The sequence below is a fragment of the Neofelis nebulosa genome, chromosome 4 (assembly GCF_028018385.1).
Source record: "Neofelis nebulosa isolate mNeoNeb1 chromosome 4, mNeoNeb1.pri, whole genome shotgun sequence".
NCBI lineage: Eukaryota > Metazoa > Chordata > Mammalia > Carnivora > Felidae > Neofelis > Neofelis nebulosa.
The window spans coordinates 66,017,429-66,161,607 of record NC_080785.1 but is presented as its reverse complement, the minus strand read 5'-3'; positions in this window follow the sequence as shown (position 1 = coordinate 66,161,607).

Here is a 144,179-nt window from a genome sequence, read left to right as displayed (position 1 = left end):
ATATCCCAATTCTTGAATGTTTGGGGAGTAAAGTGTAAATCCAATACCTATAATTCCATTTGACTGTAAGAAAAAGTATTAAAAATATTTAAAAGCAACTGTGGTTATTTTTAAAGGAAAATAGAAAAATACATTAAATTCTAGCTAATAGAATCAAAACCAGGTCTAACATTCAGTGGGGAAAAAATGTCTTTCAAGTTGCGATGGTGGGGGGGGGAATCAATCTACTACTATCCTCTTGAGAAATGATATCTTCTTGTCAAGACAGCTGGAGAAACCAGATGTACATATTCCCAAGATTTTCAGCTACGTAATATCTTAGTTATGTAATATACAGTTATGTATAAGCTGATTAATACCCTGATCTTTTTGAAGGCATATCTGTGTAATTAGTGACTGAGCCTGGAAGGTACTCTTGTCTAATGAGCTACCTCCCTGACACAATACATGAAATGCCTTCTTGAAGGGCATGTAGTTGAAAATGTCCTTTATAAACATATCAAAATCTGTACAAGAAAACGTCTGATCTTCACTGACTTGCATCATAGGAAAGTCCAAATACATTTATTAGGAATACGTTCTGTTTGCTGACCTGACACATGGTAGTTATGAGACCTTATTTTCCTTTTGATAGACCCAGAGTCGGTAGTAGTGATTCTGTTGTTAAAGTTGGGATTCTTGAGACTTCCCGATAAATGGGATCACTATTTTGCCTTTTAGGCTACCCTTAATTTAAGACAGTACGTAGTTAGGAGAAGGGATATTCAAAATTAAATTCTAATCCTACTCTGTGATAGACCATCAAAGACTTACTCTAAACAAAGGTGTTGGCAAGGCAGACCAGTTTTATCAGAGTTGAAATAATGGAGACAAAATAAAAAGAAACTAGATTCTTAAGTAAAGTACCAAAAACAAGAAGCAAGATACGATAACTTGATATTCATAGAAAATAAATTTCTTTTTCTTATTTTTAATTTTTTTAACATTTATTTGTTTTTGAGAGGGGGAGAGAGAGAGAGAGAGAGTGAGAGAGTGAGAGAGAGTGAGAGTGCACGAACAGGGAAGGGGCAGAGAGAGCTGAAGACACAGAATCCAAAGCAGGCTCCAGGCTGAGCTGTCAGCACAGAGCCCTTTGCAGGGCTCAAACCAATGAACTGTGAGATCATGACGTGAGCCAAAGTCGGATGCTTATGTGACTAAGCCACCCAGGTGCCCTGAAAATAAATTTCAATTAACTGATACTCTAAATTCCTTTTGTTTTATTATTAAAAAATCAAAGTTTTATTATTCTGCATATCCTTCCTGACATAGAACATACTTTGCCAAATATAATTTACTCTTTCTTTAATGACTGTGTTAGATTGGCTTCTCCAAAAGCAGGTTTTGAAACTAGGACTTCAGTGTGAGTAGTTCTAGAGATGACTGCAAGAATCACTGGTGGAATAATGGAAAAGTGAGACAGAAAAAAGGAAGAGAGTCAGTATAGTGTGTGTAAATGAGCCAATATCTACTGTAAACAACTGGGGTTTGATTTTGCTGTAGACTTAAAAATTTGATAATAAGATTAAGGTTCCAAGAGTCCTTGAGAGTACTGAGGCGCTGACACTTGCAACAATATGGATGAACCTAGAGGGCATTGTGCTAAATGAAATAAGTCAGACAGAGAAGGACAAATACCATATGCTTTTACTTATAAAGGGAATCTAAAAAACAAAGCAAAGGGATTAACAAATGAAAAGCAGAACAGATGCATAAAAACAGAGAACAAACTAATGATGCCAGAGGGGAAGGTGCTGGGGGAATGGGCAAAATAGGAGAAGAGGAGTGGGAAAAACAGGCATCCAGTTATAGAATGAATAAGTCATGAGGATAAAAGGCACAACATAGGGAACACAGTAAAACCTTTGTGAGAAAAGTTCATTTTGGAAACATGCTTGCAACCCAAAGCACTTTCATACCAAAGCAAATTTCAAGAGCCATTGGCTCAGTTGTGATCATGTGATGTTAGGCATCATGTACTACTCATTCATATTGCAAGCCACTCGTTTATCAAGTTAAAATTTATTAGAAATGTTTTCTCCTCTTGCATAACACTCACAGAACAAGGATTACTCACAATTCAAGGTTTTACTGTATAGTCAATGGTATTGTAAGATGCTTGTGTGGTGACAGATGGTAGCTATACTTGAGGTGATCACAGCATAATAGACTTGTGGAATCACTGAATCCCTATACTATACATCTGAAACTAATGTAACATTGTGTGTCAACTATACTTTGATTAAAAAAATACTGAGGGGAATCATCGTAACATTTGCCATAAAGATTGAGGAGGTTTTTATTACTCAGTTTCTTTATTCTTTAACAATAATTATACAATAAATGAGCTGTTTTAGAAACTTCAGGAAGGTTAATTCTCTACTGAACACATACCACACCTTGAAAGGTTCTATGTTTTTTTGGAATGTATATATTGGTGAAAGAGGGCTACGTGAATGCATTTCTTGTTATTTTGTTTTCAGATAGTCTTAAAAAAGTGGCAAAAACTGAGTTATTTTCTGGGTTCTGATAATTTCGACTTTTGTTTTAAGAGCACTTTGACTCTGTTACACTTGATGTCCTAAACTTTTATCCAAAAACTGCTTTCACTTGCAATAAAATTGTAAGCAAACATTAACCTCTATATAATGTTCCACAAGGAAAGATTTCAGCATATAGCCAGGAATGCAACATATCCCTTTAGTAATTAATATGTTTACTCCTTTCTATCATCTTGCTTTATTTTGAGTTCTGACTTCCAGAATGCTCAGAGTTAAATTTTATTCTTCAATTATAGCAACAATGTTAATGGTAGTGACTGGATGTTTATTTCTTCCTCTTTCTTTTTGCTTCAATTTTTTTAAGGAAAGTTTAAGTGCTCTATGTACTTGAACACAATGATTTACCAATGTTTAAATAGAGCATTTTGTGACCTATGCCAGAAGAAAATGTTTCTAAGCCAAATACTCTTGTGTGTAACAGGAAAAAAAAGACATTTTCTACAAGTGAGCTCTTCTCAGTCTATAGAGAGTAGTGAGATAATGAATCTTTGGTGATTTTCCATTCAGCCTAGGAATAATGGTTAAAGGTAGAAATGGTAACCACAAAGAAGCAGGAGCCAACAGAGGACTTCACGGATTTAGTCTTCATGTGCCTCATGGAAGATCTACCCCATGATTGGCAGTCTGCATTCTTTCTCCCAAGGAGTACATAATTGAGGGAAAAAATAATTAGCCATCTTATCTCACAGCTATTTTAGGGATTTTTTTTATTCTGCAGGCTACCCTGTTGGTGAAATGCTCTGTATACCTTCATTCCAAGCCATTATGCAAGATTACTCAGAGCCAGGACATAGACCCAAGAGAAGCCTTCCAAACTACTCACTGAGTAATGAGTGAAGTCAAGATTCAAGGTCAGGATTAGTGATTTCCAACAGAGACACAGAAGTCAGGATATAAGAGAATGAAAATACCACATACCTTAAATTGGTCAAAACACTGGCTGCTTGAGGGAGGTGATCCAACCAATAAGAGAAACATAAGGGGCCTCCACTCCTGCTCCCCTAGTGCCCTTAATTACAGTTAACCTCATGTAACAATTGTTGACAATGTAAGTCTGCCTCTCTCACTGGACTGTGAGCCCCTACTGGGCAGGCACCACATCTTACTCAGCTGAATAACACCCATTATGCATTTTTGTCTTAAATATAGTAACTTGGTCCCCTGAGTATTTAACTCAATTGTGCTGAAGCAAAGGTCAGGAAAATTAGCCTTCACAGATGTAAGAGAAATATTGCCATTCGAATCACAGCTGTGTACATGACTTCAATAAAACATGCTTACTTCTTCTAAAAGAAAGAATAAGAAAAGACTGCTATGCTGTTACTATAATTATGCCACCAGGAAATGGATAACCCAAAAGAGCCTGTTTGTGGCTCTGCTGAGAAGTTCTATGTATCAAATTAAGTCATTTTTCAATGAGATCATTACTGTACACAAATATATGACTTCCAGCATGTTATTGTAGGAGTATCAATTCCTTTGACATGTCAGCTTAAACAACAAAGTACACTGGAAGAACTTAAGCTAAATATTCATCACCACTTCCCACCCACATGGATAAGAGTCACAAACACTCTGATCTGCATCACCTCTATCATATCTGATTTCTCTTAAATAGTATCACTTTCCTGCATAAGCTCAAAGAAAAAGCATTATAGAGACATCTACCACTAAACAACTCTATCAGGTGTTTCCAAATGTTTTGGAGAGGTAATATGAAAAAGTAGGGAATTCAAAGAATTACAGAATGAATAGTATGAGTCTAAAATACAATCAATCACATGCTATTGATAGTCTTATCATATTTCCTTGCTGAATAAAAAGCTGAGGTTTTATCTGAATGGTTATAATAACATGATAAACATTACATTCCTAGTACATGTTTCTTCAGTTGTAGAACAAGTAAGGTAAACTAAAGTTATATTTTTTAATGTCTTAAAGTCTGATATACTAAACTTTAAATTTATCCCATTGACAGGAAGAATTCAATCTTTTATGATTATTACATAAGTTTTATATAATTTTTATTTATAAATATTGTATAAGATTTATTTATAAATATTATATAAGATTTATTTATAAATATTAAGATTTATTATATACATCTCACATAATCATATAACTTATAATTATTAAATAATTATATAATTCTACTGTGTGCTTGTTTTTGAAGTTGTTAAAATAACCTGGCTCAGAGAAACGAAAACAACAACAACAACAAAAAACCTAGCATGCTTAGAGGATATACATGCTTTTGTTTTATTATTATTATTTTTTTAATCTTTCTTTATTTTTTAAAGAGAGAGACAGAGAGACAGAGTGAGAGCAGGGGAGGAACAGACAGAGAGAGAGGCACAGAATCCGAGGCAGGCTCCAGGCTCTGAGCTGTCAGCACAGAGCCCTAAGCAGGGCTTGAACTCAAAAACTGAGAGATCATGACCTGGGCTAAAGTCAGACACTTAACTGACTGAGCCACCCAGGTAACCCCATGCTTTTGATTTTTATTGAGGTATAATTGGCTTATAACATTATAGCAGTTTCAGGGGTACAACATAATAATTTGAAATTGTATACACTGCAAAATGATCCCCACAATTAGTCTAATTACCATCATCACCATACATAGGTACAATTTTTTTTTTCTTATAATGGGAACTTCCAAGATTTACTCTCTTAGCAACTTTCAAATATGCAATGTGGTATTATTAACTATAGGCACGATGGTATACATTATATAAGCTTTAAAATAGGGGAAAGGATCTAAAAGTATTTTCGAAATGTGCAGAAGTATATTTTCACCTGACAAATTGGACTTTCCAATCTCACAGTTAATATTATTATGTTTAAAATTCAGTCTATTGACAAAAAGATACATAAAGCTGAAATAAACTAAAGAATGCTATTTAAAATAGTAAAATAAATACAAGGTCCCTCTTCTTGTGTTGGGCTAATCCCTACACAGTGCTCTAAATCCCATCTTCCCCTCAAAGTATTGCTCAAAGTATTGCTTTGTGAGCTATTCCTTTTCTTTGTCTTCAATCTCTTCTTTCCCAATTATTTCCCCATTGCCTATCATTGTGACCAAGCTTCTATCTTAGACCTCCTGCCATTAACCTAAATATATATATATATATATATATATATATATATATATATATATATATATAATCACACAAATTACTATATAATTAAAATCTATCTAATTGCCAAAACCATGGAATTATTTTCAGTATGGTTCTGCTTTATCAGTCACATTGGTAAAGTGTACCACCTTCTTTGAAAAATCCCTCCTTTTGTTACTTTCTGTGATAGCCCATGTTATCCTTGGCCTATTTCTCTACCATCTTTGTAATTAAGTTTTTTGGTCTTTGTTTATACCTTCAGTGTAAGTGATCTTCCCAAGGGTATGCTTTTCATTCTCTACCTTGTATCAACTTCCAGCCCTCATTAAGCTTCACAATTGCTTATTTTTAAGGCTACATTTACCTTTCCAAATGATAAATCCAGGGGTCACATTTCATGGTATACCCTAACTAACTTATGCATTGCTTAATTTATTGATTACATCTCCCATGCACTGCCCTTTCTCCATCCACCTGTGCATTCTCAGTCCCTTTCAGGGATATTCAGGTCTCACAATTCTCCTCTATTTTTCTGATCATTACTATTCAATTTCTCTTTCCCCATCTTTGTCGTTCCTTCTCCATTATTCTTTTAAGTTCCCAGCATTCTGTTTTCAGTATTTTCTTAATCTCACTTTATTTTTTCTTTCAGATAATTCCTTTCTTTAGCTTTAGCTATAAGCTTATTAATTCCAAATCTTTACAGATAATCCAGGCAATCACCAGAACTACAGAGAGATATTTTTACTTGTAAACTAGATATTATATCACATCTCAAACTTAATGCTACCAGGATAGAACTCATCATGCTATGGCTTCATGGGGATGCTATTTTACAATAATTACTTCACTGTGTTGAGATCACTGGTTTGCCTAACTCTCCCAATATAGATAGGAGCTCTTTAAAGGCAAGGACTTTGTGCCTTTATCTTCTTTAAAGTGTAACATATCACCTGGCTCTTAGTAAGTGTTCAAAATATGTAATGATATAATGAATAATATAAATTCATTGAGGGCACAGCTTTATTTCTGACATGTGAAGCCATATTGTACTGAACATGTATTTGAGGCATGAAGCAGAGAAATTAAATAAATCTACAGAGGCAAAAATTATACAGTTGTCTTTATCATCCTTCCATTATTGCCAAGTTGACCCAAACTGGTTAAAGTATTCTAAAATTATTAGTTTCTGGTGTGGAATAAGTATTCCATTCTCTTAGCTTTTAACAGAATACAGAAAAATCCCTAACACAGTATTAGCATTACTCTTTTCTAATTACATTTTGTGTTTTCAAAAACAAAATAAGAAGTGTTTTTGTCCCTTGGCCTTCTGGATGTGCACAATGAGCATCCAGCCCTCCCTTTTCACCACAACATCCCAAGGATTTCTGCATTCAAATAGGGTGAAACAGAAAAAATTCAAGTTCTCTTTGGGTTTAGATTCAGAAATAAAAGCTGTAACATCTTTTCCCTGAAATAAATAAATAAAAATAATTATAGAGGTTTGAGAATAGATATAGAATAAAGCAATGAGATTAAACTGTGACTCTCTAAACCTCCATAACAACTGATTGAGATTGGCTTTGATCTCTCTCTCTCCCTCCCTTCCTCCCTCCCTCCCTCCATCTCAGCAGCCCCACTTCTCTTTTCCTCCAAGCAGTTCAAGCAGTTCAATATAAAGATTATCAGTATGGATTGCCTTTAATTTTACAAAAATACTTCAAAATGTTGTGAAAAATATATAGCTATGTTCTTTCATAAACAATGAAGAAAGCAACTGCTCTAAAAATCCTTAGCAAGTCAGGATGCCTGGGTGGCTCAGTCTGCTGAGCATCTGACTTTTGCTCAGGTCATGATCTCATGGGCCCATGGAGCTCTGCTTCGGGCTCTGTGCTGACAACTGAGAGCCTGGACCCTGCTTCAGATTCTGTGTCTCCTCTCTCTGCACCTCCCCCAATCTGTCTGTCTCTCTCTTCCTCTCTCTCAAAAGTAAATAAACACTAAAAAAACATACTTAGTTAGCAAGAACTCATTAAGCAGCTCAGGATTCAAGCATGAAAAGTGTTCATCCCTTCTTAATAAAAAGGGGAATAAAACAATGGTGGGAAAGAACATAAAACTTAAAAGTAAACAACAAAGAGAAGAAGTTATTTAAAAAAGAGGAATGTATAAAATAATATCTGAATTATTTTTAAAAATAAAACAGTTAATTTATTTTACCTACACCAGAGGATTATTTTTGTTCTTTCCTTGCCTTTCTTGCTAACAGGGCATAATTCTATTACAACCCAGCAACATCAATGCTACTTTCAGTTGACATAAAATCTATACCCACTGGAACTTTGTGAGTACCAGATACAAGTTTCTGTGAACAATATCTTAAAATATGTGTAGGAAATGATGACTTTCACACAAAGGAGTTGCTAGATTCTTTCAACAGGCATCGATCTCACAGGCAGTTTTCAATGTGGTATTTTAGGTGATTGAAATATTTATGTGGCCTGTTACAAATCATTTCTCAACTGGGAATATAACACTTTCTGATAAACTATTGTTCTATTTTTTCCAGTCTATGTTATATTCAAAGAACTGTTGTTGAAATAGATACTTTTTTTCAATATCAATCAAATCAAAATAAAGAGAAGCAAAATTAGCTTAGGATACAATGCCTTGAAAAGACATTTTCTCATTTATTTTCTCAAGCTGTGCAAAATTCTAAGACACAATCAACAGAAAGACAACGCTTTGCGCTTATATACTGCTTTTTACCAAAGGTTTTCAGACCATTTTTAAAACACCATCATTAAACCTTATCTATAGATGTGGAAACAAATACATACAAAAAAATTGTAAAGGAGTCAAGCCATTGTAAATATCAGTAAAAATTCAAAAAAACAAAAAAACAAAAAAGCATCACTGGTCCTTATGACAATCAAAATCTCACCCTCATCAATTATAAGTAGAACATTCACTCTATGGACCTCTATCCAAAATTTTCAAAGCTTTACTACTTCCATCCCACATGTTCTTACATTTAGACTGCCTCAGGAAACTCACAGTATAATTAAGAGTGACAATTGCCTAAGCATATCAACAATGACAGGAAGAAGAAAAAGAAATAAGTATTGAGGTATGAATACGGCAAGCCTTAATATTGCAGAGCAGAAGAGCAAGCAGATGGCTATAGTTTGTGGACATCTGTTGAGAACTGGATACTTATTAGAAGGCAGTGAATTATGGAATGGCTTACAGCTTCAACCTGGAAGATTATTCTAGCAGACATGCCTAGAGTGACTTAGAATAGTTGCAGGTTAAATAAGAATATCATCACTGTCATCATCATCATCAGGGCATTTTATATTCTTTAAGATATTTCACATACAATGTCTCACTTCTTCCTTTCAACATCTCAATTTAGCTTGTCAAAAAATTGGAACAGAGTTTAATGTCCCATTCAAGCACAAATTAAGGTGTCAATGATGGGATTACCTCAAATATCCTCTTCCTTAGACTTGTATTTTTAAAACTTCCAGAGCAGAGTAAAATTAGCTTAGAGTCAAAATTAATTTGAAAGTAACTAACTAAATTATTTTGGAAGTATACTCAATCTGGCTAAATGTTTGCTAAACTTACAATTAAAGAAATGGTATTGTTTTGGGACACCTAGGTGGCTTAGTTGGTTCAGCACCCAACTTTCGTTCAAGTCATGATCTCATGGTCCATCAAGCTCTGCGTTGGGCTCTGTGCTGACAGCTCAGAGCCTGGAGCCTGCTTCAGATTCTGTGTCTCTCTCCCTCTCTCTGCCCCTCCCCTGTTCACAATCTGTCTCTCTTTCTCTCAAAAATAAATATTAAAAAATAAAAAAAAAGAAATGGTATTGTCTTTCATTTGTGTCAAATGAAACACTCCAAACCAGTAGGCAAAGATTCCTCATGGATCACTAATACAGTTAGGTTAATTAATTTTGAATTGATTCCGTAGGATTTTAATATGTGAAGTGTGCTGTTCTTATTATTTTATACAAGAAATATATAAAAATATCCAGGTGATAAACAGAACATGTTTGTCCTTCAAAATTCTGCTCATGATTCACATCTCCTACCATATATGAAAACTGGATGATAGACATAAATGTAATACCTAACACTATAAAGCTTCTTGAAGGAAATAAGAAAACATTTTTGTGATTTTTATTTAGGCAAAACTTTCATTGAAAAACACACGAAAAAACCCACTAATAACAAAAAATACTAGCAAAACTTATATATGACAATGACTAGGACTGAGAATATATAACAAACTCTCAAAATTCAAAAAACAAAATAAAACAACCCAATCCAAAATGAGCAAAAAATTGAATAGACTTGTTACCAAAAAAGACAAATGAATTGTAAATGAGTGCATAAAAATATACTTGACATTCTCAGTCATTAAAACTAAATGAGATACCAGGGCACCTGGGTGGCTCAGTAGGTTAAGCATCTGACTCTTGATTTTGGCACAGGTCATGATCTCACAATTCATGGGGTCAAGCCCTGGCATCAGGCTGGGCACTGGGATTCTCTCTCTCCCTCTGTCTCTGCTCTTCCCCTGTTTGTGTGCATGCACAAGCTCTCTCTCTCTCTCTTGTTCTCTCTCAAAATAAATAAATAAAAACTTAAAAAAAAAACTAAGTGAGATACCACTGCATGTCCATTAGAATACAGAGAAAAAAAAATCTTTGACAATGCCAAGTGCCAAGGTCTGACAAGGAGTTAAAACAACTCATAGATTTCTGGTAGGATTGTAACATAGCTCACTTTCTCTGGAAAATAGTTTGGCAGAACTCATAAACTTAAATATACATTTATTATATAATCCAGTATTCTTATACTTAGGTATTTACCCAAGAAAAGAAAAACATACATCTAAAACAAAACACAAAAGCAAACAAACAAACAAAAAAACACCTGTATATGAATCCCTTCCGCAGCTTTATTCATAATCACCAAACACTGGAAACACTATCCATCAATGGATAAACATACTGTCATACATTCATCCAATGAAATATTACTTAGCAATGCCAGACACAACACAAGCATTAGGCTAAGTGAAACAATCCAGTTCCAAATATCTACAAACTGTATGATTCTATTTCAATGACATTCTGCAAAAGGTGAATTAAAGAACAGATTTCAGACCAATGTATGTCCCCTGCTGAAGTGAGGGGAGAAGATTGACTCCAAAAGGATACAAGGAAACAAAGTTAATGGACAGTTTACATTTCTTGTTTGTGGTAATGGTTATATGAATGTATACATTTGTCAAGACTCCGAACTGTTCACTTAAAAAAGATAGATTATAACTTTATAAATATGATTTTAAAGAGTAAGCAAATGGGATTTCATGACTACATTGCTAAATGTTCCCCTGGTAACTGATGTCTAAGGATGGCTTTCAATAAGATGGTATTTATACTCTTGTGCATTCCCTCCCATCTCTAAACTGGGCTGGCTCTGTGATTCATTTTAACAAAGAAAATGAGGCTATGTCTGACCGAGTGAGCTTCGAGGACTGCATCCCCAACTATTACCACATGAAACAAAGAACTGTCCAGTCAATCTGCAGAGTCATGAGAAATAATAAATTGATATTGCTCAAAGCTCACCTTCCCATTGAAATTTTCCAAACTAGCCATCCTTTTCCATTTGCAACAGTATATTGCTAGTGCTTGAATAAATATATAGGTTATGCCAATGACAGCTAACATTTATTGAGGGCTGGGCACTGCTCCAACTCATTATATGTATTAACTCACTTGATTCTCACAATAACTATTTGATGCAGGGCTCATAGACAGTCTTCCAAACCCGTGTGACATAGAGATAATATAACATGGCATTTAAGGCATGAGCTGAGGAACCACACTATCAGAATCCAAAGCACGTCTTTGCCACTTACTAGCTCTATAGCTAGTAAGTCATTTCAACAAGTCATTTAACTTCTATGCCTCAGGTTTATCATCTCTAAAATTGGGATAATTGAAGAGTTGCCTCCTAGATTTGTTGTAAGCATTAGCTGATTTAATATATAAATACTGCATAAGGAAAGCACCGTAATACACTCATCATCATTGCTATTATATTTTACCTATATTCAATATGATGTAATAAAAAAACACGGTAAGAAGAGCTAAGTTTGAGTTCTTGTTTCAATACTTCTCATCTGTTACAGTTTATGCAATTCACTAAAATTGTCCAGTTCTCAATGTTATCACCATAAAATGGGAGTAAAAAATACTAATACCATTTTGACATAATTGCTTTTGGGTTCAAATGTGAGAATTTCATGAAGGAGCTGTATTAACTTTAGAGCACTATAAACAATTACTGGGCATTTCTATTTCATTTTTTTTTCAACATTTGCGTATCATGTCTCACATTAAATGCAGATTCCATCAGAAACGAGAACACCTACATTTTTAGTAGAGCATAGTGTTCTACACACTGTCACCCAACTGCCATTAGATTGTTTTCCTTATTCTCAATCTCAAGATTTATGAATAGCATCTGACACTTTAGGCCACCCTAAATAAGATAAAAATGTATTCTACTGGGCTGTTAATAGAAAACAATGCAAGTTGGTAGAAGTAAATATCCTCATTGATAAAATGGAATGAAAATGCCTTCCCTGCATAACTAATATGAGCATTACTGAAAATCTATATTCATGCCTAATACAGTGCTTGGCATATGATAGATACTCAATAAACATTAGTGCCCATCCTACCTTAGCTAACCTTTGAAATAACTTCTTCCTCTCACAAAAGCAAAAAAAAATATATAGTTTGTATCAGTTGCTAACACTCCTCTAAAAATAATTCCCTTTACCACTAAAATTTATGCCTCTGTTTACCATGCTGTAACTTTACCCTCAAAGATTATACTCACTGCCAACATAATCCTTGGGGAGTTTTGTTTTCCTTGGCAGATGCATGGAAAAAATATGTTTTCCTTCTGTTTTGCCAATCTGTGTCTTCCCTTCCTATCCCATTATTACAAAGAAAGGCTGAGAAGGCCATTTTTTTTTAATGTTTATTTAGTTTTGAGAGAGAGAGGGACAGAACATAAGTGGGCGGAGGGGCAGAGAGAAAGGGAGACACAGACTCTGAAGCAGGCTCCACAGAGCATGACGCGGGGCTGGAAATCACGAACCATGGGATCATGAACTGAGTCACAGCTGGATGCTCAACTGACTGAGCCACCCAGGAGCCCCTGCGAAGGCCATTTCTAGGCCAGAGATTTGCTGTACCCAGGGATCAGGTGGGCCACTGTACAGGACAAGTGACAGTTCTGATGGTGAGCCGCAGAACCATACTGTAATGAAAGGAGCTTACCCGGGGTGTTTTACTGGACGATTATGAAAGCTAATGCCAATAAATTGAAAGGTGCGTCCACGCAGGAATGGTCCAGAAACCTGTGCTACAAGCAGCATTATAGATCCTGTTAAAATTCAGTTTCCCAATTAATAATTTTCATTATCTTACATTTTACTTAGTAAATATGTCAGGACATAACACCTCTCCTATGTAATTCTACTGACTTTTCTCCATATTGCATTATCTTGTTTCAGGGATGTCACAAATATCAACATAACAAGCTTTGCTATTTTAACAACATGCAATGCGTTTTGAATACAACAAGCCTGTGAAAATCACACTTTAGTCTGTAGTTTCACTGAAGCTTACAGTACATAATGCTACAGTAATTCTCCAAGGTACTTTTCAAAGACTGCCAAGAATAAATGTGTTTTATCTATTGTTAACCATTCTACAGGCAGCAAGATCCTGGAGTGTGATATTGGCTTTTCATTGTTGCTCAAACCAACAGTATCCCACATGCATATGATAAAACATCAGGAAAACAATAAGGAATCTTTCAACAAATTATAACTAAACATAAATGCTACTGAGCTAGCTTTATGAATGAGGTGATTTGTTATTTTAACATAATAGAACCAAATGAGGAATACTGACTAGATGAATATCAAACAATGTTTATTTGAGGAACAATGGTAAATTTTCTGGATTGCAAAGATCAAAATGGAATTGCCATTGTAGTTGTCATTTCAGTCTCATTTCTTCACTGGTAATTCTACAGATCCTTGCAAACTATGTGTACATAGTCTTGCCTTAAGTACTGGCAGAAGACTCTTGAGAGGAGAGAAAAGGCATACCACTTACCTTAAATTAAAGTTCCTATTGATGTGTTTATTTTTAAATACTTATAATCAAGGAATTGTAATGCAACTTTGTAAAGTCATTTACTGTAACTTACTACAATTTTGGCAGTGCCTATGCCTGAAATTTTTGAATTCATTAAACTTGAAGTTTTTGTCTATTTTCTCTGAGGAGTAAAAAAAATCTGATTTCAAAGGTAGCACCCAGTTTGCTGATTGTGTGGATATTTTTTTGGAAGTAAAATCAAGATTTCAAAGTGTCTACCATAGATACGATGTAACACGTTGTTGCTATGTACATTGAGTACTCTGAAAAGTGATGAATAATTCTGGATCTCTGGACATCATGTTAATGTGGAGAAAGATTACAGTTAATCCATATGGTTTTATTGCCATTCCTACATCTAGCACAAAGATCATCAACACATGTCATGTGAGATCTATTGAACGATGCTGGCCACCACAGATGAGCCATGTTTACAGATTCAATGGGTGTGAAAATCAGAAGTACAATGAGACAATGGCATACATCATTTAATCATTTGAAATATTCCTTGTTCAAAGTCCAAAGTGGTCTAATGAAGCCAAAGAGTAAGGTGCCATCTGACAAAATCTAAGAATCAAAATAAAGTGAGACACAGAAAAAATACGATCCAGAAGAATGAAACTTAAATGATGCATGTGATTAAATGATTATAAATAAAATATATTTAGTCATACTTCCATTTAAATCTCTTGGCCCTGAAGTAGAATCCTATTTAAATAATCAATCAGGTGATTTAAATAAACCCTCACTAACCTCCAATACAATAGCATTAATAGAATAAATAATATGAATGTGATATTAATACGTAATATTATTTAATATGTGTATATTTTATATGTCTGTAATATCTAGTGAAATACTAAGACCAAGAAAAATAATGCTAACTAATTTAGATCAAATTAAAAAACCATACAAATAAGCAAATTAGTTATCTTCATTTCCCCAATAAAATTATTTCTATAGTTCAAATCCCCTACTAGTAAATCTCAAGGAATTGTCAAATGTTTTGTACAGTATAATTGTGTTTCAAGGAATATTGTACCACAAATTGGAGTATGGTACTTTTTTAATTGGACAGAGTTGCCATGACAACAGACTTTGTGGTCACAGTTTGAACCATACTAATATAAACCTCTCATCACTTTTTAATGTTATTTTGAGGAAGATATAAACAACAGGAAATGAAATATAACCAAATATATCACCTGAATTACAGTTGTACTATCACACGAATGGCAGTATTTCTGTTGCAAAACAGTGCAGGTGTTAATATAAAATATATTATTGTGTGTAAAAATATCTGCTCTATTTTGCCCTAATGAAACACAGCCAGTTTGTACTATTTCTTTTGAATTTACCCTGGAATGTGCAGATATATCACCTAACTTACAGAAGAAATGTTAAAGAAGTATTGGAAAATCACAAAACATAATTGCTCATCTTCACTTCTTTTAAAAGAATCTTTTGCTTAATACTGATTGAAAGGAATTCTCAAAGGGTATGAAATTTCATCGAATATTTCAAAAGTAACCATTTATATTCACTTTGAATATAGTTGAGATTTCCAGTGAGTGGTGGTGTCATTTTGTGAAAGCTTACTTTAGATGGCTGTTTATTGCATTGTCAATTAAATTTATGCCCTTCAATCTCTAAATCTCATTACCTCATTTATAGAAAGAAATAAAATTCAAACAATTAGAGTTGGAAAGCAGATCAGATTATTGCCCCAAAACAACAATCATTCATACTTCTGAGATTCTCTTGAGTACATATTCAAGATTGGCCTTTTCAATTTTAATGACACACTTGGGAAAATTTAGTTTTTATGATAGCTTTATTCCTTTTTTGGAAAAAAAGTTATGTAGACAGGTAGATATAAATATAAGGGTGTGTAGGGGCACCTGGGTGGCTCAGTTGGTTAAGCATTTGACTTCGGCTCAGGTCATGATCTCGCACTCCGTGAATTCAAGCCCCTGGTCAGGCTCTGTGCTGACAGCTCAGAGCCTGGAGCCTGTTTCAGATCCTGTGTTGCCCTCTCTCTCTGCCCTCCCCCCACTCGTACTCTGTCTCTGAAAAATGAATAAATATTAAAAAAATTAAAATATATAAGGGTGTGTGTATATGTGTGTCTGTATGTATGTTCCTATATAGAAGGAAAAGAGAGAATGTACATAATATGAGCACCACTGGGCCTTTTTTTTTTTTTTTTTTTAATTTTTTTTTTCAACGTTTTTTATTTATTTTTGGGACAGAGAGAGACAGAGCATGACCGGGGGAGGGACAGAGAGAGAGGGAGACACAGAATCGGAAACAGGCTCCAGGCTCCGAGCCATCAGCCCAGAGCCTGACGCGGGGCTCGAACTCACGGACCGCGAGATCGTGACCTGGCTGAAGTCGGACGCTTAACCGACTGCGCCACCCAGGCGCCCCACCACTGGGCCTTTTTAAGCAGAAATAGCTACTGAAATACTTTATACTTGTAGGATATGATATATATTATCAAAGCATTCACTGGTAATTCGGAGATCTAACCCTCACGGTATATTAAAAAGTACTAGTATGTACTTACTAAACAAGAAAATGATGAGAAATTATCATCTAGGGATAAACTAAGTGTAAGTATTATGAGCAGAGAGAAGAAAAAAGCATTGCAGAGAGAAGAATGGAAAATATATACAACCTAAACATAGTTTGAAAACCTTGAGTCTTCTAATAAGATAAATGAAGAGAGTCTGTGCCTTTCTATTCCAAAAGCTGTTTCAGGGAGAGTAAATCCTGACTGGGCAAATCTAGACAACCATGTCAAAACTATTTGCTGTGAAAGCAATTACTAACCCAAAGTATTCAAAATAGACATACATAAAATGAAAACAAAACTCTAGCAAAGTTGTTTCTAGAGATATTTATAGGACATTGCATGGTCTATGGAACACTTCATATTTTCACTTCCAGTAAAAACTGTTACTTCATGATTGGCATTTGTAAATATGACCTCAGAAGAGAAATTTCCCAAAATTGCTTTCACAGTTTACAAACTTCACTATCTGCCAGAGGCTAACACCACATTGATTCATTGATTCATTTATTCTCTATTTAATAAATATATTTGGGGCATGGGCAGTGCATTCTACTCTAATGACAGGGATTAAAAAGATGTCTTCATGTTTGATGCAATCCCTGACTTCAAAGACTTCAAAGATTTGGGAAAATAGGTAAACCCATAAAACTTGTTGGTGAAGTTCTATAACAATTAGTCTTTAGAACAAATGCAAAGGTTTCACTCTTATGTGGATCCTGAGAAACTTAACAGAAACCCATGGGGGAGAGGAAGGAAAAAAAAAAGAGGTTAGAGTGGGAGAGAGCCAAAGCATAAGAGACTCTTAAAAACTGAGAACAAACTGAGGGTTGATGGGGGGTGGGAGGGAGGGGAGGGTGGGTGATGGATACTGAGGAGGGCACCTTTTGGGATGAGCATTGGGTGTTGTATGGAAACCAATTTGACAATAAACTTCATATATTGAAAAAAAAAAAGAACAAACGCAAAGGTAAGAAAGACAACAGACTTAGGAGTCAGGGAGGGGCGCCTGGGTTGCTCAGTTGGTTAAGCATCGGACTCCTGATTTCAGCTCAGGTCATGATCTCACAGTTTCATAAGTTCAAACCCCACATCAGGCCCTGTGCTGACAGCACAGAGCCAACTTGAGATTTTCCCTCTCTTTCTGCCTCTCCCCCACTCGCACTCTCTCTCTCTCAAAATCAATAAATAAGCTTAAAAAAAAAGAGGAAAGGTTATTGTGATGAAAAGTCTTTTAGGCTAAGATCTGAACAAGGAAGAAAGAAAGGCGATACATCAATGGGAAAGAAGTTTAAATCTAGTAAGAGAGGTTATTCATTAATTGTATTTTCTCTACCATTGAGAGGACATGATAGAATTTTGAGAGGTCACATAACCAGAATTAACTTTGAAATTCAAGGTCACAGAGCTTTTTGATATATTACATGATGAATTTTTCCGGCATTTACCTACCTGATACGTAAAAATGAAATTCAATACCACGTATTACATTAAATAATCTTCTAAACTCATTGGGTATATCTTTTCATATTCATTTCTATAGATTTTTTGGTTTTTGTTTTGTTTTTTGGTGATTTACCATGATTGTATCCTTTTCAGAAGCATTTAAGGGAATACAAATTTGCAAAGTCAATTGTAACTATGTAACACTGTGTATGTAGTAATAAATCTCAAAACTGCAGTTTAACTACATTTCCTCAAAACTGCAGTTTAACTACATTTTAACAAGGCTTACTTGTTAAAATAAGTGATAATTTCCACTGAACACTTTACAGAAGTATAATATATATGCAAGAAAGTAAAATATCATAAAATTACAGATTAATGCATTTCATTAACACACCCATGTAATTACTACCCAGATTAGGAAATAGAATATTCCCAGCAACGTGGAAGCCCTTCATAATTCCTTCTAGCTACTACACCCCTTTTTCTCTCTAAAGTAACCAAATAAATTAAGATGAGTTCCAGTTGCTCCACATTCTCACCAATACTTGATAGTGTCAATCTTTTTAATTCTAGCAATATGATAAGAATGTAATGTTATCTTATATTCATTTGTGTTTGTATTCTTCTTATTAAGTTGTTTATCTTTTTGAGTTGATTTAGGGTTATTAAGTTTATATGTAAGGTACATATTAATATACTAGGGCTTAAATTTATCATCTCATAATTTCCTTTGTATTTGTCTTATCTACTCTATATTTCCTCTCCTTTCTCATCTCCTCTCCTCTCCTCTCTCCTCTCCCCTCCTCTCCTTTCCTTTCCGTTCTTTCTTCCTTTTGGTGAGGCAGGGGTTGGGGAGTTGGATAGCTCATGTATCTTCTCTCCCTAGTCTTTGTCCCCTGATGTCTTATATTCTGTTTTGTATTCCTCAATATTATTCCTCTATGAAATTCATTCTGGATGTTTTCCAATAATTCTAAATTCCAATTTATTAACTCTCTCTTCAATCTTCTAGCTATTGAATACTGATTTTCAATTGCATTTTCATTTCCATACAATATGATCTTGGGTAAGTAAAGGTACCTTAAAAAGCACAAACAAAGCACAAACAAAACTCAGTATATGATAAATTATATTATGGAAAAAGAATCTCAGAGTCTATTTAGTTTCAGTTCAGTTAAGATTTTTAAAACACTAGAATTCTTCCACCTTATACTCAGATGTTTCTGAAGCCTACTAATTTTATTATATAGTTAAAAAATATAAACACTATTTATAGTGGACATTATAAATGTCTATTCAACAAATATTCATTCCTCATAATTTGACTAGAACCTATATTTTGTTTAAGTATGCATTATTCCAAAAAAAAAAAAAATGCACTCTTCCCTCTTGTAGCTGCAATTCAGGAAAGTTGACTGCATCCTGAAATACTGGGTGATGGGCCAAAATAGTCCAAACATGATCAACCCATAAACCATGCCACTATTGACTGGCTCAGGAATTCAGGATTAAACCAATAAATGCATGACATTTTCCTAATAACTGTTACTGAAACAAAATAATGAATATACCATGAATTACTCAGAAAGAAGGAAGTAATTTGTACTTCAGGTGTAGGTGAAAGATTTTCTTTTCTCTTTAGATATGAAGAAGGAAGCACGTAACCCCATCTACTACCATCTACTACCATACTTAAAAGACTGAACGAGGAAAGTAGAAGTTTAAAACAAAGAGAATGACAAACATGTGAAAATAGCAGGAAAAAAAAATCAAGTTATATTGTTCCGGTTCAGAAGCCTATCTCTGAACTTTTCTGTTATAAAAGGTAATATATTCCCTAATTGTTTCAGCTGTTTTGATATCAAGTTTTCAGTTATTGGCAGTGGAAAATATCTTAACAGATACTCCATTCTAGCAACTACCAGAATATATCTCCATACTGAAATGTTGTATGTGCATTACATTCTCTCTACTAATTCATTATATATATTTATAAGGCACGCATGTATGTATGTAGTTATTACGTATATTAGTTAATAACATCTTTATTACATATTATAAGTGTTTATAAAACATCAGTTTTTACAGAAACATATACTGCTTTATTCAAGAAGCATTTAATTCTCAAATCCAATAACTGTCATGGCATTTTTGAAATATCAAAAAAGAGATTTCTACTCCCTAAAACTTGTTAAACTCAATTTTAGCTTTCAGAATAAAAACTTAACTTTGAAAACAATCAATGTAGATTCCATTGATCCAGCTAAGAGCTTAGTGTCTGCTTTATGTGGTTTCCTACCTAGTAGAGATAAATGCGCTATATCTCCTCAAAGATCTCAAAGTCTAGTAAGGGATACATCACGTAAACAAGTAATATTAAAACTGCATTACAAGTGTCATTACAAAACTAACAAGTACTGACATATGAAGAAAGTTGTAAATTCTCTTTTGGATTTCAGGAAATTTTTTACAGAGGATGAGATTCTTCATTTGTTTCTTGAAGTGTCATTTTTGAGATGTATGTAGTGGTAGAAAATTTTAGACTAAATAAACATCGATAAAAGGACAGAGATTTAAAACAAAAAGGTATAATTAGAAGTCTAAACAGAAGAGATATTTTGATGGTAGAACTGAAAAGGTTTAGTGACACAATGAATTTATATTCTATTTCTTGAATCTACTAAGATACAAAAACTGATATCCATTTCCCCAATCTCAAACAAAAACCTAAAATATCAGTCAGTACTTACTATACCAAATTCTTGCTACTCCAAAAATGCAATCCAAATCTGAATAAGAATTACAGGAAGAATGAATTAAAAGATTTTACAATGTTTTTCTTTTTTTATTTTAACAATACATCATTTCTCTTTGAAGCTAATTTCATCCCTTTACCTGGGACAAGTTCAAGGAACATGTGTTATTTTATCAACATCTAATTGCCAAATTAAGATTATAAAAATAAAGATTAAAGAAGAATTCCTATTCCAGAATTTACTTTTCAGCTGCACTGCATTTATTCAATCTTGTCCATTCACCTTTGTGTATCCAAATACTGCCTCCCCAAGAGGTATGTGGTAATACGGCTTCCCAATACTACAATGGATTCATTCCTTTTACAATTTGTCTTACTTTTTTCCTCCTAACAAACTGTTCCACATTTCTTAAAGATCTCTCTATAAATTTTCCTTGCTCCATGAATAAAATTGGTGCTTTGAGGAGATGATTACTTCCTATGCTTTAGATTCACAAGCACTGTAATTGTAGTTATAGGTAATTTTATTTCAGTATCTTATATTACTATTAAATTATACTCATTTAAATGTGTTTGAAGAAATATGCTTAGAAGTTCAAAACCCAACTCTGGAGGAATTTGTCCTGAAAGCTTGTTTTCAATTTAAAAAGCATTACTTACTTTAACGAAGTAAAATCAGTGTCATTGAAAATAAACCTTCTAGAAAATAAGACCCTTCTAGAAAAAAGTTAAGTTTGTAGAAAGGTAGAAAAGCAGATGAGGGGAAGAGGAGGGAAACGACTTGGAAGGTTTTCAAAAAGTCTTTGAAAAACCATTACATAAATTGAAATGTTATTACACATCATCATATGATAGAGGTGACTTGAATCAACTCTAAGAATCTGATCTTGAGAAAAGAAAATGAGGAAAAGGAGTAAAGTAATAAAGTTTTGGGTGTTTTGTTTGTTTGTTTCTATTTTGGATAGAAAAAGATTAGTTTAGTTACACGAGGAAAACAATTAGGAAGATATTGTTCAGCACATTTATATAATATTTTGTTTGAGACAAATGTCTACGCGCACAGGTGATGCACATTACTCCTAGTTACTTGGCATCAGGATGAGGCAAATGGACCCAAACAAGCCTGAGGTCCCCTTGAAAGCAATCCTCCACCTGCCTACCCAGCTCAAGATTCCAGTCTCCTGCATTTCACAATCTTTGCTCCACATTTTTCCAAGATCTGAGGGGAGATTCAAAGGCTTCAACATTTCATGACAAAAATAGAAATTCTTTTTTTTTTTTTTACAAGGACAGAAATTCTATAGTAAGAGTAGATAATTACAAAACGTATAAAGAAAATAAATTTGTATTCCAAATCCTTCTATTAAAAAGCTCTAGGGGGGCACTTGGGTGGCTCAGTTGGTTGAATGTCTGACTTTGGCTCAGGTCACGATCTCATGGTTCGTGGGTTGGAGCCTCGTGTGGGGCTCTGTGCTGACAGCTCAAAACCTGGAGCCTGCTTTGGATTCTCTGTCTCCCTCTCTCTCTGCCCCTCTTCTGCTCTGGCGCTCTCTCTCTCTCTCTCTCTCTCTCAAAAATAAATAAACATTTAAAAAAATTAAAAAAGAAAAGAAAAAAAAAAAAGCTCTAGGGGCCCTGGGTGGCTCAGTTGGTTAAGTGCCAGACTTCAGCTCATGTCATCATCTCAGCACAGAGCCCACTTCAGATCCTGTCTCCCTCTCTGTCTGACCCTCCCCATCTCCCTCCCTCCATCCCTCTCTCTCTCTCTCTCTCTCTCTCTCTCTCTCTCTCTCTGTGTGTCAAAAATAAAGACCAAAAAAAGAAAAAGTTTTAAATTCCTGTCTAAATTAAGATGTTAAATCTGTTTCCTTCTACTCTTAAAGCCATTCAATGTAATTAAAAGTGTGGCTTAATTCTTAGGCTTGGTAAAAAAAATAAAATGGCAACAGATAAAGGATTTATATTATAATTTTATAAACTTGACTATGAATATCATGAGGCAGGAAATTGCATCTCTTGCTCACTGAGGTATCCCAAGAGAGGCTGGCACAAAGTGGGTGTGCTATAAATATTTGTTGAATGAATGGAACATTAATATTTTCTTTAGTAGGCAAAATGTTATTTAAATAATTCTGGTCAATTCAAAGCAAATATTTCCAAATTAGTGGACTCTCAAATTTTTGTTTTGTTTTGCTTTAATGCACTTTAGAATACTAAGCTACAGGGGCGCCTGGGTGGCGCAGTCGGTTAAGAGTCCGGCTTCACCCAGGTCACGATCTCGCGGTCCGTGAGTTCGAGCCCCGCGTCGGGCTCTGGGCTGATGGCTCGGAGCCTGGAGCCTGTTTCTGATTCTGTGTCTCCCTCTCTCTCTGCCCCTCCCCCGTTCATGCTCTGTCTCTCTCTGTCCCAAAAATAAATAAATAAATAATTCGTTGAAAAAAAAAAAAAAAAAAAGAAAAGAATACTAAGCTACAATGGTCATGAGGCCCTGACGCAGGGCTGTGCTATGTCCATGCCTTATTTCAGCCCCTCAGCAACACTGTTAAGTATGTATTTTAACTATTTTAGCCAGGCAGATATAAAGAACAGAGAGAAAAACTCTCTCTGTCCCACGGTGAGACAACTAGAAATTTACGAAGTCATGATTTGAACCCGTCTCTCTGACTTCTAAACTCAGAGACTCAGTGTCTGTACTAGATTGGTAGGAATACCAGATAAAATAATGACTGAATTAGAAGCCAACCTGGATAAATAGGCTTTCATTTTTAAAAAGACAAAACCATGGTGTGTAGCTGTCTAGTACTGCAGTGATCAGAGATCAAGTGAAAACACGGCATGAGTTTCTCTTTACTGTATTTTTTATTTCCTCCTCTATAGAAGAATAATAGAATTATTAGGTAAAGTTTCCTCATCAACCCTTTGGAGATATTTAAACAATGTGTAGTGAAAGGTAAGACAGGACATTGGCACAGCTTAAAGAACTCCAATTTATCTGGTTATAGGGGAAGGAGAATTTTTCTCACTAAAAATCTTCCATGATAATATATGCAGCAAGGAATACAGGAAGTATTTTATAATTCAGGGTGAGAAAGGATTTACTTTTTGGGGTTTTGCCTCTGGCCAAAGTCCTTCTTATAGTTGCAATAACTTCATCAGTCTGTGTGAAAGATGTACAGTTTTCCCTCTTTGCATTCAGAAGCCCTGCTTGTCCGCTTTTCTTCACTAGTTCACAGACAATAATGCTTGAAAATAAAAGGATAAGAAGTATTTCTTTTCTGGCATTTCTGAAATGAGTACCTAGGATAATACCTTTTTTTTCTCAAACTCAGAATAAACCAAAATACAGAAATAAGCTGCCCCAAGAGGTAGCAGCATTTCAAAAGGCCTTTTAGGACTGAGTAACGTGTGGTTGATGAAATGAAAGTACACTTTCAATGCCACCATTTATTTCTAAAAAGGATTCAGTTAAGTGTCAACAAAAGTGAGACTGAATAACTTCATTTGAAATTATAACCACTGTTCCTTCACCAAAAAAGAAACTCACTGCCCAAAGGCGAGTGAGAAAATTTAGCTATTATAGGAAAGAAAATGTAACCATTGTTACCCAAAACTTGTTTGGTCAAGTTAAAGGAGTAATTCAAAGAAACAGAGCTCTTGTAGCTTGTGGAATTCAGTTCCTTTCACCAGGCTGTGGATTGCTGGCTGTCAGAGGAGAAGCAAAGTGATGAGCTGGCGGTTTCTGTGCAGGTTATACGAATTTAAAACCTGAGAATCTGAGTCACTGAGGGAAGAATCACTTTTCTCTTTGAACAAGTGGCTGTGCCTACCGTGTCAGTTCTCTCTCTCTTGGGCTCTCTCTCTCTCTTTTCCACTCACTGTCACGCACCCTCCTCCCTCTCTCATAGTGTGCTCTGGTCAGCAGTGCCCAGCCTTCCTCCCACCCAGTTTCCACACAGGAGTTGAGCATTTGCCAGGAAACAGTCTGGGAGTCTGGGACTCAAATAAGGTGCCAACAGTAGGAACAGTAGGAACCTGCAGGGTTCTAATTCTTCAATGAAGTGAGTAATTGCTTTTGATCTTACCAATTAGCTGTAAAGCAAAAATGGCCAACATATCATTCATGCAAGGTGGGGCTCATTTTGTTTTAGTATCTTTTCCTGGAAATTGCCCTTTCTTTCTTCTGGAGTTGAGGTGAATGGCCACAACGCCACCTGATTAACACTGTTTTGACCACTTCTTTTATTTCTAAAGCTATAACTTGCATGCCAGCCACCTCGCACATGTTCCACTTCAAGGAAAGCAAACACAAATATATTTGGGGACCTGAAATTTACTCTCCATGAATGAAGCGGCTGGATATAAGAATTAGGGAGTGGGAAGCTCTTGGACAATGCATGTTCCATGAACAGATTGCCCAATACAACTTTATAAAACAGAAACATGCATGCTTTGCAGCTTGCAAATTCTGCTTTATCTGTAAGTTTCAGCAGTAAATACATCATTTGACCAATATTTCTTAATTCAGATTATTTAGAGAACAAACTAATTAGTCAATACTGCATTATGAGAAGGAAGCCCTGGAGTCATGTGTCTATTCTTGCCCAGTCAATTAGCATAGAAGGATCATGGGCACATGCAATTTAAAATATTAACTAAATCACTGTATATTCATTGGCCAAGGGGTATTTCTACCCACAGGGCTATGGGAGTCCCAAGCTCTCTAACAGTCGACCTCTGCAGTATGATGGTGTTTCCTACGGACTTAGAAATGGAAACATCTAAAACTGCAAGAGGCCTGAAGAATGGTGTAAATCAGTATTTCCTAAACAGATAGTCTATAAAACACTGTAGGATGCTCTAGGATATTGGAGGGAAAGTGAGTTCTGGACTTGGGAACTTTCAATACTCAACAGATTTATTTAGTTCAGAATTTCTCCTTTAACATATTAACATATTCTGTGAAATGCTAAAAATATGAATGGTTATTTCTATTTCTCAAAGTATTTTATTGTTTTTATTCTTTATTTTAAAAATTTATTATTTTTTTTTTAATTTTAAAACCTTTCTGTCATCAACATTCTAGTACATCTGGAACTTGTGTTTGACACATACTAATCTAAATCATTTTATAGATGAAACAAAAATGAAGCCTACTCTACTTTTTAATGAATATTCTTTAAACATCTACTCTACACCAAAATTTTACTAAAAAAATAGATATAGTCCTGATTTGTTATCTGACTAGGTGGGATGAAAGCAGGGATTGTGTGGTGTTAGAGGTTGTACACTCGGGGTCTAACAAACAGCCTTGTGTCTTCAATCAAAGTTTTTGTGAGTGAATTTTAAGGGAATGAGGAAGTAGTTTTGAACCTTAGTTATGAATCAGTATCTCTCCTAGGTATATTTAAAAACAAACAAACAAAAAGCCAAAAAATCAAGCAAAAATACCTCATAAAGGTGGGCATACTCCAGAGGTATTAATCAGAATTTCTGGATTAATGGCCCCCAAATTTTTAGCAAACTCCATAAACAACTCTAATATCTAAGATTCAGAATCATTAATTTAAAAATTTATTAGTGGCATAAGCAGTATGAAAACTGAAGTTACTTGAGATCTAATCTAATAAATTATCTGCTACACTAGGTCAATTAAGGGCAATATTAGGGTAGGATATATGTACTAAGAGTGTCAGAGAAACCGCCAAACTAGACATATTCATAGGTCAGGCAAGGAGTTGAGACTGGATACAACTTGAACAATCAAAGAAAAGACAGACAATTTAGGAAGATTCATTAGCAGAAAATTGGGGCAGGATGCTCAACCAATTATAAGACACAGCCAGAGAAACAAGGCAGAAAAAACAATACAGAGAATTAGGTTTGACCCTAGGAAACGATGGCAAAAAAGCCTAGTTGTTGGAAAAATCATATTATTGCCAATGTTTATTGTCCATGTAAAATATGTTAATTACATGTACATTACATGAAGTATCTCACTTAATTTTCACATCATTATTATAAAGTAGAAATTATTATAATTCCCGTTTTGGAAAGTAGAAAAACAGCTTGGAGAGGTTAAGGAACTCCCTAAGATTGTTGATCTCATAAATGTAGAGGCAGGATTCCATCCAAACCAGTCTGAAATCAGGGCACAAAGTCAAAAGGAAATCAGCAGCAAAAGGGGCCATGCATCCCATCTCACAGACTGAAAATATCGCTTGAATAATTTTTGTATTTCCCAAGTCTCATCTCTCAGTAGTCATGGAATGAACCTGTTGGTGGACTTCAAGGAGTGTCAGCCCCAAATCTTGAAACTTGAAAAGAAAAGAAATTCAATGGAGTGATTAAATGAGAATTTTAAAAACCTGTAGTTGCTACAATCTGAAACAGAAAGAGCCTGTTGACAGAACACCAGGCCTCCTTGAAAGAGCTGCATTATTAGAGGGTCTGGATTATCTTTAGAGCTCAAGGGAGATTCAATATAGTCTTCAATTCTAATACTTACCAACTTTATATTTTCTTTGTTCAACCCTGGTTCAAGTTTTTTTCAAAAATTCTAAACACATTACTAAAATAATCCTTTCTAAAATCAAGGGATAAAAGCTTACATACAAAAATTGGTTATTTTCTTATCTGTCTAGATTATTTCCATGAATATTTATCACTAGCTTTAGAGCAATCCGATTCCTCCTGCCTAGCAGTTGTGCATACCAAATTTTGTTTTCACTGAAGAATAAAATCTATAACATCTCTATTCCTAATCAAAGTTGCTCATTTCTAATATGCTGAGTAGAGATATTCCCTTTAAAATAAAGTCCTTCATTGACAGGAAATGGAATTTTTTTTTCTTAATGACAACAATACACATACTGAATATGTTCTTTTGTTTCCACTTATACAGGTTATTTGATGCAGTTTTAACATCACAAATTTTATGTGCAAATCCTACACATTTTATACTGGCTTAATTTCATCAGCCAAAGTCCATTCCTTATTTTTATTCTCTCCCCCCTGCCCTCTCCTTAAATATGAGCTCAAACCCCTAGAGCAGCACATTGCATTGGGAGATACAAAAACTCCTGGTAGCAAAAATATACGAATTTGATGTGATAACAAAGTGCTTTAGGGAAGCATGTGGTATTAAAATCCCATCCAGCCTCATTGTTTATTTATGAGGATGGGGCAGTGATTTTGCAACAAGTTCTCAAAGGATATGGAGACCATTATTTTTTTTCTATAATATAATTTAGCAGGTACAATTAAATAAAATATCTTAAAATATTGTAATCAAGTTTTTGACAAATTTTCTTAAATCTAGATGGGACTGTTTATTAACTATCTATTATTATGTAATTACGACAAACTTAAAAGATTAAAGCAATACACATTTATTATCTCAAAGTCTCTCTGAGTCAGGAGTCCAGGAATAGGTTAGTGGATTCTTTACCTAGGGTCTCACAAGGCTGTAATAAAAGTGCCTTCTGGGATCTGTTCTTATCAGAACTTTTTCAGTTCTGGCTGAAGAAGTTGCAGCTTCCAAGATCACTTAGATGACTGGCAGAATTTATTATCTTGTAGGCTAAGAGACTAGGCTTCTCGCTAGCTTTCACCTACAAGTTGCCCTCTCTTCTTTGCCATGTGGTCCTGCCAATATGGCTGTTTACCTCTTTTAGGAAAAAGAGTTTGCTGAGTGAGTCAGCTAGCAAAAAATATTTTTCCCAGAATTTTTAATATAATTTTAACCCCAATGATTTCCTTAAATTTGGAAGTTTCTTTGGAATAACAATAGCAGCAGCAATAAAATAAAATTAGTTTTCAAAACACATCAACAATCAAAGGATATTTCTAGCACTCTAAAATTTACAAATTTGAGAGGCTTCTCTTTTAGTCATTAATTTATTATATTAAAAACTACAGGTTACATTCATAATCTGGATGCCAAAAATAAGTACTTTAGAATGTTAAAGGGATCATTGTTAACATACAAAGAAATGTTTCAAAGAATAAGGCAAGGAAAAAGAAGTTTAAGAATTTCACCAGGCAATACCCTTTTGAAAAGAAAAGCCAGCACCAGGGAGAATCAAAGATTTTTTTCCACATCAAAAGAGACCAAACAAGGTGTCTTCCTTTTATTAAACTATGTGATAATATGTAACACAAGGTTCATAATTTTGTCAACTACTGACCTTTTTTCTTCTAACACCAAGCTTACAAATGCTTTAAAGAATACTTTTACCCTTAAAGGTGAATCCAATTGATTATTACTATTTCAAAGGAACTGCTTCAAGCAATCCTTTAGGTTCACAACTTTAAAGGAGTGTATGATCTTTGACTATTTTCCTGATTTGAGTATCATGTTCAGTATATAATTTTATCCACACTTTAGAATTTTTTTTCTCATTTTATGATAACTAAGTAGAAAAAAATGATAGACATTTCTTGCCACCCCCCCCCCCACCAAATTTAGAATTTCCTATCTTTTCATCAGACTCATCCTTTAAAATCTTTTCCACTTCATCCTCCCACATACCTGGGTGGGAACCACCATTTCATGGACCAGAAACCAAGGCTCCCAGTGCCTAAGCAGCTTGCCTAGGACACTCAGTTAAGAAGCAGAGAAACAGGGCTTGAATCTGGGTCTGCAGGACTCTGAGGACAGCAAGGCTCTTGGCTGCTGGTCTCCTTTGGCCCGTTCACACCTGCAAGCAGTAGGAGGTGTGTGGAAGCAAGAAGGGGGCAGGCAGAGAGCCACAGAGTGCTAACAACAAGCAGGAGCAGGTGCCAGTTCAACATCTCTCTGAGAAAGGGAGCTCACAAGGAGTCCAGGGAGTACACAGATCAAAGTTTTGTACTTTTCTGGTTCCAATGTGAGCTAGAGAACAATAGCACTAGCCTTTTCTATTTACAGCAAGGGATGCTGGTGTTCCATTTACTTCATTTTCACAAAGTTTCCTCTGAACATAAATGTACTTGCTGTCCATCAGCAGTGGAGTGGACAAATCATGGGACTTTCATAGGATGAAGTTCTCTACAGCGATGAGAACAAGCAGTCCACCACGGAGATGCATCTCACAAACGTGATTAATGAAAGAAGTCAGAGACAAGAGGGCATGCCGTATTTGTCCACTGATGTGAAGAACAGACACATTCACTTGTGATGCTAGGAATCAAGACAGCCTTGGGGGTGCATTGGGCTAAGGGAGGGACCTGGCTGGGGGCATAAGGGAGCTTCAGGGGAGCTGGGAATGTATTCTTTCAATAGATAATATGGTGGCATGATTGTATTCAGTTTGTGAAACTTCATCAGTTCCCTCATTTATGATTTGTGTACTTTTCTATATTTACATTACTTTCAATAAAAAGTTTTTAGAAATGGAAAAAAAATAAAACAAATAAAATACTTTCCACCTCCTTTCTAGTTCTAAAACCTTAGCCTCGGGGCGCCTGGGTGGCGCAGTCGGTTAAGCGTCCGACTTCAGCCAGGTCACGATCTCGCGGTCCGTGAGTTCGAGCCCCGCGTCAGGCTCTGGGCTGATGGCTCGGAGCCTGGAGCCTGTTTCCGATTCTGTGTCTCCCTCTCTCTCTGTCCCTCCCCCGTTCATGCTCTGTCTCTCTCTGTCCCAAAAATAAATTAAAAAAAAAACGTTGAAAAAAAAAATTAAAAAAAAAAAAAAAGTGAGAAATTTTATCCCAGTTCTTAGATTGCAGTGAAATCTTCAATTATTAAATCATGCAGTTTTGTCCAGGACAGAAAAGCAAGGGAAATGCTCTGAGACTATCAGTAGAGCTATTTATGAATGATTGGGATATTGTCCTCATGATTATAACTAAAGTAGGAATTATCATTATCATCATTCTCTTTTAATTTAGATTCAGTTGAGATTTATTAATCACTGTGAGAATTATTTTAGCTACTGTCTAGTTTTCTCTATATCTAACATGTATCTGCACAAGTTATTTTACTATATACAACCTATTCAAGCTTATTCATAGTTAGGCATCTATGCAATGCTAAGCGATTACTTGGCCATTTGGTTAAGTTAATGTTTTAGCTACTAGAACAACAAAGGCTATGAGCTTCATTAGCTTATTTATTTAGGAGAGCTGTTCTCAAACTTTTTGGTTTCAAAATCTATTATTATGTAGAAAGAATAAAAAGCTACTTGTTTCAATGTGGGTCATCACTTTCGATATTTACCAAATTAGAAATTAAGGGAGAATTTTGAATTTATTTATATATTTACTTATTTTATGCAACACTAATAAACTTTATGTAGTACATAAATAACATATTTGGAACATTCAGTGAGAAGAATATTATCATTTTACATTTTGCAAACATCTTTATTACCTGGTTTAATAGAAGGTACCTGAATTCTTTTATCTGTTTCTGCATTCAAACTAATGCAATATCAAACATCATGTAGTCTCTGAAAGACTCCACTGAATGTTCATGAGAGAATGCTAGTAAAAAAGGCAAAGGACATGTTAGTGTTATTACAACCTCAAAGGCCTCTTAAAAGGCTCTTAGGGTCCACCAGGGATTTCTATTTCACATTTTGAAAATTTTTGTTCTAGGATGACAAAGACAAAACACAACCTGAGAGGTGGAATAGGTATGACATTACTTAAGCACCTCAACAAAATGAGTAGACATACCCACAACACACGCACACACAACATTGCAGATTAAGCACCAACCTCACTCTTCATATCATTTATTATTAATTAATGCAAAAGTATGGAAAGAAAAAAATAGTTTGCAATGTTATCATATGAAAAATACAAAAACATTTTTGTAAGATTTTTGAAGGACAGAGGTTAATCTACGCTATCTTGTCTTTAAATTTAATAAGTTCCTTTATTAAACAAAAACAACATGTTGCTACTAGGAAATAGGTAATTTGATTGTTCATATGAGAGAGTAGAAGATAATAAATTGCAGAAACATTAAAAAGTTACATTATGAAACATCTTCAGAATAGTTGAAAAGTAGTTCTTTGTGGGTCCATTTTGAAGTGATATAACTATTTCATTTAAATTTCATACTAATCTAGTTTTTTTCTAATTTAAGAAGTAATTTAGGGAATAGGACCATTGACTTTAGTCAAAGTCATCCCGTTTCCATTTGTCAGATACCCTTTGGCTAGAGCAACAAAAATTAACAGAAGTTGCTTGTATTTAATAAAGAAACATACAAGAAGCTATGACAAAGGTTTCTGTCTTTTAAAACATAAATATAATTTTTTGTTGTTGGTCATATATGAAAAATGCAATCCTTAACAAACTGGTGTGCAAATGCTATTTAATTGAGTCTCATTTTACTTCATGAAATCTATACTTCAGGGATGCCTGGGTGGCTCAGTCAGTTAAGAGCTGGACTCTTGGTTTGGGCTCAGGTCATGATCTCACAGTTCATGAGATCAAGCCCCATGTGGGGCTCTGCACTGGCAGCACAGAGTCTGCTTGGGATTCTCTCTCTTCCTCTTTCTGTCCCTCCTGCATACACATGTGCGCTCTCTCTCTCTCTCTCTCTCTCTCTCAAATAAACAGTAAAAAAAATCTAGAGTTCAATAACAGAAAAAAATGTGATAGGCAAACAAACTGAAAAGGAGGGGTTAAAATATTTACTAAATTAGCCTTAATATTCCAGAACATCAAAGGCTAAATTATGATTATGAAGCCATAAGAGTATCAACTCTCAAAAACTATTTTTTGCACAAATATTGATTAATCTCACTTTATAGACAGGTTCCTCATTTCTTATTCTCCAGAAAGTATCTTCATAACCTTTTATTATAGTATTAATTAATTATCATTGTTTATTTATGTGTCTGGAAGTTCTAACAGAGCAGGGACTATTTTTATTCATCTCCATAATACAATAATCTAGAAGAGTGATTGATGTGGAATTGATTATCATAACTATTTTATAAATAACTGAGTAACCACATTCCATTGTGTTGAAGAGGAAGTACTTTTCCTAAATTCACCTAGCAAGTAAAGAAATAACATTTTCAACCCCTGTAACAGAATCCTTTGCTGTCATGTGTCAGACTCTACCAACAACCAGATATTTTTTCTTGGAATAGTCACTCTCCCTTTGGCTATTTATTTTTCATGTATAAAACTAAGTGATAGATGGCCAACAGACACATGAGGAGATGCTTGTCACGAATCATTAGGGAAATGCAAACAAAAACCACAATGAGGTAACATCTCACACCAATCAGAATGACTGGTATCAAAAAGACAATAACAAGTGTTGGCAAGGATGTCTGGAGAAAGGGGAACCCCTATGCCCTGCTGGTGGGAATGTAAATTGGTGCAGCCACCATGGAAAACAGTGTGGATGGTCCTCAGATTTAAAACCAGAAACACCATAGAATCCAGTAATTCCACTTCTGGGTATTCATCTGAAGAAAACGAAAACACTAATTTGACAAGATATATACCATTTACAATGGTTAAGATATGGAAGCAACCTAAATGTTCATTGACAGATGAATCAACAAAGAAGATGGGGTATATGTACACAATAAAATATTACAGTCTATATAAAAGAATGAAATTTTGCCATTTGTGACATTATAGATGGACCTAAAGGGTATTATGCCAAGTGAAATAAGTCTGACAGAGAAAGACAAATACCGTATCATTTCACTTAATGCAGAATTCAAAAAACAAAGCTTAAACAGAAACAGATTCATAAATACAGGGAACAAACTGGTGGTCGTCAAAGGGAAGAAGAACGGGGTAAAAGGTGAAATAGGTGAAGGGGATTAAGAGGTACAAATTTCCAGTTATAAAATAAGTAAGTCACAGGGAAGAAAAGTACAGCATAGGAAATACAGTCAATAATATTGTAGTAGTCTTGTATGGTAACTACACTTAATCATGGTGAGCATTTCATAATGTATGTAATTGTCAAATCACTATGCTGTACACCTAAAACTAATATAATAAGTCAACTGTACTTCAATTAAAAAAAATAAAAAACTATTAAAAATAACAGTAAGTGGTAAACCATCTGGTTTCTAAGTTCTCTTCTAGTTCTAACATTTTGGTTTTAATATTTATCCTGTTCTCAGTTGGATGTATAGTACTGTATTTGTTACAATAGGTCATGGAAAGTGGTGATTTTGCCATGTAGGATTTTCATCAAATTAATAATATATACCATTATGGAAAAAAAAAGATAAAAATTCAAAATATCTGACTACAAATGGGTAGTTATTTAAGAGATAATTAGTATCATAACATCCCAATTTATTCAATGGCTTCATTACTGTCACTTGCTGGTGATCAATTTTCAGGTAATATAAAAGCTAAAATAGTTAAAATTTTATATTAACCAACAATATCATTCAGTGACATTATATTTCTCTCCTTTCCTGTCACATGCTGCTTTGGGTTGTCTTCTATATTCTCTGAAGCTTCTATATACCAAGACAATTATCTTACTAAACATTTCTTCTGTGTCTAGAGCATTAAAATATTTCCACATTTTCAAAAAATCAATTCAATAAGTAGTTTCTTACTATTTAAAATGTTCACTATTCAATAAGAAAAAGGATAGGTATTCATAAAATAAAATGGAGAAATTGCTAATAACAAAGGCAGTCATGTGGTCTGGCATTCATTCCTTTTAAAAGCAATGCTTAGTGCTTCATGTAAGAGAAGATCAGTTATGCTTGGATAAAACACATAAAATACCCAAATCCATGGAATTTCCATTACTTCAGAGACTTTTTCTTAGAGTTCTTATTATTTCAGGAAAGTATCTTTAAAGAGCAGTACAGATTAGTGCTTAAGAACTTGAGTATAGATGGTGCCTGGGTGGCTCAGTTCATGATCTCACAGTTTGTGAGTTCGAGCCCCACGTCAGGCTTTGTGCTGACATCTTTGAGCCTGGAGCCTGCTTCAGATTCTGTGTCTCCCTCTGTCTCTGCCCTTCCCCCGCTCATTCACGCGCTCTCTCTCTCTCTCTCAAAAATAAATAAACATTATTTTTTTGATGAGGCTTAATAATAGTGCCTACCTCACAGTCCTGTTGTAAAAATTAATGTTCATAATAGTAAAGGGTTTATAAAAGTTCTAGGCATACACTTGGCACACTTTGTGTGCCTGATTCATAAGCAAATCTGATTATGCTTTCTATATATACATGGGTATACCACAAAAATTTCAACCTATAACAGAAACCAAAGAGATTATGTGAAGTAGAGAGTATGATGGGCAAGTGGCTAAACCAATGGGGGATGATGAAGGCTACACAGGCAAAAACAATGAGGCAAAAAAAGAAAGATGGGGAAAATGAACCATTTTTGTACCTAATATTCAATTAATGTCCAAAACATAAGCAAATCATCTGACTTTCCATAATATGCAAGAGCAGCACTGGATGTTTGCAACTTATTTTCAAGCATAAAGTTTTAAACTTCTCCAAGAAGATCTAAAGGATTCTTTTTGAAAAGATAAATAAATGTTCCAAGTAAAATATCAAAAAAAAAAAAAGTTAAAAAGCCTTCCTATCAAAGTAACGCTTTGTGCTTCATTTTCTACCAGGGAAAGAAAATAAAGAAGAATCTTCACGTTTGGGACAGTAAGAAATTTAGGTTTGTCTTGAGATAGGATAATTTTATAACAAAGTTTAAAATGGCAAGCTCAGAAAATTTGCCACCTACTATAATTACTTTTAGAAGAACAAACCAAAAGAACATTTTGATAAACACAATTCCATGCAAAAGACCATAAACATAGACACAGTATTTAAAAAGAAAATGGAGTAATATTGAACAAAGAAGAATAATCACGGGTTCTATAAGCAAGTTTGGTACAAAATGGATCAAAGATGGTGAAGATAAGTCCTGGGAAGTCTGAGAAAAAGAAAGGTTTCGGATTCTGGAAGAAAAAGAAAAGGAAGCAGGGTTAAAAGGACATTAAGATATCCAACCTTACCAGGTGTAGCAGGGAGAAGTTGGGAGAAGAATATATATATATACACACACATACACACATTTATATATACATTTATACACACACACACACATTATATATATATATACACATACACACACATAAATCACAGAGATGAGATATATATGTGTAATTAGAGAGACATCATAAATGACAAGATATGTCTGGGATATAAGTTCACACTAATTTTTAGACATAGGCTTTAATTATTGTTAAAAAATAACAGTACACTAGCAAAGATTAAACATAAGATCTTAAAACTAAAAGAAATTAAGTATTGCCAAATACAATCTTATCATTTTAGAGAGTAGGGAAATAAAGCTCGTAAAAACGTGACAACTTGCTTAAAGTCACAGAACTGGTTAGTAGCAGAATCAGAGCTTGGATCCAATCATTTGATTTACTGGGTCAGCACTCTATATAACAAACCTGCCCAACTTCTCAAGGCACAGGGCTGATTTTTTTTTCCTCACTCAATTACCCTAAATAATGTTATTCTCAATAATCTGGAGAAATTAACAGATTCAAATTAACACATTCACTGTGAATGTGCATCAAACAAACAAAAAATCCTCTGTAGTACATATGTAATGCATTAAAGTAAATGTACAAAAAAGTAATTGTATTTTGTCTTTAGTATATATGTAATGTGCTAAAAAGTAAATACATTGCAGCTGAAAATAATTGTAACCCTCTCAATTTATTGTGCACTCATTCGCATGTATTTATTGAGCACTAATACATGCCAACCACAGGGCAGGAGCCCAAGAGGATAGTAATCAATACAGACCTTTTCCTTACCAAGGATGTGCTGGTAAATGATTCACGATAAACTCTGTGGAGAAAACAAAGTCCTGCTTTGTAGCACTTGCCAATTTCCATCGTATACATACTCCACCATGGCTCCATGTGCAATAACACACCACTTGTGGTGCTTCCAGAATAACTACTGGACTTTACAAACCAGTATGAGCTGACTCTACCATAACAATGGAATTTCAGTCTTCTGTTGGTAGAGGCAGATAATTAACAAGAAAACTAGAAACTCCACAGGATATTACATATTCTAGTAAAAGTACAGTGAAGGAAAGAGACAAGGTGATGGCTCACTGGAAGAGGATTGATTAAGGTAGAGTGGACATTGGCTTTCTGAGGTGGTAACATACAAATGAAGGGGTGAATACGAGCTGGAGGAAGAACGTTCCATGTACAAGGGAAGAAACGTAGGGGAAGGCAATCAGGAAAATTACATTCTGGGAAGCAACCAAACTTTAGTTAGGTGCTTACTAATTACATACAGAATCCAGTAGATGGTAAAAACATTTATTTACTTTTCTTGCTCATTCACTTTTTAATTCAAAGCTCACTGAGGGTTTCTCCCCCCTCTTCTCTTTTCCTAACAACATCACTTTCCTTTTTTTACTTTTCTGCCCTCCTTCTGGGTTTCCAAAGAAGTAGCACAATGTTCCTAAAGTTCTGAGTGCCTTCCAGACTCCTTTCAGTGAGACAGAACCCAACAGTATGTTATAGGAGAAGGCTTTAAGTCTTTCAGACGAACTAGAATGAAATATCTACAAGTCAAGCCATCTTTTGTAACACTGACAACTTCATAGCACAATGACCATGGATTAACCACATATACAATTTATATTTGACTTTTTTTTTCATCAAAGACCTTTTTCCTTCCAGGCAGTCAATAGACAAGGAAGGAAAAGAAGAGGAATAAAAAATAAAATTCTTTCTTGCCACATAGATCTTTTAATTATTTCAAAATTTCATCTTATATGAATGAATAAGAACTCTATAATCTGTAAACCATCTTCTATTTTCTTGTATATGGATTGACATCAGGAGTAACTGAGAACATATTGATAAAAAAGCAATAGATTTTATAGTACTGCATGTTTCAAAATCCTTTAAGGATGACTTGGTTAATATGTTCATTAGAAATGTACACATTGGTAGTAAAACCTCATATCCTCACACTCCTAGGCATTTTATCTGCACCCAAAGCTTTGACATATATCCTTTTGAATTTGGAAAATATCCTAAGAGTTCTAACTGAGTGAAATGCCAGGAACACCAGATTCCTTTGCTGCTAATAGAAACAATACAACACAGATCTTCTGATTGCTGTAAGTCTCTGAGAATTTCTACAGCAAATAAAGCCAAGATAGTAGTGAAACTATTTCAAGGCAAACTAGAAGAATGAAAGATTTTTTTTTTATTACAGAGTTACATGCTTTTTTTAAAAAAAGGATCCTAACCAAATGATCCAAATTTTTATTAAAATTATTTCTATGGCTTTTGCCAGAGACATACAGTTCAAGCCCTGTTCATTTCTACATCTGAATGAACAAATATAAAGAATTATTTCATCAGGGGCGCTTGAGTGGCTCAGTCAGCTAACCATCTGACTCTAGATTTCGGCTCGGGTCATGATCTCAGGGTTCATGGGTTTAGTGGGTTTAAGCCCGGAATCAGGGTTTGCGCTGACAGCATGGAGCCTGCTTGGGATTCTCTGTCTCCCTCTCTGTCTGCCCTCCCCTACACTCTCATGCACATGCTCTTTCTGTCTCTCTCAAAAATAAATATTTTTTAAAAAGCTTATTAAGAATCATTTCATCAATTTGGTACTGAAAAAGATGTTATAAGCAAGACTTTGGTTTTTAAGATTCTTAAAGTTACACTCTGAGGGAGAAAAAAATCACTTAGGTGTGCCCTGAAAATTAGGGGAAAGTGTCCCCATGCTTCTAGAAAAAGATTGTCAGTCATTAAAGCAGATCTGGCAGATCAGGTTTTAATCCTATTTAATCAATCAATGTCAGTTCTATAACCCAGAACTGGTGTATTTAACCCATATAATCAATCAAGGACACCTAGCTTTAGTGAACATGCCTCTGTAAGCCCACAATCAGTATTGGCCTCATGCTTTGAAGGTCAGCCAATAGGTGGCAGATTCACTCCAATGAACACTCTCAAGGCTGTGTTAACCTACTCTCTCTGTTGTAAACAATACAACTTTAAAAGAATGCTTCCTTTAAAACCCATGTAAAATAAATTACTTTGCTCAGAGACTAAGTCTGACCAACATGGTTGTTTACTACTTAAGTTAGTAATAAATTCTGCTGCTTTTCAGATACTGTGTGGTTGTCTCATCTTTCTACAGGGTTGGCTGAGAGTCATTTTTTGTTATTCTATTGAAATTCAAATATATTAAAATTTTATGAGAATATAATAGAGAGACACAATCCGTAATACAGAATTATTAGCACTCTATGCATTTCAAAAATTCTTCAAATTTGGAGAGGTAATATGGTACAGTGAGGTCTGGCTCAGTACTTGGTAATCAAATACAGTATTTCTACAACAAAACAATGGTATAAGATGATTAATAGCCCCTCATCAATTCAGATATTCAGATACAATTTTGCCAAAGAAGTTCACGTCAGACCAAGTTCTGTCACCAAATAAGTAAGAAAAAATCTTTTGGTTTTAATAGCTTTCTCATGGAATTTTTCAACTATGAAATCACAGATAATGGATTATGGGGTTTTATATACCTACTAACATAGGAATATGGGAATTATTAAAACAAACCTATTCTCTGGATGTCTTCACATTTATTAAAATACAATATAAGTAAAACAATAATTTAAAATATATTTAATAAGTCTTAAAAACAAATTCATGAGAATGATAGAAGTGCTCCAAGCAAGACCATGGGTGTCAAAGGTGTCAGGGTGAGCTTCCCAGGGATGCTGAACTGAGTCCAGAGGAATATGTAGAAGTTGAACAATTGAATGCAAAAGGGAAGAATATTCCAGGCAAATTAAAGAGAATATGCTAAGACAAAGGGGACAGATAATTTGGCTGCCTTGGGCAATTCATGTAATTCTGTTAAGTGGATGAGTAAAGGAGTAGCAGAAAGAGTCCGGAAAAATAAACAAAGACCCAGTGTAGGAAAATCTTTATAGCCCATGCATTTGGCAAAATAGGATATGAACTTGACAATATGGTTAAAAAAATGCTAATGCTGTATTGGTAGATTGTAACCCAAAGTACAACATAAATATCCATGACTCTATACTGATATAAACAAATATCTGCATTTTTTTAAATGAGAGAGAATAAACAATCTACTGTCCAGAAGAATTCCAAATAATTTATGTGATACTGCCCCCTGAAGGAAGTAGAAAATTAGTCCTCACCCCTTAAGTGTGAGCTGTACACAGTGAGTTTTTCCAAAGAGTACAGCATAGGGAGAGGAAGAAAAAGAAGAAGTTTAGAGTGGAGAAACCTGATAAACACTACTTAATCTAGGTGATCAAGGTTAGCATCAACATTGAAGTCATGTTGATAGCAGGTAACCCTGCTATGTTACGAGGAGAAGGGCACTTTACTTCTGTGGACTTCCTCCCCAAACATATAACCCCAGTCTAATTTTGAGAAAAATATCAGCAGATCCCAACTGAGGTGCATTCTACAAAATTTCTGACCAGTACTCCTCAAGACTCTCAAAGTCATAAACATAAGCAATGACTGAGAAACTGTTAGAGCCAAGAGGAGCCTAAGGCACAATGACTGAATATAATATAGTATCCTGAGTAAGATCCTTGAGAGAAAATGGACATTTTGTAATGACGTAAGATGTTACCAATAGGGGAAACCGGGCGTGGAATATTTGGGAACTCTTTGTATCAATCATCTTTACTACTTTTCATTACCTATTGTATCATGGAATTTCCTCAGTCCTTTTCAGTATTTCATATAAAAAGACATACCTCAAAACCCGGTTGCCCAAGATTTGGAAATATTCTGCCCTTGAACTTTCCCTTTGGAGATGCTACCAGGGTTCTGTCAATATAGGATCCTCCCTCTCTACAGTAAGCCATAAATTTGTCTTTGCTTGGGCTGTGGGTTTTATAGTGATTTCTTCAGCAAGTCTGTAATCAACATTATGGAAAACTCATGTAAGTAATACCTTTGACCTATAACTCTTTCGGTGTAGGAGGATCTAATATATTTTGGTAAATGGGATTATATATCCCCATCCGATACTCTCCCCTATTCTGATTAGTAATATAGGTGCCATCAGAGTTTTAATCACACACACCAGTCAGGGTTCTTCCCTGAACTTTAATATAAAACCTCATTCTTTATTGCTCCCAGGCCACTATACCCATGAAATTATGCAAATGAAAAGAAAAAAAAAAAACAAGGGTTTTATGGATTATATTCCTACTATGAAAGACAATCATGACAGTTAAATTATAGTGGCCATTAACTCCTCTATTATTTTGTTCTTAAAAAATGATATAGTATATTTGTGAGGGAATACACAAATATCAAAGAGCAAGGAAACAGAAGGCAAAAAGAAGACACTTTAAATTACTATTCTTCTAAAAGTGAAAATGAGAAAATCATAACTAATTATTAAGTCAAATCATGTTAAATCAGCACTGGATTGTAGTAACTGCCTAGTAATTTGATAGCCTAGCAAAGCAGCCATTACCTAATGATGACAGCTATTTACCCAGATGGGAAGTCACAGGAAATTGGAACGACTGCCACACCACACAGCATTAATCAGAATAGCCATCAGTAATGGCCCTTCAGAGCACCAAATCAGTCATGATTAGTAGAGGTGGTTCAAGTTCAAAGAGTTGAGAAGTTAGACAGCATGCCTCTTGGTCCCAGAAGCAGGACTCTTCTGTTCACCAATCTGTTTGCCTCAGTTTTATGAGCTGGTTAGAACACAAAGCGCTATATGGGCTGGGTGCCTTGTCCTAACTCAGCCACCTTAAGCCACAGTAGAAAATTCTAAAGTGGCTATTTTTTTAGCTCAGCTAATCCAAAACTCCTGTTTCAAAATGTAAAACACACCACTCCTTGCTGTTATCTCACCCTTTATGCCAGCCCTAACATGCAACTTATCCCGGAACCACAAGCCTTTTCTGATTCTTACTCTATCCTCAAACATTGTATCAACTATGAATATAGTGCATTTCTTATTTCATCTCTGCATTTCTTGAGTTTCAGAGACTGAGAAATAAAGTGTTACACATATGAAAATATTGTAGGAATAAAATTTTTAAAGTATAAAAATTGATTTTCAAGTTCATGTGAAAATGTTCCTGAATGAAAATGTTCTAGACATCAAAATAGTTAAACAAAGTGACTCATCAAGAAGTGATGTGCCCATTAGTATAGTGAACCATTGTTTATAAAGGATCAAGTGAAATATAGAATAACGTAATATATAACACAGAATATAGCTTCAGCTCTTGGTACTTCCGAACAATTTCAGTCTATGAAAAATGGCTCCTTTTTTTAATTAGAAAGGGTATGAGTAGGCCTCTAAAAGGATTGCTATGACTACAGAAGTGATCCAGTTGTCTGGTGGCATAGGTAAATATGGTGAATTAGTATTCATAATCTTTTATCCAGAAGACTGGGACTACTCACTGAGAGAAATGGGAAAAGGTATAAAAGAGGACAGTTAGAACTGGCTCACTGATTCTTTTCAATGAGAGGAAATCTCAGCAGCTAGAGTAATTTTTGAAGATTCAAGTAAGAGGAAACAACAATACTCCAATGTTTAGAAGAGTTGATTGTAAGTAACAAACATTCCATAGCTACTAATAGTCTAGATACAAGTAAGGAAGCAAAGGGCCAAAAGAATTTCAAGCGTATTAGTCCAAAGAAATCAAGAAAGCTGTAAACATTATTTCACTGTATTTTTCTCCAGAAAACTATAATTTTTTACAAACATGATTTATACTCAATACAGAAACATTGGGGCATTAAAATATGAAAAAAGGTATATAAAATTTCTCATAATCTAATTACTAGACATAAATATTTTGGTACATCCTTTAGTATCATGTACTAGACATAACTACTATTCATTTACAAATCAAAAATAAGACTTTCATTTCAGGCATAGAGAGTGTTAGTAACTGAGAGACTCTCACTGTAGAACAACTAAACAATAAATAGAACAAAACTCATGTACTGACTATAGTTGGTAATCTTGATTTTTTCCAGCTTTACTGAGATATATCTGACAATTTAAAATCAGATATATTTAAGGTATACAACTGATGACTTAATATACATAAACAATGAAAAATTGTCACCAAAATTAAGGTACTTAATATATCCATCACTTCACATAGTTTTATTTTATTTTATTTTATTTTTTTAAGTTTATTTATTTTTTGACACAGAGAGAGAGAGAGAGAGAGAGAGAGAGAGAGAGAGAGAGAGAGAGAGAGAGAGAATTGAGTGGGGGAGGGGCAGAGAGAGGGAGACAATGAATCTGAAGTAGGCTCCAGGCGCTGAGTTGTCAGCACAGAGCCGATGCAGGGCTCAAACTCATCAACCGTAAAATCATGACCTTAGCAAAAGTCGGACACTTAACCAACTGAGCCACCCAAACGCCCCTATTTTATTTTTATTTTATTTTTTAGTGAGGACACTTAAGATCTACTATCCTCTTAGCAAGTCTCAACTAAACAGTACAATATTGTTAACTATAAATTGTTGTACATTATATCTCCAAACCTTATTCATCTTGCATAAGATGATGCAACATCACTCCATTTCCACACCCTTAGCCCCTAACCACCATTCTACCTATGCTTCTATAAGTTTGACTATTTTTAGATTCCACAAATCAGTGCAGTCACACAGTATTTGTCTTCCTGCTTCTGCCTTATTTCACTTAGAATAATGTCTTCCAGTTTCATCCATGTTATCACAAATGGCAGATTTTTTCTTTGTTTTTAAGGCTGAATAATATTCTATTGTGTGTATAAATGTGCATATAGATATTTTTTCCTTTATTCATTCATCAAAGGACATGGGTTGTTTACACATATTGGCTATTGTGAATAATGCTGCAATTAATTAATAATGCTGTTAATACTGAATTCAAGGATTTAATTTCCTTGAATACACCACCCGAAGTGGTATTTCTGGGTCATAATATAGTTCTATTTTTATTTTTTTAGGGACTTCTATACTGTCTTCCATAATGTCTGTACCAATTTCCATTTCCTTGATAATTAGTGAAGATGAACACTATTCCATCCAGCTATTGGCCATTTATATATCTTCTTTTGAGAAGTGTTTATTCAGATCCTGGGATTTTTTTTTTTTTTAAGTGTCAAGTTAGTTAACAAACAGTGTAGTCTTGGCTTTAAGAGTAGAACCCAGTGATCCATTTCTTACATATGACACCCAGTGCTCATCCCCAAAAGTGTCCTCCTTAATGCCTGCTACCCATTTAACCCACTCCCCACCCTCCTTTGCTCATTTCTTAATTGGATTATTTGATTCTTTTCAATTGAGTCATATGAGTTCCTTATATTTTGGATATTAACCCCTATCACATGTATGGTTTACAAAATTGTTTCCCTTTTTACTTTTGATCATTAGCTTTTCACTGTTTTGATCCTTTCCTTTGCTGTGCAGAAACTTTTTAGTTGGACACAATCCCATTTATCTATTTTTCCTTTTGCTGACTGGGCTTTTGGTGTCACATCAAAACAAAAACAAAAACAAAAAAAACCAAAAAACAAAACAAAACAAACAACAATAACAAAAAAAAACATTACCCAGACTAATGTCAAAAAGTTTTTCCCCTATTTTTCCTTCTAGTAGCTTCTTGGTTTCAGGTCTTATTTTTAACTCCTTTATCCATGTTGAGTTCATTTTGTATATGATACAAGGTAAGGATCCAATGTGAATGGTGTTTCTCTAGACAACCAACAAACTATCCAAAAAGGAAATTAAGAAAATGATCCCATTCACAATAGCAACAAAAATATTAAAATACTTAGGAATAAACTTAGCCAAAGAAGTAAAAGATTTGTACACTAAAAATTATAAAATATTACTGAAGAACATTAAAGAAGACAGAAATAAATCGGAAGACATTCCATGCCAATGATTTGGAAAAAAATAATATTGTTAAAATGTCCATACTACACAAAGTGATCTACAGATTAAGTGCAAACCCTCTCAAAATTCCAATGACATCCTTGACAGAAATACAAAAATAAATCTAAAAATTAAGAACCTAAAGGTCACAAAAGACCTTGAATAGCCAAATCAACTTTGAGTAAAGAAGAAATCTGAAGGCATCACACTTTCTGATTTTAAAATATATTACAAAGCTACAAATTAACATTATGGCACTAGCTTTAAAACAGACATATAGATCAACAGAACAAAACAGACAGCCCAGAAATCAATCCACACGTGCAGTCACCTGATCTCTGACAAGTGTGTCAACATGCAGTGGGTAAATATAGTCTCTTTAATAAAGGTCTTTAGGAATACTGGGTACTCACAGTTTTGAACAAAGATGCATACAGATTTCCCTGTACTCAGATTCCTGAAAAAATAGCACTATAAAATGTATACCGAATCTTACTAGGATCAAAGTATTTGTCTTGCTTTAATTGTCATTCTTAATTTAAGCCAGAACCTTCAATAGTGGCTGAAGTTGTCCTAAGTCAGAAGTAAATCCTGGATCTCAGCAGATCCAGGATTTTTTTATCAGAAGATAAAAACATTATTCTCTGCAAGAAGAGTCCTCTAACTTAAGCCCATATAGTTTATACAAATGAGAATCAAGTACTGATCTCACAACCAAATATAATCCAACACATTAGGAAGCAAATCAGCATGACTGAAAGTCAGGAGAAAACAACAACAACAATAATATTTAGAAATTTAGATACCAAGTATAGCTGTTTGACACTGAACATAAATTATCATCTGTGATGCTGAAATTAAATTAATTAAAATTAGATAAAATGCAGAAATTTAGTTCCTTAGTCATACTATCTATATTTCAAGTGCTTAATGGCCACATTTAGCTAGTGGCTATCATATTGGGCAGCAGAGATATAAAACATTTTTATCATGACAGAAAATTCTATTGAACAGTGATGGTTTAAAATGTTTATATCTATACAGAATTAAAAAGATGAACAAACAATAACACATTGTCAGAAATTATTAGATTTTTGTCAACTGGTTATTAACTGTACAATTTAATGTGATTTGACAAATACATGTTGTGTTACTAACACAAACATCAATATATAAAACATTTCTATCTCCCCTACAAGTGCCCTTGTGCCCATTTGAAATTTCTCTCTTTAAGCCACAACATCATAGTAACCATTGATCTGCTTTCTGTTACAGTAATTTTGTGGTTGTTTTTTTGCCACTAGAAATTCACATTAATGGAATCACACACTAAAGAGTCTTTTGTGTCTGTTTCCATCTTCCATAATGCTTTTTTTTAAATTTTTAAATGTTTATTTATTTTTGAGAAAGAGAGGCAGAGCATGAGTGGGTGAGGGGCAGAGAGGGAGGGAGACACAGAAACTGAAACAGGCTCCAGGCTCCGAGCTGTCAACAGACAGCGTGACATGGGGCTCAAACTCAAACTGAGATCATGACCTGAGCTGAAGTTGGCACTTAACTGACTGAGCCACCCAGGTGCCCCTTCCATAATGCTTTTGAGATGCTTCTCTGTTGCTTCATGTATCAGTACTTGATTCTGTTTTATTGCTGAACTGTATTCCATTGTATGAAAATACCATCATTTGTTTATTCATTCACTAATTGATGGAAATTTGAGTTGTTTCCAGCTTGGGGCAGTTACTAATAAATCTGCAAAGAACATTCAAATATATGTATCTTTGTGTGGACAAATATCTTTTTTGTGTGTGTGTAAATACATAGAACTGGAATCCCGAAAGGACAGTAGTATATGCATAACTTGATAAGACACTGCCAAGATACCTTCCAGATTGCACCATTTTGCACTCCCACAACCACTAGCAATTTGTGACACTTCGAGTTACTCCACACTACTGATGGCACTTGGTATTGTCCATCTTCTTCATTTTAGCCATTCTAGTGGATTTGTGGTGGTAACTTGCTACAGTATTACTTCGCTTTTCTCTAATGGATAATGACATTGAACATCTTTTCCTCTGCTTATGTGCCAGTCACATATGTTCTTTGGAGATATTTCTCTCCAAAATTGTTGTCAGCTTTAAAAGGAAAAAAAAAAAAAAAGAACTGTTAATTTTCATCTTATTCAGTTGTAAGAGTTATTTATGGTCTAGATACAATTCCTTTACCAGATTTACATTCTGAAAGTATTTTATCCCAGTCTATGGCTTGTCATTTTTGTTTCTTAAATGCAGTTTTCATGAAACAGAGATTTTAATTACAATTAATTTCAATTTATCAACTGTTTTCTTCCATGATTCTTGCTTTTACTGTCTTCACTAAGAAATCCTCAATTAATCAAATGTAGTAAAAAATATTTTCCTGTATTTTCTTCAAGAAGTTCTAGAGTTTTAGCTGCTTTGTTCATGTATGTGATATATTTTGAGTTAATTTTTATATATGCTGTGAGATGAAGACCAACGATAATTTTCCCATAGATATTAATTGTGCCAGGATTATCAAAAACATTTCTTTCCCCATTCAATTATAATAGTAAATTTTTAAAAAATCAATTTATCATGTATTCATGAACTGATTTCTGAATTACCTTGTCTTATGCACGAAACTTTTCTCTGTATGTACTTTACCACCACATTGTTTTGATTGCTGTGGCCATACAGTAACTTAAAATATGACAGCAAAGTCCTTTAACTTCTTTTTCAAACTTTTTCAGTTTTTCTAAGTCCTTTACATTTTCATGAAATTTTAGACTCAACTTGTTAATTTATTTTAATTTTTTTAATGTTTATTTTATTTTTGAGAAATAGCATGAGCAGGGGAGGGGCAGAGAGAGGAAGGGAGACAGAATCTGAAGCAGGCTCCAGGCTCTGAGCTGTCAGCACAGAGCCTGATGCAGGGCTCAAACTCATGAACCACAAGATCATGACCTGAGCCAAAGTTGGATGATTAACCAACTGAACCACCCAGGTGCCCCACAACTTGTAAATTTTACATCAACAAAAATAAGCCTGCAAGTATTTTTAAAGAAGTTGTGTTGGATTTATAGACCAGTTTGGAGAGAAGAGCCAACTAAATAACATGTCTTTCATTCAATTAACATGGTTTATCAGTAGGTTTAGTAGGTATTTTTGTATTTATTTCAGCAATAATTTATAGGTTACAGTGCATAGTTTTTGTTAAATGTGTCCCTCTCTCAGTTACCATGGAGCTGTGCAAAGCAAGGGTATGCTTCCTGTTTGCATCTATTTCAAATGAGGTCTCTCTGTATTTCATATGCTTTTATGTTATTGTAACAGGTAGTTTTAATTTCAATTTCCAGCTTTTTGTTGCTTTATATAAAAATTCAACTGATTTCTTACATTGACCTTATGTCCTCAGCCATGGTAAACTGACTCACTAGTTTACTTCTTTTGTATATTCCTTTGAGTTTTCTGCATACATTATCTGTGAACAAAAATAGTTTTATTTCTTTATGTTCAACTTTATGCCTTTTGTTTCTTTTTCTTCCCTTATTCCACTAGCTGAAACATCCAGTAGATTTTTGAATATAGATAATGAGAAGAGATATCTTTACCTAATTTCCAGTAGTAGAGAAAAAATCCCATTTTTATTAGTAAGTATAATATTAGCTGTAAATTTTTCATATTGTCTTTTTGTCAGATTGAAGAAATCCTCTATAATTTTTAGTTTGCTAAGGTTTAGTTTGCTGAGATCTAATATTTTTTTCATGTGATTTTATTTTTTTCTCTTTCTTGTCTTCTTTTGGATTTGAATTTGTTTTTTATATTTTTAGCTCACATTTTGTTACATCAAGTATCTTTCAAAAAGTTTAGAAATGAGAAAAAAGAATCTTTTATGTTATTCAAATAGTTACCATTCCTGGCACTTCTCATTCTCTCTTCCTTTTTTCTCTTGCTTCTCTCTTCTTCTTCAGCTCCCTCCTGTCAGTTTCATTCAAAGTTTCAAATTCCAGGCCCTTCAGTTTCTCAGAATTTTGATTTTTGTTCTTTCAGCTCATCGGTGCTTTATGTCAGTTCCTCTCCTTGCACTATAATCAGGATATCACCTCTACTTCATATCATTTGTATCTCTTCTCTCAGAGATCACAGTCCTGTCCTTCCTCCCCTTGTCCATTGTCTGAAAACCATTATTTCCCTTTGTTTCCAGTTCGTTATCCACTTATTTAGAGTGGACAGCAATTGTCCCGACATTTAATCCTTCAGAGGCAGAAGCTGATATTCATTTATTGCCTTCAGAACTGACTTCTACTTTGATATTAAGGTAATGAATATCGTTCTCACTTTGTCTTAGATAGTTCTCTGGTATACAGTCCAGAATTGCCTTCTTCACTGTGATCCATTCTGATGTTGGCATTTAATAGATGCATTGAGAAAATTTTCATTGGTTAAAATGACAAACATTTGATTTTAGCAGTTTGTTTTTGTTTTGTTTGCTTGTTTTTTTTTAAATCCTTTTCAAATTTGGTATGTTTGATAATTATGTGTGTGTGTCTGTGTGTGTATGTGTGTGTGCGTAATTCTTCTATTTATTAAGAGTTGCTTCTGTTGTTCTATTATGACTAGCTTTACAATTTTACATGGTGTGTTTAGTTTCAAAATTAATAGAATATTAATTTTGTATTGTGAGCAATATTAAACTTAACTTATTTCTTCCTCTATACTCTCTTCTTCACAAATGTATATTAGTAAGATTTTTTCTAATTTAGTACTTTTGCAATGTTAAAGATGATTATATTGTATCTATTAGAGTAAAATATACTTTAATATACTTTTTTTTTGAGAGGGGGCATAAGTGAGCAAGAGGCAGAGAGAGAGAAGGAGAGGGAGAATCCCATGAGAGGCAGAGAGAGAGAGGATGGGAGACAGAGAAGCGGGGCTCACCTGGGCTTGTGTTTTACCCAAAGTGGATCTCATGTTCACCCAAAATAGGGCTTGAGCTCACCCCATGTAGGATTCCAACTCACAGGCTGTGAGATCATGACCTGAGCCAAAGTCAGATGCTTAACAACTGAGCCACCCAGGCACCCTACTTTAATATACTTCGAATTCCAGCTATTACAAATGAGGCAATCTAAGAAAGCACTTAATCCCCTACCTTGCTTACCCCTGTTAAATTAATTATACAGGAGGCCATTAGACTGAGGTGGCTCTAATGTTGTGGCAGACTACTTAAACAAACATAATCCAAGTCTGTAAGTGCCTCAAAGTTACAATGATATCAAAACCTAAAGACAATGGACTATAAACAGCCAACTAGGCTCTAAGCTATAGCCAATCAAATAATTTTCAGTCTTTAATCCCACATTTTCTCTGTAAGTCTTACTCCTAGCTTCTGTCAGCAGAGTGCTCCTAATGAGCTCTGGCTTGGCACTGCCCATTCCATTTTTGCTCAAATAAACTTAAAAATTTTAATATGCCTCAGTTTATCTTTTAATACCTCACTCCCTACCAAATCTGGTTAGATGTGCCATCTCTACTTTGCCATGACATACAACATTTACATTCTATTTTATTTCCCTAATCTACCCATTATAGATATAATTCCACAGTTATATATTTTCAATTCTTGTTGCCCATTCTTTAGTCATGGTATCCCCAGTCATCTCTTAGTCATGTAAAGTTTGTCCTCTAGCAATTTCTCAATGAAGGCTCATGGCAAAACATTTTCCTGAGGTCCTGCATGTTTAGTTAAGCATGACTGTGACCTTTATAGCTGACGAGCAATTTCACGTTTATACTCTTTAGAGCATACTTCTTTTTTTCTCTGTGTATGTTTCTTCATTGTCCGCTGATGTTGAATGTTAGTGAAAAGACAAGTGAAGCCAATCTGACATGTTGCCCTTACAAGACATTTGGTATTTCTCCTTAGAAGCTCAAAGTTTTCTCCTATCCTGGTGTCCATAATTTTACTAGGCTATGTCATGCTGCTAACCTGAGTCAATTTTTCCTGGCACATTCCCTTTTTTAATGTGTAAATTTTAGCTCTTGTATTTCAGAGAAGTATTTTCTTGAACAGTCTATTTACTATTTGTTGTATTTCATTATTTGGCAATTCTCCTTTCAGGTATTCTCTAGGATACATCTGGTTTCTTCAGGGACAAAACTGACAAGTTAAATGGAGTTATGATGGAGATGACCCCTCACAAATCTTTTGAAACTTTGAACATAGCACTAATTTCCATGCCCACCCCCCCAAATGTAATTTTGTTTTGACTTACTACCTTGCACAGAGGTGGTTTAGTTCCAAAAGCTTTTACTTGACCTCCCACACCGTGATAGCTCTTAACACACAAGCCAGTGGCCCAGTGTTGGGTTTGCGTCAACAAGTATCTATCCGATTGTCTATCCCAATTATATATTCAGTACCGGGAAATGATCAGAAAATAAGTCTGCAATAGCCCCGCTGTGAATTTGAACATGGTCAGTACCCTATCCATTACCTATCCTTTATGTGCTCCTATTTTAACAGAACACCCATTTGGATCTCTGAGCGTGAACATCGACATGGACAAGAGTCATCAAAACTTTCCCCTTTCCCAAGTGTATATTTATTCAAGCAAATAATTGTAGGTTCCTTTGTGGAAGAACATGAAGATTTCTGACCATGTATGTGTGGTATTACATAGACCTTTCCCTGGGTATATAGCCTTTTCTTCAATTAGTAGATTACAGTCTGAAATTGGCTGAAGTCTGGAAACTAGGCAGGCATTATGGCTTTTTATTGCGACAACTATCCTTACCTACTGGTCATCCATCCTTTAATTCTTCTGGTAGTTCAAGCTGATTGGTACTCTTTCTGGTTACCCATCTATTATGCCTCCAGTGACACCATTCTCTGTGGGTGAGGCCCTCTTGGCTATCATTAGGACCTTGCCATTCATTATAACAATTACAGCTATTGCACTCTGGACAGGTGAGCCCCACCTACCATCCCACAGGAATTCTGTGTCTGGGTCCTATTGTTCTCATTGCCATCAGTGAGTCTAGTTAGGTAATGGACTCTCCTACAATCAAACCTGAGCAACAGAGGAAAACAATCATTGAACTTTTCAGTGATTCTGATGACTTTCTTACCTTGGTAAATGGTATATCCCCCACACATTCCCACAGAATACAGTAACTGGTGGGTCTTCCAATATTATATAGCATATTCACTCTAGCATGCACACTTCTGAGCTTTTTATATATTTTTATATAAGTATATTTAAAATTTTTTATATAAGTATATTTAAAAATTGTATTTAAATATATATATTCTTCCATTGTCTGACATAGAAATTTTAGCCTCACTGAAGATAGCCACAGCATGTTTGCCCATATCTCTTGTGGTCTTTGGCAGAATATGAAATCCTACATTTCAGAAGAGTGCCCCCAAATCAATAAACTTTCCCTTATTTGATTTGTGTCCTGACCCCTTTGCTGAAGTGTCTTCAAGATTCAGTCTGTACTTATCTCCCAGTTACTGAAGCTAGGACTTGTATTCCTTTGTGCTAGAGACACCTTCCTTCCTTGTTCTTTTTTATATTTGGCTCTGATTCAGTTATGCTATGAGTTAATCCTAGTTATAGTAATAGGGGAAATAAGAATGTATCCTGAAGATGGCACAGTTTTCTTCTTGAGGAGGGAAATCTGCATGACTTTTTGAATAAAGCTGCTGCACTGCTGAGAATTCTCTCAACAACTTGTGTTCACCACTGTATGCCTTATGCTCTATTTATGCTACTTTTTGCTAACTTTACAGGTAAGGAATTTTGCCTGTTTTAATTTTCATTATTTTTGCTCCTGAATATGCTCCATGGAGAGAATAGAAGATTCTGGTTTATGCAAACATATCGCACTCAAAGTTCAACATGCTTTTAATATAATAACTTGGTTTCAGGCAATTCACTAGAATTTGAAAAACATGAATTTTTATGAATATTTGCATATGTCCATGGATTGCCTATGATTATTGATACTAGAACCTTTTTTTAGATTTAGAAATTATACCTGAATCATCTGGAATTCATAATAAAACAGCAGGAAGTTCAGCAGTATCTAGGTATTACAAATTTAAAGGAAGATAAATATTTTATTTTGCAATCTTTTTGGAGGATAATCCCTCATTACCTCTTATAATTACAGGTACACAATGCCTTTGATTTGGTAATCCCCCTTTTGGGAATCTACTATTCACAAAATATATACTGGCACAACATATTTACTAAAGCATTTTTATGATGGCAAAAATCTGGAATCAACTGTAATATTCATCAATAAGAGAATAGTTTAGTAAATGAATATATATCCATAAGAAATAACATGTAGCTTTTAATAGGAGATAGTTTTATATCCCTAAATTGGAAAGATGACCATGATATGTCACTAAATGAAAAAAGCAAATTGTAGAATAGTATGAACTATAATTCCATTTTTGTAAATATGTGTACAAATAATTGGTTAATGGCATGGAGAAGAGAATAAAGAGAAGCAAACTAAGTTACATTATAAAGTTATATTGGGATATAAATGGATAAAACTATTCATTTCTTCTTTATACATTTTTTAATTAGTATACTCGTTGCAACAAGAATGCATTATTTATCCAAGTAAAAAACAATAAAGAAAATGTAAAAGATAAAAAAAAAAAAAGAAGTATAAGAAATATTCTCAGAACATTCAAGGAATATTCAAGTACCTAATTCTGGGCATTTAACAAGGTACTAAGGATATTAGAGGCAAAAACAGTATGTTTCTTTTAAATCTCAACCCACTTTCTCCACATTTTCTATGTTTCTGTTATTGTCTACATCTATTAATAGCTATTAATTAACTTCTTCAGCAATCTGTCATGATTATTTGGAATGGCACAAAACCAAAGGATAAGACTGGTACACTTGATTGTGTGACTAGGGTGGTATATTTGAGTTTTCTCTTGTTCTTACAAGAAATTTAAGTAAGGAATCTGTTAATTCAGTCACTGTGTTGTCATGAATGAATTTCTCCCTCTCCTTTATGATCCTTGAGGGACATCCCAATTCTAATATCCCCTTCAATATGGTAACAATGTATACAATGTATACAATCAATCTCACCCCCACCCTTCAAGTTTTATGTGCTGTAAACAGAGGCAACAAAAACAAAAAGTCTCTCTTCTTATGAAGTATACGTTCTAGTGGAGAAATAGACAAATACAGAGTATAAATGTCAAGGAAAGATGAGTACAGTGACAGAAAATAGACCAAAGTAAGAGGATAAAGAATAAACTAAGTGTATTCTTTGACATGCTTGTCAGGAAAGATCTCCCTCCAAGGAATTTTCATTTGAGAAGACCCCTAAAGGAAAAATTAGAGCAATTCACAGGACTATTTGTGGGAATAGCTTTTGGAGAAAAGGTAGCATCAAGTGCAAAGGCCCTAATGGGAATGGATGAACTTCTATAATCATATGGAAAACTTAGCCTTCATACACATGGACAGATGGCAGGAAGTACTATGTCAAAAGTATCTCTGCCAAACTGACCAAAATAGTGGCCAGAGCAGAACACAGGCAAAGTTAGGGCTGGTCAGGATATAGACACAAAGCAGCTCCCCTCAAGGTTAGCCTCAGCCCAGGAGTCAACCAAGGTTTTTATTCTAATTCAACCAGCACTACATTTCTAGGAAATATATTTAAACTTTCCCACCTGTAAAATAGAAATTATAATACCAGTATTCTGACTGCTTCATAGACATATTTAAAGAGTCAGAACAAAGGACTTAGAAGTCAATGGTGCATACCCAACATTGGAGCACCTAAATATGTAAACCAAACACTAACAGAACTATAAGAAGAAATAAACAGCACTATAATAATAGTTGGAAACTTTAATCACCCACTCTCAACAATGGATATATCATCCATTGTTGGACAGGGAATGAATAAAGAAACAGTGTATTTGAATACCATTATAAACCAAATGGACCCAATGGACATGTGCAGAACATTCCATCTAACAGCAACTGAATATACACACATTCTTCTCAAGCACATACACAACATGTTTGATAAGTAATATGTTAGTACATAAAACAAGCCTCAACAAATTTGAGAAGATATAAACTATATTAACTATTTTTTCCAACTACAGTGGTCTAAAACTAGAAATCAATGACAGGTGGAAAGCTGGGAAATTCACAAATATGAGTAAATAAAATACGCTCCTGAACAATCATGAGTCAACGAAGAAATCAAAAGGGAAATCAGAAAGTATTTTGAGACAAATGAAATGAAAACACAGCATACCAAAACTTATGGGATGTAGCACAAGCAGTTCTAAGAGGGAAATTTATAGCAATACATGGTTTCATTAACAACAAAATCTATACAGTAAAAATTATAAGATATTGATGAAAGAAATTTAAGAAGACACAAATAATCCACCCCTGCCAGACACAAATTCCTTTATATTTTCCCAGGCTCTGTGACTCCAAATATTTTCTCTCCATCTCAGAAGGTAAAATTCTGGCTCAGGTACTGGCTTTTTTAAAAAATGGAGGTAGTTCCTCAATTTAAAACAATTTTCATAATGGACATGTTAGTGCCACCCATCCTTCTTTTGGAAAATTGTCCTCTTCCTTTTACCTATCTAAATGATAATGGTAGAGACTGCCAATCACACTATTTTACTGCTTCTATAGAGAAGAGGATATAACCTATGATGGAGTAAATCATAATACCTCTGAGGTATTTTTCCATACTAGAAAAAGGAAAAAGGGTTCTTGTATTTCAGTTTCCAAATCTGTGATTTCATGAGCTTCATAAATTCCCATGGTTTTAGCCTAATGGAAATAGCTGGTTTGAGAGCCTGAAAAATTGACATGCATACAGAAGCAGGGGACAGGAGCAAGAAAATAAAATCTTGATGAAATGAGAGTCTCTGTTTTTATCTTCATCCCAACTCTTCTCATTTTGTTAGTTTGGTTACAACAAAGAGTTAATAAATAGGCTTTTAGACCTAAGCTACCTCAAATGAAACTTGCTTCTAAACAATAGAATATGGCAAACATGTTATAATATCACTACTATGATTATATTATAAAACAAACTGAAAGGACTTTGCAGATGCAGTTAATGTTCCTGATCAATTTATTTTAAGTTAATCAAAGAGGAGATTATCTTGAATCTGCTTAACCTAATCAGAAAAGCCTTTTGAAAAGGGTCTAGAGGGAAGGAAGGAAGGAAGGAAGGAAGGAAGGAAGGAAGGAAGGAAGGAAAGAAGGAAAGAAAGAAGGAAAGAAGAAAGACAGGAGGAAAGGAAAGGAAAGGAAAGGAAAGGAAAGGAAAGGAAAGGAAAGGAAAGGAAAGGAAAGAAGGAAGGAAGGAACTCTTTCCTCCTAGCCTTGAAGAAGCAAGGCACCATGAGTTCTACAGTTACAAGGAACAGAATTCTAACAACCACTTGAACTTCAAAGAGGATACTGAGCTCCAGTAGGGAACTCAGTCTGGCTGACATCTTAAGTACAGCCTTGTGAACGCTGAGCAGAGCAGTCAGATAAACTGTGCTTGTGCTCCTGACCCATGGAAACAGCAATATAAGAAATATTTATTTTTTAAGCTGTTAAGATTATGGTAATTTCTTATTTAGCAATAAAAAACTAATACAATATTTTATTATAAACTGAGTATGAAAGTGAATATTAAGTAAGGGTATTTCTCAGAAGAAAGTTTGTGCTTGTGTTTCAAAAGAAGTTAGGGGATTTGGGGATTCTAAATTAGAAAGATGCCACTTTTTCCTCTTCCACCTCCTGTGGACAAGGAAGCAATTGTAATCACAAAGAACAATGGCTAACAGGAGGCAGTCTATAGATCTACTAAATGGTATTGAGAGCCATTAGCATTAATGGTACTTTTACTTCATTAAGATTTCTTGAAGAATTGAACTTGGCCTCCAGACCTTAAATATTTGATTCTTAAAAATAAAAAATAAAACAGAGTTCTTGGCTTTGAGACTACATTTTTCATGTCACAATAATAAAAGTTTATAGTTTTAATGCAATGCTCTCCATATATAAACTGTTAATTCATATAACCAATGCCAGCTACATTATGTGAACAATTACTCAGTAAGCAGAAGAACAGAACCTCCTGAGAAACTTAAAGTTGATAAGTCCTCAGCATAAACTAAAGAAAACAGCACATTAAATAATGTGTCATTGGGTAGGCTTGGGTTATTCACAGGTTATTAGAGCCCTGTAGCTGTAGCATAGAATAAAATAATTTAATTAATTGTAAGGAAAACAAGTACTTACTAACTGTTCAATAGGTACAGTCTCTATGCTGCTTACAAACTTTCTTTCCTCATAAGATTTTGGGATGAAAATATTACCAGCTCTATTTTAAACACACAGGAAACTAATTCTCTTCAGGTCTCGCACTGTGACATGACAGAATGAGGACTGAAAGCTGGACTTGTTTAGTATTTGCTTTTAGCCTCTGCAATACTGTCTCATATAAGATTCCAGAATGTATTAAGTGGTACTCATAAACCATGCTGAGAAAAATATGAAACTCAGGCAAGATTCTTTTATGTGAATGCTGAGTTAAATTTTCTTCTCAGAAGAAACTTTCCCAAAGCTGGAGAAGTCACATTGCATTTCTTTTCATTATGATACTCACCCAGGTGATGTTATTGGAGGATATGTGGTAATGATAGGTATGATACAGTCACCGAAAGAAATGAAAATTAATTCTTTAATTTTTTTTAGTTTATTTACTTTTTTAGAGACAGAGAGAGCAGGGGAGGAGCAGAGAGAGGGAGAGAAAGAATCCCAAGCAGGCTCCCCACTGTCAGCGCAGAGCCTGATGCCAGGCTTGAATTCATCCACCCGTGAAATCATGACCTGAGCTGAAACCAAGAGTTGGATGCTCAACTGACTGAACCACCCAGGTGCCCTGTACATACATTCTTTAAAGAGGAACAGAGTGGGAATTTTAGCGAATAGACTTATGACAACATTTAAAAAATCACTGCCCAAAACATTCATATCAAAGAAAGTGCCTGTTAAAATTTGCTATCCACTTAACTATGTTTTCCTTTGAACTCCTCAGAATGTTAGTTAAAGAGAATTTAGTTGAGGAGACTTCAGAATTATTTGTCCTTCACTCTAGGCAATTTTTTAAAGATCTTCATCCTACTCTTAATCTCATACCAGTTGTCAATCTTAGTGCATCAAGTGCTAATTCATTTGGCTTGTGAACGTAGACACTTTCAATTTAGGTAGACTCTTTAGACTGAGGGCATTATCTATAAGTAGATGACTTTTAATCTGTACTTTCAATTCCCACCTATGTCCAAGATCTAGAGCATCGTCTCCTCAATGTGCCACTAGCTTCACAGCATTAGCTGACAGGCCTCTCATCTCTCTCTGATGTATTTTCTTCAGACTGTTTTCCACTGGATTATAACTCAAGCTTGAAAACTCATAAATGTTTACTCCCTCATATCAATAGTATATAATTTTAATGTTTATAACCTTCCTCATATACATCCCTTTCTCAACTTCCAAGGTAATTTTTTTCAGTAAAAACTCTTATTAGTGGATCATTTTTAATGGCTTTCAAATAGGTATTGTGACTCCAGGAATTTGTTTATGTATAGTCATCTTGCACCTTACTGCTAGAATAATTTCCCAAGCAACGTTTTTATAAAAGTTTATTTATTTAGGGGCGCCTGGGTGGCTCAGTGGGTTGAACGTCCGACTTCGGCTCAGGTCATGATCTCATAGCCAGTGAGTTCAGGTCCTGCATCGGGCTCTGTGCTGACAGCTCAGAGCCTGGAACCTGCTTCAGATTCTGTGTCTCCCTCTCTTTCTGCTCCTCCCCCACTCACGCTCTCTCTCTTTCTCTCTGTCTCTCAAAGATGAATAAATATTTTTAAAAAATTAAGTTTATTTATTTATTTAGTGAGATACAGAGACAGCATGATCAGGGGATGGGCAAAGAGAAAGGAAGAGAATACTAAACAGGCCCCATGCTGTCAGCACAGAGTTCATGACCTGAGTCGAAACCAAGACTCAGATGCTTCTGACCAAGCCACCCAAGGCACCCCTCCCAAGCAAAATTTTGATAATAATACACATTTTTTAGTGCTTAAAAATTTGTACTATTTTCTGAATGTTGTTTCAACACCAGAAAGTGTCCTTACCATTCACAATCCATCCTGAAACTATCATTTAGTTTTTTAGTACTTTCTTACTTATATGCCAAGTTTCACGCAAATTGAACTATCCTGTAAACTATCACTATCCTAAAACATACTTTTTATATAACAAATTCCCTAGGATTTCTCTTTGGTTTATTTAGTAACAGACTGACAGGAACTGATGTTTTCTCCTCTCCTAGCATGAGGGAAGACACCCAAAGGTCAGCTTCCCATTTTGCAGTCACTTCCTTCCTCCCACCAGTGTGAGGGAATGCAATATCTCACCGTCTCCCATATCTCAACTTTGCACAGAAGGCTTTCTCTGTGCTTACAAAAGTTGCTGCTCAGACTCTGATGGCTGAGTTCTAAGTATTTATTTTCCTACTCATAAGGTTATTCTCATGCTTGCACTAAGAGAAGTCACACATTAGAGGAGATAGTAGGGATAGGAACCCTCCCCTGAAACACAATCATGGTGCATTCGCCCATGTTTGACATGCATCCTTTTCAATATGATGCCAAGAGATTAAGGGGCCACCTGCATCCACCTGGGACATTTTCTCCCACCAGTAACTAGTTGTGTGGCACATTTGTGTCATAATAACCTCTGCTGTTACCCACCTCTCCACACACACCTACTTTGCTTCTGTGGTTCTAATACCTTGGTAAATGTCTGCCTTGTCTTAATCTATTCTCAAAGGTTACTTACTCCATGTTTTATTTGCCTTATTTTCTAATCAGAAAAAAGTTTTTTTTTGAATTACAAAGCATTAAGCACTTACCCCACACTGCCTATTATTATTATTATTTATTATTTCTTACCAGATTCAGAAATAGTGATAAGAATTTACTGTCTTTCCTAAATTTTTACCTAGCACCCCACCATCACAGGAGTTTAAGTAGAGTTTATTCTCAATATCACAAATGATAACTAAGAAAATTACAGAAATAATTTATTTCCTGAAAGAATGGAATTGACATGTATCAGTCCAAAATGTCTGCAGTAGCACTGGTTCTTCCACCAAAAATTGACTGATGGCTTTTGATAACCTGACTTAATCCAGATGCTTCAGTTCTGCCCGAGTTGGTCAAGAAGATAACACTGTAATTTAATATATATTCAGTTTTATGCTTGTGAGAACAAAGGCCCATTTTATCAAATGCTCAATTCATTGTAATATACTTATTATTCTTAAACCCTTAGGGTATTTAGGATTAAACTTTATAACTCAGAAGTCTAAATATATAAGGAAATATTGACTGAAATTCAAAAATACGATAAAGCAAGTATAGCCACATTATTTTTATGAATATGTTCATTTACATACCTACATGAACAGGCTACCAAAGTCTTTGATTATTTTAATAGAATATGATGAATTTTATCCTATCTGGTTCTACACATAAAGGAATCAGCACAAAATCCAAGAGCTGACCGATTTTACAGAGAGAAGAGCATAAAAGGTAGTTTCTTATGATCTTTCAGTAGGAAATGCACTTGAAATACTGTGAGAAAGTCAGTCTTGTGATATTTTCTCATTATAAAAGGTCACTGCTCCACTCATTTATCACTATTTTATGGAGGAAGCAGAGTGGATTGTGTCTAGGTGGGAGCAATGTTGCTGAGAAGAGTTTAAAAAATCACCTGGTGTTAAGAGGAACAGAGAAATTACCTGGTATATTGCAAAGCAGAGCTTGGAAATATATTGCTAGTGCTAAAAAATCAGAAATACTGCAAGGTGTGAGAATAGAAAGAGATATATACACTAAGGAGACTATTCTCTTATTAACATTCTTCTTACCATAAAGAGGAACCATTCATGAGTTGTCATTGTTGTTGTTTTTAAGTGTATCCTCTAGGAATTTAGATTTCAATTCTCCACTAGCAGTCACTGGGAAATAACAATGTGTCATAATGGACAATGATACAGAAATAACATACACAGAAGCATTTCAACATTTCAGATAAAGTAAAATAAATGGTTTTTTTATTGTACATAATTGCTAATACATCTAATATTACATAATCTCAGGTTGTTATGGACTTTCCTGTGAAAGTCCATAATACGTAGAATCAGTGTATGGCATGCCTTCTATGTAGTAGGTGCCTCTCTGAAACCTCTATGGGAAAAATCTCACTTCATCCGTTAATCTTCTTAACAAATCTATGTGGGAAGTACCCATATTAGCTCCATTTAGTAGACAAGAAAGCTGAGGTCGTTGCTCATGGGTGCATAATGAATAAGTGATAAAACTGGAATGCAAACCCAGATAGTCAGTACTATTAAACTATTCTCTGTTTGCTGTTTTAAATGCTTGTTTATTTTTAGAGAGAGAGAGGGGATGGGGGGAGGAGAGGTAGAGAGAGAGGAAGAGAAAGAATCCCAAGCAGGTTCCATGCCCAGTGCATGGAGCCTGTTGTAGGTTCGATCTCATGGCAGCAAGATTATGACCTTAACTGAAACCAAGAGTCAGATGCTTAACTGACTGAGCCACATAAGTGCCCCACTATGTTCTGTTTTCCTACTTAAAAAGCCTTCTTGGAACCCATGGGGGAGGGGAAGGAAAAAAAAAAAAGAGGTTAGAGTGGTAGAGAGCCAAAGCATAAGAGACTGTTAAAAACTGAGAACAAACTGAGGGTTGATGGGGGGGGTGGGAGGGAGGGGAGGTAGGTGATGGGCATTGAAGAGGGCATCTTTTAGGATGAGCACTGGGTGTTGTATGGAAACCAATTTAACAATAAATTTCATATATTTTAAAAAAAGCCTTCTTTCTTTCTTTCTTTCTTTCTTTCTTTCTTTCTTTCTTTCTTTCTTTTAATTTTAGAGAAAGAAGGCAAGCAGGCAAGAGGGGCAGAGGGAGAGAGGGGGAGGGAGAGAGAGAATCTCAAGCAGGCTCCACACTCAGTGCAGAGCCTGATGCAGGGCTCAATCCCACAACCCTCGGATCATAACCTGAGCAGAAATCAAGAGTCTGACACTCAACTGACTGAGCCAACCAATTGACCCTAGAAAGTCTTCTTTAAATAAATAACAAAAAATTACTAAAAAAGTAACTTTAGGAAGGACTTAAAGTGGAATTCAATTTTACCAACAACTGAATATCATTTAAAAAGTTATATTATTGTCAATCTTATAAAAATTAACTTGGTAAAATTATAGCCTGAATTTTTGGGGAAGAGGAGGCTGATCTTCCCTTCACTTAGACAAAGTCTCTAAATTTAAATAAGTATTTTAGAAGTATATCTACTTGAAGTATTTCTTTAAGTATAGAAGAATACACTTTTATTAATAAAGGCTAGATTCCATCATGAACAGAAAAACAGTCTTGACAATGTTCACACTGAGTGCACCTGGTAAGAGAGCCACACATTTAACTTCTAAGTTTTCTAAGGTAATATTATTCATGAAAAGGACTTTTGTTGGATGACAAAAATATACATAATGAACAGACATTCATGAATTTCCCTTCTTTCATAGCCAGGAAGTAAAAAAGAGAAAATATGCAATATAATTATATTCTTTATATATTTATATTCATATAATCCTACTATTGTTATCATTTGAAATCTTTACCCTAGTGTAGATGTGCATTCTACATATTAATGATTCACATTATTAAGGAGCTTATGAAGCAAAAATAAGCTTATAGTCATTCCTCAAAGTCTTAAATTTTCTTAAGTGTACATTTTTTTTACACTTAACATAATACCTCTCTTTTCACTAGTCAACTCTTCTTGGATTATTTAAGTTTCTGTTCATTCTGGGTACCAATTAGTGAATTTAGTATATGATACCTTGTCTGGGAGGTAAAATTTGATAATTTCCTAAAATATCCCAAAACCAGGGATATTTCCCCCAAATTTTGTCATCTTAATGTTTTTTGCTTTAAGTATAATCCTATAAACTGGCAGATCCATAAAATAATGATGAATTCTGATAAAAATAGAAAAGAAATAATTATCTGAAAACACTGGTGACAGACTAAAAATAGGAAGATTTTGGCGGGGTTTTAACTAAGAAGAAGGAATAGCATTGGGTGAAACTTTCTAAAAAAAAATAGTTTTTAAAAATTTCAGCCTGAATTTCATCCTATCAGCCCCATGTGAAACAACTAAAATTTTTATTAGAAAGCTATAGTCTATGATTTTGAAGAACAAGAGGAGGTAAATCTAGGAAAGGAGTCATGGAAGCGTAGTCTCAATTCTACACATAAACCTGCCCAAATGACAGCTTTCCATACCATATGTGCATAAGGGAGCCCCCAAGTAGCACAGACAAGGCTCAAAAACAACTGAGATTTAAGGTGCTGCCCAGTGCAAGAGATACAAAACTTCCAATTTGAGTCTAGATAAATTAAACTATAGCTTTCAAACAAGGAGACAAAGGAGAAAAATAAATTAAAATTCTCAAAGGAATATAACAGAATCTACATTCTCTACAGGAAGTGACCTGCAATGTTCAGGACACAGTTTAAAGCAGACTAGTGCCTGAAAAATAAAGAAAAATGTGATCTTTCTCAAGATAAATATAGTTAGTAGAAACAAACCTCAAGAAAATCCAGATGTTGGAATTAGTGAATAAGGATTTTAAAGATTTTAAAGCCATCATAGCTATGCTCAAGGAAATAAAGAAAAAGAAAGGAAAATATGTTTTAAATGAATAAACAAATATGAAATCTCACTAGAAAGACACAAGCTATAAAAAAAATAAACTAAGTGGAAGTCTGGATTGAGAAAATTCTCTGTATAAAACCTGACCAGATCTCTGGAAAGAGAAAGACTTAACAGAAAAAGGAAAAGGCCAGAGAGTGAGAAAACTTGGAGATAAATGAATACAAATTATCTAATATGAAGAACAGTGAGGAAAAAAAATGAAAAATAAATAAATACTACCTAGTGCCCACATATTGTTTTCTAAATACTATTCTCAATAAATGGATCCAGATCTTCTTGGAGAAATGGCTGATCTAGGGCTGAAGCCAAAAAATATGTAAGATGGGTTGGGACATTTTACAATACCAAGAAGTAACAAAGCGCTCAAAAAAGCAAACAGAAGGGTACATATCAAAGAACCCCAATACTCCCAAACAAAGACTGAAAATACTCCCAACAGTCAATGTGAGAACAATCTGCTACAAAATAATGCAATATTGGATTATAACCCAAAGTGTACACTAAACACATATAAATCCATACTTATATACATAAATGATTGAATAACTACATAAAAGGGAAAGAAGACAAACTGTTACTTATAGAAGAATTCTAAGTAATATATATACCTACTCCCTCATCCAAGAGATTAAATTTAATCTCCATCCCCTGAGGGTGAGCTAGACTAACAGATTCACTTCCAAAGGCAAGGGAAAAATTGGAACTTTCCTGTGTAGAGAACTGGGAAACACTATCTTGTCCAACTGGTGAAATTAACATCATCAGGAATATTGTGGGAATATTATCTACCTTCTGATATGATCTGGTGAGAAGGGCACATCACCTCTATAGTATTTTTTCAGAGATCCCTAACCTAGTTTCATCATGAGAAAAACATCAGACAAATGTAAACTGGGGAATATTTTACAAAATATTTTACCAGTATTCCTCAAAATTCTCAAAGTCATGCCACACAGCAAAATTTTCACAGACCAAAGAAGACTAAGGAGATTTGATACAAGACTAAAGAAACTAAATACAATGTGATATCCTGCACTGAATTCTGGAACAGAAAAAGGACATTACTTAAAAAAAAAAAAACTGGTGAAATATAAATCAAGTCTGCAATTTATTTAACAGTAATGTATAAAAACTGATGTCTTAATTTTAACAAATGCACAATAACATTTGTTTAAATGTAAGATATTTGTTAAATGCAAGAAATTTTAGCACTGCCTTGCATCTTTACTGCAAGTCTAAAATTGTTTCTAAATATAAACTCTATTTTAAAAAATGAGCAGATACTCAAGAACCTCAGGTAGTATTACAAGGTATAACATACATGCATAGAGTTGTAAAAGGACAGAAGAAAGACATAGGGTCTAAAAATACTTGAGGAAATAATGATTGAAAATTTCCCAAATTTGTTGAAGAACATAAATTTAAAGATTCAAGAAACTCAGAAAACTCTAAGACTAAATTCACAAAAAACCATACATAGGGACATCATACTCATTGCTGAAAATCAAAGAACAAGTGAAAATTTTCAAAATCACCTAGTACATATTGAGAGCCACAGTTTTAATAACTGCTGGGTTCTCATTAGAAACACTATTGACTAGAAAACAGTGAAACAAAATCTTTAAATTGCTGGGGAAAAAAGTAAAATAAATCATCAACATAGAGTTCTATGTTAACCAAAAATATTCTTTAAAAATGAGGAGAAAAAATGAGAAGAAAACAAACACATTTTCAGAAAAAAAGATAACTAGGAGAAAGGGAAATAAAGGTAAATTGTCAGATGATAACTTATATCTACAGAAAGGAATGAAGAACATTAGGAATCACATGAATAAGAATAAAATATATTTTTCTCTTAAATTTCTTTAAAATACATATGGTAGTTCAAAGCAAATATTCTAATATAGTGTAGGATTTTATCATATGCAGATATAATAGATATGATGGTAGATGAACATATGTAGTTGCAAAGCTTCTATATTTTAGGTGAATTGATGAAATAACTCAATGGACTGTGAAAAGTAAGGACTATATACTATCTTCTCTATAGTAAACATTAAAAACAATGTAATAAAATAAGTAGATATATCTAAATAGCCAACAAAGTAAAATGGATTTCTGAAACATATTTGATTAATCCAAAAGAAAGCAGAAAAGTAAATAGAAACAAAGAATTGAGGGGGCAAATGCAAAATAAATAATAAAAGGGTAGATATGTTACAATTATATCAATAATTATAGTAATTGTTAGTGAAACTCTCCACTTAAAAGGAAGAGATTCTCATTGTCTCTCCTTTCCTCTCTCTCTCTCTCTCCCCCACTTTTCTCCCTCCTCCATCCCAACCCCACTTGACAGAGAAGTCTGAGCTGTTGTTGCTTCCACTATATTTCTTGCTTTGACTTCTCAAAGAGCACTCACTCCTTAATCCTCAAAAGACTCCTCTCCTCACCACTTTATAGGAATTTATATTTTAAAACATAGCAGCTTCCTGCCATTCAGTTGTAAATTTTCAGGCTCAATTTCATTTAACTGTAACATGCATCATTATTGATCATCCTCTTCTTGATTCATTCTGGTGTTCTCTCTTCTCTAAATGTCCATGATGATTGATTCTTCTATTCCTTAGCTCTCTTTTTATATTTCCTTTAGCTCATTCTAACCCCTAAATATAGGTGTTTTCTATGTCTTTTATATTCCCTTGGCTGCTCTTCTTCATTTTCCTCTTTACTTTCTTCTCACTTGGCCATCATTTTCTCTGCCCAGACTCAATTATCTCTTCAATTTAGTGACTTAAATTGAAATCTCTAGATTGGTTCTTCCTTCAGTATCTTTGTATGTCAAATATGCTACATATTTACTTGGCATCTGAAGCCTATATAATTCATGTTAGTCAGAAACATGAAATAAATGGTCAGAAGTTTTTTTTAATCCACCAGATTAATACACCCAAGGCCCAGTCTTTAATATATTCCTCCTTCACTTGAAAATCTATGATGGAAAACAAAAAGAAAAAAAAAAAAAAAAAGGAAATCTGTGATGGTTTCCCAATGAACACTAAGTAACATATTTCGTGTCACCATCTAATATATTAAGTGATATGATAGATTGGCCAACTCAATTCTTCTCCAACAGCTTTTAGTGTGATTTCCTGTCAGACTTCAGAAAAGAAAGATTGCATGCCTCAAACTGTCTTGCAGTTGAGGTCTCTGCATATGACTTAGCTTGAAGAAACAGACACCCTTTCAGAACTTGGGAAGAGAAAGTGAAAAGAGCAAATGGTAGGCATATGGCTCTTCGGTAAATGTGGAGATAGCTACATGTTGCAGCTATCTAAGAATCTCTTCTGTCTGGTCAATTCCTATTTTTGGATGCTGAGCTAAAGTGGAAGCTCCTCTCCTTTGAACCAGTCTCTTGGCAATTATGTTTAAAGAAGGAAGGTTGTTTCCTGTAGTGGCCACTGTAGCAGTTGTTCCCTTTCTAAGCTACTTTCGCAATATGATTCTGAACTATGAAGAAATTTTGGAAGCTCGGCCCTGAGCACCTTCCCCAAACTTTCCATTGATGCTGTAAAATATGTAATTATCTGTTTAATTCCCTCTTGGCTTGAACTAGCTAGAGTGGATTATGCCATCTACAACTGAATTCTGGCTAGTGTACCCTTACAAAATTTATATGTAACCTACCCTTAGGATCATATACATTGTTATAGCGCCGTGCACTGAAGAAAAAGTTCTCAGACAGTTAGACTGAGTGGAAATGCAGAGCTGCCTCTGCAGATGCAACATCAGCAGCAACAAACTGCACATAGTCTTTATCTCATGTTCACCAGGTATAAAAATCAAAGAATGTTAAAGCTTGGGAGGAAAACACATGGAGCCTCCAGAGATAGGCCAAACACACATCTGGTGTTTACAGGAGAGCATGCAGGGAAGATGTGCAGTTTCAAGAACTGCTAGGCAATTACAGTGGGTCTGTCCCCTAACTGGGTCCTGGGAGATCATGGGGCTCTGAATCTCACAGTGCCATTGCGTTCCACAGCCATGAGACCATGACATTGTTGACGTTTCAGCAATTACCCCATTCACTTTCCCAGGGCTTCTCTCCCCCTCCCTTCAATTGCCATATATTCAAAAGCTCCCCATGCTATAAAATGTAAATACCTCCTCTGCAAAGTTTCGCTAATACCTCCAGCCAGAATAGTACCCTCCTTTCTATTTTTCATAGCATTTACTTACACATTATTTAACCCTCTCTTTTAGGAATTTGTCTCATCTTCACTTAGCTATAAATGTTTTAAAGGCAATAAAACCTAACTTCTGCTTGTATTACTATTATTATTTTTTTATCACCCAGAAACTACATCATTGCTTTTACCAAGCAATATTCCAAATAGCCCCTGTTAATCTAAACCTGTCCCACCAACCTAATGTCTCAATGATAGATAACTTTGTCCTTCCTTCTTCATTTAATAGTGGTTGAATCATTGCAGTATTATTTGAACCACCTAATGAATAATCACCTTGAATTATTTTGGATAACAGCCTTTCAACTCTGCATAAACTACAAAGTTGTCCTAATCAAAAAAATCATCAGTATCGTAGAGAGTAGAGGTCAAAGATACTTCAGCTCACCATCCATTTTTCACTCTTTCTGGTTATTGGATGCCACATCCTTTGATAATCATGCAGCAAATGTCACAATGGGAGTTTAATTGGAACACTGACAATGTGCAGAAATCTGAATTTATTTTTGTTGAGGGATATCATTTTTCTGGTATAATAAATACCTTTTGCTTAAGCAATATATTTTCTTGTTTAAATGACAGATGGTTGGGCTTATTACTTTTGCTTCCAGAGAGAAAGTGAAACCACTGAATGTTCTGTAGGGTCAAATGCTAAGATTTAGACCCAATATTATATCTACTCCATGACTAGAAATACAGTAAATTATGTTAAATTAGACTTCAGTAAATATTTGAAATTTGAATGCATGAATGAATTTTTTTTAATGAAGATTTTCCAAGGATGAAACAGGCCAGTGAGGGAGATTTTAGGAAGCAAATGTACCATGAAAAAAAGCAGGGCATTAAAGAGACTATTTCATCTACCTGGACATTGAGTTGGCCCTTTATCAGGATCAATCAATGCAAAAAAGTACATTTTAATAACTTTCATTCTGGATTAGTTTTGATATATGGAAACAAAGTAGATCAAATGTGAGAATCAAAGGAGAAAGGTCTGTGAGAGCACACTGAACATCGTCAAACACAATACGAATGTAAAGTTAGATATAATTGAAATGAAAGTAAGCTAGAAATGCTAGAAAGCAGTTCCAATTGGTTTGTATCACAAACCAATATAGTCAACATTAAGTAGGATTATGTGGCAAGTCTTACCTTCTTTGGGAGTCCAGATTTGGTCCAATAATTTGATGAAGTGTTTTTTTTTTTTTCATTCACTTTGATAGAAAGCTTTCTCTATTTATTTGAATTTTTAAGAAACTCTCCTTATATCTAAGTAAACATTTTTGTTCACTTAAAAAATTCTGTTTTGAAAAAAGTTGATTCAGATAGCAAGAGTACTGACTCTTTCTATAAAAATAGTAGTGATACCTGGGGCAGTATATGTTATGCAAAGTATTCGCTTTACCAGCCAAAATGAGAATCCTCATTTTAATATAGTTTCCAGAGGCTTAGACCATAGATTGAACTGTAATCACCTACAGGGGGAAATGTAAAGATCAAAAATTTCCATTTGCTTCCTTAACCAAAATCTAGTATTTTCTCTGCTGGAAACTGACTTTGATTTCTTCCCAAAAAAGTTTTGTTAACAGTGCATTGCTTAGAATTGCTAAGGAAACTAAGATAGTATAAATTTAAAGACTATGCAATTTTACCTAAACAATAGTTTAGATATAGGTAAACTTAAAATTATTATGAATTAATGAATAATTGTAAGTCATATTTTTGGAATTCTTATTAAAATGTCTTACTAGTAAGTATGATTTCAAGTGATTTTAATGTATATACCATATGTGAGGCTGAGAAATCCTGGCTTGTTAGCTTTGATGTACATCAATAGCATCTTATATTTGTTTTAGGAGTGTCCCTGTGAACCCAAACTACTAAGAGTCTCTACAAAGATCATCTAATATATAATGCAATATATAAAATATTCACATTTGATGATATGATATTACTGAATGTATATTCTAGCTTGCTATAAGTCACTTGACAGAAAAGTAAGTTTCCCTAAATCTGATTCTTGTTCTACTATCGAATAAACTCCATCTCTAACCAACACTGAAATTGAAGGGATAGGATCATGGAAATTAAATAAATCCTTGAAAAACATTACTCTTCTTGATTAAACATGTCTTGCTTCTCCATTTATCTTGGTCTCCTTGGTCTTTGCTGGGTTAATCTTATTCTTTTTGTAAATCCTTCAGTTAGCTTTCTAACCTAATATTAAAAAGTCTAGATGTAAGATACTAGGAGCAATATAGCATTAATATTTATATGTTTCATTTACAGCTTTTTCATGCTAAGTCTTTGCAAGACCTTTTGATTATAAAATAATTTTTGTATTATTTTAAAAAATAATTACATTATTAAAATTTGATTTTAGATCTCCACATCATTTAACTAAGAAGAAACAAGCCTTTGTGTGTATGTACATATACATATATATGTATATATACATATGTATATAGTAGAATGTCAATCAATCATGTAGCCATTTATAAGTAGTATAGTCAGTAAATTATTAGAAAGTATAAAATAGGATGAATTAAGCCAATAATAAAATAAATAATTTATAGTTGGAATTGCATTTTACTATGAGATAGGTAATAGTCTGAGTGAAAAAATTAATATAAAAAAAGAATAAAGTTACAAGAATGGTGAAATAAAAGAACTGTGTTGATTTTACAATTACTGATGTCTACAAGACACAATAAAAAGTAGAAGACTCTTCACAGGGATGCATAATATGTTTTGCATATATTACTGTCAGGGAGGACCCTGTAGGTGCTAAAGTGACATTACAAGACACCAAAATACTAACCGTACTCTGATCAGCAAAAAGATTTATAAACAGAGGCTTGAAATGGTCTCAAATAGTTGGCATTATAGGACTACCTAAAAATGAGGAACCCAAATGAAGTTACAAGGGAAAATAATGAAAAAACTGCCTTTGGATTTTGTACACATTTGTCAATCTAAGGATGTATGTTTGAGAACACCTGGTGTGGAGTAGTGTGTAGTTTTCCTGCTGATGCAGACAGTGTGACAGTAAATGAAATGTAGATCCAACTTCCCTCTCCGGTTTTACTTGTCAGGCTACATCTCTGCTTGGAGAAATCCATGCACCTGGAAAAGGCTGAGGCCTGGGTCCAGATCCATCCTGGCAGCAGACAGTTTAGAAGATCCTCTTTGCCCTTACCATTGCCAGGAGAGCTAAGAACAGGGAATCAACAGCAACCCACCCTAAATTTTATGTACTAAAAATCTGGCAGATATCTTAAAAGATATCCCTTTCTATGGGAAAAAAAAAGCAAATACATTAGAAAATTACTTCTAGTATTATGGAACATCAAAAAGTTTTTTTTTTCTGGTAATGAACATTTTAAAGCTCAAGAACATTTGGCAATTATCCAGAATGACAGAAGTATTTTAAATGCAGTATCTGTTACTCAAAATTTTTCTTACAGAAGGAAAGAATACACGTGTACAGCAAGGCAATGAGCTATGATAAATGACAGTGTAGTTGATAAATTAACTGTAGGCTGATCACCCTTGTGTGTTAGCTTTACCAGCATTGGTAATCTCTACCATGCTATGGAAAATGGAGAAGGAAAATAATGGAATCATGAAAAGAATCTGTTAGGAATCTAGAGCAGAAAAGCGGTGGAAGGAAGGTCCAACATAAATGTGATAAGGTAGAAGGACTCAAGAGCTATTTTGGAAGAAGAATGATGTGAATTGGTGGCCATTAGATGTAACAGGCCACCACATATGAGAAAGAAGAGCCCAAAAGTTCCAAGTTTGGTGAACATGATCAATAGTGATGTTATCAATTAATACAGGAAAAACATAAGAATAAACTGCTTTTGGGGTTAGAGGAAGATTTAAAAAAATCCATTTCATAAAATTCATTTGGGAACCTGCCAGGAGTGAAGACATTGTAAATCATCCATATTAGGATAAAGACATCGGAAGGATTGAAATCACTAAGCAGAGATTATTGGAAGAGATGAGAGGAAGGAAAATAATCAAGAAAGATTATTAGATGTGATATTAGCAGAGGAAAAGGAAGAAAGGGTGTTCAACAACACTGCATGATACTAAGAAATTACATGAGATGACATTTGCGGGGCAGTTATATTTTCCAGTTTGGTAGTTATTGGTTGAACGTTTCAAAAAAAAATGTTCAATTGGTTGCAGGAATTGTTAGTTATTTTAAATCAAGAAGCAAATTGGTGGTTAAGACAGATTTTGTAAACTGCAAGGACTAGAAGACAATGAGAAGGATAAAAGTAAAACCTTTGGGATAATCATGATCAAAGAAAAAATTCTTTCCTTTTCTTTATTTCCTTCTGCTTCTCTTGCTTAGATGTAGTTTGAGTTTTTTTTTTTAAAGATAAGAAACCAGCAAAGAGGAGATTACAAATTTAGCAAAGAAAGGGGATCATAATGGTGAGAATGGCCAAAAATAGAAAGGAGAAAGTCGGGAAAGCAAAACAAAACAAAACAGAAAAATATCTGATTTTAGGGGAAAAAATGATACTCTTTTGTTTTCTGGAAAGAGAAAAGAAAGGAAAGCTTGGTGAATATAGAGATAAGTTTTAGGAGGGCATCTTAGTTTAGGTCTCTCCCAAAGCAAACCCTAAGGAAGAATTTAGTTGCAGAAAACACAAGTGAGGCACAGGGAGTTAAAGCCAGAATGGGAAAAGAGGCAATAAAGGATGTGTTTATGATCATGCTATAGGGTTCAAACCTCTAAGGACACTAAGAAATCATATAAACCACCCTTAGAATTATTTCACCACTGGTTGAATATGAAGCATTAGCCATCAAATTCTGTATTGTATTGGCTGAGAGTTGACCTCAGAATTATATGACTCCCTCCCCCAGCCAGTTTCTGGCTATCTAGTTGAAGAAACTCCTATACCCCCTGACAAAGCTTCTGGGCAGAAGGTGCCAGAAATGAAAGCTGTCACCTCCTTTCAAAACTGTCTTCTGCAGCAGCCGGGTGAACTCAGAGTTGGATAGAGCAGATTTGGTGCAGGACATCAAGGCTTCTACTGCAGACGGAAAGGGAGATGCTTTTCTTTCTGTCAACTCTGGTGCATTACTATGAGTACCCTAGATTCCAGTAGAATAATAATGCCCTTCACCAAACATGCCCAACATGCTGTAAATCACCAAGAATCTCTTCCCTCCTACTCTGCCAAGGAATCCTCTACCACTGCTCTTTCATTCAAGAGGATCAGGAAGGGTTTCCTCCTCCTGCCCCCTCCCTCACTGTCCATGCCACAATATTCCCCCAAACCTTTTATTTCTTTTCCCCCAGTGGGGAGATCTTACTAACATAAATAAAACAATAACAAAGGCTTTATTCCCATAATAGCACATTTGAATTATGTTTTGAAAGGTGATCAGTAATAAGCAAGAGAAAACTTTATTGACCTTTTATGATGCTTCATTCTGAGAACTGGAAAGTTTTAAGACTCCCTTAAGATAAGGGCCTGGCCAAAGTATTTGATGCCCTGTCCTTTCAATATAGAGAAAGGTACTAGAGAGAGAGAACAGAAAAGACAAGAAGATCTGAGGGAAAAACAGCAAGAGATCCTGGAGTGTGAAGGAGTCTCAGGGATGCTTATCTGAGACATACTCTACATGTCTACTGGGGACTTGGCAGAGCAGGGAAGGATCCATTTTGCAGCTGACTGGACACTGTGCACAAATTACTGACTAGGAGCTTATCCCTCCTAACTTTCCTAGACATTATGGGCACACAGAATGGGTTGAAATTAGTTACCAGAACTAATTTTATATAGTGCATGTCCTATATGCCAGGTGCTATGTTGATTGCTGGGGCACCCTACCATCATGGCATTTATAGTTAAAAAAACTAGGGGATACCTCATCTGTGATTCTTTTTCTTGCCTGTCATAGTTCATATCAACCTTATTTGCTTCTTAAGTCATCTTTTACATCGTGTCTCATAACTACTTGTGGGCATGTCTGGCCTCACTTAACAGATTAAGACCTCTCTGAAGGGAGAGACTATTTCTTCTCACACATCACTATTGACTGACTGACAGCCTTAAGACAGCAGAGATGATTGAGTGAGGATCTCATTTGAAGTGTTCAGTAGAAGTCTAGATCTATAGTGTGTTTGACTTAATCTGCTTAGCTACATCTAGAACTGTGGTAGAAGGTTCTTTGCCCAAAGGAGTTATTCTTCCTCTTTATATCTTCAAAGCAACATGCTTAATGATCAAACCCTTATCTGTTCCACTTACTTGGAGAACAACATTGAATGTTGAGCTTTAAAAATGGTGGGGGAAAGTTAATCTTTAGGCCGCTGCTGCTAAGTTTGTGGGAATGAATATTCAAAGGGACATTGCTAGCACAGCATTTCCAACTTTCTGAAACTATGCGATTCCACAAGCAGTTATAAATTTTTTTTAATGTTTATTTATTTTTGAGACAGAGAAAGACAGAGCATGAACAGGGGAGGGTCAGAGAGAGAGGGAGACACAGAATCTGAAACAGGCTCCAGGCTCTGAGCCATCAGCACAGAGCCTGACGCGGGGCTCGAACTCACGGACCGTGAGATCATGACCTGAGCCGAAGTCGGACACTTAACCGACTGAGTCACCCAGGCGCCCCTCCACAAGCAATTATAATATTAGGGAGTAACTTAGGGACTGGAACTGAGCAGAATGGTGAAAAATACAAGGTTGGGCTTAGAATGTATGTATTAACTATAGGAATTTAAACAGGCTCAACCATCTGGGCCTCAGTTTCATCTTTAAAATGGGGATTTTAATACCTCTTTAAAAGATCCCTAAGGATGAAGGTAATTCATGTAGAATACTTCATATATGATAACACACTGTTGCCATAAACAACCCATACCATTTATGTTGATGGGAGATATGACAAATATTTGCCAAATGTCCCTTTTAAACTTATGACCAATTAGGTAATGGAATTCCTCCGAAATACTGAAACTTTATAGGAGTTGCAAAATTAAATAATAAAGGACATAGCAAAGATACATATGTGATAAGGGAGAAAAAGACAAAACACATTTAAAATATTGTTCTACCTGAGGAATAAAGAGGTCAATATGTTTATGAGAAAATGCCAAATTTTAATGAAGACAAATGTAAAAGGCTTTAAAATAGGAACTTTCAACTTCCAAAATTTCTTTGAGGAAGAAAAAGAGTTAACCAAAATGATATTATGAGAGAAATTAATCCATGGAGAATTCCTACAAAATAGTAAACATATAACTTCTTTCCTGCTCCTCTTGAAAGAAACCAGAAAAAGCGGCGTACTAAGTCCTCCTCCTTCTGACTCACCATAAAATCAATCAAAGCATGTTTCTTACTAGATAGATAGTTTCCAGAGCAGACAGAGACAAATCAATTGCAGTGTAGTGTGTGGGAAGTATCAACATATACCTTAGGAAAGTTACAGAACTGGTATCTGTAACTCCAGACATGCGTGCATCTACTCAAAAATCATAAAATGAGTAAGCCAGGATACTACACAGTGGAAACACACACACACACACACACACACACACACGTGCACACGCTTTTAAGTTTTCATAGTACTTTGTAACTCTCTGATGACACTTATTACAGAATATATTATATTTCAATCAAGCACGCAGTTTTTCATCTCCCTTTTAGACTACACACCACTTGAAAATAAAGACTGTGCTTTGCTCATTTTTTCACTGCCAACATCACTACCTTGCACAGCTCAAGAAAACTTCTTAAAAAATCAATTTTAAGGATATTTAATATGTGCCAGACACTAAGCTTAGAGTTTCTTACAGAACATCTCATTAAGTACATTATTGAATTCAATGTTGTTGTTTTTTTTTCAACGTTTTTTATTTATTTTTGGGACAGAGAGAGACAGAGCATGAACGGGGGAGGGGCAGAGAGAGAGGGAGACACAGAATCGGAAACAGGCTCCAGGCTCCGAGCCGTCAGCCCAGAGCCTGATGCGGGGCTCGAACTCACGGACCGCGAGATCGTGACCTGGCTGAAGTTGGACGCTTAACCGACTGCGCCACCCAGGTGCCCCATTGAATTCAATGTTTTGAAGTGACGCAAGTATCCTTGGATTCTTACAAAAAGTTAAGACGATGTCCTTTCTGTTTTACCCATACCAAAGCAAAAGCTTCTTCACAGGCTTTAAGTTATCACACAGCAAGGCTTTTAATATACAGTTAGTAGTGGCATAATTTTACATTCTCCAAGTCAAGTCTGAACTACAGATCAACTCTCAAGTGAAAGTATTCATTCTAATTAGAAAAGCTTCTTTTTTAAGTTACAAAGTAGAACATTTAGCATAAAGGAAATGTCTAAGAAATAAATCTCACTAAAATAATGAGTCTGTAAGTGTCATCATGTGTAGGCTACCAAACATGGTTTTCCTTTCTAAGTCACATGTTACATGTGGTTATGGAAAAGTAACTGGTGCAATCCTTTGAAATAATAAGGGAATAAATTCAAAAACAAAGCCTTACAAATGTACAAAAATGTAATATAATCCACAAACAAAATGCAGACTCCTCTGTTCTTTCTCCTCCAAAGATAATAACAATTAATCAAAAACAAAATTTTCCCTTTGACTAAGCTGCTCTGAAGGAGTTGCCTCATATATTTGCAAATGTATGAGAAACAATGTTTAAAGAAGTCAGAAATCCTTTTTGGCAACCTTACCCATGTTCTGAGAAGGTGAAAAAATGGTTTCACTTCTATTCAGAGTTGACTCACATACGACAAAGTGAGATTGGAAGGACAAATTGACACTGGGAAAGGAGAAGTTAAATGTAGGAATCTGAGTTCTGTTCAAATTGGAGAACACCAGTGGGGAGACGAAAGCTCTCTCTTTACTGAAGCAGCAGTTTGAAGTACTCTTGTGTAGTATAATAGAATAATTGACCCAATTAGGGCCCTATTCATCAGAAATTAGATTTCTGCAGGTGCCAAGCACAAAGGCTTTTAAGGGCCTTCTCAGCTTCTCACTAGCAACACTGGGAAACTGCAGGCACAACAAAACTGCAAAATCTGCAATTTAATATCTTTCCTCAAGGTATCTGCTGAACCTCACTTTAATTTAAAAAAAAATTTTTTTTTCAACATTTTTTAATTTATTTTTGGGACAGAGAGAGACAGAGCATGAACGGGGGAGGGGCAGAGAGAGAGGGAGACACAGAATCGGAAACAGGCTCCAGGCTCCGAGCCATCAGCCCAGAGCCTGACGCGGGGCTCGAACTCACGGACCGCGAGATCGTGACCTGGCTGAAGTCGGACGCTTAACCGACTGCGCCACCCAGGCGCCCCTAATTTTAAAGACAGATGAAAAGGACACAGCTTAGGGTCTGTTTCCTTGCCAAGACTGCCCTTTCCCTATAAGCCTATGGCCAGCCATCCTCTAGCTCAGCTTTAAAGAAACATATTCAAAAGCAACAACTGTAGCCTGTGATTGAATATTCACCTTTCACAGAGCATCTCATTCTAAAGTCTGTCGCTTTCAGGTCATCTTTTCGGAGATTAATATTATATTAACCATTTAAGGGTATAGGACCCAGAATGGCCTCAACCAATTCCATTAAATGTTATTGCTCCAGATGCAATTCATATTATATAAATCTTTTTTTAACTTGGGCCTGAGATACTCAAAAGTAGTACTGATGGACTTTGTTTCCCTGGGAGTATGGAAGAGGAAAGAGGGAAGGAAAAAAAAGCAAACAAACAAACAAACTCTTCTCTGAAGATCAAGGGATTGTTGAATGAATTTCAACCCTTTAGTTGTTTTTTTTTTTTTCAGTAAAATGTTCCCATTCACTGATGTGATATGAAGAAATTCACTCCCTATCTTATCTATCTCAAATATGTACACAAAATCACTCTTTTTATCCTTTTTTTAAATTTTTTTCAACGTTTTTATTTTTGAGACAGAGAGAGACAGGGGAGGGTCAGAGAGAGAGAGAGACACAGAATCTGAAGCAGGCTCCAGCCTTTGAGCTGTCAGCACAGAGCCTGATGTGGGGCTCAAACTCACGGACCGTGAGATCATGACCTGAGCTGAAGTCAGACGCTTAACCGACTGAGCCACCCAGGCGCCCCCACTCTTTTTATTCTTAACTTTTTCCCCAGAATTATTATTTGAATTACACTTAGGTGTGTATGTGTTTATTTACATTGATTTCTGTATCTCCCATTAAAAGCTATGTTCTAGTGGATAAAGACATTGCACTGCTTATTTACTGCTAAGTCCCCTATCTTTAGTCCCTAGAAAAGCATAAGGCAAAGAGTGGTCTCAATACATGTTTCTTGAATGAATGTATAAAAGAAATTTGTTTTCCTTAGAGAAATTTGAAATCAGCACATTAAAGGTGCACTACAGGGAACCAACACTCCTGGCCTGCTTCACAGGTTCAAATGGAATATTTCAGATCCTGTAGCTGAACAATACAGGGTTGAATTTAGTTTCAAGCTAGATTGTGGCTTCCCCCTATTTCTCAAGTCACTTCCTCAGTACTGGTTCCATTTTCAGGATGAACATGGTCACAAAATGGCAGAAGCTGCTTCAGTCTACTCTGATTCACACTGACCCAGAAGGTGAAATATCTTTTAAGCTTATGGTAAAAAAAAAAAAAAAAAAAAAAAGAAAAAGAAAAAGAAAGAAAAAGAGTCCAGGAAATTTTATCCTCTTGGCTCTGGTTAGCCTAACTTGTGCTACACGTCTTCACTAAGCCAATCTCTATGACCAGGAAGCTAGAATTTGTTGTTGGCTTGGTTTAGGTCACTCTACCCCACTGCTGGGGTAGAGTCAGCTTTACCCAATGCACACAAACTAGTAGTGATTTAATCTATACCTAGAGCATTTACTAGATGGAAATGCTAATGACTCCTAAATCTTCATCTCCACATCTGACCCTTTTCCAGTGGTACAGGTGCTCTCTTAGATCAAATTTTTTTTTTTCTTTTTTGCTTGCTTGGACAATTGGGACAATCTAATAGCTCATCTCCTTACTTCACTCTTCCTTTTTCACTCCCAACCATTTTCCATTTTTATTCAGAATATTATTAAAAAGTACAAATCTTATAATTCCACTGCTAGGGCACCTGGGTGTCTCAGGCAGTTAAGGGTCCAGCTTCAGCTCATGTCATGATCTCATGGTTTGTGTATTCAAGCTCCAGATCTGGCTCTGCGCTGACAGCTCAGAGCCTGGAGCCTTCCTCAGGTTCTGTGTCTCCCTCTCTCTCTGCCCCTCTCCCACTTGCACTGTCTCTCTCCAAAACAAAACAAAAAAATATTAAAATAATAATAATTCCATTCCCTATACAATACAGTATAAAATTCTTGGTACAACATAAAGAACTGTTTGTTCAATGGTCTTACCTGTTTTTCAGCCTCATTCTTTCTGTTCCCTGTAAGCACTCTGTTACCTCTGTTCTTGGCTATTCCTTTACCTCTAATAGTAATGCTCTTCCCTCCCCCTGCTCTTCATCCACTAGGCAAGTCCTACATATCCTCAGGATTCAGCTTACATGCCAGCAGACTTCTCTTGGGACAGACTTTGTATCTAGGGAGAAGAGAGTAGTCCGTGAGCTTTGGTTCAACTATTATCTTCTGCAAATTTTTCAATTTCCATTTATTCTATTATTGCAAGGGTATGCATTTCCTCTCTCATAATATTAGGAGACCTGTTTAAAAGCAAATTCTAGGGGCTCAGTCAGTTGAGCATCAAACTATTGATTTTGGCTCAGGTCATGATCTCACAGTCATAGGATCTAGTCCCACATCGGGCCTCTGCATGGGGCATGGAGACTGCTTGGGATTCTTTCTCTCCCTCTCTCTCTGCCCCTCCCCAGAGCATCTGTGCTCATGCATGTGCTCTCTCTCAAACAAAATAAATAGCTCTCTTTAAAAAAAAGCAAATGCTGTGTCTTATTCATGTTTGTGTCCTACAACCTGGGAGAGGGCATACACATGGTTATGGAATGTTTAATAGAATGACGTCTTCTTACTACATGTCAGTTTCTTTTTCATGACCAGCAGAAGAATCTCTCTGAGCTCAAGGAGTGCTCCAGACCCTCTTTTAAAGGACTCATCTCGTTAGGTCAGACCCACCCAGTATAATATCTCTTTTGATTAAGTCAAAATCCACTGATTATGAACCTAATTTTATCTGCAAAAATCCCTTCACATTTGCTATGTAATGTAACATAATCATGAGAGCAGAACCTCATTATATTCACAGGTTCTATGCACACTAAAGAGAAGGGAAGTATGCAAGGGCATGGGTTACTGGGGATCATTTTAGAATTCTGTCTACCACAGTTGGGTACTTCCAGACTAACTGATGCTTTTCAGTTCTCAACTCACATCACTGGGGTGATATCAGAAATTTCACATCCAAGCTGAAATTAGAGGGAGAAAGCCAAGTGAATTCAGGAGTTTGGGGTTTTGCCAGGCTTATTGGCTAACAAAGAGTTTATTGTGCTAACTATCCTTTAAGTCCATGTATGGATAGTTAGGTGAATTATACAGTGCAAAGAAATGTCATTTTTTAATAAGTGGCATTTTTTTTCCATTTTCAACATGCTTGTATCTTTGTACTTATGTTCATAGCTGCAATGTGAACCTTGTGAGGGAAATAAGAGTATCATATTCACTTTTATATTCCAAGTGCCTGGATCTCAATATATAATTAAGACCCACCCAGTTCCTTCCAAATCTTCTTAATTTAGGTCCTTTGCCTTGTTTGACCTTTGGATCATTTGCCCCGTAAAAGATAGAAATATGAGAAGGACATTTGATGTTTGCTGAAGATAGTATACAAATGTCTACCTAATTTGATCTCTAGTCCTTTCTAGTAAGAATGTCCTAGCTCTTTGGCTGGAAAAAAAGAAAATATATGTAGGCTTAACTTCTGACAAGTTCAAAATGTCTTGGAAGCCATTGTTTCTTCAAGCCAGTTGAAGTAAGTGATATCATTGAGTTACTCCTGAGGATCTTCACTTCTTCAGCAAAATCAGGCAGACAAAGGCCTATGAAATAACATCCCCCTAGTACCATGGAGAAACCTGAACTCAGTCGTGTGTGCTGGGGCTTTGTATTCCTTTGGGCAGAAAAGGCAGCCTTCCTTTCAAACTTTCCACAGAACATTCTGACTCGGAATGCTGCTAGTGCATGTACCATGTCAAAGGGAACAGAAAAGTAAAAGCAGAGAACTGACATAACACTTAAGACACTATCAGTGCCCTGAGTCAACATAGGTGGTCGTTTCAATAATGAACTTGTTCAATCTTCAGTGATGCATGAGGAAAAACAGGAACACACAAATGGAAACTCACAGATATCCTCAGATTCCCATACAGTAGTTAGGCAGCTGGTGATTGATTAGGATCACATTTTTGGCATTTGAAGCCTGCTTCATATTAGAAAAACATTTTTGCAGTTCAAGAACTAAAGTTTGTGGATTGCTTCAGAGAGTCCAATAAGCCCTTGAAGTGATGGGGAAAAGTCTTGCCAGTACATGTATGCAACATCAATGTTGGATCTTCTGTGACCTTAGAAGCCAGGGAATTTATACCTAAACTCCAAATTCAGGGCCTGGGGCACTGACAAGTCCCCTCACCCTGTATGTGCCTTTCCCATGCTTCTTTCTGTTTGATCTGGAATCAGTGCAGCCTACTTTGTGCTGACCAACCTTTGGGCCAGAAGTGAAACTGTGCTCTTCTCACTTGCCTCCACGAGAAATACCTTCCAATTACATCAAACATATTACGACTGTTATGGATGTACTATCATTTGTGAAGTCATGAAGCAGCAGCTCATAAGATTTCCTGGATTTCATGTGCATCCTTCTTTGCTCTTGCGGTTAATATCCATACATTTTGACTTCTCCAGATGTATGTTTATCACATAGGTCTCTCTTTGTGCCATAAAGATCCCTGGAAAGTATCATCCAGTTCCTACTTTCCTATAGGGCCCTTCCAAAATCATATGCCTTCCTCAGTTGTCCTGCACTGGTAGAAAATAAATATTTTCTATCTGTAGTTATGCCTATGAGACTTTTCTCCCTCCAGAAATTGTAAAGTTTTCATCCTATTCAACAAGGGTCCGGGATCCAAAATGAGTAAGAACCATTTCTTAGACCTTATTCCAACGTTTTTTTATTTTTTTATTTATTTTTTTTTTTTTATTTTTGGGACAGAGAGAGACAGAGCATGAACGGGGGAGGGGCAGAGAGAGAGGGAGACACAGAATCGGAAACAGGCTCCAGGCTCCGAGCCATCGGCCCAGAGCCTGACGCGGGGCTCGAACTCACGGACCGCGAGATCGTGACCTGGCTGAAGTCGGACACTTAACCGACTGCGCCACCCAGGCGCCCCTAGACCTTATTCCAAAGGAGAAATGTTTGGAAGCCACATTTCATTGTCAATAAAGAGGAACAATATAACACACCAAGAGCCCCTGGTAAAAACAGTGTTCCTCTTCTCTCTGCACCCTAGAAGCAGCAGGCTCTGACTACAAGTTCTCTTCATAACAAGGTGACTCTGCTCTTCACATCTCTAATCACTATCTTACTGCTCTGCCAACTCCTTGCCTTTTCCCATTGCTCCTCTCCACCTTCAACCCTTCTGAGAATGCCCTCCGGACTCTCCAAACATTTTTATTATTAGTCTTTCTGTTTCCAAATCCATGCTCTATCATTTACTAGTTCTGTGAATCTGGGCAACTTCACTTTTCATCTATAAATTAGCATAACAATAGTACTCACTCACAGGGTATTGTGGAGGTTAATGAGTGAAAACAGGTAGGAAACTTAGAACACAGCAAATCTTCAGAAATAGTTAACTCTCCTCCTCAGCATTATTACATTGCCACCCATCATTATCAACCAGTTCCACCTGAGGGATCTACCATGAAGATACGGCTTCTCTTGCAGCCCTTTCTAGAGGAGTCTCATCTCCCACAACCAAAATCTGGGCAAAGAAACTATCAGAATGCCAACTCATGAGCACATTTATACATTCATGTAAATGACCAACCCAAACCACTACATAAGAAATGGTTGAGATTTATTATTTTACTATTTTAAAGAGAAAGATGAAGATCAATAGGTTGATGTTATGGGTATGAGGGTTTAACTAATATCAGAAAGTATTTTCTACTATTAAGAACTGCCCAGGAATGAAATATGTTAAGGAGTTACCAGTGTCCCTGTCCTGAACAAATTAATATAAGCTGTGTGTGTCCCCCTTTTCTGATGTTATAGGAAGGATTCTTGCCTGATGAAGGACCTTGGACTTAATTTCAAAAATCCCTTTCAAATTACAATCCTGAGTCTATTTTGACTGAGTCTCCTGAATGAGTATCCTGAGTCTCCATGGACTTTGTTCATATTCCAAGGAAAACACATGAAAAACATCAGAAGTTCTATATACATAACATAGTTTTTATTGGGGGGGGGGAAGAGCACAGCAATTTTTGTTACCAGACCTGTACTCTACATGCTTGGCTCTGTAACTCACTTGTGTAACCATGAAAAGGTACCTTAATCTCTATCAGTGAAGGGGAAGAGGTTGCATCCATGGCTTTCAAACACTTTTAAATTGTAAAATTCTTCCTACTAATGTATACCAATGGATAAGCTCAATATGTAACAGAAACAAATTTCCAGCTGAAAAGATTTCAGTAGGAAATATAGTGGCCTAACCAATTCCCTGCCTTGCTTCCCCACAACCCCATGTTTCCATGGTCAGCCTTTGATGTGGCTTCATATACCTTCAAAGGTTGTTCAGACTCAACTGTCAAAACCAACCAAGCTGTGTAAAATGGCTTCTAGACTCTTCTCACCTTTTACCTGGGATTTGTGTTCTTTATATACACATATGTATCTTTGAAATTAACCCTGTTTTATCCTTGTTCAAAAATTGTCCTGTTTGATATTAACAGCTCAGATCAAAGGATTTTAGCACTGAAATGGAATTGTATTGTGGCTCATTTTCATGTAATTCAGGAAGGCATGATGAAACAAATTAACCCCTTGGTCTTCCACTTATGTTTACATTTTAATTAAGTGGATATAAGATATTTATGTTATATTATTGATATGTACCTACTATGCTTTTTGCCATATGAATATCTGCATTTTCATATAGAGTATACATTTCATATGTAATTGATAGAATATGTCATAGGTAAGTAATAGTATGTACATATATGTATAGGCCACATCTAAAAAAATTAATAGGTGCAACTTAGCTGATTTTAATCTCATTTAAAGACATCACCAGTTTTCAAGTAGTAATATAAAACTAATATGCAAATAACACTTCTATGAAAAAGGAATAGCATAATATTTTGACTTTGATGACCTTATAGCATTTAAAGAGACTCCAATATGGGTATCAGATAGTTCAAGATACAACTGAGTTAGGAAGAGTTAGGTTTATGACCAAGGATGAAATCTGCAGCGAAGTATTCAAGAATATGTGTTAAAGGAAAAGATTTCACAGTCTGTAGCTAGAAATAAAATTTTAAAACTTAAATAATGACCCATTTAAAGAAAACTTGAAAATAGTCGCTAATAACATAGAAATAATAAGATGCAGATGAAAGCAAGCAATAACAAGAAATAATAAGATATTGATGAAAACACATAATTACAGGACACTCATCCTTTTCCATGGTAAAACTGGTATTTCTTAAATGTTATCATCACAATGTACTTACCACTAGTCAAGACTTTATTAAAATACTCAATCTTGTTTAGGGTGAACAAATCAAGTTATCTATGGGAGTATAAAGAAAGCCCTGAAGAAAGTTAGAAATATCTACTACTAACAAACTAGAATACGTCTTAAGATATAGCATCTATAGGATTTGGCTTGTTCCTTCATTTGACTAGATGATCATTATCGCACTAACATCTGTAATGTCATAGCATTAAATTCTTAAAAGATAGATCCTAAGAAGAAAGCATAAATATGCAATACCATTGATGCTAATATTGATGCATAAGCTACTGTAATAGAAAACAGTAAACATAGACTTCCACAGTTATTGAAAACTCTCCTGAAATATGACATCAGGCAAGAAGAAAGTAACTCCTGTTTCTGTGTCTTCCATTCTCTTCATTAACCAAAGTCTTAAGAGAGTGGTTTGCATTCCATTTGCATTTCCTCAACTGACATGAACTCCTTAGCCTCCTGTAATCTGGTGTTTTCCTTCACCATTCAACTAAAAAGTCTTCACTTCAAATTACAAATTGTCTTTAGTGGCAAGTTCAATGGGCGTTTTTTTATTTTTTAATTTTTTTTAATGTGTATTTATTTTTGAGACAGAGAGAGACAGAGCATGAACAGGGGAGGGCCAGAGAGAGAGGGAGACACAGAATATGAAACAGGGGCTCCAGGCTCTGAGCTGTCAGTACAGAGCCCGATGTGGGGCTCAAACTCATGGACCACAAGATCATGACCTGAGCTGAAGTCGGAAACTTAACCAATTGAGCCACCCAGGCACCCCTCAATGGGAATTTTTAAATTATAACTTGATCTTGCTCCAACATTTGAACACAATTTGATTAGATGTGATTTTTTATGATTCTATTCTCTTCTGGTTCAGTTTTTAACCTTCTGTGTATTATTTTCATCGTTTTGACTGATTTCCCTTTTACTATTTGCCTCTTAATGTTAGTGTGCCCCAGAGTTCCATGCAAGGCCCTTATCTTCTCTCTGTATAGCTATTCTTACCAGACAAACTCCTCTCTTCTTGTGCTTTCAACTATCATTCATATCACAAATGCCTCAGAAAGCCCTGCATCCTAGCTTGGTTGTCCATCTGCCTTCCCATCCCACTTTTCCAACTACCTAAATGATATTTTTCCACTTGGATTTTCCAAAGGCAGCCAAAATTAAGAATATCTAAAATGGGGGGGGGGGGGAGAAGCCAAGATGGCAGAACAGCATGGAAGTTTTTTGTGTTTCTCACGTCCACGAAATACAACCAGACCAACACTAAGCCATCCTACACACATAGAAAACTGACTGCAAGATTAACACAACAATCTGCACTACCTGAACCACAGGATTCATCAGGTACGCAGCACGGAGAAGTGAATTTGGGGAGGAAGAAGCCGTGAAAGGTCGGGAATTGCTTTTGCGGGCAAAGAGAGAAAGGAGACTGGGGAGGGAGGGAGAATACAGGAAGAGCAACCTTCCCAAAAACAGCTGGAGAGAAAGTGGAAAATTGGAAGCAGCCGCAGGGACTAAACTAAAAAGGGAGAAAGGAGAAAGGAGAGGATTTGAATTCCATTAAGACAAGGGGAGCGCAAAGGCTGCAACTCCACAGCTTGATACCTGGCAGTGCTCTGGTGGGAAGGGCGAATCCCCAGGAACAGAGTGGGGTCCAGGAGGTTCTCGGGCCCCATGGAGAAAAGCGGTTCCACTGCTGGAAGGACATTTGGTAGATACTGGTGAAGCCACCTGGTCCCAGCAGACCCCAGAAGGTGGCCATATTCCCTGGGGCTGAGGCAAGGTCCTTAAGAGTGAAGCCTGGTGCCAGATGTGTGTTGTGATTTTCCACAATCCCTGAAATGCTGCTGCTACACTGTCTCGTGAACTTTTTCTGGGGCAGGCTGAGACCTGGCCGGGGTCTCAGGGCACCGGCAGCAGCAGGGTCCAGCGGGCGTTCCTGGGTGCAGCCGACATTTGGCCATTGCTCATTCAACCACTGCTCGGTGAAACCCTCTTGCAGAAGGGCGGAATGGGTCAAAGCCAGAGTCTTTCAGATGTAAGGGGCCGGGGAAAACAGCTACATCTGAGACAAAACTCTGGAGAGAGGTACTGCCTGGGGCCTGGTCACAGAGAGTGAAAAAGCGGGGAGTGGACAAGAGCTGAAGACAGGGGACGGGTGCGTGATTGCTGATCTGGGAGAACAGACTGGGTAGCTGGGTGGTGCCATTTTCACCACTCCTGCGCATGCACATAGGCACCTACGAGCTCCGCAACAATCCACCCAGTAGGCTAGCAGTGCCATCTCGTGGAGAGCAGAGCTGTTACACTGAGCCCGCCCAACTGGGCCAACTTCGTTCTTCAAGAACACAAGTCTCCCGGCTGACTTAGTTATGGACTATAAAGAGCTACACAGAGTGACTTCTAGGGGAAAACAAAGCAATTTCAGTCCTACTTCAATCTGTTACTAGGTTCATCTATTCAATTTCTTTTTTTTCCCTCTTTTATAATTCTTTTTCTTGAATACAGAATGAGAAAAAATGCATTTTTATTTCAATTTTTATTAAAAATATTTTCCTTAATTTTTATTACTATATTTTTTAATTTTGTGTAAATTTTTTCAAATTCTATTTTACTTCCATCATTTTATTTTAGTCTACTTCAGTGTATTCACCTTTTCAAATTTTCAAACAATTTCCTTTTTCTTTCTTTCTTTTTATTTTTTTCTCTTTTTCATTTCTTTTCTTTTTATTGAATACAGAAAGAGTAAACCTTCATTTTTACTTTCAATTTATATTAAAAATATTTTTATTTAATTTTTATTACTATATTTCTTGCTTTTCTGTAATTTGTTTCAAATTCTATTTTACTTCTGTCATTTTATTTTAGTCTAGTACAGTGTATTCACTTTTCAAATTTTCAAACGATTTCTTTTTTTTATCTTTTTCATTACTTTTCTTTTTTCTTAAATACAGCAAAAGAAAAAAATTCATTTTTATTTTTAATTTTTATTAAAAGTATTTTTCTTTAATTTTTTTCTACTATATTCTTTACTTTTGTGTATATATTTTCAAATTCTATTTTACCCCTATCATCTCATTTTATTCTATGTCAGTGTATTCATTTTTTCAAATTCTCAAACGATTTCTTTTTTTTTCTTCACCCCCCCTTTTTTTTCCCTAATCTGTCAAACCACTTTCAACACCCAGACCAAAACACACCTAGGATCTAGCATCATCTATTCAATTTGTGTGTGTGTGTGTTTAATTTGTAATTTTAATTTTTTTTAATTTTAAGTTTATTTTAACTTCAACTTTTTTACCTCATTAATTCCTTTTCTCCCTTCAAAATGACAAAATGAAGGAATTCACCCCAAAAGAAAGAGCACGAAGAACTGACAGCCAGGGACTTAACCAACACAGATACAAGCAAGATGTCTGAACCAAAACTTAGAATCATGATAATAAGAATACTAGCTGGAGTAAAAGTAGATTAGAATCCCTTTCTGTGGAGATAAAAGACGTAAAAAACAGCCAGAATGAAATTAAAAGTGCTATAACTGAGCTGCAATCACGGATGGATGCAGCGGTGGCAAGGATGGACAAGGCAGAACAGAGAAACAGCGACATAGAGGACAAACTTATAGAGAATAATGAAGCAGAAAAAAAAGAGGGAGCTTAAGACAAAAGAGCACGATTTAAGAATTAGAGAAATCAGTGACTCATTAAAGAGGAACATCAGAATCATAGGAGTCCCAAAAGAGGAAGAGAGAGAAATAAGGGTAGAAGGGTTATGTGAGCAAATCATATCAGAAAACTTTCCTAACCTGGGGAAAGACACAGACATCAAAATCCAGGAAGCACATAGAACCCCCATTAGATTCAACAAAAACTAACCATCAACAAGGCATATCATAGTCAAATTCACAAAATACTCAGGCAAGGAGAGAATCATGAAAGCAGCAAGGGGAAAAAAAAAGGTCCCTAACCTACAAGAGAAAACAGATCAGTTTTGCAGCAGACCTATCCACAGAAACGTGGCAGCCCAGAAAGGAGTGTCAGGATACATTCAGTGTGCTGAATTAGAAAAATATGCAGCCAAGAAATCTTTATCCAGCAAGGCTGTCATTCAAAATAGAAGGAGAGATAAAAAGTTTCCAAGACAAAAATTAAAGGAGTTTGTGACCACTAAATCAGCCCTGCAAGAAATTTTAAGGGGGACTCTTTGAGGGGAGAAAAGATGAATAAATATATATATATATCATATGATATATATGATATATATATATATTTGATATATATATATGATATATATATATATATTTGATATATATATATGATATATATATATATCAAAACCAACAAAGACTAGAAAGGACCAGAGAACACCACCAGAAACTCCAACTCTACAAGCATCATAATGGCAATAAATTCATATCTTTCAGTACTCACTCTAAACGTCAATGGACTCAGTGCTCCAATCAAAAGACATAGGATAACAGAATGGATAAGAAAACAAGATCCATCTATATGCTGTTTACAAGAGACCCACTTTAGACCTAAAGACACCTTCAGATTGAAAATAAGGGGATGGAGAACCATCTATCGTGCTAATGGTCAACAAAAGAAAGCCAGAATAGCAATACTTATATCAGACAATCCAGACTTTAAAATAAAGACTGTATCAAGAGATGCAGAGGGCATTATGTCATAATCAAGGGGTCTATCCACCAAGAAGACCTAACAATTGTAAACATTTATGCACCAAATGTGAAACCCCCAAATATATATCAGTTAATCACAAGAATAAAGAAACTTGTTGATAGTAATACCATAATAGTAGGAGACTCAACACCCCACTCACAGCAATGGACAGATCATCTAATCCAAAAATCAACAAGGAAACAATGGCTATGAATAACACACTGGACCAGATGGACTTAAAATATATATTCAGAACACTTCATCCTAAAGCAGCAGAATATACATTCTTCTCCAGTGCACATAGAACGTTCTCCAGAATAGACCATATACTGGGACACAAATAAGCCCTAAGTAAGTACAAAAAGATTGAGATCATACTGTGCATATTTTCAGACCACAACGCTTGAAACTCAAAATTAACCACAAGAAAAAATCGGAAAGGTAACAAATACTTGGAGACTGAAGAACAACCTACTAAAGAATGAATGGGTGGGGCGCCTGGGTGGCGCAGTCGGTTAAGCGTCCGACTTCAGCCAGGTCACGATCTCGCGGTCCGTGAGTTCAAGCCCTGCGTCAGGCTCTGGGCTGATGGCTCGGAGCCTGGAGCCTGTTTCCGATTCTGTGCCTCCCTCTCTCTCTGCCCCTCCCCCGTTCATGCTCTGTCTCTCTTTGTACCAAAAATAAATAAAAAACGTTGAAAAAAAATTAAAAAAAAAAAGAATGAATGGGCTAAACAAGCAGTTAAAGAGGAAATTGAAAAGTATATGAGTCAATGAAAATGATAATACCAGAACCCAAAACCCCTGGGATGCAGCAAAGGCGGTCATAAGAGGAAAGTATATAGCAATCCAGACCTTCCTAAAGAAGGAAGAAAGATCTCAGATACACAACCTAACCTTATGCCTTAAGGAGCTGGATAAAGAACAGCAAATGAAACCCAAAACCAGCAGAAGACAGGAAATAATCAAGATTAGAGCAGAAATTAATGCTATCAAAACCAAAAAAAAAACAAAAACAAAAACAAAAACAGAACAGATCAATGAAACCAGAAGCTAGTTCTTTGAAAGAATTAACAAAATTGATAAACCACTAGCCAGTTTGATCAGAAAGAAAAAGGAAAGGACCCAAATAAATAAAATCAAGAATGAAACAGGAGAGATCACAACCAACACAACAGAAATAAAAATAATAATAGAATATTATGAGCAATTATATGCCAGTAAAATGGGTAATCTGGAATAAATGGAAAAATTCCTAGAAATATATACACTACCAAAACTGAAACAGGAAGAAATGGAAACTTTGAACAGACACATAACCAGTAAGGAAATCGAATTAGTAATAAAAAAATCTGCCAAAGAAAAAGAGTCCAGGGCCAGATGGCTTTCCAGGGGAATTCTACCAAACATTTAAGGAAGAATTAACACCTATTCTCTTGAAATTATTCCAAAAAGTAAAAATGAAAGGAAAACTTCCAAACTCTTTCTATGAATCCAGCATTACCTTGATTCCAAAACCAGACAGAGACCACATTAAAAATGAGAAATATAGACCAATTTCCCTGATGAACATGGATGCCAAAATGCTCAACAAGATATCAGCCAACCAGATCCAACAATACATTAAAAAAATTATTCACCATGACCAGGCAGGATTTATACCTGGAATGCAGGGCTGGTTCAATATCCACAGAACAATTAACGTGATTCATCACATCAATAAAAGTAAGGACAAGAACCATATAATCCTCTCAATAGATGCAGAGAAAGCATTTGACAAAATACAACATCCTTTCTTGATAAACACCCTCAAGAAAGTAGGGATAGAAGGAGCATACCTTGAGATCCTAAAAGCCATATATGAATGACCCAATGCTAATATCATCCTCAATGGGGAAAAACTGAGAGCCTTCCCCTTAAGGTCAAGAACATGACAAGGATATCCACTCTCGCCACTGTTATGCCACATAGTATTGGAAGTCTTAGCCTCTGCAATCAGAAAACACAAAGAAATAAAAGCATCCAAATCAGCCAGGAGGAGGTCAAGCTTTCACTCTTTGCAGATGACGTGATACTCTATATGGAAAACCAAAAAGATTCCACCAAAAAACTGCTAGAATGGATTCATGAGTTCAGCAAAGTGGCAGGATATAAAATCAATGCACAGAAATCGCTTGCATTCCTATACACCAACAATGAAGTGACAGAAAGAGAAATCAAGGAATTGATCCCATTTATAGTTGCAGGAAAAACCATAAAATACCTAGGAATAAATCTAACCAAAGAGGTGAAAAATCTATACACTGAAAACTATAGAAAGCTTATGAAAGAAATTGAAGAAGACACAAAGAAATGGAAAAAGATTCCATGCTCCTGGATAGGAAGAACAAATAATGTTAAAATGTCAACACTACCCAAGGCAATCTACACATTCAATGCAATCCCTATCAAAATAACACCAGCATTCTTCATAGAGCTAGAATAGACTATCCTAAAATTTGTATGGAACCAGAAAAGACCCCAAATAGCCAAAGCAACCTTGAAAAAGAAAACCAAAGCAGGAGGCATCCCAATCCCAGACTTCAAGCTATACTACAAAGCTGTAATCATCAAGACAGTATGGTACTGGCACAAGAACTGACACTCAGATCAATGGAACAGAATAGAGAACCCAGAAATGGACCCACAAACGTATGGCCAACTAATCTATGACAAAGCAGGAAAGAATATCCAATGGAATAAAAAGTCTCTTCAGCAAGTGGTGCTGGGAAAACTGGACAGGGACATGCAGAAGAATGGACTTGGACCACTTTCTTACACCATACACAAAAATAAACTCAAAATGGATGAAAGACCTAAATGTAAGAGAAGAAGTCATCAAAAATCCTTGAGAAGAAAACAGGCAAATACCTCTTTGACCTTGGCCTCAGCAACTTCTTACTCAACACATCTCTGGAGGCAAGGGAAACAAAAGCAAAAATGATCTATTAAGACCTCATCAAAATTAAAAATCTTCTGCACAGTGAAGGAAACAATCAGCAAAACTAAAAGGCAACCGACAGAATGGGAGAAGATATTTGCAAATGACCTATCAGATAAAGGGTTAGTATCCAAAATCTATGATGTACTTATCAAACTCAACACCCAAAAAACAAATAATCCAGTGAAGAAATGGGCAAAAGATATGAATAGACACTTCTCCAAAGAAGACCTCCAGATGGCAAACAGACACATGAAGAAATGCTCAACATCACTCATCGTCAGGGAAAATCAAATCAAAACCACAGTGAGATACTACCTTACACCTGTCAGAATGGCTAACATTAACAACTTGGGCAACAACAAATGTTGGTGAGGATGCGGAGAAGGAGGATCTCTTTTGCATTTTTGGTGGGAATGCAAGCTGGTGCAGCCACTCTGGAAAACAGTATGGAGATTCCTCAAAAAACTAAAAATAGAACTACCCTATGACCCAGCAATTGCACTACTAGCCATTTATCCATGGGATACAGGTGGGCTATTACAAAGGGACACATGCACCCCAATGTTTATAGCAGCACTATTGACAATAGCCAAAGTATGGAAAGAGCCCAAATGTCCATTGATGAATGAATGGAAAAAGAAGATGTGGTATGTATGTATTTATGTGTGTGTATATATATATATGAACATATATATATATATATATATGTTCATATATATATATATACACATACAAATACACAATAGAGTATTACTCGGCAATCAAAAAGAATGAAATCTTGCCATTTGCAACTATGTGGATAGAACTGGAGGGTATTATGCTAAGTGATATTAGTCCATTAGAGAAAGATAATAATCATATGAGTTCAATCATATGAGGACTTTAAAAGACAAAACAGATGAACATAAGGGAAGGGAAAAAAATTATATAAAAACAGGAAGGGGGACAAAACAAGAGACTCATAAATACGGAGAACAAACTGAGGGTTACTGGAGGGGTTATGGGAGGGGGGATGGGCTAAATGGATAAGGGGCATTAAAGAACCTACTCCTGAAATCATTGTTGCTCTATATGCTAACTAATTGGATGTAAATTTTAAAAAATAAAAAAATAAAATTTAAAAAAAGTTAAAAAAAAAGAACATCTAAAATGGAACTCACAATTCAAACTCCTACTAGCTTATTTTATCATGCTTTTACTAGATGCCTCAATTAGGAACTTCAAATCTTTCTCAAGTCTTCCATCAACTTTGCTCTTTATCCCCATATCCTAACGGATTACTACATACTCCTTTTCTTCCCAAATTAATGTTTCTACAGTTGTTTTCTCTGTCCATCTCCATTTGCCTTATTTTCCTCAGTTGTTCTTGATCCAAGTCTCACTTTTTCTCTCATTAATTTTCCCCACTGTTAGCTAAAATAATCTTTTAAAAATATAAATAAAATGTCTTTGATCTTTTAACTAAAAATACTCATTATCTCCCTATGACATGCAGGATATAACTCAACTTCTTAATCATGGCATAACAAGTGCACTGCAAATTCTTACTACAGTCCTTTCTCCTTGCTACCCACACATAACACACACAATTAATTTTGCCTCTTCAGGTATTTTCCATTTTTTACTCCCATTCTCTCTTGCATTTTCTTTTTTTAAATTTTTATTTTTTTTAACATTTATTCATTTTTGACAGACAGAGAAAGAGACAGTGTGAGTGGGGGAGAGGCAGAGAGAGAGAGAAACACAGAATTTGAACTAGGCTCCAGGCTCTGAGCTGTCAGCACAGAGCCTGATGCAGGGCTCGATCCCATGAACTGTGAGATCATGACCTGAGCTGAAGTTGGATGCTTAACCGACTGAGTCACTCAGGCACTCGTCTTTTGCATTTTCAATGTCTCCTTAAAAGCTCTTCTCAAGATACATGTTTATCATAATGCTTTAAATTAAAAATGTGGGGGGCCTAGGTGGCTCATTTGGTTGAGTGTCCAACTTTGGCTCAGGTTGTGATCTTATGTTAGTGGGTTTGAGCCATGCAATGGGCTCTTTGCTGACAGCTCAGAGCCTGGAGACTTCTTCAGATTCTATGTCTCCCTCTGTCTCTGTCCCTCCCCTGCTCACACTCTGTCTCTCTCTGTGTCTTAAAGAATAACATACTACATTAAAAAATTTTTAAATAAATTAAAAATGTAAACATTTCCTCCATCTCTATGCCCCTCTCTAGCTATTAGTTCTTCTACATTTTCTTTTTTTTTTAACGTTTTATTTATTTTTGAGACAGAGAGAGACAGAGCATGAACGGGGGAGGGGCAGAGAGAGAGGGAGACACAGAATCCGAAGCAGGCTCCAGGCTCTGAGACATCAGCCCAGAGCCCGACGCGGGGCTCGAACTCACGGACCGCGAGATCGTGACCTGAACTGAAGTCGGAGCTCAACCGACTGAGCCACCCAGGCACCCCTACATTTTCTATTTAACTCTGCCACCAGCTATATGAAACAATGTTCTTCTAATGAAGAAATTCGGTTGGCATTATTAATCTTTTATGAATATTTGGTAGGATTTGATATTTTTGCCCTCTTTCTCTTTAAATAAATCCACCTCAAATAGAACTCTATGCATTGTTGGTGGGAATGTAAATTTGTTCAACCAGCATGAAAAATGTATGAATGTGCCTTAAATTTTTTTTTTTACATTACCTACTATACAATCCAGCAATTCCATTTCTGGGTCTATACCCCCAAAGAACTAAAAACAGGATTTTGATGAGATATATGCACTCTTGTGTTTATTGCAGACTTATTCATAATAGCCAAGATATGGAAACAACCCAAATGCCCATTAATGGATGAATGGATGAATGGATGAAAAAGCTGTGATACACACACACAATGGAATACTATTCAGCGATGAGAAAGGAAGATACCTTCCCATTTGTGACAACATGGATGCCCTTGAACACATTATGCTAAGTGAAATATCAGAGAAAGGCAAGTACTGCATGATATCACTTATATGTGTTACCTAAAAATGTTAAACCTATAAAAAACAGAATAGAATGGTGGTTACCAGGGGATGGGATGAGGAGTCAGAAAGGGATGCTGTTTAAGGACAAAAACTTGTAAGGAGTAGTAGTTAATAATCCACAGAGATCTAATTCACAGCATAATAAATATAGATAATAATATTGTACTATAAAAAAACCTAAGCATAATAACTATAGATAATACTATTGTACTATTAAAAAACCTACCCCTCCTTGACTTTGATTATATGACTCTTTGCTCTCTTATTTTGGAGGTAAGGGAGGTTCCTTTCTGCATCAGCCTCTTAAATGATTAAATTAGTCAAAATCCTTAACAAGCACACTCCTTTTCTACTTCTGAACCTACATACTAGTTCTGTATGGACTCATCTATACCTATGGCTTTGTCAATAATCTTTTTTGCTCTAAATCTCAAATTGAGATATGTAATTTAGTTTTTTTCTTTCTACATTATTAACTTAAATGCATAAAAATTCCTTGCTGGAAATCTCTACCTGATAAATACTCTCTACCTCACAAATACTTTAAACTCAGTATGTCCACAAATTGACTCATTGAGCCAAATCTACTCAAATCTAGGTAAGACAGTACCAAGGCCATCCACCATCAGGCAAAAGTGAAAAATTGGAACTGTCCTAAATTACTCCCACTCTTTATCCACCGCTATCAACAAAGAAATTACTTTACCAAGGTGTGTCAATGTTGTCTCCTAAACATCACATTCACCATCTGTACTATCTCCTCTGTCTGTATCCAAATCTCTTGATTCTCTCACCTACATCAATGTAAAGTCTAAATTCTAAATTTAATTTCTAAATGCTAAATTCTCATTCACAGTTCTCATGAACTACATAAGACAGAAAATGAGAACAAACACAGTGTAAATGAACAATTAAGCTTGTAAACTAAAAGGTGCCTCCACTTATTTATGTATATCATAATTTTAGAGCTGAAAATAAATTTAGATATGACCCAAAGTTCTCAAACAAATGGAAATGGAGAAAGAACTAAAAGATTGTTCCAGCAAGAAAAAAACAATACATAAAGATTAAAGTGTATTCTTTGCTTTCTGCTAATTCTTCTTCTTTTTTTTTTTTTTTGTATGGACAAAGAAAATTCTGAGCCAGAGGAAGTTATATTAAAAATACTATCACCCACGTAACCCGGATTCAAAATAGAGGGACGGGGGAAGCAAAATGATGGAGCATCATTACTTTTAGGCCTCTAATGCAAAGAGAGTGAATTGGACTTTTTCAAGATGAGTTGAGCTGGGAACCTCTGTTAATGTTTTGTGTACTATAAGATTGGTGCTATGGACCGAATATTTGTGTTCTCCCAAAATTCATATTTTGAAACTCTCCTCTCCACTATGACGGCATTAGGATGTGAGGGCTTTGGGAATAAAGATGTCATATGGGTGGAGCCCTTATGCTGAGACTAGCACCCTTATAAAAAGAGAAAGAGACACCAGAACTAACACAAACTCTCTCTCTCTTTCTCTCTCTCTCTCTCTCTCTCTCTCTCTCTCTCTCTCTCTCTCTCTCATGTGAAGATACAGCAAAAAGACCAAATGCAAACCTCTCGATAGAAACCGAATTGGCCAGCACTTTTATCTTGGCCACTCTCCAAAATAGTAAGAAATAAATTTTTCTTGTTAAGCCATCTAGTCTGCAGTGTTTTGCTATAGCAGCCTGAACTGACTAAGACAACCACTTTATCCAATTTTGGACAGCCAAGAGCTGGTAACATGTTATGAAGGCAATCCAGTTTCTGTTAATATCTTGTTTGTTTTGCCTCTCGAGGAAATCCTGGCTAACAAAACAAACATTTGGCAGTAGGCCATTTTTGTAATTCTTTTGTGGCTATCTAAATTCAACATGCAATTTATTTACCTTATAGGTCCAAGAAAGCTTACATGAATTTTTATATCTCTATACTAAGCCAATACACACAATATTTTTGTTCATTTTTTTAAATAAACCAATCTGCTAATTGGTGTGTACCTTTGTTGAAAGGCAATGACTAATTATATTAGTTGGTACTACTTTCAGGTGAAGTAAAAGATAACATAAACTAAGAGTAGATAAAGAAAATAAGAAATCTGTAACTAGGAATTGATTCAGCAACTCAATGATATCAAAGCCAGTATCTTTGAGTATCTATGGTTGAAAATGACTGCTATTGCTCATCACTGGGTCTAAATCCAGGCAGGAAGGAGGAAGAAATGTGTCTGCTATATCTGTTCCCTTAAACAGGAAATGGAAAAATTCCCAGAAACCTCCCCAAGAGACTTTTTTTATATGCCATTAACCAGAAATGTATCACTTCACCACTTATAGTGTGGACACAATAAGAGCAAGTATGTAGCCTTTCCAGCCCTTATAGTAGAGGGAAGAAAAGAAGGAGGGGGTTGAAAACTGTTTTGGGGTTAATCTACCAACAGTATCTGGTATTCTAATTATTCACCAATTGATCCAGATTTTTTTTCTAACAAAGCTAATCAGATTTGTAAATGTAACTATCATAATTATAATATTTAAAATTTCACTTCATAGAGAGGCTCTTTTTTGTCTTTAAATGCTTTTCCTAGTTTTAGACCAAATCATGGTGCCCTGTCTCCTTAATAAATCAAGAAACAGCAAAGCAAGCAGATTCTTAAGTCTTTGCATCTTGAACCTATGAATTTTTTAAAAGTTACTGTATTTGTACACCAGCCTAGGTTTCCTGTATGTCTTTCAGAGGAATTAATTCATCTTTGGAATCTACTGTTGGTTTTCTGAAATAAAGCCATGAGACTAGGATCACCAGCTCAGAAACAATGAGGTATAGTGTTTGAGACAGGAACTGTGTAAAGTAGAAATAAGTTCAATTCCTAGTTCTACCCCAAGCTACCTGTGTGACTGCAGGCAAATTACTTAGCCCATCTAAACCTCTGTTTCCTCATCTGTAAGGTAAGAACTTTAACATCCACCTGGTAAGACATGAATAGAAAATTCAAGCAAATATGGCCCTGAGGTAAGTGTTCAGGGTTGTTAAATAGACTTCTAGTTGTCTATCCAATAGACATTTACCCAATATATGTAGTTATATATATAAAGCTCTACCTCTCTTGCATATAAGGGTGACGAAGTGACTAGATTCTTATCAGTGATATAAAAGCATTTAGGTTTCTGAGAAAATATATTTTTTAAAATGGTGCTAAATAGCTGGTACATTTTGCCTCTTGCCTCTTCCTATCTTCCTGACTGATGCCTGAGGCCCTAGCCACCAGGACAGGAATAATGTCAAAGCCAGTCTAAAGTTTCTTGAGATTTCTTGTGAAATTTTTAAAATATGTTTAGTGTGTTGCTCTTTTTTGGAGTACAAAAGAAAATTATGTACTCATTTTTGGGATGGTAAGTTTAGTGTCACATACATTGTCAGCAAAGAATAAATTCAAATATGGAGGAGCATAGCAAATCTTTAAAAGGAGCTTATCATATTTATTATCCAAAGATAGAACAACAACAAAAACAAAACACCTCATTGGCTGCTCAAATGATACAAAAAAAGAAGGGAGGTTTTCATCTCTTTCTTTTGTTCTAATAAGAATTTGTCTTATGACTATGTAGTAAATCATGAAAGGCATGAACGATATAGTACCTCCTCATACCTACCAAAATTACTTTTCTCATTGAAAATTACATGACTCATGTTCTTAGGGCATATTACCACCTAAAAAATGGACAATATCAGAGGAAGTCAGCTTTTCTCAAAGCTTTCCAAACAACATATTAATAATTTGCCATCCTTAAAAAGATGGAAAGTAAATCCTGGGCCAAAATCCAATCAAATTTGAGCCCAAAGAGGTTTCTCAAAATACCATAAATGGAATACTATGATTCTAAGTGAAAAAGTCCCTTCAAAAATCCCCTTGTGAGTGATATTTTAAAGGGTATTTAGGACTTTTTATATAACCTATAAGGTAAAAGTAAAAACAAATTTTAAGCTTCAAATGAAAAATATCAATACACTTCACCATTTGAACTCCTTTCATTATACTTCTTTCAGTACTATGATATTAATATATTTCCTATGCTTATGACAAGCTACTTAAAAGGCAGAAAGCTTTTCTTTAAAGAAAAAGAAAAAAACAAACATATATAAAACCTAACAGCTTATACTCATTCTACACTAAGCTCAACAGCAGAATAAATCAAATACTGGTTGCCTGATTTCTTTCAATGAAAACCTTCACATTTGTGCCCATTCGTTCTTCTTCAGTCACTACATTTCCTGTTTAGGAATTATCATTAATCCACATTAATGGTTGAAGCCAGAAGAATAGGTAAAATTCCCAAGGGAAGAGGAAAAGAAAATAAACAATAGGAAGAGACTGATCTATGTTGTAAGCAATAGCTAAAAATAGTAGGAGGATGGCTATGCGAGGGAAAAAAAAGAGAAAGAGAGATTGTTGAAATCAAAACAAGAGAAAAGTGAGACAGGTCAGAGCAGCAGGATTTTAACATGCTACAGAAGGTAAGGAAAGACAGAATTGACCTTCTGTTTGAAATGCATCTGAAACACTGAAGACAATAGAGCTGGAAAAAGTCATTGAATATAGCAACAATCTGGATATTTTTGATCTCAGAAAAACAAACCTCAATGGATAGTTAAGATAGTATAAGGGTAGATAGTTGATATATCAGTAAAGATATCAGGAAGAGAGAGAAAAACCAGATCTGAGTTAGGGAAATGGTTCAAGATGGTCGTGTAGGAAGAATCTGAACTCACCTTTCCCACAGACACACCATATCTATAGCTACATGTAGAACAATCTCTCCGAAAAAGACCTGAAAATTCGCTGAATAGTTCCTCCACAACAAAAGATAGAAAGACCACACTAAGACTGGTCGGAGGGCAGAGACATAGTCTGTCAAAAACCCTACACTCATGCAGCAACCCACAAACAGCTCAATCTCAGAAATACAGAGTGTATCCCTAAGGGGTGAGGGGTTTGAGCCTCACATCAGGCACCTTGTTACTTGCTCCAGGGAGATGAACCCCCAAAATGTTCTCAAATGGCTTTGAGAACCAGTGTTGTTTATGCCCAGAAACCCAAAGGGCTGTAGGAAATTCAGACTTCTCTGTTAAAGGGCTTACATACAGCAGACTCACTTGTCCTTAGACTTAGAGCAAAAGCAACAAATTGAAAAACTCCTAGACCATACATGAAAAAATACATAACATTCACTGGCTAATGTTAAAGCATCTACCAGAGGGGCAAGGGTCTGTTGGAACTCTTTCCAATGACATGTGTTGGCAGGCACCATGTTTGCAATTTCCTTCTACCTTGCTAGTGCCAGCACTGACAGGAACCATTTTTGCACTCTCCCCCTCCCCTGCAAATACAGCTTGCCCTGCCCCTGCACTCTCCTATGGCCCTATATGAGCAACCCAGCAACCAAGAATACACTACTCAGCAAGGTTATCATTCAGAATTGAAGGGGAGATAAGGTTTTCCAGACAAGCAAAAATTTAAGGAGTTCACCACCACTAAACTGTCCTTACAAAAAATATTAAAGGGACTTCTTTATGATAAAAAGAAAAGACATTAATATAAGTAACAAGAAAACACATTAAAGTAAAAATCTTACTGGTAAAGAAGACAAATATATAGTAAAAGAAGAGGGATAATCATTTATAAAGCTAGCATGAAGGTTAAAGTAGTAAAAATGACTATGACTACAATAATTAAATAAAGGATACAAAATCAAAAGATGTAAAATGTGACATCAAAAACATAAAATGTGGGAGGAGAGTAAAAAATGTAGATTTTTATAATGCATTCAAACATAATTTTCTATAAATGTAAAATAAATGTATATACATAGGCTGATATATGTAAGCCTCATGGTAACCTAAAATCAAAAGCCTATAGTAGATACACAAAAGATAATGATAATGTAATATAAGTATAACACTAAAGTAAGGCATCAAACCACAAGAGAAGGGAGCTAGAGAAGAAGAAAGGAACATAGAGAAAAGAGCCAGAAAAAAATTTGACAAAATGGCAATAAGCGCATACTTATCTTTAATTACTTTAAATGTAAATGGATAAAATTCTCTAATCAAAAGACATAGTGTAGCCAAATGGAGAAAAAACAACAAGAACCATCTCTATGCTCCTAAAAGAGATCCACTTCAGATCTAATACACACACATAGTGAAAATGAAGGGATAGAAAAAGATGTTTCATGCAAATAGAAACCAAAAGATAGCTGGGGTAGCTATACATAAATGTAACAAAACAGACTTTCAACAGACTGTAATAAAAGACAAAGATGGGTATTACATAATTATAAAAAGGCCAATTCAACAAAAAAGATATAACATTTATATATATTTATGCACACAGCATAGGAGTACCTACATATGTAAAACAAGTATCAACAGACCTAAAGGAAGAAATTGACAGCAACAATAGTAGTAGGGGACTTTAATAGCCCACTTAGCCATTGGATAGATCATGCAGGCATAAAATCTATAAGGAAACATGGGCTTTAAGTGACATATGAAACCAGATGGACTTAATAGATATATTAAGAGGTACAAACTCTCAGTCACAAAATAAATATGTCACAAGTATGTAATGTACACCATGACTATAGTCAACAATAATAGTACACAAATATCATATCATGTTATACATCTGAAACTAATATGATGTTATATGCCAATTATACATTCAAAAAATCCAAGCTAAAATAGCCAATAGGGTCAGGAAAAAAGGATGATTTTATTGCTGTTACAATATGGCACTGTCTTCTCTCTGTTCTTTAACACTTTAGTCTTTCTTCACTTTCAGATCTCTTCTTGATATAGCTGATTTGCCTACCTCTAACAATATCCTTTCTGTAGACACCTTCTAAAGTTTTATTAAGGACATGCAGGAGCTGGTGTATCATATGTTCAAGCTGGATACAATTGTTTACAAACATTAACTAACTTTTAATTTATGTACAAATGACTCTGGCTCAATAATAAACTATGTGTTGAGTTACTTTTGACATTTAAAAATAATTGTCTCCTTATTACTTGACTGTGTTCTTTATCTTCAAGATTATCAAATAAGTAATATCTGAATGACTGAATCATTCCTCTGCATAAAACTACTGCTTTTACTTTAAAGATTGATACAGATTCTTGAGATATAGCACTGGATAAAGGCTGAAAAGTAAAAGTCACTGAGGATTTTTCCTGGAAGTTTATCATCATGGAACACTGAAAAGCTCTGAAATAATTCCCTAGAACCTTTCTCGTTTATCCCTTGACAAGAAACAAATATTTTGAGAATTTTCCCATTAGAAATTTGAAAGTAGCCCATTTCTTAGTACTTAATCAAATCTGTAGGTGGGATGGCATGCGTCATTTAAAACAAATCCCACATTTATGTATGGAGTGTATAAAATAACTTCTCTATTTCAAATGATGAAGATGGTTTAAATACTGGCTCAAGATTCAAGATGAGCATTAGTTTATAGAACCTGGATACTCATTGCTCAAATATATTTATGTATTTTTTAAAATGTTTTTAAATATTAAATATTTAGTATGCAAATATTAAGCAACACACTACTGCACAGGCAATGGGCCAAATAAGAAACCAAATGGCAAATCAAAATATGTCTCAAAACAGGGCACCTAGGTGGCTCAGTCGGTTAAGCAGCCAACTTTGGCTCAGGTCACAATCAAGCAGTTTGTGAGTTTGAGTCCAGCATCGGGCGCTGTGCTGATGGCTCAGAGCCTAGAGCCTGCTTCAGATTCTGTGTCTCCCTCTGTCTCTGCCCTTCCCCAGCTCACACTCAGTCTCTGTCTCATTCAAAAATAAATAAATATTAAAAAGGTTTTTAAATATGTTTCCAAACAAAAGAAAAAGAGAACACAATACTCCAAAACCTATGGGATGCATCAAAAGATGGAGGAATGAAATTTATGCTATAAATGCTTGTATTAAGAAAAAAGTACAAATAAACAACTTAACATTACACCACAAGGAACTAGAAAAAGAAGACATTTAACTGAAATTTAGTGGAAGAAGGAAATAACTAAGAAAAATCAGAAATAAATAAAATTGAGTCCAGAATAAACAATAAGTTAACACTGTAAGTAATGACCAAGACCTCAACAATTACAAAAAGATTGAGTTCATACCATGCCTATTTTTAGACCACAATGCTAAGAAACTTAAGATCAACCACAAGAAAAAGTTTGGAAAGTCCACAAATACATGGAGGTTAAAGAACATCTTACTAACAAATGAATAGGTTAACAAGGAAATTAAAGAAGAAATTTTTAAAATACATGGAAGTCAAAGAAATTGAAAACACGACAGTTCCAATCTTTAAGTTTCACCAAAGGCAGTCATAAGAGGGAAGTATATAGAAATACAGGTCTTACTCAAAAAAGAAGAAAAGTCTCAAATAAACAACTTAGCCTTACACCAAAAGGAGCTGGAAAAACAACAACAAATAAAACCTAAAACCATCAGAAGAGAAATAATAGATTAGAGCAGAAATAAATGATTTTGAAAAGAAAAAAAAAACCAGTAGAACAGATCAATGAAACTAGGAGCTGGTTCTTTGAAAGAATTAACAAAATTCATAAACTCCCTAGCCAGACTTATCAAAAAGAAAAGACAAAGGACCCAACTAAATAAAATCACAATGAAAGACAAGAAGATCACAGCCAACACCCCAGAAATACAAACAATTATGAGAGAATATTATGAGCAACTATATGCCAACAAATTGGGCAATCTGGAAGAAATGGATAAATTCCTAGGAACATATAAACTACCAAAACTGAGACAGGAAGAAATAGAAAATTTGAACAGATGGATAACCAGTAAATAAGTTGAATCAGTAATAAAAAATCCCCAACAAACAAGAGTCCAGGGACATAATGCTTCCCAGGAGAATTCTACCAAACATTTAAAAAAGGAATTAATACCTATTTTTTTGAAACTGTTCCAAAAAATAGTAATGGAAGGAAATCTCCCATACGCATAGAATGAGACTAACATTACTTTGATTCCAAAACCAAAGACACCACTAAAAAAAAAAAAGAATTACAGACAAAAAACCCTGATAACCATTGATGCAAAAATTCTCAACAAGATACTAGCAAATCCAATCCAAAACAGTACAGTGGGATTTACTCCTGGGCTGTAGGGATGGTTCAATATCTACAAATCAATCAATGGGATACGCCACATTAATAGACGAAAGGATAATAACCATATGAGTTTTTCAATAAATGCAAAAAAAAAAGCAATTGACAAACTACAGCATTTTTTCTTGGGAAAAACAATCAAGAAAGTAGGGGTAGAAGGAAAATACCTTAACATCCAAAAGACCATATAAAAAACCCACAGCTAATATCATCCCTAATCGGGAGAGAGATTTTCCCCTAAAGTCAGGAACACAACAGGGAACACTCTTACCACTGTTGTTCAACATAGTATTGGAAGTCCTAGCCTCAGCAATGAGACAACAAAAATAAATAAAAGGCACCCACATCAGCAAGGAAGAAGCCAAACTTACACTCTTCACAGACAACATGATATTCTATGTGGAAAAACTGAAAGACTTCACCAAAATATTGCTAAAACTGGTACATGAATTCAGCAAAGTCACAGGAAATAAAATCAATGTACAGAAATCAGTTGCATTTCTATATACCAATAATGAAGCAGCAGAAATAGAAATCTAGGAATCTATCCCATTTATAATTTTATCAAAAACCATAAGATACCTAAAAATAAACCCAAGCAAAGAGGTAAAGGATCTGTACTCTAAAACTATAGAAAGCTCATGAAAGAAATTGAAGAAGAAACAAAGAAATGGGAAAACATTCCGTGCTCATGAATTGGAAGAACAAATATTGTTAAAATGTCTACACCACCCAAAGCAATCTACACACTCAGTGCAATCCCTATTAAAATAATGCCAGCAGTTTTCACTGAACTAGAACAAATAATTCTAAAATCTGTATGGAACCAGAAAATACCCCAAATAGCCAAAGTAATATTGGAAAAGAAAAGCAAAGTGGGAGGCATCATAACTTCAGATTTCAAGCTGTATCACAAAGCTGTAATCATCATAACAGTATGGTACTGGCACAGAAACAGACACACAGATCAACGGAGCAGAATAAAGAACCCAGAAATGGCCCCACAACTATATGGTTAGCTCATCTTCAATAAAGCAGGAAACAATATCCAATGTAAAAAAAAAGACAGTCTCTTCAACAAATGGTGTTTTCAAAAACTGGACAGCAACATGCAGAAGAGTAAAACTGGACCACTCTCTTACACCATATACAAAAATAAATTCAAAACTGATGAAAGACCTATATGTGAGACAGGAAACCATCAAAATCCTAGAGGATAACGCAGGCAGCAACCTCTTTGACCTTGGCTATAGCACTTCTTACTTGACAGGTCTCCGGAGGCAAGGGAAACAAAAGCAAAAATGAACTATTGGGACCTCATGAAGATAAAAAGCTTCTGAACAGCAAAAGAATTAATCATCAAAATAAAAGGCAATCCTCGAAATTGGAGAAGATATTTGCAAATCATACAGTGGATAAAAGGCTAGTATCCAAAATTGATAAAGAACTTATCAAACTCAACACCCAAAAAACAAATAATCCAGTGAAGAAATGGGCAGAAGACATGAATAGACACTTCTCCAAAGAAGACATCCAGATGACTAACAGACACATGAAAAGATGCTTAACACTGATCATCATCAGGGAAATACAAATCAAAACCACAATGAGATACCAACTCACACCTGTCAGGATGGCTAAAATTAACAACCCTGGAAAGAGCAGATGTTGGAGAGGATGAAGAGAAAGGAGAACACTTTAGCACTCTTGATGGGAATGCAAACTGGTGCAGCCACAGGAAAACAGTATGGAGGTTCCTAAAAAAAATTAAAAATAGAACTACCCTACGGCCCAGCAATTGCACTACTAGGTATTTATCCAAAGGATACAAAAATACTGATCTGAAGAGTTAACACTATCAACAGTAGCCAAATTATGGAAAGAGCCCAAATGTCCATCAGTTGATGGACCATTGGATATCTCAACTGATGTCCATCAGTTGAGAATTAGAACAGACATACGGTCATCCAAGTTACAATTTAAGAGAATGTCAGATAAATTTTGGGCTTGGTAACAGATAACATGTAAGTGAGAATCTAAGATAATAAGAACATCGAGATGGGAAGGAGTGCTGAGGAAAGAAATACAAAGATACATAATTTGCATTCAGAGAATGAAATTCCCAAGGTAGAATATGTAGCAGAATACACAGTGGTTGTTCATTGGGAAATTAAGTATCCTCAAATAAACATTTTATTTAGAAAATATAGTGCACTCAAGTAAAACACAGTATTTGAAAAGTGAAAAGAAATCTCTGGAGGTAGTGAATTATAGGATTTGAATTTTTCATATAATACTCCGTATCAAAATGAAAGAGAACCAGACTCTGTAGTTAGTTGATGCTATTCCAAGAGTGGAGCAGAGCCTAAATGAATATCTGCTGGATCATAGATGAATTCCTGCCAGACACTAGGCATTAGAATGGATATGGTGGGCACCAAACTAACCTCAATCTATGCAACTGAGAATGTATTTGGCAAGTATCCAATTGAACAAAGTGTGAAACCAAAGGTAATATAGCCATTCATTATGTATTGGTCAAGAGTTTATGTGTAAAAAGGAAAAATGAGAAAATTAAATACAAAGCTTATGAAATAAGATACCAGATCAAAGGGAATTGGACCTCTTTAGTGAACATTCAGAGAAATATCATCTCTAAATAGAAGGTTCAAAAACATGAATATTTAGAATACTATTTGTAATCACAAGAATTGATTGACTTGATTGATGGCTATTTGAAACAGATATCCAAAGGGGAGAACATATAAAATTAAAAAAAACAAAAACTAACAAACAGAAAACACTAGTATAAATGTAAAAACAATGAGAAAAATAAGGTTAAAAATGACTAAAGAAAATTAAAATTAAAAAAATAATAATAAATTAGCCCTCTCAAATACTCAAATACTGTCAATAGAAGCGGAACTGACTTCCAGGAAATCATCTCAGCAAAGCAGAGAGAAAAATTAGAAATTCTCAGAGATTCAGGAAGAAGTCAAAGAAATTTAAAAATATGCATGAAAGGTGCAAAGATATGGGAATAAACAACAAAGTTCCAATAGAAGGATTGAACATTCCAAAGGAATACATTTTTTAAGTAAAATGGAAGCACTAGTAAGAGACAGTACTTTTTTTTTCTATAAAGGCATAATATGGCTTCCAAATGGCAGAGTGGCTTGTTTCAGAACAAGCATATCAAAAAGAACAACTAGAAAGATTATATATCGTTATTTATATATATTTAAACCTGCTTGAAAGAATGGGGGAGTTCATGTCAAACAAGGCTTGTATGACAATGCTGTACAGTGAAGAACATCTTAGAGAAATGTCTTTGCAGATTTAGTTATATTAAGCTGATTGGTTGAGTTGGGTAAGCCTTGCTTTCTAGAACTGGCAATAGAGTCCATTTCCAGAGAAAGGATCATTAGGTACAATTGTCCAGGTTATAGTGGTTACTAAAATCATTGAAAAGAATGAACACAAATTAAATCATAAAAAACATTAGATGATTCTAGATTGATTACTGTGTGAATCCTGGGAGAGTCAGGGATCCTTCATAATAATAACAAATGAATATTGAAGAAAAAGAACATATAAACAATGAAGGTTTACTTTAATCAAGTAAAATAGTAATTGATACAAATATAGGATAATAGAATTAACAAATATTAAAAGATAAAGGAATTAATATATTTTCAAAATATTGCAATGATGATCAAGATATAAAATACTAACATAGAGTAAAATTATCATATTGTTTACAAATAAAAGCTTCTATTCTCATCCAACAGTTGAAAGACTATATTTACTTTTTATTTTACTAGCTTTATTTTATTTATGTGTCCAAAACAAAAGGAGTCAGTGTATTTTGTAAGTGTGAAAAGGTTATTGCTAATTATATTAATCAATACTCACAAAAACATTTCCTCTCAAAGTCAAATGATAACCTCAGAATATGCAAAGTAGCTGACAGCCAGCAGTTGCTATTTCCAGAATTTTATTTTACCACAACTCTGGCATTGTTTCATTTTCTAATGGTGACATTGCAATTTTAGCTACAATAATTGCATAGCAATGACAGATGCTCACATAGGCCCATTCTTCTTCAAATGACTTATTTAAAGCTTTGAAATCTGTATACAGATGCACACTGTACAAGTACTGTCACTATCCTATCTGCTTTCAAAAATTCATGAAAAAAAATGACATGTTAATTTATGTTGCAAATGAATAACGAAAACATTTCAAATAGCACTGAGAGAGGCAATAATCTATTAAAATCAAGTAGAAGAAAAAAATTAAAAGGTGCCATCAACTAAGCTATTTATTTATTCAAAGACAGTGTCTAAATGAGCCAGAAGTGACACCAGCGGCATTCAGCTACATATTTTAATGTCATATCAAATTTACTGGCATTCTAAGTGTATAAACAATATATTTGCATCATATTAGTGACAAATGTCATGCTAATACCATGGCAAAATGACTACAAGGGGATTTCATAACTTATTTACAGAATGTGTTTCTAGGTACAAGAACTCATTTAGAGTTGTCAAACAGCCAGAGAATTACAGGAATTTTCAACCTTTGGTTAGAGAAGTTTTATCCTTAGCATATATGCCATTTATGTTATTTACTGTAATGAATTCTTAATGTCCTTCTTAGGTTCCCTTCAGCCTTTCTAGATAAGAGCTGTTGGCTTTTGAACCTATTTTTCTGAATACCATATATCGATATTCCAAAACTGTCCCTAAGTGGTTAATGGCTTCTTCTTCCTAAAGTTTCCTTTTTAAAAAAAGACAGGTTACCAGAAGTACTTTGGTTCTTCCTCTTCTGTATACTCGGGGCAGTTATCTTTCCTACTTGAAGGATAAACCTGATCTCTCTTCTGACTTTGCCAAATTTCCCTTTATTTACCTGGGCCATTAAAACCTGGAAATCATCAGGCAGCCATGCACCATGAAACTACATGTTCTTGTTCTATGATAAATTGTTTTGTAATAAATGTCTGTTGTATCAAACTGTTCCCCAATTCTTTAAAAGAGAATGTGTCCTTTGGACTAACACAGGCACACACAGAATGAATCTATTTTAAAGTATCTTATGTGATACTAAAAACCATTAAGCACCTTCCAAAAAATAGACGATTTGTTTGTCTCAAGTTTAAAAAAAATAGGTTTAAAAGAAGTTTTTACCTTTATAGACAATTAAAGCAATCATTTGGTCAGATGACTTCACTGACAGCTATAACAGTTTAGTCCTGTCTGATAGTACAAATCCACAGAAAAATATATTTATCAAACTCATATTAAGTGTCTGTTCTCTGTAAAGATAATTTTGGAAATATGAGTCTGAAGGACCACCGTGCACCTCTCTTGAAACTTACTTTGAAATTAAGCAAGAGTCTAAGAACATTGTTTCCACCATCTTTGTAAAAATAGTCATTAATAGTATGTGTAAAAAATAAAATCAATGTTTTCCCTCTCTTTTTCTGAGAAGGCATTTGTATTTCTGACAACTGTATTTCAGCTGTGAACTTGTTCATTGGCTGCATTGAAACTTGAGGACAGATGAGCTTGCCATGGTAAACCTGAGCTTTAAATATCATAACTCACAGAAACCAAGTTTTTGCACTTAAAAATATTGACACATTCTACATGAACTGGGTGACAGTAGATTACAATATCTGTCTCCTTTATCCCTTTTGATCAAGACTAACCAACCATATTTTTTAAAGTTTATTTATTTACTTTGAGAGAGAAAGAGAGAGCAGAGGAAGGGCAGAGAGAAAGAAAGAGAGAGAATCCCAAGCAGGCTTTGCACCATTAGCACGTTAGCACCTGAATCCATGAACCACGAGACCATGACATGAGCGGGAGTTGGATGCTTAACTGACTGAGCCAACCAGGTATCCCAAGACTAGCCTACTATTAATTGTAGATGAAAGTCAATATTGCCTTCCCTCTGCTAGGCCTTGGCCAGGGTCATCTAGTACCCTGAAACCATAAATAATGGGAAGACTGGCTGAGAGCTCATCATATCCTTCGCTTCCAGGAGACCTCCAACTTTGTTATAATTAGGTCTCTGAAACACCTCAGAAGGAGCTAGTCTTGTTAGTCAAAGAAAAAGTCCTCCTATAGTTTTTTTCCCCTTAGAACAGAGGCTTTTCTATTTTACTTTTGCATTATAAAAAAGGGCACACAAAATCTGTTCCAGGTGTTTTTCTCCCTCAAATTATGTGGAATACAGCTAACAACTTTCTCTGAGAGGGAAAAACAAGAAATGTAATCCCTTTTAGAGTACCTTGGATCATTGGTAGTTTTGCCCATTATAGAAGTGATTTGCACAAACACTTCTCTAAGACCAATGAGATTCAGAACCTAGAGAAACTTCCATTAATGAAATCACCACCAATGAAAACAACCAAAGGTAACAGAACTGAGTTATACTGTTCTCAAGCTAATGCCAAATTCAAAAGTCATCTCTTGCAACATGAAAAGAGAACTCAAAATTCCTCTACAGGTTTTCAAGATTTCATTTTTCTTAGAGACACAGCAAGGGGATTACATCACATTATATGGGATGACATCCTACAAATCCTCTTTAAATAACTCTTGTCCCAAATTCCCATTTTCTCTGGTGCAGCTGCTTAGTCTTTCTTTTTTTAACCCTTTCTCCCTGACCCACCAGGAGCACCAACTACCTCCCTTCTCCTACACTCTTGATAGGCACTTCAAGTCAAAGGCTTTTCACCACATTCCATTTTCCTGAATTCTAGTGGGGCAAGAGGATTGTACAAAATTTGTGATTTGGTATTTTTCTGCTCTCTCCATCAATAAAGATAACAGAGACAGCTAATAAAAACTAATGTAATTTGCAGTAGTGCATGTGATACTATACCTCTTCAAACTCTATGTATGAAAACTACTAGTATTTAAGGAAAATGCAGCACCATCACTTTTGACTTTTTAGAAATGTATTGTGGGCATATCCTACAAAGATACATGGTCCTGAATAACCAACAACTAAGCATAATAAATATTACCCAAACGCCTCATTCAGTTGGTCTTGTTAAATAATTTTTCTTCTGAGCACATACTATAGTTAGAGAAAATCACATGAAAAAAAATGCTCTGAGAGATTGCAAATTCTTTAAAAATATAAAATGATGTTTCCTACTTTGCTGAGTCTTCGACAAATAGTGTTATAAATTTATCCCACTGAAGAGAAATTCCAGTGAAATCTACTTTATTGTTTTTATTTTTAAATGAGGTTAGATAGGGAAAATTCTGATCATTTAATATGGAAAAGAAAATCCCAACTTAAAAACAAAAAGTAAAAAAGAAACTCTCCTAAGATCAAATTCAACAGTAGAAAAAGCTATTTTTCTTTTGTCCTCTTTCCTATAAACTTTCTGTCCTGTATTATAGAGTTGGCCAACTACATCCGGTAGGTTGAATCCAGCCATTACCTGCTTATATAAAGTTTTATTGGCACACAGCAATACCACCACTTACATCAGAGTTTATTAGCTGCGACAGAGGCCATGTGGTCTCCAAAGATTAAAGTATTTACTATCTGCCCCTTTTATATGAAAAGTTTACTAAGTTTATCAATATGATATGTGTCATATTTCATTAATATAAAAATTAGATTTTAAATATGTTTACCATAAGAACTGATTTTTTTCACTTTTTCTCATGGATGAACTTAATTTTCTTAACCTATATAAAGATAGTATGCTACAAAATCCTTCAAAGCTTAATCAATGAATCTCACATATGTTAAAATGCCATTTGAAACTAAGTAGCAACACATTACTTATTTAAGACAATTCACTTTTATTCAGTGTTGTGAATTAGCAACATTGAAGATAGGACTTTGAGTATCTAACTAAAATCTCTTATAATTCAAAAGCACTAAGAAGAACCAGGTGTGGATTTTTAAATTTTTAATTTTTTTTAGTGTTTATTTTTTTTTAATTTTTTTTTAACGTTTATTTATTTTTGAGACAGAGAGAGACAAAGCATGAACGGGGGAGGGTCAGAGAGAGGGAGACACACAATCTGAAACAGGCTCCAGGCTCTGAGCTGTCAGCACAGAGCCCGACGCGGGGCTCGAACTCACGGACTGCGAGATCATGACCTGTGCCAAAGTCGGCCGCTTAACCGAATGAGCCACCCAGGCGCCCCTAGTGTTTATTTACTTTTGAGAATGAAAGAGACAGGGTATGAGCAGGAGAGAGGGAGACACAGAATCAAAAGCAGGCTCCAGGCTCTGAGCTGTCAGCACAGAGACCAACATGGGGCTTGAACTCATGAACTATAAGATTATGACCTGAGCAGAAGTCAGACGTTTAACCAACTGAGCCACTCAGACGCCCCTGGATTTTTAAAATTTTTAAATTAAAACATATAATTGCCATAAACTTAAGTGTACCAAGAATATTCTTCACATCACAATTAACTATTTTCTTAGGCTTATCATGTTTGCATGTGTCTTCCAGGTATTATGGCTGGGAACAAGTTTTCTCTAAAAAGTCAATTCAACTGCATGTCGCTGTCCAGTTTTCCCTGCACCACTTGCTGAAGAGACTGTCTTTATTCCATTGGATATTCTTTCCTGCTTTGTCAAAGATTAATTGGCCATACATTTGTGGGTCCACTTCTGGGTTCTCTGTTCTGTTCCATTGGTCTGAGTGTCTGTTGTTGTGCCAGTACCATACTGTCTTGCTGATTACAACTTTGTAGTATAGCTTGAAGTCTGGGATTGTGATGCCTCCTGCTTTGGTTTTCTTTTTCAAGGTTGCTTTGGCTATTCAGGGTCTTTTCTGGTTCCATACAAATTTTAGGATTATTTGTAGCTCTGTGAAGAATGCTGGTATTATTTTGATAGGGATTGCATTGAATATGTAGATTGCTTTGGGTAGTACTGACATTTTAACAATGTTTGTTCTTCCTATCCAGGAGCATGGAATCTTTTTTCCATTTTTTTGTGCCTTCTTCAATTTCTTTCATAAGATTTCTATGGTTTTCAGTGTATAGATTTTTCACGTCTTTGGTTAGATTTATTCCTAGGTATTCTATGGTTTTTGGTGCAATTATAAATGGGATCAATTCCTTGATTTCTCTTTCTGGGCCACTTTCTTACACCATACACGAAAATAAACTCAAAATGGATGAAAGACCTAAATGTAAGACACGAAGCCATCAAAATCCTAGAGGAGAAAGCAGGCAAAAACCTCTTTGATCTTGGCTGCAGCAATTTCTTACTCAACATGTCTCTGGAGGCAAGAGAAACCAAAGCAAAAATGAACTATTGAGACCTCATCAAAATAAAAAGCTTCTGCACAGTGAAGGAAACAATCACCAAAACTAAAAGGCAACTGACAGAAAGGGAGAAGATATTTTCAAACGACATGTCAGATAAAGGGTTAATATCCAAAATCTATAAATAACTTATCCAACTCAACACCCAAAAAACAAATAATCCAGGGAAGAAATGGGCAAACGACATGAATGGACACTTCTCCAAAGAAGACATCCAGATGGCCAACCGACACATGAAAAAATGCTCAGTATCACTCATCATCAGGGAAATTCAAATCAAAACCACAATGAGATACTACCTTACATCTGTCAGAATGGCTAACATTAACAACTTGGGCAACAATAGATGTTGGTGAGGATGCAGAGAAAGAGGATCTCTTTTGCATTTTTGCGGGGAATGCAAGCTGGTGCAGCCACTCTGGAAAACAGTATGGAGGTTCCTCAAAAAACTAAAAATAGAACTACCCTATGACCCAGCAATTGCACTACTAGGCATTTATCCATGGGATACAGGTGTGCTGTTATGAAGGGACACATGTACCCCAATGTTTATAGGAGCACTACCAACAATAGCCAAAGTATGGAAAGAGCCCAAATGTCCATTGATGGATGAATGGATAAAGAAGATGTGGTATATATATACAATGGAGTATTACTTGGCAATCAAAAAGAATGAAATCTTGCCATTTGCAACTACATGGATGAAACTGGGGGGTATTATGCTAAGCCAAATTAGTCAGTCAGAGAAAGATAAATATCATATGACTTCATTCATATGAGGACTTTAAGAGACAAAACAGTGGAACATAAAGGAAGGGAAGCAAAAATAATATAAAAACAGGGAGGGGGACAAAACATAAGAGACTCTTAAATATGGAGAACAGAGGGTTACTGGAAGGGGTGTGGGAGGGGGGATGGGCTATATAGGTAAGAAGCATTAAGGAATCTACCCCTGAAATCATTGTTGTACTATATGCTAACTAATTTGGATGTAAATTTAAAAAAAAAATTAAATTAAATAAAAAAATAAAAAGTCAATTTAAACTGGCTACTTCTCTTTTTCATTATAAAATTCCACACAGTTTTATACTGTAGCTGATTTTAACAAAAGCATTATCTTAGCTAGGGTTGCCATGACAAAGTACCACAGACTAGGTAGCTTAAATAACAGGTATTTATTTTTTCATAGTCCTTGAGGACAAGAGCGCAAGATTAAGGTGTTGGTCCTCCTGAGGGCTGTTATAGAAGGCTTATGTTGCAGGCCTCTCTACTTGGTTTGTAATGGCTATCCTATCTACTCCCTACATCATTACATCATCTTCCCTCTCTGTTTGTGTTCAAATTTCTTCTTCTTATAATGAAACCATTCATTTGGCTTAGGTACCACTATAATGACATCATATTAATTTAATTACCTCTTTAAAAAAATCCTCTCTTTAAAAGAGTTACATTTGATGAATTAGGGGTTAGGACTTCAACAAATGAATTTTTTAGGGACATAATTCAGCCTATAGCAAGCATTAAGTGCTAAGTATTAAGGGTACAGCAAGTTTTGTATAAAATGTCCACCTGCCAATCCTAACTTTATAAGCCCAATAATACTATTCTTAAATTTTATATTTGAATAAATCCTGCAAAACTTACCTTGCTATTACCTCAGTGTCATAATTTTCATAATTATCTGATTATACCATCCCATCTCATTTTAGAATTGTTAATTTTGACACATTCTATTATGTAGAACTCTCAAATAATCTTTGCTTTGTGAAAAGGTATAACCATAAGAAAAATTCACTTTACCCACTTAACTAAACTTCTCAGAGAAATATTGTCTTTTGAACTTAAAAAAATAAGAAATGAAATTAATCTAGTTTTATTGGAGTTTTTGGCACAATTATTTTCCCAGATTAGCATGCTATATAAAATTAATATTAGAGATGGTATAATATTAGAAATGTTACACATGTGTTTGATAAAAAATATTTGTAAATTTTCTATTATATGCCCTGATATTGAACTAGATTGAATCAGAGGTCTTTACCTCCTTTTGTGTGTAGAGTCTGTTATGACCTTGATTAATTGCTATTTAAGAAAAATAGCAGGTCTTAACATGTGAAGATATAACCTAAAAATGTCAACATTTAAATACCCTCCTGAGAGTTTTGTTGTGTCAAGAGACCTAGTTATAAGTAATGCCACTTTGAATTTTATGTTTTGTTATTTGTTTAGCTGCATTTTGTTTTTAGTCATTCTCTCCATGTGTCAGCTTCCTTGGGGCTTTAAGGAGGAGACTTTCACAATTTATTCTGGGTAATGAATATTTCTTGGGAGGATACGCTGAATGCATACAGGAAGTCATCTATCAGTCATGCTAGCTCCTACCTCTTCCAACATGAGGATATGCAGCTGACTTCATAGAGAACTGAAAAAGTAACTCACTACATGAATCAACAACTTGAGCTCAGGTGGCCTGTTTTCTTGCCCTCACTGGCAAATAACTGGTTTTGGACCATTTGCCTGCTGCCTGGCATGGAGCACTCCCTATTGGCTGATTTGATGCCAACCGGTGCTGAGGTTCTAGCTATTCTGCATACTTAGCCTATTGGAACTTCTGCCCAGGTGTGCATCAGTGTCTTCTTTCAATCAACTATGGCTACAGGTGCAGCAATGCTTTTCACCCGCTGCCACATTTATGGTAGTTTGAGAAGGAAAGGAATTGTTAGGGCCACTTTTCTGAAGAGTTGTGGTGTGTGTGGCATCTCTTTAGGTTTGGTGAGCTCTTCTTTCAACTTCCTGAATATACTCAGAAACAGGAGACACCCAGAAATGCAGTGGTTCAATAAAATGCACTGTACAGCACACTAAGCAAGAATAGTGTATTTCAAAAGTAAGAAAAGAGGCCCTTGGTATGATTTTCCAGTAAGACTGCTATCACTTCTTGATACAATCAGGTAATACATATTATATTTAGGATACTAGAGGAAAAAAAACAATCATTCTGATGAAAATAAAAAAGTAGAGGCGTGTCTGGGTGGCTCAGTCGTTAAGCATCTGACTTCGGCTCAGGTCATGACCTCACACTTTGAGAGTTCGGGGACAAGTAGGGCTCTGTGCTGATAGCTTGGAGCCTGGAGCCTGCTTCGGATTCTGTGTCTTCCTCCTTTTCTGACTCTTCCCTGTTCTTTTCTGTCTCTCTCTGTCTCTCTCAAAAACATATTTTAAAAGTTTAAAAAAAAGAATTTTTCACTTTTAATAGATTTAGAATTTTTTTGCTTTTAATAGATTTAGAGAATTAGCACAGGAAATGAATACAAATAATGCTAAGTTGTTGGCTTCCCCATAAAAAAAAACAAAGAAGAAAGAAAGAAAGAAAGAAAGAAAGAAAGAAAGAAAGAAAGAAAGAAAGAAAGAAAGAAAGAAAGAAAAAAAGAAAAAGAAAAAGAAGGAGGGAGGGAAGGAAGGAAGGAAGGAAGGTTGGTTGGTTTAGTCAACATTTGGTATATTTTATCTTTGGTATTTGCCTGCTGTCTTTAAGGCAAAGGACTATAAAAAATAATGAATGAGAAGTAGCCAAACTTTAATAATAAGCCCTAGAAAGCACAAGATCTCTACTTTCTGTTTGATATTTATCCTTAATTATTTTATCTGCTCTGGAACTTTTATCCTCATTCTTAAAGATCACTGCTGTACTTTCAAGATAGTTACCTGTGTCCTTTGTCATAAACTTCGAAAGGCGTTTACAGTCATAGGCCAATGCACATTTCACCAATGTTAGCATTTTGACAAAGTGAAATAATCATTAATCTCTCTAAAATTGCTAATTTGACTAAATTGACTTGATAGTAATCAGCTCTAACCATTACTTCAGTCAAATTAGGTGATGATCCATTCCTGATTATAAACATTACATAAGGTCCCATCCTTTACCTTTTATCTTTTCATTTTAAATAGTCTCTAACCATGTGATCCATGGCCACCTTCATTTATCTCTATGCTGATGACTTACATATCAGGAACTTCAGTGTGGATGTTTCTCCTATATCTAGTTTCATACTAAACTCAGATATCTGACAGATACCTCAAACTCAACCTTGCCAAAAACAAAGTTCATACACTGAGGTGGTGTCAGATTTATTGAGATATAATTTATACACAGTAAAATATATCAATTCTATGTGTACAATTTAACAATCTTTGAAAAATGTATACAGTGAAGATACGGAATATTATTATCATACCAAATGTTGCCTCTTGCCCTTTGCAATTAATACCCTCTTTCCATCCCCTACCCCCTGGTAACTATGGATTTGCTTATTATCACTAAAGTTTTACCTTTTGTAAAATTTCAAATAAATGAAATTATAGTGTAGCCTTCTTTTGTATGGCTCCCTGCAGTTAACAGAATGTCTTTGATAGTCATGCTGCATGTATTCATAATCCATTCCATTATATTGCAAAATGGAATTTCATTGCATGGATATACCACAAGTTGCTTATCTATTCATCAATTGATGGACATTTGGGTTTCGTTCTAAATTCTGACTAGAAATTAAGAATATAGTCTCTAGGAACATTGTCATACAAGTCTTCATTTATCCTGGGTGAACATCCAGTAGTGGACTTATTGAGTAACATGGTAAGTATATGTTTCATTTCATAAGAAATCATCCATATGTTTTCCAAAGTGTCTGTGGCATTTTGGATTTTCAACAGCAAATCATGAGAGCTCCAATAGCTGCACATTTGTTGTCACTGGCTGTGGTTACATTTTTTCAGGTTACCTATTCCAATGGGTGTGGTTTGGTATCACATTGTAGGTTTAGTTTACATTTCCATAATGACAATGTGTTTATTTTCCAGCCATATGTCTTCTATAGTAAAGTGTCTGTTCAAATATTTTGCCCAATTTTTATTGTGTTGTTTATCTTCTCATTATCAGATTGTAAGTGCTCTTTGTATGTTCTGGATATAGGTTTTGTAAATATTTTCATCCATTCTGTGGTCTGACATTTCATTTTCTTAAATGTCTTTTAAAGAAGGAAATATTTTAATTTGATGAAATCTAATTTATGTGTTTTATATTGACTTTGGTATTATGTGAGTGTTCTATTAAAGAAATGTTGGCCTAACTCAGGGTCACAAAGATTTTTCTCCTGTGTTTGCATCTAGATTTTTAGGTTTTTTTCACTCACATTTTAAACTAATGATAAGTTAATTTTTACACATGGTATGATGTCTGTGTGTGTATGGCTATCCAATTACACCAGTACCATTGGTTGAAAAATTATTCCACTTTTAATGGTTTGGAATTTTTGTCAAAAATCAATTGGTTATTCACTTATGGGTTTATTTCTGAACACTACATTTCATTGCTTGCTTATGTATCTATCTTTACACCAAAGCAGACCATAGCTTTATAGGTCTTGAAATCAGATAAAATAATTACTCCAATTTTGTTCTTCATTTGTAAAATGGTGTTGGTTATTTCAGGACCTTTGCATTTCATATATATTTTAGAATCACTTTTCAAATTCTACTAAAAATAAAAAAGCTTACGGGGGGGGGGGGTGCCTGGTGGCTCAGTTGGTTAAACCTCCGACTTTGGCTCAGGCCATGATCTTGCCATTTGTGAGTTCAAGCTCTGCACTGAGAGGATGAAGTTGGCTTCAGATCCTGACTTCTTTCTGCCCCTCCCTCATGCTCTCTCTTTCTTGCTCTCTCTCAAATATAAAATAAACATTTAAAAAATGTTCCAGCTTTCTGGAATTTGATTGGGGTTGTTTTGAATCCATAGATAAATTTAAGGAGAATTTACATCTTAATAATATTAAGTCTTCTGATTCATGAACACATATTTCTCAATTTTTTAAAGTTTTCTTTAGTGTTACTCTGCAATAATTTTAATTTACTATGTAGAGAATTCTTGGTAAGATATACTCTAAATATTTGATTTTTTGCTATAGAAATTGTATTATTAAAGTTTATTTATTTTTGAGAGAGAGAACACCCAACCTGCTGAGGGGCAGAGAGAGAGAGAGAGAGAGAGAGAGAGAGAGAGAGAATCCCAAGCAGGTTCCACACTGTCAGCACACAGCCTGACAAGGGGCCCAATCCCACAAACCATGAGATCATGACCTGAATTGAAATCTGGAGTAGGATGCTTAAACCACTGAGCGACCTAGGTGCCCCTAGGAACTGTATTTTTAAAATTCAACTTTTAGGGCACCTGAGTGGCTCAGTCCAATCAGCATTCAACTTCGGCTCAGGCCATGATCTCACAGTTGGTGAGTTTGGGCCCCATGTCAGGCTCTATGCTGACAGCACAGAGCCTGAAGCCTGCTTTTAATTCTGTGTCTTCCTCTCTCTCTTCTCTCCCCCACTTGCTCTCTGTCTCTCTCTCTCTCTCTCAAAAATAAACATTAAAAAATTTAAAATTCAATTTCCAAGTATTCATTGCTACTGTACAGGAATATAATTGATTTTTTTATATTAATACAGAATCCTACAACCTTGTTAAACTTTCTTGTTAGCTCCAGAAGCTTTTTGGTATATTTGTTAGTTTTTTCTACATAGACAATTATGGCATCTAGGAATAAAGAAAGTTTAAGTATTTCTTTCCAATCTGGAAAGTCATTTATTTCTTTTTCTTGCCTTAATGCATATCATTAGAAATACAATATTAAATAGAAGTAGTATGAGTAAATATCTTTGTCTTCTTCCAGATACTAAGAAGAAACCATTCAGACTTTATTAAAGATGGATGAGGTAGGTTGTAAGTTTCATGGATACTGTGTATCACATTGAGGAAGTTCCTTTCTATTCCTAGGTTGCTGAGAGATTGTATCATAATGAGCATTCAATATGGACAAACAAAACTTGAGAAGATTGTTGAAGTTTAATTCTTATTATCCTATCTGTCTAATAGTTACCTCCGAGAGAAAGCACAGGAAAATATCATGAAGAAATGTAATAAAGGAAATATTCTTCAAGAGATATCTTTATCCTGAAAGATATAGTAAAGGGATAGTTCTCAGAAATAGAGACATAAGTTTTCATGTAAAATGTCCATAGGTACTCAACACAATGAATGACAGAAAACCCATACCTGGATGTCTCCTAAAAAAGAGAGAGAGAGAGAGAGAGAGAGAGAGAGAGAGAGAGAGAGAGAGAGAGAATAACTAAAATAAAGGGAATATCTCAAAAACTTCTGAGTCCAAAAACAAGATACACAAAGGATACTATGAATCAAATTATCAGACTTCTCACCAGCTATACCGAATGAGAGGACACCATCACTATCAAATGCATCTACACTTCTAGTAGCATTTTTTTTATATTAACTTTTTACATCATTGTACTTAAGTAACCAAGAAAAGAAAGCTGTGTTTTAAATTCTTAGACTCAATCTTGATTTCAAGAAGCAAGGTGGAAATGTCAGTGTAAAATGGGATTTCCAGGCATGCCTGGATGGTTCAGTTGGTTAAGTGTCTGACTTCCGCTCAGGTCGTGATCTCATGGTTTGTAAGTGCAAGCCCCTTGTTGAGTTCTGTGCTGAGAGCTCAGAGCCTGCAGCCTGCTTTGGATTCTGTATCTCCCTCTCTCTCTGTCCACCCCAACTCACTCCTGCTCTGTCTCTCAAAAATAAATAAACACTAAAAGAATTTTTTGAATGAAATGGGATTTCCAAAAGAGATCTTAAAAATCCTCATTACACACACACACACACACACACACACACACACACACACACACAGATGTAACTATGTATGGAGAAGGACGTTAATTAGACTTTTTGTGGGTATCATTTCGTGATACATGTAAATATTGAAACATTATGTTGTATACCTGAAATTAATATAACATTATATGTCAACTATTCCTCAATAAAAATAAATAATAATAAGGTGAGATTTCTAGTAAGAGAATGTTCAGCATACAAATCTAACCCCATCCCTCTCAAAATTATACTTGGAATTGGGGCAAAGTGATTTTTTTTTGCTTGAGAATAGACTCAAATTCCATGAAGAAGCACATATCCTAGGATAAATTATGGATGGTATGCATGGTTCAAAATCTTCTCTCCTAAGGAAGAATAAAAGGAAATAAACTTGGATAGTTAAGAGTGATGAGATTATAAAATCTGTAGACACAAAACAAGGTGTGAAGGAAAGCATGGGGAAAAGACAGAACACATTTCAAACCCTGCTCTGTTGGACCCATCTTTAAGAAAGAACTAAATCTCCTCAAATCACCTTTCCTTACTTCGGTGGAAATTCATTCACTCCTCACTCTATGCTGGAATTGATCACTTGCTTAGCAATATGTGCAGAGGCTATCTTGGTCTTGAACAGCCCTAAATGTCTATAAGAGGAAAAAAATATTAGCTATGACTTTCTTGTTAAGCTGCCAAGAGCACACCAGGGCTTTTAAAAATGTCATTGCCCAGCTCTGTACTTACCCCCCGAGACTCCTTAGTACAGTGAGGAAGGAATACACTATATCACATTCATCATACCTGACTCTATTCAACCACAGTGAGGTCAAAAACACCTGAAAAGAAATGGTGGGTCCCAACTGAGCATTATGGCAACTTAAACATCATGGAGAAGCCAAAGAAATCACAGTATGGATTCATTTAGTATGATTCATTTTGTGTTCCAGTCGATCTAATTAACTTCAATAGTTTTGATAAATAGTTTTTTTTTTAATGTTTTGATCTGGATAATATTTGCATATGGACTTGGCATCATATAAAACAAAATTTAATTAAAATATCTTTATTGGGCACAATCTATAAGTTTTAAATCAAACAAAATATAAATCATTGCTGCTACATGCTTGCATGCCTCTGGGTATGTGTGATAGCATGAGCTGAGATGAAAGGTATTCGTTATAGGAACACTGAAATAATAAATTTATTAACAAAAAGAAAAGTAATATATGAATGTGTCATATTACAAATGGAAAGAGTAAATAAATATTTTACTATACGCTGAGCATATCAGACCTATTATTAAGCTGTATTTAACCACATCCTCTTATGTTGTTATTTTTCAGGCACAGCAATTCTTTGAAATCCTATTTGATGTGCTGGCCTATAACATTTGACCACACTTACAGCACAAGTGTAAAATCAATTTTCTGTTCTCCCATTTATCTCTGTACTGATGTTAGTTGGCTCTCTAATGGAATGACTCTTCTGGAGAGGTAGTTATTTTACTTCAGAGTGGCATTTCAGAAGCCTTAAATGGGCTGAAGAGATGGCATGTGACCTTTAGGAATATTTTAGTTCTACATTTCTTTGAAAAAGAACTGTTTAACCCTGTGTATGTTATTACATTGCTGATTCTTCTTTTGTTCCTCTTCACATTCGCTGTACTGTAAGAAAGTTTGGTTTTCTTTATGTAAGAGCAATGTTGGGAATTTTAGTACCTGTAAAATGTTACACTTAAATCCTTGTTGAAAGGGATAATCTCACAATTAAACTATGTATATAATGATGCAATTTCCTGATTATAGTTTCTTTAGGCATAATATCATGTTAACTTTGCTTATTATAACCTTTTAAATTGATATATATACAAATACCAAATAATCTACATGAAAAGGAAATAATTTTTAAAATGCCTTATTGTAGCTAATCTAAGTCTTTTGAGGACATGTTCATTAATCATCTTAATTTAAAAAACCAGGAGTTTTACTTTTCACTATACTGAAATATTTGCCGTGTGTTTTCACCTCTTACATCATTCATATTTTCTTCCTTAAATAGGTATATAATTTTATATTCAATTGAATATTATTTATAAAATCTTAATGTATAGTGTCTTACTATAATTTACTTACCTAATTTTAGAAATCTTGAGATATTAAATACTAATTTTAGCATTCTTTTTCTGTTGATTTTCTTCCATAATTATACTTTACGTCTTTCTTAAAAAAAATCACAGTATATATTTTTTAAAAATTCTCTTCTAACAGATGTAACCTCAGAAAATTTTTATCTTTAGTATACATAACTACACTTTCTAAATCCCACTCTATTACCCCAAAAGGTGACTTTACAAAAAACAAACTCCTTCATATGGGAGCAAAGAGTACTACTATTAAACTTTAGAGTTATACAATATATATTTTAGTATGTTCATGATGAACTCTAATTGTTTACTTCCTTTTTCAAAATGTAAATAATTTATGACAAAGGGCATAGGGAAGGTTTTCTGACAATAGAAAAATAAATATATCTGTTAAATTTTCGCTTTATGCTTTTCTAGGAAGATTTCATTATGTATTTCTGTTTTAAAGTCATATAAAGTGGCTACATTGGTATCTACCAATCATAAACCCAGTATTTTAAATATCTTTGTGTATATTCTTTAAATATCTGTTGCCACAGACCTACTTTCCTAATCAAGAGAAAGAACTGAATCCTATCCATGGGGAGTTCAAAAGACCAAGTACATCGTGATTTTGGACCCTCAGCCCCACAACCACCTCACTTCCCAGTTAAGACATTTCATACAGGTCAAAGTTTACCAAAAACCTCAAGAGGAAAAACAATTTCAGGCAGAGAAATCTATTCCGGATGATGAGAGAGAGGAAAACAGTTTACTTGGCCACAGGCAGATAAACTTACAGTCCTATTTCCTGAACTTCTTTTCCCCTACCTACTTCTGACCAGACCAAACGCTTGATCTTAAAACTTGGAGAATTCTGCTTTGCTTTTAGTAAGGGAGGCAACCAAGCCTTTTCAAGTGATAGGCAGGATCGATCTATTAGGCCTTCCCACTAGTGAGAGACCATCCCAATGGTGGCAGGTATATTCAACAATAGATTTTCAAGGGTCATAAACCCTAGGAAACCAGATTTGGGACATTGGGCTTATCATTAACACATGCAAGAAAATATTTTATTGCAGCACATTCAGCATTAAGAATATATGGGAGAAAAAGAAGTGACATGCTCTGCTGAGATAACCCATCAATGGTTTGTTCTTTAATTTTCTTTTATTTTTTTAATGTGCATTGTAAGACATTTTAGTTTTTCCAGAAGATGGCAGTTATACTATGCTCCTTTCCCCACCTTGGTACTGGTTTCTAAAGTAAACCAGGTTTCCTCATTCCTATCTGCCATATGGGTGACCTCGGGTAATCTTGCATAGGGTGCTTAAACAAGAGATTACTTACACTACAGCTTTTGCTTACACAAAGAAAGTTGGTTCAAAAAGAACTCCATTGAACCTGGAATTCTCTCCCTCCACCACCAATCTAGATCATACTAAATTTACCTGAGTTTGTACTAAATTCTGAAGTTGATAGTTGTTCATTGCTCTGAATGGCAAAATATGGAACTCCCCTCAAGTCTCTAAGCCTTCATTGCTCTAAGGTTATTTACAAATCAATGCTACATAAAATAGATTGGAAAGAACTTGAGAAATTTCATTTACTAAATACTACTTTGAATTATCCAGGCTTTTCTCTGTTCTTGGAAATACTGTGTATTAGAATTTTATAATGTCTCTAAATTTTTATGTTGAATCATCAAAAAGATTAGTGTTCTTAATTATATTCAACATATTCAATACATATGTAGTATATATTCATATATACATATGCATATATATTACATATATATTGAATATGTTGAATATAATACACATATTGGAAGAAGAAAAATACTTTGAGAACCATAATAGCTATGGTGGCATAAAAATGCAGCAGCATATTTATTCAAGAGTAAACTATAGTAATGTTAAACTAGGGTCATTAAATATAAAATTTTTAAACATTTTATGGCAAAAAGGCGAATATTTACAATTTACTGTTATTTCTGGTATTAAAATGTGATTAGGATTTTTAAAAAGATTAATAAAATAGCATATTTTACTTTAATATTTTTATTTAGCTCAAGTGTTTATAAAATTTTCCATCATTGTAACTGGGGCCTATATAACTGAAAAGGGTAGAATATATGATGGGTTCTGTATTTTGATAGTCTCATTAAAAAAGAGGGCAGTTACATTGACCATTGAATCAAATGCTTAATTCCCAGCTCCCAAAAGACTACCTCATATATAGCAAATGTTCAACAAGTAGTCATTAAGCAGGTGAACATGTACCTTGTCATGACCACCTCACACAATGCTGCCTTATTAAAAATAATGACAAAAATTATTAAACAAATTAAGTTGTTTCTGATTTAACCTGATGGAAATATCATGGCCTTCTATAACCTGTATATTTCCTTTATGCAAGCTTTTTTATAAAAGAGTTGAAGCAAAATAAAGAACTGTTTTCAATTAGAGAAAGTGCACGTGGAGAAACATAAAACTCTGTAAGGATGAACACTTCTTCTGAGAATTACTTTTTTATACTTTCTACCCAAAGCATTCCTCAAATACATGCAAATAGTTGCTACTAACAATTTATGTCACACAGTTTCTATTTGGGGCAATGCATTTTAATATAAAAGCATCATAGTTATTGTCTGATTTTTCTTTCTCTTTTACAGTATCCTAAAATATGTGAAAATATTATTTGGCCAAAGTTGTATTTCCAATCTCATTTTTGTTCTTTATATAACACAGCCATCATGAAGCAAATAAGCCCTGTACAGAAAATTGAAAAATGCTTATCAGTTTAACCAAAGAACAGGACTTGATTTACAAAGTCAGAGACACATTTTTCTTTATTATAAAACAGAGGAAGTCAAGATTTACATCATGGGGAGGCTGAGTTTCTGGTTATGTGGGTACTAGAAATCTGAAGAGCCCAATGACAATTCTCCCAGATATACTGAGCCTTCTATCATTACATGAAATGTTATTATATCAGCATAACCTCCCCACTGCTTGTCTCTTTTTTTTTTTTTTGCTTTTTACAAAAAGCATTCAAATGAATCAGAAATGTACTTTTGAACTTCTTATGAGTCAAATAAATAGTTCATAATTTGAATATTTACATTTTGATACAATAATATTAAATTTTAAGCCAACCCAGATTTCAAGGTCTTGACACAGTACAGGGGTGCCTGGGTGGCTCAGTTGGTTAAGTATCTCAGTTTGGCTCAGATCATGATCTCACAGTTCATGAGTTAGAACCCTGCATTGGGCTCTAGGCTGACAGCTTGGAGCCTGGAGCCTGCTTCACATTCTGTGTCTCCCTCTCTCTCTGCCCCTCCCCCACTGTGTGCGCTCTCTCGCTCTCGCTCTCCCTCTCTCAAAATAAACATTAAAAAAAAAGATCTTGACACAATACCTTTTTATAAGAAGAACACTAGTTAGGTACCTAACAGTAATCCTACAAAATGTAGTGTGACATTTTCTATGTATTGAACCGAAAGGTTCTTTTTTATTCTAAATATTCTTTATGTCTGTGTAGTTATAAAATTCACAAAATACTTTTTATTATTAAAATTTTCTAGAACATACAAAGATTCCAGTATTTGGAATGTCTCCATTTGGAACGCACGCGCACACACACACACACACACACACACCACATCAGTTGTTTATGGGCAAATCAGACCAGAAGAGCAAAAGCAACTCCGTGAAACTTCCCAAATCCCTGAATTCCCAAAGTGAAGGCAGTTTTTGTAAGTTTGGGGGACAAGATAGATAGGGAAAAATAATTGTTTTACACTTATTCTTTGGAGTACATATCAAGAATTCAAAAGCGATAGGAAACATAGTAATATTTCAATGGTAGTTTCAGAACAAAATTTATCAAACTTAAGTTTGATATGATGAGTCTTCCAATTTTGCTGCAAAGTTAATGAGACTCTCTAAAGGGATATCTTGTACAAGGTTAAAAAAATAACCTTGCTTCTTAGGATTCCTACACTAGAGCTCTTCACATTCATAATTTTCAGGAGAGAAGGTTTTTTACAATACAGTCTTTTGATACATCAAAGTGTGGATAAATTTGTCTTAAAAAACCTACTGTAACCATAGTTTCAGCTTTTAGCTTGTGCACCTGGATTCTAATTTGTTGGCCTTTCTATGCATGTATTCCTAAAATGTGGATATAATTGAATTTTCTAGATAACTATCTAATGAAGACTAGAGTTCTTCAACTTTGGCACTACTGCCATTCTGGGACAGAAAATTATTTTTATGGAGATGATACTGTGCATTCTACATTGTTTAGCAGCATAACTGCCCTATACCAATTAGATGCCAATAGCAATCCCCCACCTCCAATTATGACAACCAAAAATGTCTCTAGACATTACCCAAAATGTCTATTGAATCATAGATTGAAGCAGGTTTCAGAAGACTCTTCTTACCACTAATTGGATGCATGACATTGGATGGAGTTGGAGGTGTGATGGTGTTAGGAGAGTAATTAGTCCCCACACACCTGCAAATGACTCTGATCTGTCTTATAACTTTTCTCTTAAATATACCAATGTATTTGTTTTTATTGTGTTAATGTGTCCTTATAATGAAAGATACATTAGAACAAAATCAACTAATCAATGAATATATGGGCATACATTCATAAGGGCAGAACAAAGTACACAAAGACACTCCTTTAATAAAGGAGAACATACGGGCAGAACTTTAAAACACAGTACTGTCAATACATCTGATTCTGAATTTTATAAACTTCTGTAATTGTGGTATGCCATATTTCTAAATGACAACTAAAATCCAGTCCTATGTTATAGCCAAATGGAAATCTTTAAAAAATCAGTAGAGTCATTTCTTTAAAATATCCGCAGGGATAAAGAATTAGAAGAGTTAATGTACTAAACGCATCATTACTTTCCAACCTCCTTCAACAAAAAGGAAATTAGTTATTGGTGTACTATATATATTTCAACATAGTATAATAAATAAATGTATATTATACGTATAATTCTAAATGTAATTGAATAAAGTAATTCTGTTTCTAAAACAACAGAGTTGTCCATAAATCAGTTTAAATACATAGTATTTTATACAGCCCTAGTAAAGAATTATATATAAAAATGTATATGTATATATATTATGATTTTACATGCTCTCCAGTGAGAACCTTCTGGGAACTGCTGCCACCTGTTGGCCGTAGATTACAATACATAAGATCAAGTCCGCAGCTGTTAGAGATTCTGTATACAGTTAGGCATTTTACTACCCCCATTTGCACTTATCGATATTTATGAATATAATTTTTATAGCCTGCAGTCTAATAACACTTTATTAGCATAATTACAATGTATAGTATTGTATAGTTGTCATATGATTAAACTCATCAAAAGTTGCTCCAAAAATGACTGGGATTTTGAGAGTCAAACCTTGCTTGTGATTAGCTAGTATTGAAAAGCAAGTAGGTAAAAAATGGTATAGTGGGTCAAAGAAAATTTCTATAAAAATCCCTTGATATTAAAAAATGGTTTCTACAAAGCTGATTTCATTAACATGTACAATGATGATAATACTGTTCCAATGTAGGAAATTGTTATCAAACTAACAATTTAGCTCTGGAAAGAGATATAATGATATAAACAAATTAGAAATACCAAAACTAATTTTATTTCTAAACAATAATGGTTCATTTGGTTGCAACAAGAAAACACCTTTCATATGTAAATAATAAACATTATATTGCAGTACCACAAAACTGAAAAGATGCCAGAATATTACCATTTATAAGAAGAGCACAGAGAAAGATACTAAATGTCAAACATCTCTTTGGATCTGTTTCTATCTCTGAACTAAAATATATATAATAAATTTGCTGAAATTTAAGAAATCTCACCTGCAAAATATCAACCATTACATCAATGCTGCCTTTAAAGTTATACAATTATTGGGGTGCCTGCCTGAGTGGCTCATTGGTTAGGCATCTGACTCTTAATTTCGACCTTATGGTTTGTGCCATGGAGCGCTGCCTCAAGCTCTGTGGTGACACAGGGCTTGTTTGGGATTCTTTTTCTCCCTCTCTCTCTGCCCCTCCCTTCTCATCCTCTCTCTCTCTCTCTCTCTCTCTCTCTCTCTCTCTCAAAATAAATAAATACATAAATAAATACATAAATAAATAAATAACATTTAAAGTTATACAATAGTTATTTTTAAGCAAATACTATATGTGCTAGGTAGGTGCTTTGTTAGGTATTGGAGCCTTTCTTAAGACATCAAATATGAAAACGACTCTTTTCTTGCTTAAAAAATGCTTATCTAAATGCTACGGCATTTTAATGATGGATGGTTTTAATGAAACCATTCTGTCTTTATTCATAAAATCAGTATCAAAAGGAAGGATTCTGAAATCACTGGACATGTGAGTTGCCTCACTGTGGCTGAGGGCTGCAGAAAGGAATGGAAAAGAATTTCTAAAATTAACATTGTCCAGACAGCTAGAGTAGTGAATGGTGTGAAAAAATCAGAGTGCCTTGAGTGGCTCAGTCAGTTAAGCTGCTGACTCTTGATTTTGGCTCAGGTCATGATCTTACATTTCATGAGTTCAAGACCCATATAGTGTTGGGCTCTGCACTGACAGCACAGAACCTGCTTGGGATTCTCTCTCTGTCTTTCTCTCTCCTCTCTTTCTGTCTCTCTGTCTCTCTCACTCTCTCAAAATAAATAAATCAAACTTTTTGAAAAACCATGTCAGACCCAGCACTTAACAAGGACTTAAACACTTATGAGCTGAGCAACCTTGTTCAAGTCTTAACTTTCAAAGACTGTTTTCTCTTCATTCAGCATCAAAAGGGATACTGGACTCAATGATATTTAAGTTCCTCTTTAACCATAATATTCCACTATTCCACATAAGCCTCAATAGTAACTTCATATTTAAAATTTATCATGATCATTAATCTTGTCATTTTCTTAATAAATCTAAACATTCCCTTTAATTTCATCGTCAGGTATTATTCTATGTAAGGCTAGTGATTCTTTTTCTTTTTTTTTAATGTTTATTTTTGAGAGAGCATAGGAGCCGGGGAGGGGCAGAGAGAGAGGAAGACAGAGGCTCTGCACTGACAACAGTGAGCCTGATGCGGGGCTCACACTCATGAACCATGAGATCATGACCTGAGCCAGTTAGATGCTTAGCTGACAGGACCACCCAGGCACCCCTTAGTGATTCTTTATATTTGCATGGCTCCGTCATTATGGAAGGCATAAGCTCCAAGTTATTTGTACTGATGCATTTTTCCCCCTTCCAAACAGTATTCCAATATTAAGCACCACATGCTGGAGAAATAAAGATGAATTTAAAAATGGTTCTTGCTTTCAAGTAGGTAACAATCTAGTGTAGAGTTAAAACATAGAAACAGATAATTTGGGGGCAATAATGGGAGTATTCACAAGAAGTAAACATAAGACCTACCTAGTCTAGTGTTATGGCGAGTTGGGATGGAGTCACAGGAGATTTCCTAAAGAAAGAACCATCCAACATGAGTTTTAAAAGATATGTTAAAAGATGACTAGAAGTGTACACAGAATTAAATGATATCGAAAAATCTATTATATCATCAGAAGCAATAAGAAGAATAAACACAAATAAGAACACAGTTAAGAAAAGGAAAGGGAGATTTTTAAGAGGATCACACAAGGGTGTCTGACTGGCTCAGTTGGTAGACCATGTGACTCTTGAGCTCAAGTTTGTAAATTCAAGGCCCACACTGAGTGTAGAGATTACTTGAAAATAAAATCTTTTATAAATAAATAAATAAATAAATAAATAAATAAATAAATAAAATATTGCACAAAACAAAATACATAGTAATAATGTGCTTTGGAATAAAATGATAGATACTGAAGATACCAAGTTTATAATTGGAATTTCTTCTTTTATTTATTTTTTTTAAATTTTTTATTAACATCTATTTATTTTTTGAGAATCAGAAAGAGACTGAGCACGAGCAGGGAAGGTGCAGAGAGAGGAAGACCCAGAACCGAAAGCAGGCTCCAGGCTCTGAGCTGTCAGCACAGCTGACAACCAACTGAGCCACCCAGGCACCCCTATAATTGGCATTTCTTTATAAAAAACCATAATAAATAGAAGAATAACAAATAAAGACTCAATAGTACCTACTCTTAGCCTTAAAACCTCAAACAAGTTACTTGACTCTTTGATACTCAGTTCTGCCTCCATTCTCAAGATATTTCTCTGAAGTGTGTAGTTATCTTACATGAAAGGCTAAGGTCAAAGAGACTAATCCATTTGTCTGTGAAAAAGTGAAGAATAAATATGGATAGGAGCCTAGGTCTTTAAAAAAATCTTGTCTTTGTCCATCAATGACCAAAAAGCATAGTATATGCGACTGACTTCAAAAAATAACTGTCAACTCTTAAATACAGAGAACACACTGAGGATTGCTGGAGAGGTTGTCAGTGGGGGACTGGGCTAAATGGATAAGGGGCATTAACGAAGACACTTGTTGGGATGGGAACTGGGTGTTATATGTAGGGGATGAATCACTGGATTCTACTCCTGAAATCATCATTGCACTATATGCGAACTAACTTGGATGTAAATTAAAATAATAATAATAATAATAATAATAATAATAATAATAATAATAAAAATAAATAAATAACTCTCAAGAGGTCAAGGTCTCAAGTGTAAATATTCATAGAGGAAGTTTTCTTGGCACTGTTTTAAGCACAGGAATTGTAGCAGAGGACGCCCCCTTGCCCCACCAAAAAAAAAAATCCAAGTCCAAAAATGTCCATGTCCTTAATAGGCCTAAATTCTAACCAACAAAGAAAACAGTCACCCAGTCCTTTATATCCTGATAGCAAGAAATGCCATGAAAAAAATAAACAAGGAAATGTGACTAGATGGGAGGTTCACTTAGCTAAGGTAGTTAGATATGGAGACACTGACTTGAGGGGCCCAGAAGGCCGAGCAGCATGGAAGTACTCAGCTTCTCTTGTCCCTGAAATGTAGCTAGATCAGCAACAAACCATTTTGCACATCTAGGAAAATGATCTGAGGATTAACACAACAATCTGCATAACTTGAGAGGTGAACTGGGGGAGAGAAAGCCGTGGAGGGTAGAGAGCTGTTTTTTGCAGAGAGAGAACACAGAAAGGAGGGGAGAGTGTGACAAAAAAGCACTCACCCCAAAAGTACCTGTAGAAAGAGCAAAACTGTAAAAATACTCACAAGGGAGTGAATAAGAAATCTGTTCCTCAAAACCATTGATGGGGAGAAAGGAAAGGTTTTCAATACCATTAGGACTCTATAAACGGGGAGTACAGAGTGGAAATTCTGGAGCTCAATACCTGGCAGTGCTCCAGTGGGAAGGAAGGGTGAATCCCCAGGAGTAGGCAGTGGGGTCTGTGGTCCACATGGGGAAAAGAGATTCCTTTACTTGTAGGGCATTTGGTAGAGGCCATTCAGCTTCCCCACACACAAAGGTCCCAGTGGACCCTGGAGAACAGCCATGTTTGCTGGTATTGAAACAAAGACTCTAGGGTGCAGTGAAACCTGGTGCCAGTTGTGCATTGTTATTTGCCATAATTTCTGAACCTCTGCCACAGTGTGATTGCAGAAACATTCTCTGGGGCAAGCCGGCACCCGGCCATTGCTCCATGAGACCCTTGGAGTGGGTCCAAGTCACAGGGTTCTCAGAAGTGAGGGGTTTGGAAACACAGCCCCATCTGAGATAAAATTCAGGAGGGAGGTGTTACCTGCCAAGTTGACATCTTGGACATGGACAGTGTAGAAGCAGGGAGTGGGTGGAAGGTAGAGACAAAGGAGGCATGATTGACTGCCAGTCAGTGAGAGTACAGAGGTCCTGTACCAGAGACTAGGAAGATGGGTGAAACCATTTTCACTTCTCCTGTGCAAGGCATACATGTGCATGTACACAATACTGATCTACCCCAATAAGCTAAGCAGTCCCACCTAGTGAAGAACAGAGCCATTACACCAAGCCCCACCCAGCTGCACCCACCAAGCATACACCCTCAAGGATCACCACAAGTCTCTCTACCTACTTAGTGTAAGGACTATAAAGTGCTTCATAGTTTGAGTCCTAGGGGAAGCTGGATGTCATTTAATTCAGGTTTCATTCTGTTTGCTAGTCTATCTATTTGGGATTTTTTTTTGTCTTTTTTTTTTTTTTTTGCTTTTGTTTAAATTGTTTTTGTTTTTCCTTTTTTGTTGTTGTTGAATTTTTTTTTGTTTTCTTTCCCTCCCTTCTTTTCTTTGTCTTGGATACAGAAAGAGAAAAAATTATTTTTATTTTCCATTTAAAAAAAATTTTTAATACTTTTTACTATGTTTTTATTTTTTGTAATTTTTTAACTCTACTTCACTTTATTCATTTCATTTTATTCTATTTTACTGTATACATTTTTTAATTTTTAAACTTTTTCCTAATTTTTTTTTCTTTTCCTTCCTTTTTTTATCTATTCTTTCAAGCTTCTTTCAACAACCAGACCAAATCACACCTAGGATCTAGCTTCCTCTATTTGATATTTTCTGTTGTTTTTAATTTTTTTGTTTTTCATTTTATTCTTTTTCTTCCTCAAAAATGACAAAATGAAGGAATTTACCCCAAAAGAAAGAACAAGAATAAATGACAGCCAGGGGCTTTATCAACACAGATATAAGCAAAATGTATGAACTATAATTTAGAATAACAATAATAGGAATGCTAGCTTGGGTTGAAAAAAAGCATAGAATCTCTTTGTGTAGAGATAAAAGAAGTAAAGTCTAGTCAGGATGAAATTAAAAATACTATAACCAAGATGCAATCTCAAATGGATGCCACAGGGGCAAGGATGGATGAAACAGAGCAGAGAATCATCAATATAGAAGACAAAATTATGGAGAATAACAAAGTAGAAAAAAAGAGGGAAACTAAAGCAAAAGAGGATAATACAAGGATTAGAGAACTCAGTGACTTATTAAAAAGGAACAACATCCAAATCATAGGAGTCCCAGAAGATAAAGAAAGAGAAAAAGGGGTAGAAGGTTTATGTGAGTAAATTATAGTGAACAACTTTACTAATCTGGGGAAAGGCACAAACATCAAAATCTAAGCACAGAAAACTCCCATTAAATTCAACAAAAACTGACCATCAACAAGGTGTATCATAGTCAAATTCACAAAATACACAGACAAGGAAAGAATTATGAAAGGAGCAAGGGAAAAAATTCTTTAACCTATAAGGGAAGACATAATCAGATTCTTAGCAAACCTATCCACAGAAACTTGGCAGGCCAGAAAGGAGTGGCAGGTAGGATATGTTCAACGTGCTGAATCGGAAAAATATACAGCCAAGAATTTTTTATCCAGCAAGACTGTCATTCAAAATACAAGGAGAGAGAAAGAGTTTCTTAGACAAACAAAAACTAAAGGAGTTCATGACCACTAAACCAGCTCTGCAAGAAATTTTAGGGGGACTCTCTGAGGGGAGAAAACATGAAACAAAACAAAAAAGACCAAAAGCAACAAAGACTAGAAAGGACCAGAGAATACCACCAGAAACTCCAACTCTACAGGCAACATAATGGCAATAAATTCATATCTTTCAGTACTCATTCTAAATGTCAATGGACTAAATGCTCCAATCAAAAGACATAGGGTAACACAATGGATAAGAAAACAAGATCCATCTATGTGCTGTTCACAAGACATGTATTTTAGACGTACAGCCACCTTCAGATTGAAAGTAAGGGGATGGACAACCATCTCTCAAGGATAATGATCACCAAAAGAAAGCCAGAGTAGACATACTTGTCAGACAATCTAGATTTTAAAAGAAAGAGTGGAGGCACCTGGGTGCCTTAGTCAGTTAAGCATCTGACTTCAGCTCAGGTCATGATCTCATGGTTTGTGAGTTTATGCCCTGTGTCAGGCTCTGTGGTGACAGCTCAGAGCCTGTAGCCTGCTTCAGATTCTGTGTCTCCCTCTCTCTCCCCTTCCCCTACTCACATTCTCTCTCTCTCTCTCTCTCTCTCTCTCAAAAATAAACATTATAATAATTTAAATAATTTAAAAAATAAAATAAAGACTGTAACAAGAGATGAAGAAGGGCATTATATCATAATTAAGGGGTCTATCCACCAAGAAGATCTAAAAAATATAAATATTTATGCCCAACGTGGAAAACTCAAATGTATAAATCAATTTAATCACAAACATACAGAAACTCATTGATAATAATACCATAATATTAGGGAATTTCAACACCCTGCTTACAACAATGAACAGATCATCTAAGCAGAAAATCAACAAGGAAACAACAGCTTTGAATGACACATAGGACCAGATGGACTTAACAGATATATTCAGAACATTTCATCTGAAAGAAACAGAATACACATTCTTCTCAAGTGCAAAGGGAACATCCTCCAGAATAGATCAAATACTGGGACACATATCAGTCATCAACAAGTACAAAAGGATCAAGATCATACCATGCATTTTTTTTTTATTTTTTTTTCAACGTTTTTTATTTATTTTTGGGACAGAGAGAGACAGAGCATGAACGGGGGAGGGGCAGAGAGAGAGGGAGACACAGAATCGGAAACAGGCTCCAGGCTCTGAGCCATCAGCCCAGAGCCCGACGCGGGGCTCGAACTCACGGACCGCGAGATCGTGACCTGGCTGAAGTCGGACGCTTAACCGACTGCGCCACCCAGGCGCCCCAATACCATGCATATTTTGAGACCACAATGCTATGACTCAAAATCAACCACAAGAAAAAATTTGGAAAACCACTAATACTTGGAGATTAAAGAACATCCTACTAAGAATATATAGGTTTGCCAAGAAATTAAGAAAGAAATTAAAAAGTATATGGAAGCCAGTGAAAATGATGACATGACAGTCCAAAACCTCTGGGATGCAGCAAAGGTGGTCATAAGAGGGAAGTATACAGCAATACAGACCTTCCTAAAGAAGGAAGGAAGATCTCCGATACACAACCTAACCTTACACCTTAAAGAGCTAGAAAAAGAACAGCAAATAAAACCCAAAACCAGCAGAAGACAGGAAATAATAAAGACTAGAGTAGAAATCAATACTATTGAAAAAAAAAAAAAAACAGTTGAATGGATCAATGAAACCAGGAGCTGGTTCTTTGAAAGAATTAACAAAACTGATAAACCCCTAGCCAGATTGATCAAAAGACAAAGGAAAGGACCAAGTAAATAAAATCACAAAGAAAGAGGAAAGATCACAACCAACAAAGCAGAAATACAAACAATAATAAGAGAATATTATGAACAATTTTATGACAGCAAATTGGGCAAGCTGGAAGAAATGGTCAAATTCCTAGAAACATATAAACTACCAAAACTGAAACAGGAAGCAATAGAAAATTTCAACAGACCCATAACCAGTAAAGAAATTGAATCAGTAATAAAAATCTTCAAAAAAACAAGAGTCCAAGGCAGGATGGTTTTCCAGAGGAATGCTACTAAACATTTAAAGAGGAGTTAACACCTATTCTTTTGAAGCTGTTCCAAAAAATAGAAATGGAAGGAAAATTTCTGAACTCATTCTACATTACCTTGATTCCAAAACCAGAAAAACACCCCACTGAAAAGGCAAACTACAGACAAATTTTGCTGGTGAACATGGATGCAAAAATTCTCAACAAGATACTACCAAACCGGATGCAACAATACATTAAAAGATTTATTCACCACGATCAAGTGGGATATATACCCGGGATGAAGGGCTGGTTCTGCATATTAATCAATGTGCTACATCACACTCACAAAAGAAAGAATAAGAACCACATGATCTTCTCAATAAATGCAGACAAAGCATTTGAGAAAATACAGCATCCTTTCTTGATAAAAACCCTCAAGAAAGTAAGGATGGAAGGAACATACCTCATAAAAGCCATATACGAAAGACCCACAGCTAATATCATCCTCAATGGGGAAAAACTGAGAGCTTTCTCCCTAAGGCCAGGAACATGACAAGGACATCCATTCTCACCACTGTTATTCTACATAGTGTTGGAAGTCCTAGCCTCAGCAGTCAGACAACACAAAGAAATAAAAGGCATCCAAATCGACAAGGAGGAAGTCAAACTTTCAGTCTTTGCAGATGACTGGATACTCTATGTGGAAAACCCAAGAGATTCCACCAAAAAACTGTCAGAACTGATCGATGAATTCAGCATAGTCTCAGGATATAAAATCAATGCACAGAAATCAGTTGCATTTCTATGCACCAATAATGAAGCAGCAGAAACAGAAATCAAGGAATCGATCCCATTTACAATTACATGAAAAAACATAAAATACCTAGGAATAAATCTAACTAAAGAGGTGAAAAATGTATATACTGAAAACTATAGAAAGCTTGTGAAAGAAATTGAAGAAGACACACACAAAAAAAAAATGGAAAAAAAATTCACATTCATGGATTGGAAAGACAAATATTGTTAAAATATCAATACTTTCCAAAGCCATCTACACATTCAATGCAATCCCTATCAAAATAACACCAGCATTCTTCATAGAGCTAGAACAGACTATCCTAAAATTATATGGAACTAGAAAAGACCCCAAACAGCCAAAGCAATCCTGAAAAAAAAATGGAGGCATCACAATTTGGGACTTCATGATGTATCACAAAGCTGTAACCATCAAGACAGTATGGTACTGGCACAAAAACAAACACATAGATCAATGGAACAGAATAGAGAACCCAGAAACAGACCCACAAATGTATGTCCAACTAATCTTTGACAAAGCAGGAAAGAATATCCAATGGAAAAAGACAGTCTCTTCAGCAAATGGTTTTGGTAAAATCTTACAGCGACATGCAGAAGAATGAACCTGGACACTTTCTTACACCATGCACAAAAAGAAACTCAAAATGGATGAAAGATCTAAACGTAAGACAGGAAGCCATCAAAATACTCGAGGAGAAAGCAGGCAAAAACCTCTTTGATCTTGGCCGCAGCAACTTCTTACTCAACACGTCTATGGAGGCAAGAGAAACAGAAGCAAAAATGAACTACTGGGACATCATCAAAATAAAAAGCTTCTGCAGAGTGAAGGAAACAATCAGCAAAACTAAAAGGCAACCGACAGAAAGGGAGAAGATATTTGCAAATGACATATCAGATAAACAGTATCAAAAATCTATAAAGAACCTATCAAACTCAACACCCAAAAGGCAAATAATCCAGTGAAGAAATGGACACAAGACGAATAGACACTTTTCTATAGAAGACATCCAGATGGCTAATAGACATATGAAAAAATACTCAACATCACTCAACATCAGGGAAATACAAATCAAAACCACAATGAGATTCCACCTCACACCTGTCTGAATGGCTAAAAGTAACAACTCAGGCAACAAAAGATGTTGGCGAGAATGCAGAGAAACAGGATCTCTTTTCCAATGCTGGTGGGAATGCAAACTGGTGCAGCCACTCTGGAGAACAGTATGGAGGTTCCTCAAAAAGTTGAAAATAGAATTACTCTATTACCCAGAAACTGCAGTACTAGGTATTTATCCAAATGATACAGGTGTGCTGTTTTGAAGGGACACATGCACCCCAATGTTTATAGCAGCACTACTGACAATAGCCAAAGCATAGAAAGATCCCAAATATCCATAAACTGATGAATGGATAAAGAATATGTGACATATATACAATAGAGTATTATTCAGAAGTCAAAAAAAATGAATTCTTGCCATGTGCACAAGGTGAATGGAACTAGAACATATTATGCTAAGCAAAATTAGTCAGTTAGAGAAAGACAAATATCATATGACTTCATTCATATGTGAAATTTAAGACACAAAACAGATGAACATAAGGGAAGGGAAGCAAAAACAATATAAAAATAGGGAGGGGACAAAACATAAGAGACTCTTAAATACAGAGAACAAACTGAGGGTTGCTACAGGGGTGTTGTGTGGCGTGATGGGCTAAATGGACAAGGGATATTAATGATGACACTTGATGAGCTGAGCACTGGGTGTTATATGTAGGCGATATATCAATGAATTCTCCTGAAATCATTATTGCATTTTATGCTAACTAAATCTGTATGTAAATTAAAAAATAATAAATAAAAAATGCAGGAAAAGAAAAAAGAAATGGAGACACTCAAAGACAATTAAACCTAGACTGAGACTGCAGAGTCACCAAGGAAGGATGAAGATGGGTCAGAAGGGGTGAACTATATTCTTACTGCAATAGAGCCATTGGAGCATTTGAACCAGGAAGTGGGTATGATCTGACTTAAGCTTATAAAAATGACTGTGGCTGGTAAGGGGAGAATAAGAGGAAGGAAGGTGATCAGAGAGACTCATTAGACAGTAGAACTAATGGTGGCCAAGAATAAAGTGATTCCAATAGAGATGCTGAGTAGCAGTTGGATCCAAAATGCTGGAGGTAGAGCCAATAGTGATTCCTGATGGAGTAGATATGGAGTAATTTGGGAAATGGATGATTCTTGCCTGGAGCTTCCACATGAAAAACAGCTCTAATATTGTTATCAATGTATCATGATTGAGACTACATCTATGTTAAAGTAGTATTATATAAGGAGAAATATTTAACCACCATGAGTGATCTTTAAGATATAATTAACTCCTGGGGCACCTGGGTGGCTCAGTTGGTTGAACATCTGACTTTGGCTCAGGTCATGATCTCATAGTTTGTGGGTTCGAGCTCCTCATCGGGCTCTGTGCTGACAGCAGAGCCAGGAGTCTGCTTCAGAATCTATGTCTCCCTCTCTCTCTGCCTCTTCCCCACTCATTCTCTGACTCTCTCTTTCTCTCAAAAATAAATAAACATTTAAAAAAAAAACAAGATATAATTAATCCAAGGCTTCATAATGCTTCTATTCTAATCACTTAACACCCTGGCATGAGTTCCAGTTAAAGGCTTTCCCTTGCCTTTTGAAATACTCAGTGTTTTAGTTTATAGCCTCTGTAACACAATCTATTATAGCATACTACTGATGCTAAGAAATTATTTATTTCTATGGAAATGTTTACAAAATAACACAGTAAAAGTAGCAATCGCCTTTCATGCTAATGTTTATGTGTTTCTTCTCTTTTAGAGTTATATTTTTTGCATTTATTGATTTGTTTATACATTTATTGATTAACCAAATGTTTATCGAGCAACTCCAATGTGGCAGGGAAGTACCTAGTACTAGTACTTAAAGAGAAAAACTGATCAAGATGGGTACACAGAGATAAAACATATTGTCCGTACATCAAAAAGCTCATCATCTAGGGGAGGAAAGGTAGACATATGCACACATGCACACACACACACACACTAAGTAGTAATTATGAAGTCCTAGTAGATTTTAACTTTTCCAGCAACTTTCTAAAGTTGTGTGTCAAAAAATTTCTAGTACTAGTGTGTCAAAAAAATGAAGAAATATAAACTTTTAGGCTTTTGAATTCTGATATGTTTAGAAATCCATGTTAAACTGCTACTATATACCACAGATAGCACTTGAATGCTTATGTGTATCTTATTGGCTTTAAAATAAATTATTTGATTAACTAGGTCCTACTAGAAATACTTTTGGTAATTGCCTTATAGGGTCAAATCATTCCTTATATGCTAAGCCCATTAAAAGAGGGGGAAAACATTCATAACTAAACATAAATCTAAAATGCTTTGAGATGAAAATATATTCCTTAAGCATTTAAAAATACAAATGTCAAAACTGATTAGATTTTTCTTGTTTTATAATCTTTCAAGAATAAGCTCCTTTAATTTTAATGGAAAGATTCTGACAAAAAAAATACAAATGTTAAACAACTGCTAAAAGCAAAAGATATCTTTGCCTTTAGTTGACTTTAATTTTTGCATACAGCCTGCTATACTGTATAGTTCCTTGAACACAAAAGTCCAGCAGGCAAAAAGGAGGCTTCAGAGTTCCTAACTCAAATTTAAAAAAAAATTAAATATTAGAGAAAATGAAATGGAAATTCAAGAAATTTCATGCGCCCATAGTGAAAAAGTCGAAGCAATTGGGGAGTTTTAAAGTAACAGCTTTACATATGCATCCACTGATTATTATGTAGCTTCCTTCTAGTATTTCAACATTAAAATTTGCGTTTAAAGTGAGTCAAGATGATAAAAGTATTTATGAGGATAAATGCTTCACCCAGGAGGTAATTTATATAAAATACGTATTTGCACTTAACAGTCCCAATCACTGCAAAAAGCAGCATCATTTTCTAATACAAGGACACTGGTACATGTCAGAGTATATTTTGGAAGGAATTTCTCCCAGGACCTTGATAGCACAAGTGCAGACAAAATAAATAAATCTGTCAGTGTGAACAAATCACTCACAAAACCTGTTCTCAGGGTCGGCTTTTGTACTCTCACTCAGGCCCTTTGATACCATGGGGTTATTCACTATCCACAGTGAGAAGCGGCAGGGCTTGGAATAACAGAGTAAGTATTGCCTGAGTGCATAGCCACAATCAGGCACCTTCATGCCAATGTTTTACCTGGGGTCTGCTGCCCAGGTCTCTTATCCTGTCTCCCCATGACAGCCTGCTCCTCAATTCCTCCCTGATGGCACTCTTTGTTGATACAATCTTGACAAATGTCTGAAATATCATAGAGCTGTTGAAAGCTCAATTAATTTCAGTTAAAACAGAAACAATATCCGGATTTCATTCAAATTCAGTTTTATGTGTGTGTCAGCACAGATTCTACCAAAATAAGCTTGCGGGACTCTTTCGGTAGCATTTTACTAGATCCTATCCACATGATACCCAACTTAAAAGCTGGCATTTGTATGTCGAAAAGTGCTACCCATTTCTTAACCCCTAAGCCTTAACACTTACTTTCCCCTAATTTTCTCCATGTTCTATTTCTTAACTTCTTACAGCTCTCCTAATATTTTAATGACATCAAAATAATCATATAGCATAGTAAATTGGAGTTTCCTTCTTTGCAGAGCATATTAGTGGATGTAGAAATATTAGTAGAAATGAGCAAGAGATTTGTCATTTTGGTGGTAATGGATTTGCATCGTCTCCAATATTATGTCACTATTTCAGTAAGTTTACTTTTCCTTTTGACTAAAGATGGAATAAAGCTGTTATAACTCAAACACTACCCATATGCTGGGTAAAGAGGTCTGGTATTTCTCAGAGAGAGCTTTAGAGGTGGAGAAGAAAGTTTTCCACGTCTCTTTAACCTCTTTTGCCACCCTTTTATTCTAACACTTCCTCTCTAACATCTGAAATATGATCTCTGAACCACAGAATATGAAGAAAAGAGCATAGAACATTTTCGATGAGACCAGATCTTTTTGCTAGACACTCCTGAGAAAAGAACAGAAAAAGCACAATTAATAAAGCCACTTGTACATGAAAGAATTATGACACATCATGCAGGTCATTAAACAGGGAAAATTCCCCCTTGCCACATCTTTAGGTTAGTTTGGGCAAACTCCTACATCAACGGAGGGATGTGCTACAGGATCTCTATCAATTCTTCTCAGTTCCATGATTCTCTTTCCGAGAGAGACAAAAATGCAAACACAGAGATAGTTGTGTGTATTTAGGGAGAATAAAATTACCTAATTTTTTTTAAAGGTGTTTGTTGCTGTGTGTTTTCAAGCTAAAGTTTCTGAAAATGTTATACAGGAATAATTTTTCTCATTATATGTTAACTCCAAATTATACATGCCATTAAGCAAATGATGCATAATGTATTTAAAACAACTAGAATGCTCAGTTTAATCTCCAACAGAATTTTGTGCATTGAGTAATTCTACATGTCTTTACGTACTAGGGAATAAAGAGCCAGGTTCTGCACAATCCCAAACTAACTCTCTGGTCTTAAACTGGGAACTTAGTTGGCCTAAGAATTTTTCTGAATATTAAGATAACATTTCACATAATTTGAGAAGTGAATTCAAATGAGAAGAGACTAAGATATGATATATATGGCCTTTTGGAATCTTTACCTTATTTTATTAAAGAGCTATTTTTTCGGTGTGTACTCTGCAAGGCAATGTGCTATGAAGTAATAATACAAAATTTTAAAATTTACACGTTACTAGAACATGAGTTTCAGAGGGTACTTAACATGTATAGAGCACCTTTGAGTGGCAAGCACTTTACATATATCACCTTGTTTAATAAACACAGAAATCCTGTGGGCTGGTTTTATAGGACACAGAGGAAAGGGCAGATCCAAGAGATCCTGTCTCATGTGAGTCTGTACATTTAGTAAGTGGCAAAGTTGAGATTTGATTTTGGGTCTGTATGACCCAAAGCCATTGAAAACTCTACTACATAATTCTGCTACATGGTTTGCAATGATGATCTAATGGCTAGAAATTATCAGAAGATTCTTTGATGGT